This window comes from Furipterus horrens, unplaced genomic scaffold (genome assembly GCF_987537825.1).
Source record: "Furipterus horrens unplaced genomic scaffold, mFurHor1.1.pri manual_scaffold_11, whole genome shotgun sequence".
Taxonomy (NCBI): domain Eukaryota; kingdom Metazoa; phylum Chordata; class Mammalia; order Chiroptera; family Furipteridae; genus Furipterus; species Furipterus horrens.
The window spans coordinates 15,747,195-15,856,195 of record NW_028327181.1 but is presented as its reverse complement, the minus strand read 5'-3'; the positions used below and the strand labels follow the sequence as shown (position 1 = coordinate 15,856,195).

The 109,001-nt window shown below is 50.4% G+C and overlaps 6 protein-coding genes, 1 non-coding gene and 1 pseudogene across 8 annotated transcripts in view; 4 read left to right on the top strand and 4 right to left on the bottom strand.

Annotated features, from left to right (window-relative positions):
• The window catches only part of LOC149997024 (SEC14-like protein 3), a 10,538-nt gene extending 3,258 nt beyond the window's left edge, over positions 1-7,280 (top strand). The window contains exons 5-12 of the mRNA XM_090257741.1: positions 389-577; positions 1,458-1,553; positions 2,148-2,208; positions 3,301-3,384; positions 4,991-5,097; positions 5,471-5,610; positions 5,711-5,880; positions 6,730-7,280. Of these exons, the coding sequence (XP_090113867.1) occupies positions 389-577; positions 1,458-1,553; positions 2,148-2,208; positions 3,301-3,384; positions 4,991-5,097; positions 5,471-5,610; positions 5,711-5,880; positions 6,730-6,851 (969 nt within the window). The 3' untranslated portion in view covers positions 6,852-7,280. The remainder of the gene's footprint in view (positions 1-388; positions 578-1,457; positions 1,554-2,147; positions 2,209-3,300; positions 3,385-4,990; positions 5,098-5,470; positions 5,611-5,710; positions 5,881-6,729) is intronic.
• Positions 7,281-19,953: 12,673 nt separating this feature from the next.
• Positions 19,954-22,918, bottom strand: MTFP1 (mitochondrial fission process 1). Its single transcript, XM_090292746.1, has 4 exons — positions 22,523-22,918; positions 21,636-21,763; positions 20,998-21,230; positions 19,954-20,091 (listed from the first exon to the last, which is right to left on the bottom strand). Exons 1-4 carry the CDS (start codon positions 22,587-22,589, stop codon positions 20,019-20,021), a joined length of 501 nt encoding a protein of 166 aa, XP_090148872.1. The 5' UTR covers positions 22,590-22,918; the 3' UTR covers positions 19,954-20,018.
• A 1,576-nt stretch (positions 22,919-24,494) lies between these two features.
• LOC149997022 (SEC14-like protein 2) lies at positions 24,495-45,373 on the bottom strand. Its single transcript, XM_090292745.1, has 12 exons — positions 45,235-45,373; positions 43,070-43,145; positions 38,650-38,693; positions 38,198-38,257; positions 37,744-37,932; positions 36,165-36,260; positions 35,922-35,982; positions 35,439-35,522; positions 32,220-32,326; positions 31,999-32,138; positions 31,691-31,860; positions 24,495-26,012 (listed from the first exon to the last, which is right to left on the bottom strand). The coding sequence occupies exons 1-12, from the start codon at positions 45,286-45,288 to the stop codon at positions 25,882-25,884; spliced, it is 1,212 nt and encodes a 403-aa protein (XP_090148871.1). The 5' UTR covers positions 45,289-45,373; the 3' UTR covers positions 24,495-25,881.
• A 9,540-nt stretch (positions 45,374-54,913) lies between these two features.
• LOC149997021 (U4 spliceosomal RNA) lies at positions 54,914-55,054 on the bottom strand. The gene has a single exon (XR_016507302.1). It is a non-coding gene; the product is annotated as a U4 spliceosomal RNA (small nuclear RNA).
• Positions 55,055-58,252: 3,198 nt separating this feature from the next.
• On the top strand, positions 58,253-65,148 carry RNF215 (ring finger protein 215). 2 transcript variants are annotated; one of them, XM_090290531.1, is made up of 9 exons: positions 58,253-58,622; positions 58,886-59,029; positions 59,500-59,571; positions 59,652-59,737; positions 60,139-60,295; positions 64,145-64,264; positions 64,341-64,484; positions 64,729-64,831; positions 64,917-65,148. In XM_090290531.1, exons 1-9 carry the CDS (start codon positions 58,338-58,340, stop codon positions 64,937-64,939), a joined length of 1,134 nt encoding a protein of 377 aa, XP_090146657.1. In that variant the 5' UTR covers positions 58,253-58,337; the 3' UTR covers positions 64,940-65,148. The 2 variants fall into 2 exon arrangements, with proteins under 2 accessions (XP_090146657.1, XP_090146656.1); XM_090290530.1 differs by having other exon boundaries at positions 64,729-65,148.
• Positions 65,149-67,267: 2,119 nt separating this feature from the next.
• Positions 67,268-83,099, bottom strand: CCDC157 (coiled-coil domain containing 157). The gene is made up of 11 exons (XM_090290532.1): positions 83,002-83,099; positions 76,081-76,339; positions 73,925-74,096; positions 72,550-73,195; positions 71,797-71,874; positions 71,248-71,438; positions 69,716-69,892; positions 69,415-69,583; positions 68,228-68,367; positions 67,693-67,781; positions 67,268-67,588 (listed from the first exon to the last, which is right to left on the bottom strand). The coding sequence occupies exons 1-11, from the start codon at positions 83,045-83,047 to the stop codon at positions 67,339-67,341; spliced, it is 2,217 nt and encodes a 738-aa protein (XP_090146658.1). The 5' UTR covers positions 83,048-83,099; the 3' UTR covers positions 67,268-67,338.
• Positions 83,100-83,217: 118 nt separating this feature from the next.
• Positions 83,218-103,279, top strand: SF3A1 (splicing factor 3a subunit 1). Its single transcript, XM_090290528.1, has 16 exons — positions 83,218-83,404; positions 86,827-86,948; positions 91,313-91,520; positions 92,602-92,859; positions 94,890-94,964; positions 95,632-95,782; positions 96,116-96,309; positions 97,202-97,319; positions 97,589-97,774; positions 98,447-98,568; positions 98,671-98,916; positions 99,680-99,887; positions 100,377-100,531; positions 101,747-101,848; positions 101,939-102,010; positions 102,756-103,279. Exons 1-16 carry the CDS (start codon positions 83,342-83,344, stop codon positions 102,855-102,857), a joined length of 2,382 nt encoding a protein of 793 aa, XP_090146654.1. The 5' UTR covers positions 83,218-83,341; the 3' UTR covers positions 102,858-103,279.
• On the top strand, positions 85,197-85,344 carry LOC149997018 (U1 spliceosomal RNA; annotated as a pseudogene).
• Positions 103,280-109,001: the final 5,722 nt, after the last annotated feature.

Here is a 109,001-nt window from a genome sequence, read left to right as displayed (position 1 = left end):
CTTTGCCGACATGATCTTGGGGACTTACCCCAACAATCCCGTGAGGGAGAAATTGTTCAAACAATTTTACAGAATGGGGCTCAGAGAGGTGGCATCACTTGCTCAAGATGCACAGCAGGGTGGCAGCAGTGTCTGTATCCCTGTGAAAAGGGACGTGGGAGACGTCAGGGGCATAACTAAGGAGCGCAGAGGCCTCGGGCCAGGCCCTGCTGAGGCCTGGCTTTGCTGTGTACCTGCTGTGAGCGAGGTTCTCCCCCACAGTTTTCTCACCTGGACAATAGTGACACTCTCCACGGTGTGTGTAGGCTCAGGGCACACAGGTCAGCTTGGTCTGGGGGTCTCCGGGGAGGTGCATGATTCCAAGATCCATGTATCTTTCCATGCCCAGGTGATCCAGAAATACATGCCTGGGGGCCTCTGTGGCTATGACCGTGATGGCTGCCCCGTGTGGTACGACATCATCGGGCCTCTGGACCCCAAGGGCCTGCTCTTCTCGGTCACCAAGCAGGACCTGCTCAAGACCAAAATGAGGGACTGCGAGCGCATCCTGCATGAGTGTGACCTGCAGACAGAGCGGGTGAGGCCCAAGCTGAATGGGGCGGGAAGCTAGGGCAGGGGAGGCCACCGGGTGACACGGTCCCAGGAGTAGCACCCATTCCACTATTATGGTCAAAGGGCTCTGGGGTCAAACACCGGCTCTGCCACTTCCCAGCTGTGCAGCTCTGAAAAGTCACTTCACCTCTCTGAGCCTGTTTCTTCACCTAGAAAATGAATAATAATAAATAATAGTTGCAAAGATTAAATGGGATAATGCAGGTATGTGGTCCAGTACACAAGGCCTAACGTATTTTTCAACCATGCTAGTGATGGTTAGTCGTGCTGAGTCTTTGCACCTGCTTTTCCTTCCGTCTGGAAAACCCTGCCCCCAGCATATACACCTGCCTGCCACACTTCCTTTGGCTTTCTCCTATCTATGCTTCAGGTCTCAAACTTAAATGCACCTTCTCTGAGGCCCCCTGCTTGGTTAACGTGTGTTCCCATAGCTCCCATGCTGCCCCATCCCAGCACATCTCAGGACTGTGGTGACCTGGTTGCTTGTAAGTCTCCCCAACCAGACTGTGAACTCTTTGAAGACAAGCAGTGTGGATTATTGAACATTTTGTGTTATGCTCTCAGTCTCTGGCACAAAAAGGGTGCTTAATAAATATCAGTTGAACAAATGAAGGAATGAATGAGTGAATGAATGGCAGTATGAATGGATAGATTGGTGAATGAATGGGTCAGTTGATGGACAGATGGATGGATAAATGTATTCACTGTTCTGTTCACTCATTTCTCTGAGGACAGAGTTGGGACCTGGAAGAAACCCTGAGATGTCATGTGCTAGAGTCACCATGTCCTAAGTTCTGGGCCTGCATCCTGAATCTTGAAACTAGTCCTTGCTCTCATCCTTGCAGCTGGGGAAGAAGATTGATACCATTGTGATGATATTTGACTGTGAGGGCCTGGGATTGAAGCACTTCTGGAAACCTCTGGTGGAAGTATACCAGGAGGTGAGGAGAAAGCCCCCAAACACCCACTGATTGCTTTAACAACCAGCTTGGCTTGCTGTGACCCAGCTGCTCACTCATAGCCAAGATTAGGTAAAAGTTGGTAGTCTTCCTGGGCCCATCATGTGCCTCATGACCCATTAATAATATTTCCTAGAGATTCCATAGGCCTCAGAGACAACACTGTATTGAGACCATGGGGGCCAGCTTCCCCCAAAGACTTCCCAGCCCTGTCACCCCTAGCTCTATGACTGGGCAAGTTATTGGGGACACTGACTGTCTGCATTTAAGAAGAACCTGGCGATATCTCAGTGAGTTGATATATAAAGTATATACACAGTGCTTGCAAATAGTGAGTATTTAATAAATAGTAGTCATTACTATACTGTCTTACTATAATTTTACTTTAAAGTGATTATTATGGTGTGGTTGCAATAGTCTGAGATGAAAAGTTCCCATCCAGGGGCCAGTAGAGGTGATGGAAAGAAAGGAACCCCACTGCAGGTCTCTGAAACCCCCAGAAGGGATATTGCAAAGGTGATGGGAATAGAACAAGATGAAGTGTGGGCTCTGATGGGGTCTTTCTTGGTTCCACAGTTCTTTAGCCTCCTTGAAGAGAATTATCCAGAGACCCTAAAGTTCATGTTCATTGTGAAAGGTGTGTAGCAAGTGACTTTCCTTCCCTGTGCTTCTTTTTCCTCACCTGTACCCTGGGGATGATAATAGTACCTCCTTCCCTGGGTTGTAGTGAGACAAGTTAGTGGCTTGGCTGTATGCAAATCACTTAGAGTGCCTGGAACAGAGTAAGTACTCCATAAATGGAAGCTTCTATGGTTGGCCTTGCTGCAAAAGGAGGCAGCTCCCATCCCAGCTCTTCCAGGAATCCCCCATCCCTTTTCTGCTTTATTGATCTCCCCCTCCCCAAACTGCCTGATACTGGCGACTGATGCAGCTCAGTCTGACCTTCCTTGTCTGCTGCCTCCTGGGCCACCAGTTGTCTCATGTTTGTTCATTCTATTTTCCTTGCTGGGTTGTCCACTCCTTGAAGCCAAGGTCCTCTGATTCTCCATTTCTGTTGTATCTCTCACAGACTGGGGCCATGTAGATGCTTAATGGGTATTTGGGTGGTTGTCACTTGGGATGGGTAGATGGAAGGATGGATGGATGTTTGATGGTTGACTGGTTAATGGGTTGGTTGATTGGTTGGTTGGATAGTTGTTAGTTTGGTTGACTGGTTGAGTGACTAGTTGGCATTTAGGTTGGTTGGCTGGTTGTATGAGTGGCTAGTTGGCAGGTTGGTGAATTGACTGGCTGATTTGTTGTTTGCCTGGATCTTGGATGGCTGGTGTTTGGCTGTTTGAAAGGTTGACTGGCTGAAGATAATAGCTGGTGGGACAGTTAACGGTTGTTTAATTGGTTTATTGGTTTTCTGATTAGCTGATGTATTAATTGGTTGTTTGACTATTTGGTAGGTTGGCTGATTGGTTGGTAGGTGATTGGTGGGATGGTTAGAAAGTGAATTGATTGGCAATTTGTTGGCTGGTTGTTTGGTTTATAGACTGGATGACTAAATGGTTGGTTAGTTGTTGCTTGTTGGTTGACCAATTGGTTGGATAGTTTGTCAGGTGTAAGGCATTGACATTTGCCAAGGTAATTCATGGTTCCTCCATATTGTTGGCTCTGACTGTTATGGAGAGAATGGCTCAATGGACTTATTTTCTCTCCATTATTTTTGCTTGTATCTTTCCAGCCACCAAACTGTTCCCTGTGGGCTACAACCTCATGAAGCCCTTCCTAAGTGAAGACACTCGCAGAAAAATTGTAGTGTTGGGAAGTAAGTAGTTTTAGTCCCATACCCTGAGCCTTGCTCATGAGCTTTGGAGTGAGGTTGGTCCATCACCCATCCAGAGATCCACCCATCACTAGTCAGAAGCTCTTCCTTCTCAAAAGGGAGGTGGGTCTTACACTGTAATGTCTATCCAGTGGTCTCTGCCTTATTCTCTGTCTCTGGTGACTAAGGCTTGCACACCTTCCTCCTTAGTGGTTTCAGTTCATTGCTATTTAACTTCTGGGATATGGGCCTCGGTTTATTTTCAACACTCATCACCTCAGTGCTTCTAAAGGCAATTTGGGCTGAGGAGGGTGAGGAGGAAGAGCAGGAAAAGGAGACCTGATTCAAAGAAGGGAGGTTCAACAAGAAGAATTAAATAAGTAAATAATGAATGCATTTGATGAATTATTGGGCATCCACGAAAAATAATTCGATGTCATGGGAAATGTCGTTAAGCTTTTTTTTAAGTTGATTATAAAGAGGTGTGAATAGTATGATATTATTTTTGTATAAACAAAAAATATACTTTAGAAACAAATACCACAAAATGTTAATTTGTGGATGGCAAGAAATCAAGTGGTTTTAACTATATTTTTGTATTTTTCTGTATTATCTAAATTTTTACAATAACATATTACTTTTATAAGTAGAAAAAATGTTATTGTTTTAAATGACAGGGAAAGAGAAAGAAATAGAAAAGAGGAATAGTTTTTAAACTTAAACCAATGACTCTGAGCTTGGAGGATAACTTCTCACAAGTAGAATGGTTAGATCATCAAATCAGGAGACCCGAGGATCTAAGGGTGAAGGAGGGGAATCTTACAAACCCCTGCTTTCTCTCCCTCCCTGATACTTGAGTCTCTGCTTCTGTCCAGTTCCACTTGCATAAGGAGCAAGGTGGATCACAAGGTAGCCCCCTAAATCCTAGAGTAGTAGGTGTAACTAACTACTACACTCCAGGCCTCTGTCCCATTTGGTGGCACACAGAGCTCTGTGCATTTGGCCCTGGTGTTTCAGACATTGTTTTCATTTCCCTCATTCTACTGGTGGCAAAGAATCTTCCATGGCCATGGTCAGGTGGGGCAGACAATCTGGACTGGTCACAGGGCTGGGGCCATGGTGACATCCCAGAACCCTGAACTCTCAGAGCTTTGCATAGGGCACAAAGAACAGTAAAGGGAATCATTGCTGGGTTGATTAAGGAGTGATTGGGGGGGGGGTCCTTCCAAAGATGCAAGGTTGTCTGTTCCCCACCAAGATGTCTCGTTGGAGTGTGCCACTTACACACTGTACGACCCCAACAAGGTCCTTGACTTCAGTGGGCTTTGAAGTCTCGTTACTCCAATTAGATAACTCTTATCTTCACTACTCATGACTGGGAGAACCTCAAAAATGTGCAAACCCATCAGCGAGGGGGAAAATGTTTCCATAGCAACATGGTCCTGGAAGGCACTTGCTGTAGCCTGAGACCTTGGAGGCTGAGGAGTTGGCCCTGGCAGCCTCACTTCCGTATGGTTTCTCCCTAAGCTCAGGTCCTCCTGGTGGGAATGGGGCTGCAGACAGGCTCCCGTCATGCCTGGTAACTATCCTTCAACCCCTCTGCCCCCAGACAACTGGAAAGAAGGTTTGCTGAAATTCATCAGTCCTGAGGAACTGCCTGCCCAGTTTGGGGGCACCATGACTGACCCAGATGGGAACCCCAAATGTTTAACTAAGGTACAAAGAGCCCCAGGACAGGGAAGGGGAGAGGAGTAGAGCTGGGTTCCTTTCTTACTCGCTCATTTATTCCACAAATGTTTATGGTGAGACCCCTGCAAGCGAGGTGTTGAGCTGATCGGTCCCAGCCCTGCCCTCCTGGGGCTCTCAGCAGCTGTGTAGACAAACAAGAAATCAGAAACCTTTGGCCCAGAGGAATGAGCTGGTAAAGGAAATTTCCACAGAAGGCCCTGACCCAGCCTGGAGGGTGGGGGAGCACAGGATGAGCAGGATACTTCTGGGAAATGGTGAGAGCATCACAGGCAGATGAAACAGCATGAACTCTGCAACAGCCGGAAGATGGGAGCAAGTCCGTCCCATCCTGTGTCTGCAGATCAACTATGGTGGGGAGATCCCCAAGTCCATGTACATGCGGGACCAGGTGAAGACTCAATACGAGCACTCAGTGCAGATCAGCCGTGGCTCCTCGCACCAAGTGGAATATGAGATACTGTTCCCAGGCTGTGTCCTCAGGTAGGGACAGGCCACTGAGCCACCCCTGGCTGGGTATTAGCCCCTCAGGGACCCATCAGACTGAGCAGTAACCTGTCCCTCTCCTCCCTCCCACACAAAGGTGGCAGTTCTCATCGGATGGTGCAGACATTGGCTTCGGGGTCTTCCTGAAGACCAAGATGGGGGAGCGGCAGCGAGCAGGAGATATGACAGAGGTGCTGCCCAGCCAGCGCTACAACGCCCACATGGTGCCCGAGGACGGGAGCCTCACTTGCTCCGAAGCTGGTGTCTGTAAGTCTGCCTTAGCTGGGACCCAGCTCCAGAAAGCTGAAGTCACCTGTCCCACAGTTTAGAGAGGCAGTGATCCCCCCCCCCCCCAGGTACACACAGCCTAGGTTAGTGCCATTCATTCACAAAGATGCTCATTTGGTCCACACTCATGAGCACCTACTGTGCACCAAGAGCCAGAGACCCACAGGCCATGGAAGGGTTGAGAGCTCATGGACCACAGGACACACCAGGCCAAGAAGGATAGGGCATGCAACTCTCCCCAGGAGGAAACTGGGGCTCTGAGAAGGAAATCAGCTGGTCTAGAGCCACGTATCTGTGGGGCCAGGGTCCCACCTCAGCCTTGTGGTAGCTGTGTGATCTTGGGAAAATGTCTTTGCAATCTGGACCCTTGGTTTGCTCACCTGTGAAGCAGAGGTTACAGCAGCTGCCTCTCGGGGTGCCTTTGGGAAGGCCCAGGACATGCATAGGCCTGGCCCAGCATCCCATTTCATCTAAGGGGGCTGGGAGACCTCTGACGTTCCCAAATTCCACCCCCTCCCCGTATACTCCCATCATGCAACTGTCCAGGTGTGAAGACAATAGGATGCAGGGGCCATTGTTCTCATTGCCCGTTTATGCAACTAAAGCTGGCCTGGACATGTGCCAGGAGGTCAGCGTCTGTTTACAGACCCTGCTCAGGGGTGGCAGTTCCCATGGGGAAGAAAACAGTAGTGGTGGAAACTTGGCTCAGCTTGGCAAACACAGCACATAGAAACACAGCCTGTCCACTCCCCTCCCCCAAGTATGGGTCAGGGACACAGGAAGTGCAAAGCCAGACCCAACTTCCTGCCTGTCCATCTGTCCCTGCAGATGTCCTGCGCTTCGACAACACCTATAGCTTTGTCCACACCAAGAAGGTCAGCTTCACAGTGGAGGTTCTACTCCCGGACGAGGGCATGCAGAAATACGACAAGGAGCTCACCCCTGTCTAGGCGGCTGCCTCACTTCTCAGAGACCCCTGACCCTCTGATTTCTCTCTCTATAGTCTACCCTCCCACCAGAAAATGATCATCAGTTTTCCTGACTCTGATACTAATGAGTAGTGGAAAAGGAGCTGCTTTGAGGAAGACTTATGCTGTGGCTAGATCAGGAAAGGTATGAGAGGCACAGTCTGGGAGGGTGCCAAGGTTGCAGAAGAGGAAGAAGCAAGGGTAAAAACAAGAAGTAGATATCACTTAAACCCAAGAAATAGGGAAATAAATCTCCTACCTTCTGTCCTCACATATCCTGAGGCACTTGAATTCCTTCCCTAAGAACTATGAGCAATTTAGGTTAGAGATGTATCTAATTTTTTGTTCTACACCTTATATAGTTGATACACACAAAGAGTAGGAGGGGAAAGGTACGACTTCACAGTGTATTCTTGTGAAGTTGAATGGAGGTAGGGAGCAGCTGATTCATGGACATGCATGACAGAAGGAACCTACAGGGGGCATATTTCAGCACCTTGGACAGGAACAGAGTCGTGGTGGGGGTGAACTCTCCTGGAGACTCAGGGAATCGGCCCCCAGATTTCTGGCAGTGGCTGCCCCCTTGAGTAGGGAAGAGATGCTTGCATCAAGGCTCCATCTGACTCAGGGTGCACAGCTTCCCCCACCCATTACTCCCACCCTCATTTCTTTTTAAGCAATTAAAGAAACTTTCCTGCAAGCAAAGGAGGTCATATCTGATTCTAGCAGCTGCTTGGAGATAATAATAAAAATATCACAGCTATCATTCGGTGAGTGCTCTCTTTGTGCCACACACATCGCCAAGTGCTTTATGACTTTAGCTCGTTTACTCTCATGCCTCACTCGAGGCTGTTCATCATGGCAACCTCATGGATAAGGGATCTGAGGCTCAGAGAGGTGAAGTCACTCACCCAACCTCACATAGCTATTAAGTAGCAGATCCAAAACCCAAGGGATGTGTGTGTATGTGTGTGTGTGTGTGTGTGGTTTTTCCTTTACTCGAAAGACATTGCTCATAATTACCCCATAACAGCACCTCCCTAAGGCCCTACTTTTACAAAGGAGAATGGGAATGACTTGTTTGTCCTGAACCTTCCAGAGGAAGTGTCCTGGATGTCACCCTCTCCAATCCCTGTTTGTGGGCAGAGGAGGTGTTATGCCCATTGGGCAGCTGGAGCAATGGTGACACACAATGCTAAAGCCACTTGTCCAAGGAAACTCACAGAAGAGTAGGCAGGGCTTGTGCTTCAAAGCCCAGCATCCTGGCCCTCCTCACATGGCCTCTGAAAACCACAACCCCTGACACCCACCTGAACTCTGTGTGACTGGAGGAGACACCAGGGCTTCAGAACTTTCTTGGTGCCAGTCAGGGACACAGAGATGCTGGCTTGAGCCCCAGGTCCTGACACAAGTCTTGCCAGGAGGAGCGAATTACACAGATGTGGGCAGGTGGGAACCCAAGGGCATGGCTGGGGCCACCAGAGGCTCCTCAGGAAGGGCCAAAGGCCAGGCTTGCTGGGGTGAGCCCTGACTCACCCCGGAGAATGAGGCCTGACTCTGAGACTCATCAAGCAACCGGTGGGCAGCAGCTAGCACTTTCCATCTGCTCTTATGGGCGCAGGAGCTTATCTCTACTGTATAGATGGGAAACAGCCCCCAAAAGGTCCTGGCCTTGTTTCCTTCCGCCAGCGAGTGGCAGAAATAAGACTGAGCTAATGCAGCCATCGCCCACCACTAATTCTTGTTACTGTAGCAGGATGAGACTATCAGCACTCTGAGGTGGGGTGTTGGGGGGAGGAGAAAAAAAAGGGAGTATTGTCAGATTTAGAAGAAAAAAGTAATATTTGGGATATGCTTAAATTGTATTCATTGTTTACCTGAAATTAAAATTTAATTGGGTATTCTGTATTTTATCTGGCCACCCTGCAAATGAGGGATGAAGGAGAGAAGAAGGGGAAGAGGGGAGGCAGGGACCTGACACTGATCAAAGCAAGTTTTCTCCCCAGAGCACTCAGGGGACAGAAGCAGCAGCTGCAGGTCACCTGCCAGCCCACAGCTGACCCCATCCAAGCTGTGATCTCTTCATGCTCCCCACAAACTCACCATCTTGTCCACCCCCCAGCCCATACACTTGTCCACATGGAGTTGGATGACCCAGTTTAACACCAGCTAGATGTGGGTTTCTAGGGTAAGCCATGAGCCTTCCACATAGGGAGGTAACAAGGCATCTGAGGGAGGAGAGGGGAGAGGGTTATTCCTGGTACATAGTCATGGCCACCCTCTAACAAGTATCTACTGTCTGCTTGATAGGTCACAGCCATAATGTATGTATTCCTGAATGGTCCTAGAAGTGTTTGTTACACCTGTTTTACAGATGGGATGGTGGAGGCTCAGAGAGGTGGTTGGACTTCAATTCTCTTATGCTGGCCTCATCTACCACCAAGGGTGGAAAACTGAGTCCAGAAACAGGATGGTGCACATGGCTCACATTCTCCCCTCCTTCTTGGGAAATCCTTGGGGGTCCACACTCCATTGCCCTCCATACACACCAGCCTAAGACTCACCTGGAAGGCTCCTTGGAGGGGTCCTTCAGAGGGCCAGGCAGGGTCCATGATGGGCTGGCTGCAACAGAGCTGCTTGCCTTCTGTCCGAGGAGCAGCCTAGGCTGGGTAGCTGTAGAGGAAGAGGTGCCACAGGTCAAGGGGCCCAGAGGGTACCTACAGTCAGACTGGAGGGCCAGCCCTAGGCACGTCCCCCTGGGGAAGGTAATGGGAGTTCGAGGACCAAAGGGAAGCTGTTCAGATAAGCTTGACCAGCACCGAGCATCGTCATAGCTGCCATTGGGGGATGTTTCACACACCCTTTGTGAACTGCATGACCGCCCCTATTTTACAGATGTGGAAACTGAGGCTGGGGAGTCCTGCTACTATCTGCCCATGGTTACACGCAGCTATCAGATTCAAACTCCCAAGCAAGGGCTCTCCTAGAAATATTTAAATCTTGGAATTTTTATATGGCAGATGATACCAAATAGTATTAAAATGAAGGCTGCGTTGACCTCTACCCTCTTCCTGCCTGAAGGAGCAACTGGCCTGTGTGTAGGCAGACTCACGCCTGCATGGTCCCCACCGAATTCTCTTTACCGTCGGGCTCCTGACTGCCTAGCCACACTGCCTCTCAGAGGGAGTATCGTGTCCCAGTGGGCCTATAGCAGGCCAGTTTTTAAAAGAACTTAAAGCATTTTCTGAGTGTTTGCTGAGCGATTTACTGCATGGCAGTTTCTGCGCTATAGACCAGGGGTGCAAATGGGGGGTGGGCCCTGGCCCGCAAGTTTGGAGGGCACTTGGCAGAGCTACTCATAGGCCATCGGGAAGAAAGTCCCCTCCTCCCAGAACCCCCAAATCCCAAGTCCATCTCCTGCAGCAGCCTAGACCAGGTGTGGTGGGGCAAGTTATCCTCTGGGGGCTTACCAGGTGCATGGCTAGCAGGGGCAGGCTCACTCCACAGGCAGCGTGGGCAGGAGGAAGATCCCCACTTACAATGCTCACTTCCAAAGGAGCTTCATGCCCAGACTTTACCTATCAGCAAGACCAGAGCAGCCCATGGAAGCCCCCATAAGAAAATAAACATTACCTGCCCCTGTCAAGCCTCCTTAAATCGGCCCAGAGGAGACTGGGGAAGAAATAATCCTCAGCTGGAGCCCACAGCTGAGTCTAGGGCATGGCTGGGCTGGGCCCAGGTCACATACTTTCCCAGTCCCCCACCTGTGCCCCAGCACCTGCCTGCAATGCCTCCCTCCTGGTGATACAAAAGACTCCAAAGTCTTCCTCCCTCACATAGGATTTAGTAAGGATGGTAATAGTTAAGCTGATGGAAGGCTCACTGCACAGGGACCTAATTTTTTTGGCTGTAGGACAATAATGGTGGCATTATCATAGGGTCTTACAGAGGTTGCATAGCATAATGCTTATCAAAGTGCCTGGCACAGAGTAAGAGCTCCATCCACGTGCTCTGTGGGCGTCATTCCATAACTCTTGTCCTGGGGAGGAAGGAGCATGATGGTGCAGGCTGCTGTACAGCAAGAAGATTCTGTCTGGGAGAGAATACCTAAAGGGGTTCATGGAGCAGGTAGCATTAGAGCTGACCTTGAAGGCTGGGAACAGAGGGACATGTGTTGGAGAGGGCATTCCTGGCAGATGGCATGGTCTGAGCAAAGGCACAGAGGCTAGATGTGCAGGGCACATCCAGGGAACGGCGAGGGTGTCAGTGGAGGCAAGAAAGCAGGTGCAGGGATGTGTTGTGGTGAGAGGTGAGCATACCAAGGCCTGGAGGCTGTGAATGCCAGGCCAAGGGGCTCAGATGGGATCCTGGGGGCTATTGGGAGTCATGGAGAGTTTCAGAACACTTGGGGGGACTCAGTCACCAGCATGATCAGACCAGAAGAATGTTTCTGTATGCACTGGGCATTGAAGGAGATCCCAAGATTTTAGTTTGTACAAATAAGACCATGATGATCGCCCTCAGGTGCCCATCTCATAATCATCCAATCATTTATTCTGAGTAAATTCTTCGAGGTGGAATCCCTGAACCATATGGGTAACTGGCATACTTTATATCTGGGTTTGTCATCAGATGGAACAATTCAATTGTTCACCCTTGAAGTGATGTCTCTCGCCACATTAAGAATAGCCAGTGTTTGTGGAGCTCCCTCTGTGAGTCGCCTGCTGAATCCCCAGCTGTGGCTGAATGCCTTGGGAGCCATTTCTCCTGGAATCCTCACACCAGGTTCAGGAAGTCAGTACAGAGAATTGTACATGAGGAAACCAAGGCTCAGAGAGACCAGGTAACTTGTCTGTGATCACACAGCCTGTGAGTCAGCTCTGTCCTTGACTGTGTAGAGAGCTGTGGGCTGAAGGCAGTAATCAGGGAATCAGTATTGGGCTGGAGGAAAGGTGAGGTGAGGGAGTAGGAAGGTCAAAGGGTGTGAGGTGTTTTGGGTGAGTTTGGGCCGGTGACTCCAACTCCAGGAAACAAGGCCCTAATCATGATGTGGTTGCAAGGAGTGAATGAGCCACATCACAGGAAGCACTTAGCACCAGACCTGGCACTTAGGAGGAGCAGTTCATTGATACTGTTTTCAATAACCCTGGAGGCAGTTTGAACCAGCCAACATGGGCACATTGGGAGGTGCTGCCGCCTTGTGGTGATGCTGAGCATTGCGTGAAAGTGGCTACTGAGGGACCTCTCAGCTTGTTGTAAGACAAAGACCTGGGGGTGAGAAAAGACACCTCCCCCCAATCCCAGCGGGAATCTGCTGCATTCTCCCAGGCCATGCAGGAAGTGTTGGACTGGAGGGACCCCAGAAGAGGCTTCCAAGCCAGCCCTAGGGATCAGAGGCTAACTTGAGGGGGTAACTGAGGAAGGAGTGGGCAGTAGTCAGGAGGGTGGGTGTACCTGCAGGAAGGGATGAGGGAAGGCTGGAAGGGAGTGTCCCAATTCGAGGGAACAGTATATGAGAAAGCCCAGTCAAGAAAACTACCAGATCCAAGGAACCAAAAAGGACAGAATAGCCAAAATAAAAATTGGGGATTGGGGGAAAGGGTGTGTTGTCCTGATCATGAAAGGCTCTGCAAGCCACCGCAGGGAGTCTGGACTCGGTTCCAAACGTTTTAAGAAGTGGTTGGTCAGATAAAAAAGCTGCTGCCCTCATCCAGGCCTGGAGGGGACAGATAGATGTGGTGGCAGAGAATTGGGGACAGAAGCTACTGGAGTGAAAGGGAGAAGCCAGGGAAGAGAGACAAGGGCCTGAGCCCAAATATCAGGTGCTGGGGTAGCAACCACAAGTGAGAGGAAACTGGAGCAAGGGACCCAGACTGCAGGGACTGAAGCCCAGGCCACTTTCCCTTCTCCCTCTCCGGCTTTATTGGGAGAGGAGAGCGCAGACCAGGGCTGAGTCTTATCTGTGACCCTATGGGCTGTGTGGCCTCTGCTATGTCACTTGCCCTCTCTGATCCTTAGAATATGGGTCTGGAAAGGGAGATGGCGCTACTGATGACCTCCAGGGTTAGCAGGAGGGCCAGAGCAGTGATGTGCTGGTAAATGTTTGACCACTGGCTCCCGGGGGCAGGGGACTTTGATTTGTTGATCTTCACAGAGTATATAATCCCATCATGGCCTCTTTCAAGCCACCCAAGTGAAGTCAGTGCACAGAGTTGAGAAGTGATGGGCAGTAGCACACTGATAATAATCTATTTCCGCCAAACATACAAGAGCTGCAAATAACCTCATGAACGTAGTCTATTAAAATAATTAGGAAGGAGTAAGTTTTGAGCACTTGCTACTTAGGGTGTTTTTTGCTTGTTTGTTTTTTATTGACAGATAGTTGACATATAACATTATATAGTTTCAGTTGTATAACATGATTTGATATATGTACACAATTTGAAGTGATCACTACAGTAAGTCTAGTTAACATCCATCACTACACATAGTTACCATTTTTTCCTTGTGATGAGAACATTTTAAAACCTTTGTTCCTAATATATGGAAATCTGAGTTTTTAGTGTTTCATTTTCAATAATGGCTGCGTTTAACCACCAGCTCACAACAGTCCTGAACACATTAACAACAGGCTTTAGTGGCTCTAGCACTGCATTCATTGGCCCACAGCAAGAGGAGTTACCAAGTGAACCTCCAGATGGACCCAAGTGTCCGACATCCTGAGAAGGCCCAACCTCTGCCCTAGGGGGCTACTGGGTTCCTGAGCAAACATCAAGGAACAGAGGAGAAGCACCCTGATCCCAGCACCCTCTGGCAGGCCACAGGTTTGCCCACCACCCCACTGCTCCCACCCAAGCCCACACATGGCAGGCACAGACCCTGCTCATGCCCATTGTCATCACCTCACAGGAGGCCCAACACTGGCCCATGTTCCGGGGGCCTCATTTGCCTGGCTCCGCCTCAGGAAAATCATGAGTGCTGAAGTCGCTGGTGAATATCTCTTCACTGAAAAACTGGTAGGTGCTGGGGGCTCCTTAGACCCCACTGCCCAGGCCTGCAGCTGCATGTGCTACAAGGCTCTGGATCCTGAGCTAGCGGCAGTGGGTGGTGCAGAAGCCCACGCCCAGGGTGGATGTCAACACCACCATGGGCAGAGTCCCTGTCATTAGTGTCAGCAAGCTGGGGAGGCTTCCCGGCAGGAGAGGCTGGTCAGGACCCAGAGAGGCAGGAAGTGCACCTGCCTCTCTGGGTCCTGGGTGACCACTCCCTCCGCCCAGATTGCGTTGTTGACACAGGAGAGAGGACAGGCGTATTGGGTGCAACTGGTTCCTATGTGACCCCAAACCTGTTTCCTCATCTATATAATGGGACTGGTTGTGTCTACCACACAGGATTATTGGGAGAATTAAATGAGGTTATCATAGAAAAATGGAAGCTCTGGCCTGTCCCTTGGCAGACAGACAACAAAAGACAGCATTTATTAACAATCCATAGTGGGCAGCTGTTACCTTTCTTCAGAGTGAGACGGCTCAGTGGGTGGCAGCTTCCACAGCGATGAGGCGAGCAAGCTTGCCGCCCTTCTGCCTGAGGTTCGGGGCTCTGCCCTGGCAGACCATGAATGGGGGTGACAGGAGGAGGGGGAGGGGAAACGGAGGAAGCCAGAGCCAGGTTCTGCTGGGACTGCCAATGGGTCGCTAGACCAGGGGTCCCAGTGTCTCCCACTATAAAGGAGACCCTGAGAAGAGCCCAGGTTCTGGAAGAAGCCTTCTTCACTCACCTTCGGTCCCCCTGGAGCCAGAAGACTGGCTCAAATCAGAAGCCTCCTCATGGGCCTTACCAGAGGTTAGAAGACAATGGTATCCCAGCAGAAGGCTCGCTTGCCCGACACCCACCTCTAACCTTCTGACCTTTTAGTATCTTCTCACTGGTGCTGAAAGTTGAGAGAAAACGGAGCTCTTTATTCCAGGGAGAGAAAAGACAACATTTGAACTGTGCTGTGACTAAAAGCCTCCTCTCAGAAAGGCACTCATCAAGGTTGTATGGATGGAGATGAACATGCCTCCAGTCTCTGTTGAATAAAGATTAGACTAGGAGCCACTAAGTGACAGACCAATCTAATGCCCTCATTTTACACTTGGGGAAACTGAGGCCCAGAGAGGAAAGGGATTTGCACAAATTCACATACAATAGGAGGCTCTCTGGACAGGGTGTAGAGGCCGATCCTTCTTTGGTTTTGCTGATGAACTGGTACCTCAAGAGGGTCTTGTAGGAAGCCAATATCAGCTTCCACAAAGGTCTTTGGGAGCAAGACAGTGCCTTGCATTGGCCCTTGTCTCAGAGCCTACTCCCACCCCCCAACCCCCACCTCCAAAACCAGGGACCTCCTCCTACCTGCACTTTGATGAGGTGACTGGAGGGTGGAGTAGGTAACTTCACAACAGTTCCACATAGGAGGTCAGGGAGAAGGTGGAGAAGGTTCTGCTTGAGCCAAGACACCAGAGACCAGGGTAGGGATGGAAAGCCATGGGCCAGGCCTGCATTTAACAGGTGAAAAACACAATGACTTGCCCATGATGTCATAGCCAATGAGAGCTGGAGCTGGGATTTGAACCTGGGTCCAGGTCAAAGTCAAAAGTCTATCCCCACCATATCTTACACTGCCCACTCTAGGCCAAGACACTTGGGTCCACCTGGCTGGGGAACTATTACAGGAGGGCCAAGATCTTTGGAAAGTTCATCTGAGCCACTTTGAGCCTCAGTTCCCTCACCTCCCAGGCAATTAAATAAGGTCATGTACATCAAATGCAAGGGCAGGCAATACACCTTCAGTGAACACGGCTCACCTGTTTGTGTCTTTCGGTAGCATCAGATGGGAACTTTGGGTCCAAGATCAGCAGCTGGCAGTGGATATAAACCTGTGGTGAGGACATAGATCTAGGCTAAGGAATCTTCAGAAGATGGGGTGTGCCTCAGGGCACCTGCTTCCACTCACATCATCAAGAATATTAATAAAGCCAAAGGCCTAGAATGAGAGTGCCCATCTCTTGGGGACCTCTCAGGGCAGGAAGTGGAAATGGGCTTCCTTGCCATCAACCAGGCCCCTGTAAGGCCCAGGCCAGGAGGTTAGCAGAGAACATCCTTGATCCGGAGTCTGGTCCCAGCCCTGCTTCAACACCACCACACACCATCACTTGTTGAGAATTCTGCATGGCAGGCACTGAGCTAAATATTGCCCCATTCAATCTACACAACAGCGCTGTGAAGATTCTAACGCTATCCCCACTTCACGAAAAGAGTTCCAGAGGTCAAGATGCCAGTAAACAGTTCTTAACCCCTGACCTAGAGACAATCACATAAAACAAAATTCTCCTAAAGGGGAGCATCTCTCTCTTCTGGCCCTGGAAAGGTGCTCAGCCCCTGTCCTTCCCTTCCCAGAGACAACACCTGACCTCCTTCCCTAGGTCCAGTACCCATGATGTTTGATGAGGCTGTACTGCACAGGGACCACTTCCAGATCCTGGTTGGTTCACATGTAGCTGTAAGGGCTGGTGGGAGCTGCCAACCACAAAAAATCCCACACAGAGCTCAGAGCCCAGGAAAATGGTGCTGACATTGGCCAGGTCTGGAGCTCCAGCATGGCCGCATCCTGGGCTGGAAAGAAAACCAGATGGGGATGACATGAAGCCAAGACACTCAAGGGCTTGCCCAAGGGCACACAAGAGGCGAAAGCAGGCAAAGCCAGGGCCAGGTCACTTGAAGCCCAGTGCGCTTCTGACCCTGTCACCTTGCCCCTCCTCTCTTTCTGCTCTCACCAGAACAGGAGGCACAGGAGCCCAAGCTGGGCACCCCCCCGCAACCTTGGATTATTGCCTCTGTTCAGTTGATGTCCCCCATCTGGAGCAAGGAACAGACCAGGCCAAAGTTGCACGTTGAAACCCAGACGTCGAAACCCAACCGGGGAGCCAGGGGGTGAGGTGGGGACTTCTGGGCTGACAGAGGAGCAAGTAAGGGTTAATGTGAGTCTGGCATATAAGGGACCCTGAAAACCACCACCAAAGGCCCACGACAAGTCCCCTGGGGCAGCCCAGGCAGGCATGAGGACAATCCAGGGATTCCAAACTCAGGCTCCCAGGTGAGCATACACAGCTCTGCCTCAGGCTCATGCCAAGGGGGCTCAGAGGTCAGTACCTGCTGCTCCATTTGCTGGAGGTGCAGTCCCCACCCAGCCCTCCATTCCTCATCCTGCAGGACCTCCACGTGGCAGGGCCCAAGGCTGGCTCAGGGGCGCTGGGCAATGCTCACAGCCTGGCTGTCCAGCTCACTCGATGGCAGAAGGCGACAATAGGGAGCTGCTCAGAGCCTCTAGGTGGGGGTGCATAGACAAGATCAGCAAAGAATTCCACCATCTTCCCTGAGATCAGGAGCCATCAGCTCCTTAAGATGGTGCAGGAAGCCAGGACAGGTAAATCCTTAGCTTGGCCCCCGCCACTTGCCTTTTCTGGGCCTTAGTTTCCTGTCCAGGCCCTGTGCGAGGTCCCTAGCTTGCTCAAAAACCTGTTTTACTTTGGAGAATAATGTGCTAAGTTGCATCTGGTGGTAGACAGTGGGGTGTTCCCTTCTGTGAACCTGTTTCCTTATCTGGGAAACGGGGATGTTAGTTCTACCTCCTCATGTGACTTGGGGTTGCAAGACACAGCGCAAGTGGAGGACACGTAAACACAGATGACAGGTAAATGGCAAGTCTGCGTCATCCTCTTGCCTACCCAGTTCTGTAGCAATCTGCTTCTCTCAGAGAAAGAAACTGAAGTTCGGAGAGGCTACTTGCCCCAGGCCACAGAGTGAGTAGGTATGATGATTCTATCCCTTTCTCCAGCCTAGATACCCCAGCCCTGCCCTACTTCCCCCAGAATCTCTCAGGTACCCCCGGCTCCTGGCAGCCTTGTCCCCGTAAGACTCACCAGCTGGATAAAACCACAAGCTTTGAAGGCGGCAACGAAAACCTCATAGTAGGGCATGACAGGGACCAAACATGGTGTGCAGGTGCCAAGGCGCAGTGGGAGGGCATCGAGCCAGGGCTCCCTCCCCACTGCCAGGAAACTGTTCATCTGATGACCACCCCCTGGCGGTCTGGCCCAGGCTGGCCCAGCCAAAAATGACCTGAGTGAGGACATAACCAGCAGAACCTGCCCAAAAGCCTCCCCTAATGTGGCCCCCCATCAACCGCTGCATCTCCCCAATGGAGCAGGGAGTGGGGTAAGGTGTATGTGTTTGGGGGCGGTGGGGGCGTCTCTCCCTGCCACAGACAAGCTGTCCAAAGACTTTATTCCCACCAGCCTGGCCTGAGAATGCCTGTGAGCTCCTGGTGTGAGCACCTGTGTGTGCTGGGCATCTGCACACTTGCACCCCAGTAGATCTCTATAGAGTAGGGCCACCAGTGGGGCAGCCAAGGCCAGAGGGGGCCTGCAGAGCAGAGCTGAAGGGCAACAAAGGAAGGGGCATAACAGCTGGTTCTGAAGGAAACTCAGGGTTTGCCAAGAGGAAAAGGACTTCCAGCTGAGGAACGTAGAGGGAGGGGAGGGGCTCGGAGGGCAGGTGAGGGGAGGTACGCAGGCTAAGAGCTTAGACTGCCCAAGAGCACAAAAGACTGACTCTGGCCTGGGCAGCTCCCAGCTTTAGGGGGGGCCCTGAGGGTAGAAGAGAGAAGTGAGCAAGGACCCAGAGGTCATAGGGATGCAGGTGTGGCTGTGGCCCTGGGGAGATGGTACTGAATTGAAGAGGCGTGTGGGGGGAGGCAGAGAGAAGGCTGAGTAGTGAGAGGTACTCAGAGCATTTAAGAGCAAGGGAAGCAGCTGGAAACTGGACAGAAGACATCATGCGGGGCTTGGGAAAGTGATCCTCCCAGTGTGGGATGAGAAGGGCAGCAGAGAAAGGCCCACCCCATCCCTTCAGCTCTGGGGCAGGCCACCAGACTCGCCCTGAGATGCAGGCACCCCAACAGGAGGAGCCACAACCCCTGAATCCCCATTCTGTCTCACGAGTGGCCTTCCACGGCCCACAGCCCTTAAGTCCCTGCCCAGGTGCAGGTAGTCTCTTGGGGGGTGGGGTCAGCCCACTGGGCTGTACCTGGGCTGTGACGGGAAGTGCCAGGATCTTGGCCAGAACTGATTCGTGTCTGGGTCAAATCTTCAAGGGGGTGTGGAGAAGCAGATAAATAGGGGTGGGGGGCAGGCCCTGGGTCATTCCCCTTTCTCCAAGACTTCTGAGTCCCTTCATGGGAGTCCCATGTAATACTCATACGGAGGCTGTCTTCATCTCAGGCACCTTCAGGCTGAGGTGGTATATGCCCAGTGGGCTCCCCTCCCAGAGGCCCGAGTGCTTTAGGGGGCTTGCAGAAAGAGAGAAATGCTTTCTTCAAAGGAGGCTGCAGTGCCAAGGGTGGACCCCCAGGCATCTGCAGTGGAGTCCTGGTGGGTGGGGAGGGACCAGAAAGGCCCAGTGTTGGCCACTGTGAGTGACACCTGGCCTGAGGAGTCAGCCTACACCTCTGAGGGCCCCCAGCCCTGTGCTCCACCACCATATCCTTGTTCAACCCCAACAGAAAAGAAGAACACTCAACTTCTTAAGGATTTATTGGACCAGGACTGTCCTGCCTTTCAGCCAAGCCCCAGCAGCCCCTGCTCCAGGGATGGGCTGGCCAGAGGATCAGTCCTCAGGGTCCCTACTACAGCACACCTGCATTCTCCCAGTGCCTGCTGCTCCTCTGTCCAGCCACGCTGCCATGGGGTGACTTGGCTGAGCTTCTGGGAGTCCTGAGTCCCTAGCTTGTCAAGTGATCTTGGCCATATTCCTTATCCTCCATGGGAGGATGTTACTTTCCTGTCAAAAGACAGTGCTGGGTCCACCCAGGGTCCTTTCCTACTCAGTATCACAAATTCCAAGGAAGCAGACCAGGTTCAGGTCCTGCCACTGTCTGAGTCGCTGCAGCTGCTGCTCCTTGAGGCCTTTGTCTCTGTTTTCATCCAGCTCAAACCCACTCAGGTGCTACGGCCTTGGATCCCAGGGAGCTGAGCATCACATCCCCTGGCAGCAGGAGGAGGTTTGAACAAAGCAGGGAGTGGGCCAACCCCAAGGCCAGGTACCAGGGTGGGGTCAGGACGAGCTGGGCTTCTCCACTGAGGGGTAGAGCTTGCGCAGGCTGGAGTCCAGAAGGAAGTCCACCGACCTGTGGGGCGATGAAGGGTGATGAGCAGGTGACCAAGGGGGAATGCTAATGGGGGAATGGGAGGCAGGGGGTCAGGGTTAAGGAAGGGACTCTGGATTCAGAGCACAAGTGCCATCCAAGTGACAGCTATCACCTTCTTCTTTATTCAGTTGGGACAACTGAGGCACAGAGAGGGTAAAAGTTTCACTTAGGGCCTCAGGGTCAGCTATGTTCCTTTGGATAAAGACTCTTCCTCCCACTCTATATTGGTCTGGCCCCATCTCTGGTCCTAAGAGCAGATACACGACCCAAGCCTGGCCAATCAGAAAAGAGAAACCGGCTCAGGTGTGGGCACCTAGTCTACAATGGGCCAATGAAAGCCTTCCCTGGGATTTTTGCTGCCACTATTAAGAAGATTCCTATGGGGCTTGCTAAACTAGAGGGATGGAAGCTGGGAGCTGTTAAGGACCATCTCTGCTCCCATGAGGGGAAAGGGAGTGAAGCCAACAGAGGGCTGGGTGGAGAAAAGGGCAGTAGGATGAAGAGACCTAGACCCCTAATGACATCATTTGGGTGCCTAGATTCAGCCATGCCTGAAAGCAGCGTAATGACTTTTCAGTTTCACAAAACAATTCCTACTTCTGTCACTAAAACCCTCCAGGGTGCACCTGCTCCCGCATGCCTCTGGTTGTTTCATAATACTAACTTTTTTGTTTTTTCTAAGAATTTACTTGTTCTGTGTCCTATACCCTCCAGGCAACCTCTGCCTTTACTGCCAAAGTACTGCCAGATCATATGCCTCTGCAGCCAAATGCCAGCCCTGCCTCTGATGCTATTGTTCTGGGCAAAGTGAGTTCACCCCACGCCTCTCAGAGCTTATCTCCACCTGCAAAGTGAATGATCCCTGAAGCTGAAAGCAGCACCCACCTGTCAATGGGGTGGATGATGATGGGGATGACCAGCAGTCCCAGTGCAGTGGTGGTCCACTTGCGGACAGCTAGAGGCCACCGGGTGGCAGTGCCCAGGACGTAGAGAGAGGCTGCACACACCCGGTTGATAGTGAAACCCGGGATGGCCACAGAGGCCAGAGCCTGCCACACGAAAGTGTCCACCACAGCCACGGTCACCCTGGTGCTGCGGCTTGCTTCAGGGCTTGGCACCTGGGGGGGGGGGGGCATAAGAGTAACTTAAGCCAGTAGGGGCAGAGTCAGGAAACCCTGTGGATAAGGGGCATGAGGCTGGACCAGGGAGAGGAAAGTGGGGGGGGGAGGGGCAGGGACAGACCACACTAGTACTGGGTTCTGGACTGTACCACATTTAGGGCTGGGGGTAGGCTTGTCCACATCCAGGTCTAGGGTATAAACTATGTCACACACAGGGCTGGGGTGGGGGTGGGGGTACACTATCTTACAAACAGGACCAGGGTAGGGACTGCCCCAGGGGAGGTTATGGGAACTGGACTGTCCACATGCTTTACCACAACAATTTTATCACATGCAAGGCTGTGGACTAAACCACAAAGGGAATGGACTGGGGTGGGTGTTGAGGGGCAGATTAACACTCACTTCTCCTGCCTTCTTGCCCTTGTCAATGGCATCAGCCAGCACGTAAGAACTGGACACGCCATAGCTCAGCCACACCACAGCTGCTGGCACCATGGAGCGAAAGGCCTCCCCCACCTCATTGGCATAGCCTGGTCAGGAGGAGACATTTAATTCCGGGACCCATAGATTGTTCCACGATGGGGCACTCCCGTGAGCTGGTTCTAATTCCAGCCTGCTCAACAGAAGGTGGACGACCTTAGACAAGTGATTTTATCTCACTCAGCCTGTTTCCCAGCCTATAAAATGGCACCCATGATGCTCACTTCAACTTTAGGGCCATTGTGGGAAAGCTGAGTACAGTCACCATTATCACTCACACACTTCCCTTCCCAATCTGGATTCGAGAACAGGCAATGGCAGTGACTGACCAAGGGCAGTTCCACTGGCCAGGTACCCACCATGTGCCAGAACCTTCTGTGTCTTATCTCATTCTATCCTTACAACTAACACCTAATGAGAAGAGGCGTTGTGCTCATTCCTTTTTCCAAGGAGGAAACTGAGGCTCGGACAGTCACTGAAGAGCTGGGATAGGAGCCCAGAAATTCTGACTCCACAGCCCCTGCCCAGGCATGCGGGAGAACGCAGCCTGCTCACTCCGTTCCTCCAAGCAGGATCTGAGCTTCCACCTGGGAGACAGGACCCGCAGATACCCCAAGTATAGGGTTTGGCAAACCAGAGCTGTGTGACCTTGGGCAAATCCCAAGCCCTCTCTGAGCTCAATTTCTGGCCTGAGCGCAATGAGAACTAAGATCCTCCCACCTTCTCCAGGACCCGAACCGGCGTCCAGCGATCCCTGCTTCCCCAGCTATATGGTGGGGGAGTCGCCGAGCTCCTTGCCCCGCTCTCACCCAGGTATCGCACCCACGTGTCCCGGAAAAGGTCGCGCTGGGCACCCGGCGGGGGCGACTCGGACATGGCGCTTCTGCTGCGGCCCCGGCCACTGCAGCTGGTTCTGCCGCCGCTGCCGCCTCAGCTTCCACTCGTGGTCCTGTCCAACGCTGCCAGACCGATTGAAGGTCCCAGACTGAAGGACAGGTCGTGCTGTCCCCACCAGCAGGGAGCGTCTGTAAATTCCCTGGCGCACAGAAGCCCCTCTCACAGGATTGGGTTTTACAGATTAATTTCCTTCACGTTTTCTCGGGGGTTGAAGAGGTTGGCACGATCCTCTTCCAGGATTGACTAGTTTTAGAGCCAAAGAGGCTGGCGTTCAAATGGAGTATTCTATACACTTCCCAGATACGCTTCATAGTTGTGTGACCTCGGGATTCTGTACTTCACCAAGCCTCACTTTATTTGTTAAATGAAGAGCCCGATGGAGTTTACTCTTGGGATGATATCATCATTTATTGCGTTTACTAATGGCCAGACCTTTGGCCAAAGACTATCAGCTACAGATTTCACCAGCTAAAGACTCTAGACAGGTTAGTTCCTTAAACTCTCCCATCAGCCTGTATCCCCCTGCCTCCCGTTTCACAGACGAGTAAATCGAGGCACAGAAGAGATGGGTCACTTTCCCAGGTCATACAGCTGCTAAATGGTGAAGCCGCGATTGGCTTCAGCTCCTCTTCTCTTAAGAGAGCTCCGTAAATGAGCCTGGGCGAGTGAATGGTGAGCACCCTGGTGAGGTGGATGCTTGGACTCTGGAGTCCCTTCCCGACAAGTGCCATTTTAGATGAACAAGCACTAGGGTCTAAACTGGATCGGTGTGTCCCTAGATAGAAGTTCTCGGGGACAGGACATGAGTGAATGAATAAATGAATAAGTGAATGAATGAATGAATGACATGTCAGGGAAACAAGGTTGTGGTACAAGACTTCTGGGAAATGAGCAGAACCGAGTGAGGGAACTTGAGGGTTAGTGATTATTAAGGAGAGAACTCTTCCCTTGCTGAACCTCAGTTTACCTATACAAGCAATGAGTGCAGCTCCATGAATACTTTAGGGGTATCAACGAGCAAAGACACGGACATTAAAGACAGGCAGTCCTGGGTTCAAATCTCAGGTGTGCCGCCTATTAGCTGTTAGCCACCTTGTAAAAAATGAGTAGCCGATACTTACTGAGTGCTCACTTATACCAGGCTCTCTTCTAAAGCGCATCGCACGTATTATTTCCTTTAATATTTGCAATAATCCAAGGCGGTAAGCACAGAGTTGTTTTGTGGTACCCAGTAGGCGTTCGTTCATTAAGGAATTAACTTTTATTATCAGTAAATAAAATTGGAAAATATGAAGACCATTGACTCCCTATTGAGGGCCCCATTTTCAGCCCTGGTGTCGCTGCCTCTGTGGGGTTGTGTACGATAGCCCGGTCAGAGGTGACATCTCTCTTCGGAAGCCAGGCTCAAGGCTCAAAGAGATCACCAGCCCCTGAAACACTGGCAGTGCTGCTGAGGAATTAGGAGACGGTCCCTAATGCCACGTGATCGTTGCTCCCCCCCCCCCCCCCCCTTTCACACGCGGCCCACCGCAGGCACTGCGAGCTCTCCCCAGGTCCGCACTTGTCAGCTCGCAAAAACCACCCAGTGCGCACACAGAAGCCCGAGTGGGGCGGGGCCTCCGCCCTCACTGTGAGGGCGGCCGAGAGCAGCCTTAGTGCCCATAGAAAAGATGGCGGAAGACAGCCTACCAGCCAGACCAATCAGAAGGCAAGCTGGCCGTTGGGCCCCATGGGAAAGCAGACGCCAGAGTAGCGGGTGGTTCCTGTGCATGCGCCCCGCTTACAGGCCTACAGGTGGGTACATTTTGCTAGGTTTCAGAGGCAGAAATTTAGGGTTCTGGGTGCTGAGGAGCGGTGCGGAAGACATTGACTTGCACTCTCTGCTCACTTAACGTAGCTTTATTCATTGGTTAATTTTCCTAACAGATCATTGTAAACCAAGGTCGGGATGTCCTCCTGAGGATTCTGGCTGGGGCCCATCTAGCGTCGGCGGGCCCCTCCTCCCCCTGCTCCCTCAGCTTCGCCAAACCAGCTCGCCAGGCTGGGCCGCCTTCCCGTGTTCTGAGCTCCTCTGCAGCCCAGGATCTGGTTTGCATTTGCAGGACGTGGGATTGTGCTAAGTGCTGTGGTTGCCCGCAGGGCCCGTGCCCTCTAGTTCCCTGTCGCCGAGCGGCCCCATGGCCGTCCCTGCTTGTCACCGTGGGTGGAGGGGACCTGCGAGGCTATTGTGCTTGCCCCCAGCCCCTGGCTTTGTCAGATGCTGGCCCCACAGGCACAGGGAACCCATGGCACCCACTGTAGGCTTCCCACAGAGATAGGACTGCCAAGGCTTTGCTCAGGTCAGTCAGGAAGCGGGTTGGCAAGCACTGTGGAAGGCTCAGACTGGCAAATGCCCTCACAGAGTTCTTCTGTTTGGATCCCATTTGTCATTTTTGTGTGGGTGCTTAAATGAAGAGTTACGTGATGGGATGCTGCGACACTGAACAGGGGAGTGGAAGTCTCAGGACTCACACTCACCCCAGCCTCTCATCCCTTCCCTTCCCAGAACTGAGATCCCTCAAGGTAATTTCCTTGTTCTTTGTTTGCATTAGAGGACAGTGGCTGGGTACCAAAGCTCACTGTCCCACGAAGCTCTGAATCAATGACAATTATTAGTAATTAAAGTGGCAGCCACTGGTACCCATGAGTTGCTGAAGTTCTCAAGGTGAGGGAAACACCTGCCTATCTACCACTGAGAAGATTGATTCTGACTCTGGACCACCTCCTGAGACCTGGGAAAAGCCAAAGGATCCCAGCCTCAGTGATAGAAAGTTTAGAAGAGCCTCTGATCCCCACCATAACTCTAGCAACTGGGTACCTTTCTACTCATTATGATCTAAGCTTACATGTTCATTTGGTTGCACGTTCCTCCCCTGCTGCTGGCTTCCCTGAAATGTTAAGTCTCAATCTCTCCCCTTCTCTAATTTCTTCCCTCCTGCCACCCTATGGTACCCCCTTCCTGTCTCAGCTGTTACAGGTAGGTGATGTTGGCATAGCTTGTAGGACAAATAGATCTATCAGTGCTCAGTCCCTGGGGACTCCTTCATAACTTGAAAAGCAAGGAGACCCACTGTGCTTCCTCTTCCTAATTCTGAAATGACAGCTCCCCAGATTCAGCTGAGTCTTCTAGCCCAGTTTCTTTTGGCGTCAGGGTGCTGGGAAAATGACTGCTACAGGGACAGAAACTGACAGGGAGACACTGAGGGAGCCAGGCCTTCTGTGGGAGGAGGCGTTACTTTGGGGTGACTTCCCCCAGTTGTTTTATCTTATCTTCTGAAGTTTTGTCTGGAAGCAGCACCTCCACAGTGAAATTGACCTTCTTGGAATGAATGAAGCTGTAGGTGTTGTCAAACCGCAGGACATCTGAGGGGAGGCATAAAACCAGACATTCAGGCAATTCTGACAAAGGGCTTGGGGACAGCAATTTTGTTGACTGAGCAAGGCAATGTGGTAGGTAATGACGGTAGCATAAGCAATGGTTCTTTACCTTCTGCAAATGAATCTAGCTGGATTGACAAGACGCTTATGGAGATAAAAACATACCGTGTTTTTCGCTCCATAAGATGCACTCCCCCCCCACCCAAAAGTGGGGGGATATGTCTGTGTGTCTTATGGAGCAAATATTGCGTCACAGACCATGATGTGTATTACCTGACCTGGGGTTCTCAGAAAACTAGAAGAGTACTAGAACCCTAAAGTCTCTCCTCATTTGTTAATGAGAGCGATAATGGTTCTTAATACCGCTGTTGACTGCTGTTCACTTTACATGGTTGAAATATTATTCTGTTATATTTTATTAAATATTTTAGTACACCATTTGGTTCAGATTTTTTTTTTTTTCTTGTTTTCCTCCTCTAAACCTAGGTGTGTCTTATGGTCAGGTGTGTCTTATAATGCGAAAAATACAGCATATATAAGATAGACCATGCCAAATGCCAGAAGAGTGAGAGAGAACCACATCAGTAACAGCTTGGAAAGAGAGAGCCCCATAGACTGAAATCATGTGAAAGGCTTTTTAAAGGAGTTAGAGCTTGAACTGGGCCTTGAAAGGGGAAAGCAGAATTTGTAGCAGCAGTAGTTGTTACAATATTAGTAGTAATGGTAACAATGGCAATTTAGTGTCTCAGCACTGGGTTGGTAATCTATGTTATTTCACTATTCCTCAAAATAACTATGAGTTCAGCATTAGTCCTTTTTTATGGTCTATAAAAAAGGAGGTCACCGTGTCGCAGAGTGAGGAAGTGACAGAGCTGGAATTTCCCCACCCCAAGCCCAGCCCTGTGCAAACTTTTTGAACCAGGAATTTATCCCACAGGAATATAAATAAACAAAGATGCTCATTGCACCCCTGTTTGTAAGACCTAAAGACCTGGGAAAACTCAAATATTCAAAGGAAAATTGCTTTAAAAGTTTAAATTGCAATCCATATGATGAAAGAACTGTTCTGGGATTAAAAGGTTAGCTTCATAGGAAGTGACTGGGAAAATTACACACAATGTATCCTTGGGCCAAAAAAGCAAACTGCAGAACATATTATAAATAGTTGGTAACATTTTTGTTAATATAGATGAAAAAAAAATTTTTTTTGGCTTTGCCACTTTGTCTACTTACACTCCCCAAGTTCTACTCAGGTGCTTGATCTAAAAGGAAAGTTTTCATGTATGCTCATACCACCCTAAACACACCCAAAGTTGTCTAAAAGGAAAGTTTTCTCAAATCCTGTGACAGGTTTTACGATTTCAAATTTTCTTCAAACATACATTGAGTGATAGATATAATTCCTGTGAATGTATGCGTTTGTGTACATGTCCTGTATATTATGGCAACATGTAATTCGTCTAAAGGGATAAGAAATATTTGATAAGATAATAGATAAGACTTGTTAGGAGTGGTTTCCTCTGGGGAGAGAAAATGCGCAGGCAGTTGGCAGAAAAGGCTTTTCCAGCCTTGGCTAAAGAACAGACTGCGTTTAATCTAACCTTTCTGTTATTTATTTATTTATTTATGGTCTTGAGAGGTTGTTCCCTTTCAGTCAAATACCCCTTCAAGAGAACAGAGTGTGAAAACAAGAACTAGCTCCGCCCCTTCCCTATTCTGGTCTTCAAAAAAAAACTATTTAATTCTGAGATTTAACCTTTCCCCTTTCCTGCCCATAGATAAAATGCATAGTTTGGCCTGAGGGTAGTCATGCCACCCACCATTGCTTCATGGGGTGAAGTGAATATTAGTCATTGATCTTCAGTCTATGCCAGAGGTCTCGGAAGCTTCCTCTCTGCCCTGGATGTCAGAGCCTTAGCAACCAGAGTCCGTTGTGCTGGAGAAGTCTTTGTGCTTCTTGGACCAAGCACCATCGAGAGGGCTCTGCCTAGCATGATATTGAATCCTCAGAAACAGGGAAGGAGCTGTTCTGAGGCCCGGACCCGATGGAAGTGGAGCTCATGAAGTACGCGGTTCATTTTGACACTAATCATGTAGTCACAGACTCGTAGAGACCCCAGAGATCCTTCAGGCTAGGACTCCTTAACTTTTGTTGGGGAACTGACCTCCTTGAGAAGCTTATGCTTTCATCATCGGATGAAATTTTCATACAGTCTCAGATCCCCTGGGGCCCATCATGGACCTTCTGGGGCAGCGGCTCCCAACAGGAAAAGTGCCAATTGGGGGGGGGGGGGGCATGTATGGCTATAACCGTGCCCTCTCATTTATGCACTGAAAATATAAACATAAATATATATGTGTGTATATATATTCTGAATTAGCTTCCTTTTATTTCTCCAAATAGATTATATTGATTTTTTAATTATATGTGTGAGTTATATTTCAGAATATTAAAGGGGAACAGTAGATACTATTTGTTATAAAGAGGGAGGTGTTTGGTCTTTAAGATTTATAATCACTGCTCTGGGGAGTCCCTAAATGCCAGATTAGGATTTCTTGCTCTAGCCTACTCCCCTCATTTTAAGGAGGTGAGCAAAGCTTTATGTAGGGACACTTGTTTAAAATAATCAGAGAATTAGGGGCAAAGCTGGATTCAGAAACCAGACCTCCAGATGCCCACTGGGTTCTTCAACTCAGCACTGCCTTGCAATACTGTTTAACCTTCATTCAGTATTTCAGGCCTTCTAGACCACATTCTCCATTCCTGGCAGACAAAGTCCAGATCTTTTTTTCTGAATCTTTTTCTTTCTTAGTAGAGTATTTTACACTCAGGCCCTTTAGGAAATATTAGTTGAGAGAGAAAAAAAGTGAAATCAATTTAGACTTTGTTTCTCCTCCTCAGTAATTGAGGACACTTGGTCAAGGACAGGAACAGCCTGGGGAGAGTTAATGTGCTCCTGCCACTGGAGGCAGGCACAGAGTTTTCATTTCTCTACTGGGTGATTATGCTCCACTTTGCAGTGGGTTGCCTGCTTCTCCAAGGGCATTGCCCTCCCACAGGTGAGCTTGTAACTGAATGCTGGGTTCTCTCTGGGCGCAGGCCTAACCTGAGCCATGGCCCCAGACAACAGCTGATCCCACCTCATTGTCTTTACCCCTGGGAAGGGGGCATAGACACTGTGGCTGGCCTCTCCTCCTCCTGGGACTGGGCAAGAAGCACTTCCCACTCAAGGCCCTGCAGGCAGATAAAGCTTCCATCCAGGAATGTATCCAAGAGGAGCTAAAATAAATTTGTGATTTGCAAACCTAAGCCTGATTATGTTAAAAGCTTCGTGGTCCTTTCTCAGGCTGTGCCCTTCAGGTACTATAGAAGGGTAGTGGGCAATGCTGGAAAGTGGGTCGGGCTCTGCTCCTGGCTGTGTGATCGTGTATAAATTACTTTCCTGGCTTGGGATTCTGCTGTCTCCTCTGTCACATCAGCGGTGGACCTCATCATCTCTAGAACAGTCTACAGCCAAGAGATCCTGGACCAGGATCCTAGGAGTCTCTGGTGTCCTCTGTCTTTTGGTGTCTACTCAAGCTACTTTGTACAAGAGAGAATATCCTTTCTTTCTATTTCAGCTTCCCTGTCCACTAAAACAAACAAACAAACAAACAAATTTCAAGCTTATATGTACAAAATGACTTATGCTCTGTGAACGACGGTATCTGGGCTAGTGCTAAGCCTCGTTCTTGCTGAAGCACACGGTATGTGCCTTCTCCCCCAGGACCCGGCTGCTCACTAACAAGAATACTCCTCCTCCCTGGGGAGCCGTACCACAAAGCATCTGTGAGCAGGTGGCCGTGGAGACTGAAAGTTGCCTGGGATGTGGGAGAAGACACAGTTTCTGAGGTTGGGGTGATGGTGTAGACAAGAACAGAGGCCAAGATATCTGTAGGGCTAGTTCAGATCTGGTGGTGCTGCTATAGAAATGGAGCACAGGGCTTTTCCCATCTCCAGCACCATCTCCAGGATGGCCCTTCTCCCCCAGGTCTTGCCCAAACAGCAATAATGGTGGCGAAAGTGTGTTCAGTGCTTGCTGTATGCCAGGCATTATGCTAAGTGCTACACAGACCTTGTCACTTAATTATCATGTGTCCCTATGAGGTAGAGAATTTGATCCCATTGTAGCGATCAGGAAACTAAAGCTCAGGAAGGCTGAGTTACTTGCTTAAGAACTAGTCAGTAGTCAAGTTCAATTCAACTTGATGATAAAGCCCTTGCTCTCATTGATTTTCCATGCTTGGCCCCTTGGCTCTGACAGGAAAGTGGAGATTTGAGGGTATGTGTGTGTGTGTGTTTGGTTTTTCTGCTTATAAATGCAGTATATGGTCACTGTAAAATAAATTGTATTTGCAGAACAACAATAAGTCCTCACCTAACGTCATCAATAGGTTCTCTGACTTTCAGTGAAACAACGTAGTATAATGAAGCCAGTTTTACCATAGGCTAATTGATATAGTTCCTAAGGCACATTTCTGGTCATAAAAACATCACCAAAATTCTAAATAAATCTCCAAAACACTTCTAATACTAAACATTGAAATATGTGTAAGCTATACATACTTTTCAGAAAGCTTAATAAGAACAAGGTAACAATTTCCCAACTAGCTTATTTCAGGTCAGGGTCACAGGTGGCCAGAGTGCCTCTCCCAGCTCTGGGAGCATGGGGAGCATGGCATGAACTGACTCTGGACAGGAAGCCATTCACACTAAAGGGCACATTCACACATACTCATTACACTGGGACAATTAAGACACCATTCACCTTACGTGTATCCTTGCATGTATATCTTTGGAAGATGGGGGGGAAAAAAAAAAAAAGAGTCCCCAGAGAAAACCCACAAAGACATGGGGAGAATGTGCAAACTCCACACAGACAGTGGCCCTGGCTGGGAATCAGTTTTTTTCTCATTGTCGTAATAAAACACCACTGAACACAATGGTGTTACTTGAAGACCTGCTGTAGTGGTAAAAGCGAAAGCCCTCTATAAGCTTCCCACTATCCCAGAGGTAACCACCATGAGCGTTAGTATAGCTTCCCTGGCATTCTTTTGTATGTAGTTTTTATTGACCAGAGTGAGTGTATACCATATATTCTATGTTTCATACTTTATTTTTTTAACAGGTATTGGACATGTTAATGTCATCTTATTCTCTTAAATGGGCATATTAAAGTCCATTGTATGGATGGACCATAGTTTACTTAATTTATTTAAGAAGACCTTATTAAGTAAGGCCACTTAATTTATTGCCAGGTTCCAGGCTGCTAGGAACATCTTACATCTTCGTGTCTTTGTATAAATATTTCTGCAGGCTAAACTTCTAGAAGTAGAATTGGTAAGTCAAAGGGGATCTTAATCAATAATTGCAAAGTTGAGTGAGGTTAAAAACCTTTTCAAATGCCTAGCTGCCATTCTTATTCCTCTTGGATTAAAGTTCCTGTTCACATTCTGTGCCCAGAGATGTCAAGGCTGGGCTTCTCAGGACCCCCTGCTCAGCCCGTGATCCCTCCACCTACCCAGCCAGTTGTGCCTCTCTGACAGGTGGGGTAGAATTCCCAAGAAATGTCTGATCACAGTCACAAACCCAGTTAGACCTCGACCAAGACAGAGATACTTACAGATGCCAGAACTGCTGCAGGTGAGGGTCCCATCCTCAGGCACCAGGTGGGCATTGTACCTCTGGTTGGGAAGCACCTCTGTCATCTCCCCTGCCTTCTGCCGCTCCCCCGCCTTGGTCTTCAGGAAAATTCCAAAACCGATGTCTGAGCCTTCTGACATGAACTGCCACCTGCAGGGGACATCCACCCATTCCGACATGATTAGGGCATTGCTGGGGTTCTGCCATCAGGACTTCTCTCACCCCAGCCCGTCCACTGGCACCTATGGCTAACGGGCTGAGGTCTCCTGGAAGGGTCCAGAACCCTACCTGAGAACGCAACCGGGGAAGAGGATCTCATACTCTACTTGATGGGAGGAGCCACGGGAAATCTGCACACTGTGCTCATACTGCTGCTTCACCTGGTCTCGCACATAATACTTCTTGGGAATGTCACCTCCATAGTTAATCTAGAAGCAGAGCGTGGAGTGAGCTGGAATGTGCATTTGAGGCAGACTTCCCTGGTCACCTCCAGCCCCTGGGGCCCATACCTTGGATTTGCACTTGGGGTTTCCATCAGGGTCAGTCATGGTGCCCCCATACTCCACAGGGACCTGGTCAGGGCTGATATATTTCAGTAAAACCTCCTTCCAGTTTGCTGGCAGGAGAGGTAAGGAAGGAGAAAGAAGGGTCACCACTAGGTAAGATTTCATCACAGCCCTGGCAGTCTACACAAAAGAAGCAGGGGAGGGAAAAAAAAAAAACCCATCCGCCCCCACACACAAAAAACAGGCATTAGGAACCCGTGATGTGGGCACAGCACTGCAGGGTTCCAGGAGGCACCACCCCCGAGGACTGCCCTGCCCTGCATCAGAAGTCAGGAGACCTGGGTCCTGTCCCCATTGCCTCTGGCCAGGCTATGGTGGGAGTGAAGTCACCTAAGTACTTGAAAAGGATATTGTAAACTATAAAGTGCCCTACCCGTAGGAGTGTATTACCACTCCCAGGAAGGTGACACAAACATTCGAAGTGCAAGGAGGAGCGGACAAAGAGAGGAGGGAAGCGCATTCCCTGCAAAGGGAACAGCATGTACCGCAGGCAGGAGGGCCAGCATCAACCACCTCTGTCCCGGCTGGCCTGAACTCAGGGAGGGCAGAGCCGTGTATGTCATCCCCCACTTTTTCTACACATAACGATGCTCAGTTGTGACGGAATGAACTCCTCAGTGCACAGTGGCCCCTTAAAACAGGTTCTCTTGGCTTTACCCCAGCCAGGATTTCACATCTGCTCCTGTTTTGTTAGTTAGTTAGTTAGTTTGTTTTAAGGCTGTTTAGCTGCCCATGGTTTGGCTCATTTTTTGGTAACCAAGCCCTTCCCTCACTCTAGGAGAGTTTGACTCTAGCACAACCAGTGCTGTGCACCGCTTCTCCACTGTTCCAAACTCCTCAACAAATAGCAGCCAAGTACAATATTTTCATACTGGAAACCTTTCCGTGCTGATGCTAGAAACCATATAAAGGCAGCAGATCCAAGTCATGGAGTACAACCTCGTGTACTCTGCCGCTGGTGTGGGCTGGAAACCCACAGGGACTGTTCAGGGCCTCCCAGCCCTCAGTTTCGGGGACCTGAGTCCATGCAGCTCCTGGAACACAGCGTCTGTGGTCTCGGGGTGATTTAATCTTCCCTGCTAAGCTCCAGCGACCAGCCAAGAGTAAATTTCTTCCCTTTTCTGTGGAAGATCCTGAACTTTCTCAGCAGAGGCGGGTTTGGTTGAAAAGGTTTCAGGTGTGGGTGGGAGAAGAGACTGAGCCTCCACCACAGCTCTGCTGCCAGAAAACCTAAGTCTCTCATGCTTATGGTGGGTGGGAGTAGCAGAGAAGCCAAAACCACCCGAGGCCTTGCTGGGATTTTGTGTTTCTTCCCCTAGCTCAGCTGGAGCATTGGAATAAGGCCAGGGGGCATTCTTCCGATCTCATAGAGTCACTGAGGCAAGGAGAAACAGAACTTGTAGCTGCAAGAGCCAGGATGAGAACCCAGAAGTCCTGGACTTTCCAGACTGCCTGTCTCCACTCTCAGGACTTACCAGCACACATTTGAAAAATCTCCACTTTCACTGTGTTGCCTAAAGGTGAACATTCAAAAACCTCCAGAATCCCTATTACTTGCCCCCAGGTCCAAGTCCAGAGATGCCTCAAGTCTTCCATGACCTACACAGTCCCAATCTACCTTTCTAGCCTTTTCTCCTACCACTCCACTTAACGCTCCAGCACAACTGTCTTCTGTCTGTCCTGGTTGGCTTGACTTCTGAACATCTGGGTTTCCCTGTGGCCTGATGGTCTCCCTGCTTCCTTACATACCTAATCCCTGCCTACCTGCTTCTCTGACAACCTCCTCAATCACTTCCGAATCTTCCTGATGGGCTCCTCTTCCTCTGCCTGCCCTTGAGCTTGGCTATCCCCTAGAGCTCAGAGCCTCTGTTCTTCTGGGGGCAGTCTTATCTGGTCTCAGGGTCTTAGCTGCTGCCTGCATTTGATAGCTCCCAAGTCTCCAAGCTGGATGGAGTTCTTTCCTAAGCTTCAGGCTCCAGCATCCCCAACATCTGTATGTCTCACACACTCTTCAAACTCAGCATCAAGCTTATTCTTCCAGTTGTTTTCCTCCAGTGAACTAATTGCGTTACAGTGACTGTGATGCTTAGTCACTTGTGCCAGACACCAGGGAGTCATTCTAGATTTCTCTTCATCCCTTCCTACATCCAGTCATTTGAGTTCTTATGTTTTACTCCCTAAACAAGTCCTAAATCCATCCTCTCCTCTCTCTGCCCACTGCCTTTGCCCCAGCACAGGCTTGCGACACCTGCTGCATGGACTATGCCCACAGTGGGCAAACGGGTATCTGTCCTTCACAATCTTGCCAATATGATATGTCTCAATTTAAAATCTGATCCTGGTAAAACCCTGCTGAGAACCCACCTCTGGTTCCCAGGGGCCTGTAATGTCCTGGCTTCTTAGCATTGTGCCCTGGATTCTCTGTGACCTGCTCCTGGCTCCCTCTTCAGCCTTATCTCTTACCGTATCGTCCCATGAACTGTACAATTGCATGTGCCATGGTGTGTAAGGTGTTTGCTCAATGCTGTTCTCTCTGGCTGACAGCTTGCTGCCTTTCTTTATCCGGCTGCTCTTACTCATTCCATTGTACTTGGCTGAGGTAGGTCTCACCTCCTCCCTAGGTCAAGTGGGCTTTGTGTTTCCCTTCCCTAAGAGACCTAGAGCTCTTCAAGGGACTTGTCTAATTCACCTTTCTAGCCTTGGCACCTAGTCCAGGGCCTGGCACATAGTAGGTGCTCATTAAATGAAACCATTCCTGGTTGTCCCCAGCTGAAAGTAGCCTCTGTTCCTGTGACCTCCATGGCACCTTCTCTAGGCCACTTCTAGTACCTTTTCTAGTTTTTAATCATAGCTTTCTCTCTAAAGGTCTTTTCTCTCCTCTTACACTGTAAGCTCCTTAATGGCAAGGACTGACATTTCATTCACCTTTGAATCTACGATACTGAGCTCAGTACTTTCTTCTAGAGTGTCTTGAGAGGAAATGCTCTCATGAGAGCAGACAGGAAGACCGCTAGCCCAGCCCCAGCTTGCTCCTGGGTCCCACTGCTACCAAACCAAGAGAGGGAACTTGTGCCCCGGTGGCTGTTGGCCCTACCTCTAAAGCCATCCCCAGTTTGGGCCATAGACCATCCTGTGGAGTTGAGAAGAGTCTGGGCTACTCACCCCCCAGCACCATGATCTTGTTACGAGTCTCCTCACTCAGGAAGTGTTTGACGAGATTAAAGGCCACAGGAAACAGCTTAGGGGCTGGAACAGAGACCAGGCAACATGAGACCAGAAGAAGTGCCCACTCTGTCCCTAGCAATGTTGTCCACAGCGTCCTGTGTCTCAGGCCACGTGTTCTCCAGTGCTAGTGCTGTGGAGCCCACATAGGCAGCTCAGGGTATGAGGCTCAGCATGGGCACCTCCACATCTGTACAGTAGGTACAGTCACGCGGGTATAGTCTTCCTGCCGCACCTAGCTGGATGGCTCAAAGGCAGTAATAAATTGTAACAGCTTTGTGACTTGTAAAGCAACTTGCATATGTCAAGGGTCTTCAGGTTCCCTCCTTTAGCTCACTCTGTTTTACTCTCCTGAATCTGTCCTGGTAACATTTTTGACCCCTTTTGCTCATTTGATGTTCTCACTTGGAATTCCCAACTTACCTTTAATAACAAAAAGACGCTTCAATGTTTCAGGATAATTATCCTCAACCAGGCAGAGAAACTGTGAAAACAAAATCACCAAGTATAGCAGACTCAGTCTTCTGTGCCGGGGTGAGAAACCCAGCCTCCTCCAGGCTAGACTCTGCCCCCATTGTCTCACCCGTCCCGCAGGGCATCCTTGCTGAGGGGTCCATCCCCTGCTCTCTGCTCCCCGCACCCTGCCTCTCCAGTCCTGCCCCTCACCTCTCCATAGGTCTCCACAGCAGGCTTCCAGAGATGCTTGAGGCCAAGCCCTTCACAGTCATAAATCATGGTAACGGAATCCACCTTCTTCCCCATCTGCAGGGGACAGAGGAGCAGAAAGTCACAGCAGGCTGCCCTGCTGCAGAAGCCCACCCAGTCCAGGGCAGATGCTGACTGCGTCATGTGCCCATATTGCAGCTGGCTCTGGGCAGGGCTGTACTAGGGTTTTCCAAATGGAGATAGTATTCCCTTACTTATCGTGGGTATTACGTTCCAGACCGTCCCCCGTGAAGTAGGAACCTTACATTTATTCTACACTCTTAAACCTATGTCACTTTAACAACATGCATACACAATACCGCAAAATCCTGTGATATAGCAAAAAATCCACGATAAATAACTAAATATAATATTTTTTAAAATCCCGTGATACAGTGTGGCCGCGATAAAGCAAGGGACTACTGTAATCACCTCAGGCCACAATTGTGGCCCAGGCAAGTCACAATTCCTGCCCAGGTTTCCATGTTCTCATCCAGCAAGCCACTGGGTGGACCAAGATTGCATCTGAGGTCCCTTCTCTTCCGTAGTTTGACCTGACGGCCTCCCTCTTCCTCTCTGCAGCACCAGGTAGTGCTCTGTCTGCGGGGCTTTGTGTAGCCACATCTCATGCATGAGATGTTCTCTGTCCAGCCTAAGCCTTTAAGGGTGCATTCCTGTCTGGTGTTTCTTTGCCTGCCCAGCCTGCAGGATCTCTGCACACACTAGGCTCGCATGAATGTTTGTGGATGACAGTGTTGGAATGGTCCCACACACACTGCATCATTTCATTGGACCTTTACGCTTGCCAAAGGGGAAGAAAGGAGACAAGATCATGGTAGCAGCTCCAGCTTGCTCTTCAGCCTTTTCCTCAGTAAGGACATCAGCTGTCCTTATCATTTTTGAAATACAGAGTTAAAGAAACATAGACTCTTAGCTCACCCACACCAGCAATACCCAAATACTTGTCTTGGGATACGATAATCTGTGACAAAGATCTCCCTGGTGCCCAGATAAATTCAAAAAATAACAATAACAGTTAAGTTCCTTTTTAAATTGCTTTTTAGAGAGAGAGAGAGAGGAAGGGAGAGAGAGAAACACCAGTCTGTTGTTCTATTTATTTATGCATTCTCTGGTTGATTCTTATATGTGTCCTGACTGGGAATTAAGCCTGCAACCTTGGCATGTCGGGACGATGCTCTAAGCAACTGAGCTACCTGACCAGGGCCCAATGCAGTTATTTATGAAGCTAAATTTACTATTTAAAGGACTGCCTTTTGTTCTAAGATTTTGCCATTCCTATACTTTTGGGGGTTAATTATGCTGATGGTAACTGGCAATTTTTTAAAAGTCTTTATTTGGAAAAACAAAAATTTGACAACATATGTTAGTCCCTAAAGCTTTGAAATTCCACTGATCTATGAAGTCCAAAGGTCCAGGCCTCAGCCCTGACGCTGTGTTTGTGTCCCTGTGTGATATCCCTGCTCCTGCTTGAATGCCTCTACCGGGATGAGCTCATTTTCAACCGTGCTAATCCACTCACCTTTTCAGACTGGCGGCTACACTCCTGCAGAAGCCGCTCACAGTCTCGCATCTTGGTCTTCAGCAAGTCTTGTTTGGTGGCTGAGAGGAGCAGACCCCTGGCATCCAGAGGTCCAATGATATCATACCAGATGGGAGAGCCCTCTCTGTCGTAGCCGCACATGCCTCCTGACAGATACAGTTGGACCACCTGGGCAAAGACACAGAGAAGGCACCTGGTAAGCAGACTCAGGGCAGCCACACCTTCCCTGTATCATGGGGCCTTCCTCTGGGTTCATCAGTCTCTCCCTCAGTAGTCTCCCCCTGGGTACCAATGGACACCCATTCTGGGAACCGTTAGGGTCCACTTGGCATTGTCAAACCTTTCTTCTGAAGGTTCCAATCCCACAGACCCAGGCCACAGATTGTGCTCTAATGGCCTAACAGAGGGATGGGCCAGGATCACTTGTCCTCACCTCTGGAGGCTGCCAACTCATGATGTTTTCAATGTCCTTCTGCTTTCGGAACTCCACATGCTGCAAACATACAATCGGGGCTTTAAAAAAGTGAGAGCGGGGCAGGGACACCCCTTAATAGACATCTAGCAATAGGTGACAGCATGAACAGGTAAGTCATGAGAAGGCAACTGGCAGGAATGCAAAAGAAGGCATTTCCTGTTTTAGAGGTCTTGGCAGAACACCCTTTCTTGGCTAGCCCAGACCTGGCTAGGAAAGCTCTGTTTCTAGGGAAGGGAATGCACTTTCACCAGAGGGATAAGGCAGTAGTGGTTGGCTGATACTCAGCTACATCACACAACCACAGGCTGGGATGGAGGTGAGTGGGAGGAGCAAAAGAAGTTCAAGCACAGTATGGTTTTGATGGGCAGGAATGGAGGCATCCATGGGATTTGGAAGCAAGTGGATCTCACCTTCCGGAGCATGGCCTCAGACTTCTGCAGGTCAAAGCTTCTTGCTATAACAGGGAAACATGTTCAGGGTTAGGCGAGCTGACTGGGCGTCCAAGGACAAGGAGATTTCCCTGTTCTCATACTGGGGCCAGCTCCTCTCTCTCAACACCCCCGCTGACTCTCAGATCACCCCACCTGTAAAAGTTAACATGAGGACCTTCACTGAGGGCTTCTGGAGCACACCAGCCCCTGGTGAGCAGGTTAAAGTTAAGTTCAGGTGGGAGTAGCATTGCAACTTTAGGGTCAAAAGAGTTTTACCCTAGTAGATGCAATGAGGTGAAGGGTCTTATCTCCTCTCAGGAAACGTGAACCCTGGACTCACTTATCATTTAGCTTTTTCCCTTACACAAAGTTAATCTTTTCCACAGTCTAACATCCAGTCCTGAGAACCTGACCCACAGTTCAAAGATGAACGTGGCTGCCCCATAACCTGGGGTAGAGCTGGCAGAACATCCCAGTAGGATGGAGGGCTTGATAAGGTTCCAGTCAATCTTGCCATGTCCTCCGCGGAGACCCACACATACCCCAATGGGCCCTCCTCCCATGGTTCCTGTAAAGGTTCAGAATTACAAGTTCACCTAGGCCAACTCTATTTTATACACGAGCCCCCAAAAGTTGTCTTGCTAAAGCTTGAACACAAAGACCCCACTGCCCTCCAAAGCCTCCTGCTTCCGGATAATCCGAGTTACCATGTGTCCTCGGCTCTCATTGTTGTACTGAGCGGATATCCATCCAGAGACACTTAGAGAGTGGGGTCACTCCCTCAGCCGTGTGACAACCTTTCCAATACTGGCCAATACTGTGCTGCTGCTGCGTCCCCTCTGCTTTCATGCTGCCCATCAGTGGGTCCTTTTCCTCAGAGCTTGATTTCAGGTTCACCCAAATAACTTTTTGGATCATTTCATGTTTGCCAGCGTCCCTCTTCAAGTGTGTTGACCAGAACTGACCACAGCACCAGGTGTTGCCTACCCTTCTCCAACAAAGCCTAAGAACATTCTTGGCGCTGGTCACACCCTTAACGCTGGTGGAACATATAGTCAACTGAAACCCCCAAGTCCTTCTCAGCTGTTCTGCCACTAAGCCTTCATCCCGTATGTTGTGAGGTGGTTTTCTGGCTCAACCCCTCTCAGATTTCATCTTGTTAGAGTCAGCTTCATTGAATTCTTTTCTTTTTTAATTTAAGATTTTATTTATTTATTTTTAGAGACAGGAGAAGGGAGGGAAAAGAGAGGGAGAGAAACATCGATGCAAGAAAGAAACGTCAATCAGTTGCCTCTCGTGCCTGCAACTGGGCACGTGCCCTGACTAGGAATTGAACCTGTGACCCCTCGCTTTGCGGGATGATGCCCAACCAACTGAGCAACACTGGTCAGGGTTTCATTTCATTCTTTGAAGAGCTTTTGAGATCCAGATTTTGACCAGTTTTGTCATCTGACCTATGAACTGTCCCTTCCAGCTGTATGTGCTCTGTGGATTTAATTGACATCAAGATCTGCTTGACAACCCTGGAACCTGGGTCAGATCGGTTGCCCTCTGGACTGTCTCTGGACCTTTAGTCGCTGTGTCCCAGGAGTGCCCAAGCATATTCCCTGACTCTGTTATCATAAAATTCAGTCCACTTTTGATGCATACAAAGGGTGCATCAAGAGATTTGACCAACGCCACACCTTTCATCAGTGCTGGACCTGTGTTTGGAGAACCGAACAGTCTTCAGTCTTGGGAAGTTCCTCCTCACTGCCCTTTATGTGCCATCGTGGCAGCAGGGGCAGCTTTTAGAGGAATATAATCCAGGCTTGCATCTCAGCCCTTCCACGTCCCTGGCTGACCTTGGTCAAGATACTGCACATCTCTGATGGAATCATTTAATGAGCTGAAACCACTTGGATAATGCAAAGCAACATCCTATCATGCCGGGGAAGCCCGGCTGGACTGTGAAAGTGGGAATCCTCCATCAGAGGGACACCCCTAACTGTCAGAAGAGACCTTATCTTCCCAGGGAGCAGGAGCGGCAGTGAACTGTGAGCCCCCTTATCTCAGGGTGGTTCTACAGTTAACACTTATCTGCCAGGGTCCAACATCCAGGGTCTTCTCTAAGGGCCCTCCCTTAGTTGCTCCTTGCCCGGGGCAGCACCTGGCCTGGTCCCTCCACAGGCCTGCTGAGTCAGGCCTCTCCAAAGTTTCTGCTGCCCTGGTCAGGGGCAGCTCAAAGCATGGCTGAGGGTACTGCCAGAGAAGCCCACCTAGGAGCAGCTGTCCCAGGTTCTTATTTGATCACTTCCTAGGTCTGGAAAATAAGGAGGCTCAGACCCTCATAGGGTTGCCACCGCTTCGTGGTTTTTATCTTGCCGTCTGACTCTCCTTACTGGAGTGCCCAGAGCTCAACCACAGTCAGGGGGAGGCAGTGGAGATTCGTGTGCCTGCTCTCAGGGCCTGGGGCTGGGAGAAAACTAAGTGTACCTGAGTGAGGGGGATGGGTATAGAATGGAACCCAGCTCACACCTAGGTGAGAAAAAGACATTCTGCTGGCATGCACCTTGTAGACATTTCCTTTAGAACAAAAGGTAGAAAGAGAAAAGGTTTCTAAAAAGAGGAAGACAACAAAAACCCTAACGGAAATTCATAGTAGAATCTGACCAGGCCTGAGCTCCTGCCCTGGAAATGTGAGGCACCAAATAAAGTGCAGAGGAGATACTTCCCCTGTTCGCAGAGGCACAGCTTGGCTTCAGGGGCAGCTGTGGCTTAGTGGAGAGAATAATGGCCTGGAAATCTGGGCCCCAGATTTCTGCCCTGATTCTGCTTCACATCAGCTATGTGCCTTCAGCTAAGTGCCCTCCCCTCTCTGAGCCTCAGTGTTCTCATCTGGTAAATGAGGATGACCACACTCTTTGATGTTCCTGCAAAGAGAAAGGTTATCCCAGGACTGGGGAGTTGAGGGTGCCTGTGAAACCAGCTGCAGGACCCCAGGCTGGCCTCTTACATAAAAGAGCGCTAAGTTGTTTTTCACAGCTCTCTGAAACCACACAGATCTAGCAGCTGGCCCTTTAAGGCAGTGAAGGTTTCTCACTCTTTGCACTCGCCCACTTCTAGCTACAGCTCTTCAGCAAACTGGGGACCAAAATACCCTCCAGCCCTGGACTGACTCTACTGCCACCCCAACACTGCCCCTCCACCCACTCTGGGTGTGCTGGGGATGTGGGTTTGCAGGTTTTCTTTCAGGGGAAAATGGCAAATGACATTTCCGGAGGTACACAGAGCCCCATGTGGCTCTCATGCCGTGGGGTGCCTCTAGTAGTCCCTCAGAGCATGCCAGTCTGTTCAATTTCTGCACAGAAAAGGAAAACCCAGCTCTTCGCCTGCCCCAAGACTCCGACTGTATGTGAGTGTGTATGTGTGTCTATAAATAAATAATCAGGCACAATTTGTACTTTAATTTTTGAACTATGGATCCACATCACAACTTAATCTCTGTTAATCTAAGAAAGTGGAATTTATTCTCTATTATTTCTATGCCTAGTAATAAAGTTTCTACAGAGAAAAAGATAGTGTGTCACAAGAACCAGAGAGGGTGGCACGTGACTTGAATTACAAAAGAGAGAAAAAAGAACAGGAAGACTTCAGGACTTGGGGCATGGGGTTGAGTTTAACCCTACTGCTAATAGAAACATGTACATTGCATCACAGGCCCAGAGTTCTGTCATGCCACATCTTGCAGTCATCCGGGCACCCTGTCTCATCCTGCTATTCCAGAGAGGGGTCTAGGGCAGATGTTCACCCCTGGCCCAGGTACAAGAGCCAGGCTGGAGCAGAAGTAGAATTAGAACGTGGGACTCTGGAGCCTGGTGGTAGCTTGAGGGAAGTCTTGTCAACCTAGTTCAGGCTAAGCTCTCCCCCACCATGTTTCCTATGCTCCCCACCCCAACTTCAAGCTTCCTAAACTGTTGCCAGCAGGAGGTCTGCCATCCCAACAGGCCACAGAAGGGCCCAGTCTCTCCCAGGAGCCAGGACTCTGGTTCTAAAGGACTCCACCGCCGACTTCCCACATGACTAGGGCCTTTCTCGGCTTTTCCTCAATCTGTTTCCCCAAGTCCATCAGCAGAGTGGATAGAAAGGACACTGGGTTGGGACTCAACCAACCTGGGATCTAGTCCTCTCTTTTTCTGCAATTCAAGCACTGTGTGACTTGGGGCAGGTCACTTCACCTCTCTGAGCCACAGTGTTCCCTACCCAGTAGGAAGGTTTGTCATTGCCAAAGGGCCCTTTTGTTCCTAAGGGTTGAAAACTCCAGATTCTCAGATTGCCAGGGCCAGGGTTTCCAGAGGGTGCTATTCTGTTACCCAGAACTCGACCCTGCCCCAGCCCCTCGCAGCCCCTCTTCCCTCACCTCGGAGCCAGCGCAGGAGAAAATGGTCATCTGGATTTGGAAGGGTGGGCAGCACATCCTGGACATTCTCCCGAAACTGTAGGGAGAGGTAGCTGAGTGAGTGACAGGTCCCACCCTGACGGCCCACTACCCAGGACTTTCCACAGGGGCTTTGCTGGACCCCTTTTCAACATCATTCAACTTTGCAAACACTGGCTGAGCATTTGGGCTGCATAGAGCATCCTGTCCATCATGCTAATGGGAGCCAGAGCATGATAGGCAGCAAGTAAGACACTCACCCTGCCTAGCTGCATGCACTTCCACCTCCAGTGTGGCAGGCCAGCACATGTGTTCTGAGCTAACTGATAGTAGACACTCTGGGGCATGCCATAGTAAGAGCTGTCAATTCATTAAGTATTCCCCATGTGCCCAGCACTGAACTTCATACTTATCTTATTCCTGCCTCATTTAGTGTCTCTAGAGGTATTACTGTCCCCATTTTACAGATAAAGGAATTAAAGCTCAGAGAAGCTAAGTAACATGTCCAACGTTAAACAGCTAGAAATCAGCAGAGCAGATGCAAAGCCGGGTCTGTTGGAGGCCAGAGCACTCATTCATGGTTTTCCGCCCCCTTAGTAATGGAATGGAGAGCAATGTGATTGGCAGAGCAGAGGGAAAGAAGAGTTTGATTCTGACTGGGGCCAGGAAGAGGGTGGTTTCATGGCTTCATATTTTAAAAAATAGCATTTAAGCTAGTCTTGAAAGCAATCAACGGCAGCAGGAGGGGGGAGGAGGGTTATCTGGGTGGAAGGAACAGTTCCAGCGAGAAGCCATGAAGGGGGAAAGTGCAGGGAGTGCCAGACAAGGAAGGTGGACAGTGACCCCAAGGGATGGCCACACCCACTTCCAACTGTTCTCTACCCTGTAACTGAACACACATGCTGCCCATGCCCTCCCCTTACCTCCTGCTCCCAGCCACTCACCTTTCCCTAGTTACTGACCTACAGGGCAGCCACAGAGGGGACCAATGAGGACCAGCCATCTCTGCCCCTTGCCTAGGTCAGCCAAGGACTCAGACCACCCCCCCCCCCAAACAACTCCCAGGTAAACTGCTCATCCAGGGCCCAGATATGAAGCCAGCACTTACCAAGGACCCTACCCAGCCCCTGGTTTCCAGTTTAATCACCACTAATCCCTTATCTGCCTAACTTCCCCTGCAGGTCAGCAGTAAAATCTGAAACCTCCCTATCCAGTCTCCCTGGGACAGGGGAGGCCCAGCTTGAGCAAAGCCTTTATGGGGCTGGTGCCTCAGCCTCGCTGCCATAGCAGGAGACCTCTATTCCCCCCACCACTTCCCAGCAATGGAAAACTGCCCTGCTTTGGAGCCCGCAAACATTGAGACTGGACCCAATTGGCTCTGGTTCCAAGAAAGCCAACCTCCCTTCTTCCTAATGGCAACACAGAAGTGGAGGCACAGGTGGTGGGGAGGGGATGCAGCCATTGAACTGTTGCCTCCTCCGCCCAGGTGCCAAGGCAAAGCCAGGCTTACCTCCCAGCCTGAAGGGCATCGGCCCAAGTCCCCAACCAGAGAGGGATAAGATTGCAGGACAGGGGAGGACTCCTCTCAGCTCAAACTGACCGGAGCCCACTGAGTCAGCAGTAGGATTCCAGACCTCCCTGCACATTCTCTGGTCCAGCCTCCTCATTTCAGTTCATCAACTAGCAAACATGAAGGACAGGTTTTGACCAAGGTCGCAGAGCGACTTGGGACCACAGGAGGGGCTACCCAAATATCCTTAGGAGCTGTCCAGGGCGCTTACCATAGGTGCCACTGCCCTGCAAGAGGAAAACCTCCCGGAAATGGGAGGAAACCTGGGGCCCTGAGCCCTGGGTCGGGCTGCCAGTTCCGAAATGAATGTCGCCTTTGTGCCCTGAACTGCCTCCAAGGGCTTCCAAGCAAGCACTTCCTCCCAGGGGGTACCTCCAGGGGCTCGTTCGGGGCTGGGGCCGGGTGGCCAAACTTCCCCAGGGCCCCCTCGGCGGGCCGCGGGACGCGGGACGCCAGGTGCCGCGGAACCCTGCTCCCGCCGCCACCCGCCCGCCGGGAACGGTCGCCTGCCTCCCACCCAGACAGACCCTTCCCGGCCCGCCGCCGCCGGAGGGCCGGGATCAGGATGAGGGCTCACCTTGGCGAGAGCCTCCTTCTGCTTGGGGCTCAGGTCGCCGACTCTGCCGCTCATCTTGGGTCAGGGCGCGGCGGTTGCAGCAGCTGATGGAGCTCCTACTCGCTCTCCGCAGCCTCCTGCCCGTGCCGGCCGCCAAGCCCCGCCTTTTAAAGGGTCCCCAGGGGCGGGGCAGGAGATGCTCTGGGCTCTAGCTTCTGGCGCGTCCCATTCGCTCTCCTGAGGTCGGTGACTTGGGCAGGAGGCGAGCAGCAGTGCCCAAGACAAGCCGGGGCCCAGAAAGTCTGGGTTCTAGTCCGAAATTTACTCTTTGCTCACAGTGTGGCCTTGGATAAGACACCTGAACTCTCTGGGCCTCAGTTTCCTCGTCTAATGAGCTCTTCTAAGATCAAGCCCCCATAGCACAGGACTGAGTCTCCACCCGAAACTCTAGGGAGCTTGTCTGGTGCCACTAGGGGAGAGGACTCAGGTCCCCTAAGCCTAGCCATCGTCCTGCCTCTGGGAACTGGGTATTGGCCATTTCTCTTTTAGGCTCTTGCCCTTCTGTTCTGCCCTCGGTTTTGGACAACCCAGCTTGGGGCCTTTCAGTATTGACAGCCTTTCCCCATGTGGGGCAGACAGGCTGAGGGCGCGAGGAAGCACAGTCCTGGTCTCCCCACCCAGAACCCTGTCCTTTGCATCTGACCTTCCCAGCACTCCAAGAGCTGCTCCTACGTGGCTCACACCCTCAGCCAGCATGGAAGAAAGCTTCAAAGTCCTGGGTTTGAGCTCTAAATCCTCCACTTCTAGGAGACTTCAGCAAGTGACTTCACCTCTGAATACAAGCTTCTTCATTTACTCAGTGGAGGTAGATGATCTGAACTTCAAGTCAGCAGGAGAGGACAGAGTGAGCTAAAGTACACAATTCACTCAAGTGCAGTGACTAGCACAGGGTTCTCTGCTGGGACCCTCCCTAGATTACCCTGCACACACTTCCTTTGCTGCCTGCCTGGCCAGGCTTTGACCTCTGGGTGGGGATGCAGGGTGGACAAGAAAGAAGCCATAGAGAAAGTCAGGCCTGCTATCAGCTTATCTTCTTCCTTACCCCCTTCCCTGCTTATACCAGGGGCCAGACCTGTGGGGTCCCATGTGTACCTACAAGTCTGACTGTCCTGCTGTACCCCAATCAGAGTCCCTCCCCCCATAGAATGAGCCATTTTCTCCTTTCAGAGCCTCCCTCCTCTGCCTGGGTCCCCTCCACTCCATTCTAATCCTATTTACCTACCATCACATGCCTTGAGTTATTCTTTCCTCCTACTGTGTGCCAGGCCCTAGTCATTGTTCTGGGGACATTGAATGAATCAGACACCATCTTGCCATCCCAAAGATAAGACACAAGCACCACAAACTAGAATACAAGGGCCAGGTATATGTTCCAAGGAGAGGCAACAAGTACCTGGGATTGGAAGAATCCTGTAAGTCTTCAGGGAGGTAGTGGCATTGGAACTGGGACTGAAAATGTAGGGTGGGAAGAAAACAGAAACATTCATTCATTACATGGTGGCACAAAGGCATGAGCAAAGTTTTGGTGACTGGTAGGAAGCATGGGTACAACCAGAGAGGAGGGGAAAGAAAGAGGAGTCAAGAAGGACTGGCAGAACCTTGAGACTATGTGGTCCTGGGGCATAGGGCCCTGTTCTACTCACCTCTGAATCCCCACAAGACCACAACCCCCAGCGGAGTATATTGCACATGGGCTGTTAAATAAATGTATGCTGAATGAATGAATGAATGCAAGAATTGTTCCAATAGGCAGAGAGCCAGGTACTGCGGGAGTGCTGGGAAGGAGACGTAAATATAGATCACTCAGGGATCAGGCAGCTCACCTCACTTAATAGCTATGGAAGCTGAGGCCCAAAGAGGGCATGACTTGCCCAAAATCATTAGTGGCATGACAGATGTGGAAAGCTTTGCCTGGTGCCTGTTACATGAAAGGTGCTCAGTCATGCCCTCTCTTTACTGCCTGGAATTCATGCAGAGCTAAGCCCAAGAGCCTGTGGGCACCCCGTCTCCAAGGATGGGCCCCCACCACCTCCACACTCACAGCTCCAGGAAAGTAGAAAGCAGAACACCGCCAGGCTCTCTGGGGTAGAAGGCAGAGGCAGGCTACAACAGGCCCATTAAAGACACTTGGGAGGCCTTTGCTGTGAACCTGGCATGGCCCCCAAAGTAGAGGCCTTCTGCAGGGCACAGAGTGAGGGTCTCAGGTCCAGCCCTGTGGCTGAGAGCCCCCACCCCACCTCTGTGGGTTTTCAAGTAGTCCCAGCAGTCCTACCCTAGTTAAAGAATCACCAGCTCCTGGCTTAAGTCAGGGAATGGCTGCCTTCCTTGCTGAATATGTGGCTGAGACCTTTACTGAAGACCCTTCCAGGATCAAGATGTGTATTTCAGTGTGCAGCCTACTCAAAGGAAAATAGAAGAACAACCCTTATGTTGGTTTAGCACTTTACAGTTTACAAGGCCTTTTCAGATCTAGCTTTTCATTGAAGCCTATGGTGACCCTCTTAGTTAGGCAGGTCAGGTGATTTATTGAGAAACCAGAGGATAAGAATACATGGAGACTTGGGACTCCAACTCTGGGTCATATGCTGCCAGGTGCCCATGGGCCAGAGCATGGACTCACCTGGGAGCTACCTGCAGGGGCTGCCTCAGAAAGCACATGGAAAACATTCATTCAGCAGACAATAGTCCCCAGCTCCAACCTACCCCACTGTATGTGCCCCTGTCCCAGGAAGCAAGTTATCCACGACGAAGGCTTAAGTAAAGTACCCCTCCTCCAGTCTGCTCTTCCCAGGTCCTGTGGCTGCCTTCTTCTCCTTCCACCACTGAAACTTATCAATCACCAGCCCACTATGGAACAGCTAGTTAATCTGATAATATAAATCCTGGAATAATAATCTGGTAAACTGCTTGGAGTTTATTAAGAGGGAGTCCTTCCACCCCATCCTCACCTTTTCTCTATCCCCCAACCCCTGAGCAGGAGTTCTCCGTCCCTGCTAGGTATGTTGCTCCTCTCCTCAAGAATCTACAGTGGTTCCCTAGGTCCTTGACTTGCATTCAAGACCTACCCCTCTCTCTTCCCAGAATCCCTTGTGGCTGCAACCGCCACTCATTTCCCTTCATACACTTTCATTTCAGTAAGAGAAGCTCTATGCTGTCCCTCAGATGAACTTCTGTCCTCTTGCCTCTGTCTAAGTTGCTGCCCTCACCTGTTTCCCCCTGCTGGATCCTCTCTGGCCTTCAAAGCTCTGATCCTGCCCTGAGCAGGTAGCTCAGTTGGTTAAAGCATCATCCCCTACATCAAAAGTTGCAGGTTTGATCCCTGGTCAGGGCACAAACGGGAGGCAACTGATTGATGTTTCTCTCTCACGTTGATGTTTCTCTTTCTCCCTCTCTCATCAGTAAACATATGCTCAACTGAGGATTAAAAAAAAAAAAAAAACAGCCCCGATCCAATGCTGCTGTTTCCAGGAATCTCTCCCTGATCTATCCAAGCCAACATGACCTCTGACGGCCTGTAGTCTCTGTCTCCTGACCATGACACTGACTACCTTGTGTTACAGTGGTGACTTTCAAGCAATAGCCTGGCCCAACAGGAAGAGCCCAGCCTCAGGGGTTAGACAGGCCTGAGGTGAGATCCAGGCCCTGCCACTTGGCAGCTCTGGGATGAGTGTGCTGTTCTGCATACAGTTGGCTGGACAGGTAGTGTGAAAGCTGAAAGCAGGCTGCTGGAGCATAGAGACCTAGGAGGGACATAGGCTGACAGTTCCAGTCTCAGGAGTTAGTGCCTTAGGGTTGAGATTTGTCTGAGAAGCAGCTCTGGGCACAGACAGGAGCACTGGGCAGGGAGTCCAGAGCCTGGGTGCTAGGCCATGTTCTTGAGAAAATGCACTGCAGTGACAATTCAGCAGTGAGCACGTGGGGGCCTCCTCAGGGCTGTTTGCCCTCGACCTCTGGGCCTTGGACGCCTCTCCTTTAACACAAGGGCATTGACCTTGAGATCAAAGGCCGCCGGGTTCCTGGTCTTCTGATTCTCTGGTGTCAGCAGCACAGGGGTGGTGTGGGGTTTGGCACAGTGAATTGAGCATTGGGAGAACAGTCTTTAAACCCTTCTACAAATATTTGTGGAACACTCTATTGCCATGAGGCCACCACAGCAGGAACTCTGGAAAGCCCTTGTGTGGGCAGGTGGCCGGCCATGCAGAAAAGCCCAGACGTGTGCCTCCTGACTTCCTTGCCTCCTCCCAGCCCTGCTACTAGTGACTGCAGCTCCTTCAAGCCCTTTTCCCACAAAGCGGGGACGGAATGAAGAAATCGGAATGACCTGGAACTGCGTGGCAGGACCTCAACAGCAGAATGAAGAAGCAGGGCGGTGGGCTCACTGCTGTACCTGCCCTCCCCCTCCAGGCAGCTCAGGCTTCAGCTCCTGACCAGACCTGGGAGCCAGGGCACCTTCATTCCTTTGCTCCATAAGTACTGTTTATGCAGTGGGCAGGGTGCCAGGCATGAGGATACCTCAGAGTCAAATAGGCTCTGCCCTCAAAGAGTTCATGGTCCATAGGGACTACAGTCAAGGCAACTCCTGTAGCCACCCTCCCCCTCCAGTACAGCGCAGCCAGAGCCACCAGTCAGAGCACGGGGGCATCCCAGGCTCCCCGGAGAAGCTGATGGCTGAGCAGGAGTCAGCCAAATTAGAGAGGAGGCCTTTTCCTTCTTTAATTCATACACTCATTCATTCAATACACATTTAACTGAGCACTGTGTGAACCACAGAGTAAAAAATTGCCCTTATGGCCCTGGCCAGTGTCGCTCAGTTGGTTGGAGAGTTGTCCAGTAACCGAGAAAGGTTACCAGTTCGATCCTAGTTCAATTCCTAGTCAGGGCACATGCCCAGGTTGCAGGCTAGATCCTGTGTTGAAGTGTTCAGGAGGCAGCTGATAGGTGTTTCTCTCTCTCTCTCTCTCTCCCTCCTTTCCCTCTCTCTAGAATGAGAATAAAATAAACCTTAAAAAAAAAAAAAAAAAAAGCCCTTGTGGAACTTAGACTATTGGGGGAGGCGAAACATGGCCAGAATGAGATTGGGTAGCGGTCTTTAGGTGACTTCAGTCTAGGAGCTTGCAGCCTGGGTTCCCATGAAGTGTGCCACAACTGCTTGGCCGCTGCCTTGGCCTCTCCGCCTGCGCTCACGCTGTGAGAGCAGAGAAAGCAGTCCTGGGCCAGCAGCGCGAGGTCTGGAGCTAACCCCCAGCTCCTCTGGTAGCAGTCACCTGTCTTCTTTGGGTGCCAGGAACCTGGGGAGAAATGTAATCCTCATCTCTTTCCCAAGGCCATTGTGAGAATTCCAAGTGAAATAAAGGTTGGAAAAGTGATGCGCGCACAAATGTGAGGGATTATTAAGATGATCATGTGCTATTTCTAAACACACAACAGAATACGAGAAACTGAGCCCTGTCCGGCTCCTCCCCAGGAGTCCAGCTCCTCCTCACTTCCGCAGTCCACCCTGGCTTTGTGAAGACACCAATCTTCTCCCTGCCCCACTTCCCACACCCTAACCCCCCTAATTAAGTCCCTTACCTTCCCTTGTCTAATCCTTAAGCCCTTTCCCACCAGTCTCCAGTTGTCCCCTGGAGTCAAATCCCTTTAGAATGAGGTGGCCCAGTTAGCTGCAAACAGAGAGACTGGGGGCAGGGAGCTGGGACTTCAGACCCTTCCCACCCCCCACCCCAACCCAGGGAGTGGGGAACTGGAGGAAAAGGTGAAGGGATTGAGAAGTACAGATTGGTAGTTACAAAACAGTCATGGGGATGTGAAGTATGGCACAGGAAATACTACAATAGTATTGTAGTAATTATGTATGGTGCCGGGTGGGTACTGGAAATATCAGGGGCAACCACTATGCTGTACATCTGAAATCAATATAAAATAATATTCAATGTAAACTGTAATTGAAAAAAAATAAAAGAAATAAAAGAACTCCCCCAGAGGGTTAAGGAAGGGAGGGCAAGAGGGGTGCTGGAGACCCTGCCCCAGCTCTGCCACTAGCTGGCACAAGCCTTCCCATGGGAAGAGTGGGTTGTCATTTCCACCCCCATGCCCTGCGTTCAAGATAGAACACCGATTTTACAGCCAGACTCAGTCATTCTGTGCCAGTGCCTTAGAGAGGCAGAACGGCACCCACCGACTCTGCAGCAGACTACCGGGGGCCCAGGTCCTGGTCCTCTCACCTGCCAATGTTGCTTGTTCCCTTGTGACTCAATTTCTCTTCTGTAAAATGAGAGCTATAACCTTACTACTACCTCATAAGGTTGTGAGGAGATTAAATAAGCTAATTCATGCAAATGACCTAGAGCAGTGCCGAGAACATAGTAAATGTACCAGCTGTTTTTACTGGAACTTCCTGTTTCTTCCCCCAGATATTCTTGCCAGTCAGGTCTCAACACCACCTTTCAGAGAGGACTTCCTTCTCCTCGTACCAGGAAGCAGCCCCCAGCCCCAGTCACTCTCTAATGTCATTTTATCTCTTTCATATGGCACTTGCCATGGTCCCTGACCACCCCTCCATTCTATAGCCCTTCCCCTCCCCCCATGCCACGGTTACGCTGCTGCTACTCTGCACCTGTCCTGTGTGGGCTTGGACGAGCCATGACCCCTCTCTGAGTGTCTGGAGGGAAACGGTAACTGAACTAGACAACCCAGGGCAAGCTAAGATTTCTTTAAGACGATTTGTTACATGTCCTGGGGCTTATGCCTACAGCGAAGGGATCGCAGTCCCCCAGCCTAACCCACTCTTGTTGTCACTGGGACTGAAGTTCCCAAAGTGGGTATGTTCCTGTGAGCTAGGCATTGCCCCCCTTAATTAAGTCCCTTGGTAAAAACAGCAGAAACCTACGCTGGGCTCCAGTGTAGCCCCCTTCCCTGAGGACTAGCCTGTCACCTGGTGGCCACTTAACTACATTGCATTGCAGGGGAAGCCAGGTTAACGCTCACTGGAGTAGGCTCCTGTTCTGAATATGCATTTCCCTGCTCTTCGGCCTCCTGCCAGCACCGCCACCCATGGACTCAAGGAATGCCTCATTAGTGTTGATGCACAGCCTGGCATCACATTGAAGGACTCATTTCGTGCCTCGGGAATTCACCGGCCTTACTGGTACTGAGTTTAAAACATTTCATCACCCCTACCTTGTTCCCATTTCGGGTAATATACCCCATGACTCACACTTTTATTAACAGATCCATTTCTCCCTAAGTCCCCCTCCAATTTTATGGCGTGTGGAGAGTTGGGGGCCGTGGGGGGCTCCGTACAGTTCACAGCCCAGCCCAGGGCCAGGTAACCTTGTATTCTAAGACACAAGACACTTGGAATTACAGCATGTCTGTTGAAAGGAGCCTACCCACCCCCACAAATCTTTTAGCCCAACTCCCATTCTACAGCTGGACACAGGCCAAGAAGAGGGAATCAGCTTGCCTAGAGGTACATGGTCAGAAAGTGACAGCCCTGTCCCTGCCAGTGCCCCACCCAGCCCCAGAAGCAAAACAAGCCGGGACCTGAAGGCTCGGCTCCTCTGACTGAGCATTCTGTCTGTCCATCTGGGAGCCTGGTGGCCTACCTCTTCTCCCAGCTGGGATCCCTTCCTTCCCTCTGGGGTCCTCCCGTCTCCCCCACCTCAGATGCTCTGCTCCCAAGCAGGGCTTTGCCTGGCACTCACATTTCTGCAGCCAATCTCTGGTCCTTTGCTGCCCTGTTCCTGAGCTTAGACTCCCTCCAGCAGCAACTTCCATCTTTACTGCTCCTCCTCCAGTCCCACCCCATACCACCCCACCCCGTGCAAAAGCAGAAGGCCTGGGCTGGGCTACACCCTTCCACGTTGAGACTATATTCTCGAGTCCAGTAGTACCTTAGTACTAGTCGTTAATTTGTTCTGGAACTCATGATGAGTGCTGAAACCAATGAGTACCGAACGATGAAGCATTTTCTCTTGCGGGCGGTTTCTCTTGCGGGGTGGCGCCGTGACTCATACAAGTTCTAGCAAGTGCGACGAGTCCCGAAAAGCACCAAGTGCTGAAACATTTTTTTCTCATCAAAATGCAACAGGTACAGGGTTTGACAAGTTCTAAAGCTAACGAGTACCAAGGTATGACTATACTTGTCTCTTCCAGGATAACCAAGAGCTACCCTGCGGAGGTAACCACAGAGTAATAACTCTGGTTACTCACCAAGTTCACAGGGCCACTCCGGCTCCCACTGATGGAAGGCTAGGATGTGTCTATTTGTGGGGAAACGGAAATGCTTTCTAGGTGGGGGACAAGTGCTAACAAGGATCTGTTTCTGGTTGGTGGGGCAGTGAGGACCCCCTGCCTGGGTGGGAGGTAGGGAACAAGTAGTGGGAATAGATATAGGCAGATGGTGAAGCCAACAGACGGGCTAATTACAGGGTGTGACCTTGCAACCTAGTCATTGGGGCTGACAGATGGGCTGGAAGAGTCACAGAATTGGAGAAGCAAGACTTTCCATGGACAGCAAGGGGCCTCTAACTCATGAAGAATGATTTCATACATACAAAAGAATGTTAGTAACTTACACAAAGAATAAAGAATGATATAATGAACATATGTAAGACTTAAAAAGCAGAATGTCACCAATACCATTGGTGCCCTTGGGTACCCCTCTCAATTACATCTCACTTTGGTGAAGTGAAGTCTGCTTTTCTCATTCCCTTGATTTTTAAAAAAATAGTTTTGTTACATGTGAATGTAATCCTTAAAAATATAGTTAGTCCTGCATCTTTTCTTTTATTGAAGTGAAATTCACATAACACAAAATTAACCCTTTAAAAAGCTTCAGTGATATTTAGTACCTTCATAATGTTGTACAACCATCACCTCTACCTAGTTCCAAACATTTCTATCACCTGTATCCATTAAGCAGTCACGTACCATTTCCCCTTCCCCCAGCCACCAATCTGCTTTCTCTCTCTATGGGTGTACCTGTTCTGGTTATATGATACAACAATATGTAGCCTCTTGTGTCTGGCTTATTTCATCTAGTGTAATGTTTTCAAGGTTCAACCATGTTGTAGCATGTATCAATATTTCATCCCTATTTTGGCTAAATAATATTCCATCACATGGACATACCAAAATTTGTTTATCCATTTATCCATTGATGATCACTTTGGTTGTTTCCATTTTGGCTATTGTGAATAATGCTATGAATATTGGGGTCCCTGCTTTCAATTCTTTTGGGTATATACGCATGAGTGGAATTGCTGGATCATATGGTAATCCTATGCTTAATTTTTTGAGGAACCATCATTTTACATTCCCACTTTCATCAATTTTGAGTTAATTTTTGTATACGGTGTGAGGTCGGACTCCAACTTCATTCTTTTGCATGTGAATATGCAGTTGTCACAACATTTGTTGAAGAGCCTGCCCTTGACCTTGGCCCTTTTAACTCTTGTTGAAACTCAATTGGCTATGGATACCTGGGTTTATTTCTGTCAATTCTATTCCATTTGTCTAATATCTGTCTTTACATCAGTACTACACTGTTTTTTAGTACTGCAGCTTTGTAGTAAGTTTTAAAATTGGACATTGTTGGTCCTCTTTGTTCTTCTTTCTTTGTTTTCTTTTAAAAATTCAGTCTCTATAAAGACTATCAAAAATTGCCAATGCCAACTGTATTTCAAGTCGTCATGGTAGGGTATTGGGACAAGTTTTCAATTAGCAATAATCACACCTCGGATAAACCCCATTGGCTATGATACTGCCACTGTACAAAGCTTGTTCTTTTTTTTACAATATGAACTATTCAGGGCCCCCTGAAATTCCACATAAGTTTTAGGATGGGTTTTTCCATTTCTTCAAAAAGGGTCATTAGAATTTTGATAGGGATTGTGTTGAATCTGTAGATTGCACCTTAACAAAATTAAATCTACCAATTCATTAAGATGGATGTCTTTCAATTTATTTAGGTCTTCTCTGGTTTATTTCAGCAATGTTTTGTAGTTTTCAGTGCACACGTCTTTTACCTCTTTGTTTCAATCTATCCCAGGCATTTTATTATTTTGGATACCACTGTAAACAGAATTATCTGAATTTCCTTTTGGGTTGTTTATTGCTGGTGTATAGAACACAACTGACTTTTGTGTGTTAATCTTTTAAGTTCTGATGGTTTTGAGCTTAAGTAGCATCTCTTATTTTAAGACTTGCTTTTTGTGCTCAGTATTATTAGAATATCCATGGTGAGAAAGACAAATACCATATGATTTCACTTACACGTGGAATTTAAAAAACAAAATAAATGAACAAGCAAAACAGAAACAAACTCAGGGATACAGAGAACAAATTGATGGCTGCCATATGGGGAGGGAGTTAGGGGGATGGGTGGAAAAATTTAAAAGGATTAAGAAGTACAAATTGCCAGTTATAAAAATAGTCATGAGGCCCTAGCCACCATGGCTTAGTTAGTTGGAGTATCCTCCTGCAATAGAAAGGTTGCAGGTTCATTATGCAGTCAGGGCACATACCTAACTTGCAGGTTTGATTTCTAGTCCAAATGTGTACGATCCCCAGTCCCTGTCTCTCACATTGATGTTTCTCTCTCTCTCCCTTCTTCTCTCTTAAAGCAATGAAAAAAATGTCCTCAGGTGAGGCTAGAAAAATTAAAATAGCCACACGGATATAAGATACAGCATAAGGAATATAGTCAATAGTATTTTAATAATCATGTATGTGTCATATGGTTATTAGACTTATCCAGGTGATTGCTTTGTGAGGTATACAAATGTCTAATCACTATGTTACACACCTGAAACTAATATAATATTATATGTCAACTGAAACTGGAAAATAAAATTAAAAAATGAATAACAGCCCATAGTTATACACATAGCTAATTCATTCATTTTTCTCTATTGCATGGCATTCTACACATGAAGTTACCACCACTTACCTCTTCTACTGATGGAGAATTGGGCTGTTTTCAGTTTTTCCTATCTAAACAGGGCTGTTCTGTGCATACCCAAGAAATGGTTCTCAACCAGGACTGCACATCAGTCACCTGGTGTGCAAGTTTTTCTTTTTCCTTTTTTTAAAAAATCATTTCCAGTAACAAGTTCCCACCTCCGGAGATAACAATTGAATTGATTAAGAGCAGAGGGTGGACATCCGTATTTTGTAGAAAATCCTTAGGTGATTCTGATGTCAGTCTGACATCAGACTGAATGTGCATTTTGTTTTATGTGATGTAAAATAGTTTCCAACATGGCTGTACAACCAGGCTGTATACCCTATCAGCGGTGTTTAGAAGAATCCATTGCTCCACATCCTTAGCAACACCTGACAATGTCAGACTCTTACATTTTTGCCAGAGGGAGGTGCTGGGAATATGTGGCTAGATGGAGCAGACCAGACATGGCTCCTCAGTGGGGCCAGTGATTTTAATTTGTATTTCACTGGTGAGATTGATCATCTTTTCATATTTATTGACCATTCTTGCTTCCTCTTTTGTCAAATGCCTATTTGCATCTGTAGCCCATATCATGTATTTATATATTCTGCATATGAATCATTTGGTTGCAAATACCTTCTCCCAGTGTGTGGCTTTCCTTGCCACTTTATTACAATGTTTTAACAGAAGTTTTTCATTTTATTGTTGATTCTTTTTTCAATCTTTTCCTTTATAATCTACTTTTCTGTATTAAGAAATATCTCCTGACCTTAAAGTAATTAGGATATTCTATGTTTCTTTCTGAAAATGTTTGAAGTATGACTTTTCATATTTAGTTCTTTAATCCATATGGAGTTGATCTTTTGTGTATTATGTGCAATAGGGGTCCAATTTCATTTCTTTTTATATGGTTAACCTATTTTCTTAGCACAATTTATCAAACAGCCCATCATACTTCCTCCTCCCCTCCCCCCAACTGAGTTGCTTCCTCTGACATACTCTGTTTATGTCTGTGGGTCCCTTTCTGGCTTCTGCTTGATGCCCCCATTTGTCTGATTTTTGGGCTAATATCAGCTGTCTTATTCTCTCCATCTTATTCTTCTGGAGCATCTTGACGATTCAATCAATGTTGGTGGTTATACCGGTATTCACTGTAAAAGTCTGCCAATTTTCCTGTATGTTTGATTTTTTCGTAATAGAATGTTAGGGGAAAGTGTGTGGCTCATATGGCTTTTGCCCTTTAACCACAGCGGAGTTTTGAAAAGGCATTCAGACTGAGCCAGCTCTCAGTAGCAGCAAGGAGGAAAGGACGAGTTTTAGGACATCCTGGTAGGCGTCAGAAATTACTTACTGGGGGAGAGACAGTGCTGGTGTTATGCTGTGTCCATTTCACCACGCAGGAAAGCGACTTCTCTGAGGACCCAGCCTTTTTGCCCCACTGAGGAGCTATGTGTGTCCCGTTTTGTCCATCTAGCCAAGCATCTGCAGCCCCTCTCTCTGCCACTCTGGGACGCTTGCCTCCATCTCGCCCGTCTGCCTCCCATGCCATTCTCTGGTTCTCTGCTTCCTGGAGTTCGTCTGGGGGAAGAAACAGAGGCCCAAGGAAGAAGGGGTTACGATTTAGCCCAGGCAACACTCTGGGACCATTGAGCCACTCCAGCCTCCAAGCCTCTAGACATCCCTCGTTCCTGCCCTTCCCCGGCCCTGATCGTGTCTCTGCTACCTCCTCCTCACCACCCCTTCCACACAAGTCGCCCCTTCTAACTATCTGTCTTGTTCTCCTCTGTCCTGTCTCGGCTTCTGACAATCCAAAAGTACGTGAGCACCTCCTCTCTGACTTCCCTCTTCAGCCACAGGGACCTGGGCTCCGCTCTGCTGTAGGCTCACCGGCCGCCTGCGCCGGAACGTGCTCCGCGGCCACCAGGGGGAGCGCGCGGCCTGGCATGGACGCCCAAGTCTCCGAGAGCCCACCCCTCTCCCTGCGCCCCGCCCCGTCCGGCTACAGCCCCGCCCCGTCTCAGCGCCCCGCCCCGTCCGGCCACGGAGTCCCTCCCTCTGCTACCCCCGCGCCCTGGACCCCCGGCGCCCCTGTCTCATCTGCTTGCTGGCCCCGACCATGGGCCCCGCTGCCCGCCCCGCGCTGAGGTTGCCTTCGCCACCTCCTCCTCCGCCGCCGTCGCCGCTGTTGCTGCTGCTGCCTCTGCTGCCGCTCTGGCTCGGCCTGGCAGGGCCCGGGGCCGCGGCGGACGGCGGCGAGCCCGCGACTGGGGCGGGGCGGGGAGGGGCCCGTGCCGTGAGGGTGGACGTGAGGCTTCCGCGGCAGGACGCTCTGGTCCTGGAGGGCGTCAGGATCGGCCCCGAGGCCGACCCGGCGCCCCCGCTGGGTGGCCGTCTGCTGCTGGTGAGCGCCGCCGAACCATGTGGCCCCGGCCGCCACGTAGACCCCCGCACCCAGAACTGGCCTTCGTCCTGGACCAAGCCCTGGCAGCCCAGCGCCCCTTCCCCAGGCTGCCCAGGCCCCCAGCCTTCCTTCCGGCTTCCAAAACCTGAGATCCAGATGCTCTCCCCTCCAGACTCGTTCCCAGACCCTGGCCTTGTATCCCTGTGTGTCTGATGCTCCTAACTTCCTCTCCCCCCTTCTGCCTGTGGCTCCTTGCCCAACAGATGGACGTCGTGGATGCTGAGGAGGTGGTGCCCGGAGAAGGCTGGATTGCAGTGGCATACGTGGGCAAGGAGCAGGAGGCCCAGTTCCACCAGGAGAGTCAGAGCAGTGGTGCACAGGCCTATCCCAAGGCCCTGGTCCAGCAGGTGCAGGGGATGTATGTGGGGAAAGGGGTTGGAGGAAGGGGTTTCAAGGCATTTGCTAGAGCCAGACTACCAAGTGGAAACCTAAGGAGCTTCCTTAGGCCTAGGTGAGGAAAGAGACCCCGGTTTGGAAAATTGGGTCAGTATGGTGTGGTAACAGGTGGAGGGGTGCAGGGGGGGGGGGTGCCAGAGAGAGGAAGCTCCACCAGGCCCTGAGCATATTCAATGGGGAGTTTCTGGTGGGGGTCGACGGCAGGCCTGCCCTGCTAGGACGAGGGAAAGCACAGCATTGTTTGGGTCCCACAGAGCATCTTGGGGAAAGGCAGGAGGAATAAGGGTTTCTGCTCTTGACCTCAAGGAGCTTATAACCAGTCTGTCCAGAAGAAAGGAACACTGCAGTGCCAGGAGCTAAGAATGACTGTGGTGACAGGGGCGTTGGTGAGGTGTGGGCTAGCCTCTGTTCTCTCCTGCAGATGCGGAGGGCGCTCTTCCTAGGAGCCTCTGCCCTGCTCCTCCTCATCTTGAACCACAACGTGGTCCGAGAGGTAAACTGGATGAGGCTTTGGGAGCACACAGGCTGGGGAATGGGGGACCAAGGCCAGCTAACATCCCTGTTCCCCTACAGCTAGATATATCCCAGCTTCTGCTCAGGCCGGTGATCGTCCTCCATTATTCTTCCAATGTCACCAAGCTGTTGGAGGCACTGCTGCAGTGAGTTTGGGTTTGAGCTCCAAAGGGCTGGTCCTGGGCGCCTAGGTGTTGAGGATCCCTGGCTTTGCCATGGGCTCAGGGGTGTTGGTACCAGGACCTTTCCTATTTAAGGCTGATCTGAAAAATGGGTGAGGAGACCAGAAGGAGGTGCCAGGCGGGGCCTGGAGTGAGGAGAGGGTTCTTTGAGCAGAGGGGATTGGCCCTAGCAAGGAAGAAGCTGACTTCTGATTGACAGGCTCTTCCCTGGCCTGGGTGTTAGAAGAACTGGAAAAACCTATAGCTGGGAAAGACCTGGGGGCAAAAGCAGAAAGGCTGCAGGATGATACTTAGGGTGTGTGGAAGTCTGGGTCTTGACTTCCAAGAGCTCTCCTGTCTGACTCCTTGGTGTTCTTCCCTCCCAGGAGGACCCAGGCCACAGCTGAGATCACCAGTGGGGAGTCCCTGTCGGCCAACATCGAGTGGAAGCTGACTCTGTGGACCACCTGTGGCCTCTCTAAGGATGGCTACGGAGGATGGCAGGATTTGGTGTGCCTGGGAGGCAGTCGGGCCCAGGAGCAGGTGGGTGTTGGGGAAAGGGGGCTTGGGTGGGACCACACACATGCCTCAAATCCTGTGGCCTCTCCCTGCCTGGGTTGGGCGTGGGGCGGGAGACTGCCCCTTCCACCTCCCAGAGCTACTGTGAGTGTTCAGTGGCATGGTGGGTATTCAGTATGGTAGCTGACCCAGGGTCATACACAGTCAATGATGGCTGCTGTTGCCATGTTGTTCTTCCACTCACAAGCCTTCTTTGGCTCCCATTGCCTGCAGAATCAACTTCAGCATCCTTAGCCTGGCTTCCACAGCTCTCCTGATCACTTATTTTTTCCTAGTCTTCTTACACTCCACCACCTCATGTCATTTACTGACCTTCATACTCACCCTCGTCTCCTGCCACTAAACCTTGTCCATGCTGGACTGCAGGCATGGACCCCTTTTTCTCTGTCTCCTTATGTCCCCATCCAGCCGGAGCCTTCACAGCTCATCCTGCCCACCTTCATTGGAAAGCCCCCCTAATGCCCTCAGCTCCCAGTCCCTCTCTTCCTCTTCTAAATCACAGCATGCTTTGTGAGGCCCTTCCCAGAGTTCTTAGGACAGCCTGTTCTGTATGTGTTGGAGAGCATGACTTTGTCTCCTGAAGGCCAGGGTTATGCCTTATTTGTCTCTGCATTTCCCAGTGCTGGATGTGAGAGGGATCCAAGGTATTGTCTGCAAGCATTTCCCAGTCCCTGCTCTGTGCAGGGTGGGCCCCAGTATCATGGGATGCAGTTCCCAGCAAGTGTCTCAGGACATGGGCCGTGCAAGGCAGCTCAAGGGAAGCAGCCTTAGGTTCAGACCCTGGCTTTGAACTCTGAGCTGAGTGATCTCAGGCTGGGTGTTTAATCTCTCTGGTCTCATGTTCCTCATTTGTGAACAAGGACAGCACACGGCCACAGGATTGTCAGGTAATTGTGTATGTAAAGCTCACTCACAGTGGGCGCTGAGCAAATGGGCAGCTGCTGCTACTCTGAATATCTTTATTGTTGTAAGTGCTTGAATAAGCAGTCACTGAATAACTTTTGAGATCCTAGGGTACTTGGGACTCTATGGGAAGGGCTGTGGAGGGTACAAGAGACTGTAAGACCTGGGCTCTGCCCTTGAAGGGCTCAAGGACAAGCAGGGAAGAAGAACTCCTACCCGAAGGAGACCTTGGCAGTTCAGCCCAGACAGCACATACTAATTCATGTTTGAGCTCCTTCCCTTCTGTGGAGGGAGTAGGCACTGAGGCTGGGGGGATGGAAGGGCTTTCTGGAAGAGAAAGGAACCCCACTGTATCTCCTCCTGGAGGGCAGCCCTCACAGACCTCTAGGCGAGGCAGACATATTTGGTAAGGGGCTGGCAGAGGAGAGACCAGGAGGAGGTTTGGGCACAAAGGCTAGAGCTAGGAGAGGAGCAGGCTGGGAGCAGGCTGGGAGCAGACCCCGGAGGCAGCCTGGAGGAGGGAATAACAATCTGCAGGTCAGTCTGGCTGGTACAGAGGGCAAAGCCGGGGCGGGCCATGCAGGTGCTGGGTGGCTGTAGTAGCTGAGGTGTCTGAAGGGCTGCTGGGGCCAGCTCTCAGCTCCAGCCCCAGGGCCCAATCACTAGCCTTCCAGACCCTGGGAATCAGAGCTGCAGCGCTGGTGTGTCAGAAAGATCCAATGAACCCCAGCCTTACAGCTCTGATAGTTAAGCCCCAGCCCTGCCCTTCCTCCTCACCTGGAGGTCCCTGAGCTGCACTGAGCCTGGGGAGCCTGGCTGTTAGGCCTACAGCAGAGCTTCAAGCCAGCCATGCCTTTGGCCGACCGGCGCTCACTGGTTGCTCCAAATCACGGAGCTCCAGGTTCTGCCCTGAGAGCTTACACTGTGACAGCCCCTCAGGGAGTCTGCCATGTGTCAGCCTAGCTTAACATAGCAGGGCACACGACAGCAGGGCAGCTCCAGCCCTGGCTCCCAGGGGCACCATCTGGGGAGGACGTAGGCCAGAGACACTATCACTCTCCCGGGGTGAGTGCTGAGCTGGTACTGGGCCCAGGCCTTCTGGGGCACAGTGGAGGCACCTGAGCTTAGCTTAGGTTTGCAGGGAGAGCTTCCTGGAGCAGGTGACCCCACCATACCATGAATGGATGATGGGGACACAGAAACCAGGGGTGAGAGGGCAGGACAGAGCGGGGGAACTGAGACTCACAGGTGCCTCTCAGCAGTGGCCCCCAGAGTGCCTCTGCCCTGCGCAAAAGTAACATCCTTTGACACTAGCGGCACCCAAGCTTGTCCAGAGGGGTGGCCTCTTTTAACAACAAATAATTTCTTGGCCCCTCTCCCCCCACATGATGGTAGTTGAGCTTCAGCATTGGCTGGGGAAGAACATGATGGCACAAAGCATGCGGCCAGCTGTTAAGTGGATGTGCTTATTAGTCATCACACACCCACAGGCCCTGTGAAACCCTGGGCCTGTGTGGTGCGGTGTACCTGCGTGGTGGTGGGCTGGGTTTTGCTCATGATGCATATCATTTCCTGAGCCAGCTGTTTAGTAGTCAAGGCCTGGCTGCCACACTGCGTATGGTGGGCATTAAGTCAGGGCAGTCCCCCAGGAACCCTGAGCCTGCCCCCCCCTGCCCCAGGGGCCTCTCAAAGACTAAGTAAAGCATGTCAGACAGGGTTTCCACCCTCAAATGGGACCACCAAGGGCAGCAGCAAGGAAACACAAGTTTATAGAGTTGGTGTGGGGAGGACTAGGCAGGGGAGGCAAGTGGGGAGCACTTGTCCAGAGGTGGATTAAGGCAGAAGAAAATATTGGGCCCCTTAAAAAAAAAGAGAGGGAAAATAAAAATATTTACTTATACACACAGAAAACTATTTTTAAAACCATAAGTGAAACAAGTACATATCCACAAGCTAATTTGCGGGGCCCTTCAGAAGTCGGGGCCCAGGGCGCGCCCAGTGTGCCCGCCGTTAAATCCGCCTCTGCACTTGCCCAACCCTGGTGGTCAGGAGAGCTTCCAGGGCAAGGGACATCCAAAGGCATTAGCCACGGGAGGGGCAAGGAAGAAGGAGGTTCCCAAGAGGGGCACAGCTGATGGAAAAGCACAGACGTAAGAGGGGACAATGAACAAGGGACATTAAGCGGGGGGTGGGGGGTGGAGGTCGATGGCTTTGAGGCCAGGCTGAAGGGGTTTGGGTTTTTTCCTGAAGGCAGGAACGGGAATGGTAGAAGGTAGGCCTTGAGGGGAAAGGTGTCAAGGGGGGAGGGAGTTGCTGCCTGATCAGGTCTGCAGGTGAGATGCCTGGGGCTGTGGTGGGAAATGGGTGGGTGAGGCTGGAGCACGGGCCAAAAAAAGCGGTAGAAAAGTGGGCTGAAGAGGAGGCACGTGAGACCCCTAGGTAGAAAAGTGGGCTGAAGAGGAGGCACGTGAGACCCCTAGGTAGAAAAGTGGGCTGAAGAGGAGGCACGTGAGACCCCTAGGAGAGCGAGGCAGCAGTCCCTGGGGGCTGGTGTCCTCTCAGAGGCGTGTGAAGGCTCAGCCTGGATGGAGGTGGGGAGGTGATGGTGGGATGGGGATGGGGAGGTAACAGGGTCCTGGGCTTATGAGGCTGCCAGATAGACACTTCCGTGAGTGCCTAGACAACGGGTTTTGCTCAGAAGAGGCCTGGGCTGGGGACAGACGTGGGTCCCCTCACTGTACAGGATAGAGCATAGACCCTGGGACAGAGGCTTCCGAAGAAGCAGCCAGGAGCCTGGTGCTGAGGGACACCGTGCCAATGGACCTCACTGGCCTGGTCCTTGTAGCGGATTTACTGAGGGAAGTGGGTGGGGTGGCCCCAGTGTCCCTGACACCCTGTTCCTTTCCCCAGAAGCCCCTGCAGCAGCTGTGGAACGCCATCCTGTTGGTGGCCATGCTCCTGTGCACAGGCCTCGTGGTCCAGGCCCAGCGGCAGGCGTCACGGCAGAGCCAGAGAGAGCCGGGGGGCCAGGTAGGAGCCAGTCCAAGGGAGTCCTGGTGCCCCCAACCCTTGGGCCTGCCAAACTGTACCCACCCTTCCTCCACAGGTGGACCTGCTCAATCGCCGCGTGTTGCAAAGACTGGCATCCCTCAAGACCCGGCGCTGCCGGCTGGGCAGGGCCACGCAGGGTCCCCCGGAGCCTGGTGCCGAGACCTGCGCTGTGTGTTTGGACTACTTCTGCAACAAACAGGTTAGTGACCTAGGCATAGGCCAGTCATTGGTTTACCTGTGATGTTCCCCACTCTACTCCTGAGACCTGGGAACCACCCCAACCAGGGCCTTCTCTTCTGCTTCTACTAGCACTACAGAAAGAATGGGGGGAGGGGGCCGGCCACAGGAGTTTTAGTTCTCCAACTCAGGCAAGGACACAGGGCCAGGCACCCCCAACACGAAGGCCTGCCACTGTGGCCTGAGCCCTTCCCACAACCCCACAGTGGCTCCGGGTGCTTCCCTGTAAGCATGAGTTTCACCGGGACTGCGTGGACCCCTGGCTGATGCTCCAGCAGACCTGCCCACTGTGCAAATTCAACGTCCTGGGTGAGCATCAAGGGTGGGGGCCCTTGGCTGGCTCCACCTGGTCCCCACCTGACATCTCCTGCGTTATTTTCCCTCCTCCCTACAGGAAATGGCTACTCAGATGATTAGCTGCCCCAGCTGCGTCTCTGCACATGGCGATGGGACCTGTCCTGCCTGCGCTCTGGCTCTCAGCCTGGGCTCTTGGGACAGGATAGTGGGATGGACAGGACAGAAAACCCTGTGGGTGGAAGGAAGGATAGGGGCTTTCCCTGCTGAGGAGCAAGGGACCCCACCATTTCCACTCTGGGAAGGAGGTGCCACATCCCCCAGGCCGAAGATGCAAGGACCAGACCTACTGGAAAGTGAGGAGGAGAGGCCCCTTGGGGCTCTTTTGTACAATCCTGAGGTGTGTGTCTGCCTTCCTTGAAGGCAGCGCCCAGGACCTGGGCAGGGCCTGCGCAAAGGGTGTGAGCAGCACAGTTGCTCCCAGGACTCAGGCTCTCTGGCCTGCCTGTCAGCACACCCTGGCGGCCAGTTTTGTGCTTATTTATTGGAGGGTGGGTTGGGGAAGGAGCTGTCTGGCCTCAGGGCACCCTGCCTGACCATCTTTCAGGACACATCTGGGTCAAGGCAGGGATGGTAAACCCAGAGGCCTACTACCTTTGGTCCTTGGGCATTAGGGGCCACGTGTCCCACTGCCTGTCCAGTTGGGTTTCCTTCCTGGCCCAATGGAGACCAAAGGCCTTAGAAACCATCTGGTCCTGTGCTTCTCAGTGGGGCTATGGGTTTCTGACCAGGATACTTGAAGCCACAGGATAAATGTGGTGCATCTTCCAAAGGCATCCATTTCTTTTTTTAGAAGTTTTGCGGTAGGAGAGGTTTAATATTAAAATAAACATGAATATATTTTAACATAAGAAGTAAAATCTGTGTGTATGTTCTAAGATAAAAACAAATCACCTTGGGCTCTATTGTTTATGAGAAGCAGATTATAAAACAGCCTGCAAGATTTCCCCCAACACCCATGAGCAGGCCTTGTATCATCCTGGAACTATCACTCTAATGGATTTGACTCCCGTGATTACTCTTGTGATTAGGTTGTTATATGGCACAGTGGACCTTTAGAGGGAAAGTATCCAAGTGGGCCTAACCAAGCCACATGAGAAATTCTTTGTTGCTGACCTGAAGATAAGAGAGGGCCATGTGGCAAGGAAGGCAGCCAGCTTCTAAGAGCTGAGCAGCCCCAGCTGACAGTAGCTAGCAAGGAAATGGACCTCAGTCCTATAGCTGCAAGATCAGAATTCTGCCAAAGACCAGGACAAGCCTGGATGCTTCCCGAGAGCTGTCAGAATGGAACACAACCCGGCAGACACTTTGATTTCAGCCTTCTAAGACCCTGAGCAAAGAATCCAGCCACACACAGCCTGGACTTCTAAACTACAGAACTGTGAGCTGATAAATGGATGAAGAAAGGAGCTGAGCTGTGATGGGTTCTTCCCCTGCACTTAGACCCAGGCCTCCTGCCTCAGGGAGCCTCCAGCCTCAGGGCTGGGTCTCACCTGTGAGGACAGGGCCAGGGCTTCCCAACCTTCCTCAGGAACCCTCAGGCTCCACGGAAACAAGAGTTGGACAGACCCTGGCCATGCCAGTCCAGCTACACCCACAGCCCCTCTTGACCCTTCTCTGTAAACTAAGGTGCTCTACCTGTTGGCATCAGCAGGGGAAAATGTCATAGGAAGCTGGAAGCACCCACCCTGAGAAGTCCTCAGCAAGATCTTAGGGCCTGTCCCTCACAGACGAGCTGACCCAGGGCAGACTGGAGGTTTCATGAGAAAAACTGGACTGCGATAGGCCTGGAGTCACTGGTGGCACAAATGCCCAGGACCCAAGGGTTAGGCCTGGGAAAGCCAGGGCTGGCTGGGGTGGCCCACTGTCTGGTTGGGTGAGGCCTTGCTCCGCTTTCAGTGGCATCCTGGGGATCCAACCTCCTGGATCTAGAGAAACACTTTGTGACTTATATTTCCTGAAGGTGAAGAGTTTCTCAGAGAAAGGAGGGCTGATTTTCTTAGGTCCTTAATGTCCCCATCCCCAAGTTCAGCCCTGGGGCTGGGGAAGGTGTCATTGCCCTCTGCCAAGAGCCCAGAGCAGGGATCCCAGTCTCAGACTCCTTTCTTGCCTTAGGTATCCCCATTGGGCCCACCTCGAAGTGCCTTCCTTCCCCTGCACATCCCCTACCTTGACCTTGACCTTTGTTGGTGGGGGCATCACTAAGTCCATGCTAGCCTTTGGCCCTTGTTATAGGGATCAAAAGACTGCCTTTCACCTGGCCCAGGAGCTAGAAACTTCTGCCCTCTTCTCCCATTGCCCATCAGGAGTTGGGAGTGGTCCCTGCCCAGGATGGGGAAAGGACGACTCTGCCCCTGGCTCAGGCAGTGCTGCAAGGCCAAAGTCACTGGGTAGCTGGCCAGGATTTTATTACATTGGGTGGGTTGCCAAGCACCCGCCCTCCAGCTCCACCCCACCGCAGGCTACATGGGCCGCTCCTTTGGCTGGTGTGCAGGGCCAGCCTGACCTCCGTTTGGTGACAGTCTCCTTCTCAGCCTGGCCAAGACCCGGATGGGGTTCTGGGCACGGGTGGTTGATTGGGTCACATCCTCCCGGGAGGACTTGTTGGGCTGGCCATAGGACTGCTGAGGTGGAGATACCCGGGGGTGGCCTGGCAGGGTCCTGCCTGCGCTGGCTGACCTGCTGCCCGGTGGGTGCTGCCTGCCCAGAGGCCTGAGGGGGGACAAGACAGCGGGGGGACAAGACAGCAAGGGCACCTGTGAGCAAGAGGGAGCAGCCCAGCCCGTCTGCCCCACCTCTGGCAAAGCCTCACTTACCCTGGGGAAACTCTCTGAGCCTGGACTGGGGGTGCTGCCCCCTGGATTCCCAGGCTGGGAGGTGCCCAGAGCTGGTCCTGCGGGATCAGCTGAAAGGGAATCCAAGCTCAGAAAAGCCCAGGAGTCCCCTCCCCACGGTTCAGCGAGGGTGGCCCAGCCAGAGAGGGTAAGGGAGGGCCCAAACCTGTACCTATGGCCCCTTCCTCTTGGGGGGCAGGGTTTGGGAAGCCTTCCAGGGCCACGTGAGCTGCAGTCAGTGTGGGAAGGTTTGCTTTCTGATAAGGCTCCTGGCTGCACTTGGACTAAAAGTGTGAAGGGCGGGGGAGGGGCATTGCGGATTCGGAGCTAGAAGGCACCGTAACATTCTCTTCTGAAAACGTGCAGGATGTTTTACAACAGTGTAGCCTAAAGCCACATACAATGACGTGGGCTCTCAACAGGTTCCCAGGGTGGTGTCTGAAGACCTCAGCTGGGTCAGGGCCTTCTCCAGGTCTCCAAGGGCCAACCCTCTCAGGTGAGGACCCAGGCTGCCTACCTTGAGGCCTCCCAGCTGGGCTACCTCCTGAATTTTGGACAGCATTGACCGGAGCCGCCCGTTCTCCTCCTGCAGGACCCGGATGCGGATGTCATTGGCCTGCACCTGCCTCTCCATGTCGTCTGTGATGTTGCCGGAGCCTGTAGGGACAGCCTATCTGGCACCTCACCCCACTAGGTCTGCCTCTTATGCTCAATAGGGCAGGACCTTAGAGGGTAGGCATGGATTGGTGGCCCAGCACAGAGGAGGCTGGTCAAGATCAGTGTACTGGGCCTCCCATCTCATCTTCCCTCTGAGGCCTTGTCCTCGCTCCCCATCCCCCTACCTGCTGAAATGTGATCATAGCATTTGAGAGCTGGGTGGAACTTAAGGCTCACTGAAGACTTAGCAAATACATACATAGACAAGGGCTGCTTCTGGAGGAGCAGTGAGACAATGAATTGTCCAAAGTCACACAGCTGCTCTTGGGTATGAGTCAGGAACTCGGCAAGGATGTTTTTTCCCACCACTCGGGGGACGGATGCTTCCTTTGGGCTCACATAACCTGGGCAATTCTCTGCCCTCTCTGGTTCTGGGTTTGTAAAAAGGCTGCTACCTGCCTGGCAGGGCAGTTGAGAGGACAACAGAAGGGCCTGGCATGTAGTCGGCACTCAGGAGTGATGATTTATCCTGACCAGTTAACTTGCAGTGGATCTTCCAGACGGTTCTGTGAATGGATTCACCCTAGAGCTTCAAAGGGCTGGAGGGGCCTGGATGAGAACCCAGGAGGCCTGGCATCCAGTCCTCTGTTGAGTTGGGTCCACAGCTCTCTTGTGCCATGGGGTCGAGGACACTGGACAGTTGGGGCTGTGCCCCTGGAGCGGACCGCATCGTGTGGTTTGAGGCCACAGGGAAGTCGGGTGAGGACTGGCATGTGCCATGCTGATGTGTGCACAGGCTAGAGCAGCAGCCAGACCTGTGTCTGGATTCAGCTGTGTGACCATGGGCCGTTACCCCACCTCTGGGCTTCCATGTTCCCGTCTACACAGAGTGGGTGACACATGAAGCTACTCCATGTCATGGGGGGCTCTGTAGGGACCACACTGCTGGCTGCCCCAGCTTTACCACCCTTGCTGAGGACTTGCAGACCCCGGTGTCCTGCCGCCCAGGGTCCCAGTGTGCCCTCTGCACCATCCCTGGGCCCCTACTTTGGATCTGGGCCTCGACAGGCCTGTGAAGGTCTGGGAAGGCCACCAGCAGCCGCTCCCGCTCCCTCAGCTCCACAAGCTTCCGTTCCAGCTCTGAGACGGTCAGCTGCAGATCAGTCATTGCCTGCTCCAGGTCTTGCTTCTCCCCCTGCAGGCTTTGCAGCAGCTCCTGGGACAGAGGGAGGCTCAGACCTGGCCTGAGGAACACCTCCAGGCTCCCCTGGGTACACCCCACCCCTTTTACTCCCCAGACATGGGACAGACCTACAGGGACTCAGCTGGCTGGAGGCTCCTCTCCCACCTGCTGGGCTTGCAGCTGGCACTGCCCCTGCTCCCTTTCGCTCTGCATGCTCTGCAGCTGCTCCTCCACGTGGGCCCGCTGGGCCTCGGCCTCGTCCAGACTGCCCCGAAGCTCCTCACGCTCCTGGTCCAGGCTGTCCAGCTGCTGCAGCAGCGCTCGCTGTTTGGCCTGCAGGGACTAAGCCAGGATGGGCAGGCAGGGAGGCCATGAGGCCCGTGGGGCTACGGAGGCTATAGCCTTCGTGACCCCCACTAAGCCCTTCCCTCTGAGCCGCATCCGTCTGAGTAGGGGGAGGCTGTGCACACATGTGAAAGGCAAGGGGCAGAAGGCAGAGGGCAAGGGGCGACCCACACCCCTGCCTGGTCAGAGCCAGAGCCCCCTATTTGCAGACCCTGCCCCCTTTGAAAGCAGTTGGCTGACCCTATTGACCTCACTCTCATTTCTTTTCTGTCACAGTCTCCACTCAGAGAGGAATATTAGGAAACATTTTTCTCCTTCTCCTTAGGTCTTCAGCCCATGTCACCTGGAACCTGTGTTTCCTCACATCCACTGAGTGCAAGCAAAAAGGACCAGCCCCACTCATCTCTGAGTCCTGGGCCCAGCTCTGGCTGACTGTGCGGACTTGGGCAATTTCCTTAATCTCATTTAGCCTCAGCTTCTTCACCTATTAAATACAGATGACAAGAGTATCTGCTGCCTACTCTTGTGGTGAGGAGGAAGGACAAGAGGCCTTCTCTTTGTCCAGCTCTGTGCTGGCCCAGCGGATCTGCTGGCTGGCCCCATCCAGCCACCCAGTGCCTGACTCACAAAAGCCACCTGATATGTGGCGACCATGACTGTTTTTGCAGGGCATCGAGAAAAGCACTCACTTGGGGTTGAAAGGCTTTCCCATCCTGGGCTATGCTGGACCCTGGGGACTTTTACCTGGGGTTGTGGCTCCCCACCCAGCCTCTGAGGATAAGCCCAGCTAGGATAGCCCCCAGACCTGCTCCTTCTCTAGGTGAAAAGTGTGACCTGTCACTCATACCCTTAGCCATCCTAGTGGGGACTCCTACAAGACTCCTTTGCCCAGGGCACAGCTGTATCCTGGGCCCCAGCTCATCCTCTGCCCTCCCTATCCTTCTTCCCGCTGAACTAATCACCAGCGATTAGTGTATAGTTCAAAGGCCACCTCCTCCCAGAAGCCATCCTGGATTTGCATAAGCAGATATGACTATACCTCCCCTGACCCCTGTGGCACTTTTCCTGCCCCTCTTAGCCATCTGGCAGGGGAATGTGATGACACAACTGCTTCCCCCTGCTGAGTGGGGAGCTCCTCCAGAGGAAGGCGTCATTTGACTGTATCGTCCCTGGATCACCATTCCTCCAGTGCCCAGCTCAGGAGAGGGCTCAGACCCTCCATAAAAGTAAGTGAAACCAAAACCTGGGTATGTATTGGAGAGCAGGTGCCCTCATCTCCTACCAGTGGAGCCCTCTCTCCCTGAAGCCCATGTTGCTGGCACCCATGGTGTTGGCAAGGCCCCCAGCCTCACCTCCTGGTGGCGGACCATGCTGTCGACGCGGGCCTTCTCTTTGTCCAGCTCTGTGCTGGCCCAGCGGATCTGCTGGCTGGCCCCATCCAGCCGCCCTGCCAGCAGCTGCACCTGCTCCTCCAGCTGCTGAACCTGCCTCTCAGCCTCCGCCCTGCACTTGGCCTCCTCCTGCAGCTGCTGGGCCTTGGTCTCTGCAGGATTGAGTGGGCGTGGGAAGGTTTAGGGCAGGGGAACCCTGGGTGTGAGTCATTGCACTGCCTCTGACCCAGGATGGGACCTGGGGTATATGTGTCACAGCACGTCTCTGGGCCTCAGTGTCACTGGCCACAAAATGGTGCTCTGAACCCCAGCTAAGGTGGTTTCAGAAAATAGAAGATGGCACCCCAATTTGGGTCATTATCCAACAGTGTGGCTGCTTAGGCCCACTCTCCTTTGTGGTTGCCTTTATCTTTGCCGCAGAAGCCCAGGGGACAGAGGTAGAGGGTGCTCGTCCTGCTGTATCCCTGAGCACAGGACACATGGTACAGGGTTTATGATAGGGCTCCTCACCCATGGCCTCCATGGACTCCTGCTGCTGCTTCAGCTCCCCTTCCAGGGTGACCACCTTCCTCTTGAGGTCACTTGTTTCTGTATAACCAAGAGAGAGTCACTTCAGAGGTTCCTTTGAGCCTGGCCGGTGGCCTTCATGCCCAGTGTACCCTACAGAGTGGTGGCAGCCATAGTCATGTGGAGGGGCTGCCTGGCCTTAAGGGTGAGCTCTGGGGAGGTGTCAGGAAGCCTGGGCCTCTGTCCGCCCTGCTTCCTATTGGCTGGCTCCCATGTCTCTATATATATCTCTTTGGGCCTTGGTGTTCTCCACTGGGGCGACAGTGAGGCTAAGAAAAAGCAGAGACTTGGCCAAATCCCTCCAGCCTCACAGTAGTGGGCAATGGCTGCCTTCCAGTGCCAGTGGCTGCCTCTCTTTGCCTAACCACTTAAGCCACAGCCAAAGAGGCCACTGTCTAGCTGGAGGTGCCAGGGGGCAAAGTCCGCCAGGAGTCACCTTTGGTGACCAGCAGGAGTGGGAGGATGAATGCCCCAGCTCCCTCACCCCTCTGTGGGGCTAACCCCAAAGCACGTGCTCTACCTCCCCTGGTATCCCGCCTTCCCTGCCCTGCATCTCCGGCCCACGCCCTAGCCAGGGTTCCTTCCACACCAACCAGTCGTACAGCAGCCCTGTTGCAGGGTCTGCTACTAGGAGAGCCCACGCTAAGGCTGTAGCAGAGTCCCAGGCACTAAGGGTCCAGCCTCTGGGGTACAGACCCGCGAGCAGTAGCTGCTTGTCATGCTCCCACTTGGTCAGGCGTTGCTGGGCCTCATCTGCCTGCCGCCGCCGCTCTCCCTGCTCCTGCCGCAGTGCCTGCTCCAGCTCGCCCACCTGCTTCCTCAGTCCATCGTTCTGCCCCTCAGCCTCCACGAGCTGGGCCCTGAGGGCCCCGACACGTTGAGTGAGGGCCCCCACATGCTTACTGAGGCGGGTCAGGTCTTTGCTCTGTTGTGCTGCCCAGTGGCCCACAGTGGCAGCGGGCAGTGGCCTGAGCCCCATGGCATCCTGCACCAGCTGCTGGAACTGGCCTAGGGACGAGGGCAAGTTTTGGCCTTGACACAGGCTGATGAGCACCTTGCCCACCTCCTGCAGGCTGCCCTGGACGCTGATGCACGCATCACAGGGCACCAGGGCGGTCTCCACCGTCTGGGAGTGGACACTCTTGGTGCGCTCCGTGGTCCTGACTGGAGACTGCAGGCAGACTCTGACGGAGAGGCTGCCTGGTTCTTGGCAGGTCTGGGGCAAGCCTGGAATTGGAGAGGGGGGCTTGATGAACTTGGCAGTCACAAATTCAGGGCTCCTCACTGGCTCACCCTTGGCTGTGGACTTGGAGGTGGGAGTCTCCCCTTGGGTTGCTTTTTTCTGTGTTCGGAAAAAGAAAGGGAAAGCAGGTGAGGGAGACAGGCCTGGGAGGTGACCACTTCCCTGGGGATTTCTGTGACAGCCTCTCCTGATGCTCAGACCCTCACATGTTATCTAACACCAATGTGAATGAAAGAGGACCTTTTCCCTTCTTTTCACTGCCTCAAGCTGCTAAGCCCAGGCCTCCTCTCTGCTGCCCACCACCCCCTCCCCCAGGCTCAATGCAGTTACACACATGGTATTGGGAGAGCAACAGTGACAGAGACAGCTGCCGGTTACTGGACCCTTTCTTAGTGGATGCGACTACTCACTGTAGCAACTCTCAGTTTTAGTTTCCTCCCCATCATGGTGATGGTGGTCCTCCCCACTGGGTGGCTGTGAAGATTATGGGATAACCCTCAACAAGTGGCGCTCATATTAACCCTATTACCCAACAATGCCCCAAGAAGTAGGCATTGTCATTACCCCCACTGTACAGGTGAATAAACTGAGGTTCAGAGGAGGTAGGACTTTTCCAAAGTCTCACAGTGTAGATAGCAGAGCCCAGTAGCCCAGGATGTCCCCTGTGAAACAGAAGGCCTTGACTGCGAGGCTCCAGAGTTGACACTGTCCTTCAGGCAGTGTGGAGCCGGCAACGGGTGTGGTGTACATATGGTGTGCTAGGAAGCGGGGGCATGGTGAACTGGTATGAGGGTGACCATGGTTGGGGAATGGGGGTAGCTGACAAACCTGGGGGGGTGTCTGCTGGTAGAGCATTCCCAGTTTCATCAAGCTGTTCCAGAAGCGCTGCACTGTGAGGCCTATGGACATGCAGGGCCCCACAGCCCGGGCAGGGGGCACTGTCTGCTCCAAACTGAGGTTCTCCAAGTAGTTCGCACAGCTCTGAAGCAGCAGCAGGAGCCTGTGGGCACAGACAGCAGGGTCAGCGAGGGCAGAGCCCAGTGCCAAATAGTCGGCAGCCTCTGGCTCTGGGGAACTGGCTCAGACTGCATCTTAGAATATGCTCTGCTAGGCCAGGTTCAAACCCAACCCAAGAACCAATTCTTCTGGGAAGCCCTCCCTGAAGGTTGAGCTTTGGGGCCTCTTTTGGGCCTCCTGGGTGGCAGCACTTCTGCCTGGCAGTTTCCCACTGTTGTTGTTCTGGGAGGCTGGGTCTTGCCTCAGTTGTTTCCTGAGTGCTCACGAAGTGCTGGGTGAGTGCCTGCCTTACATCACATGGCTCAGAGCCTTCACCTTGGAGGACAGAGCTGAGACCCAAGGGAGGAGCTTGTGCACAGCCTCAGGGTGAGCACACAGGGCAGGGGTGCCTTGCAATTTCCTGATTCTAGCCAGGGGCTTCTGAGGGGCAAGCTGCTTCTGTGACAATAGAGACTTGGACTGAAGAGCTAGGTCTCTATCCTAACCTCTGAGTTCAAAATTAGAGTCAGGGGCTTATTTTAAGGAAAAGAGGTATTGGAAAGATGTTTGTATTTGTGTAAGAACCAAGCTATTTTAAAGGAAGAGGTATTATGTTTACAAAACATACCAGGCAGGCAAGTGACCTTCTCTTGTCGCAGGTGCAGGGGGGTCATCCGAAATCCACTGGGCCTTGGGCAGAGAGGACCCAGGGGAGGATGTACCAACTGCCCCTAGGCACTGCCTCTCTCTGGGCCAAGGTGTCCTTCTATGGATGGGGACAACTGTGCCTACTGCACAGGTGAGCAGCAATGAGGGAGTGGGAAAGCACTTGGAAAGAGGATATAGCATGTCCTTGACAGCAATTTGTTTGCTCAGATAGACAGACCCTCTCAGTGGGAGACTGCTGTGCTATCTACATGACCTTCATCCCTAGCCATAATCCCACCCCTGATGAACTGAGCACCTCCAAATGCTATACCCTGAGCCGGTGACCATGGCCCTGTTCTCCATGATCTCCAGACTAGTCTAGGTCTCAGACCCACTGGGCTCTTCCAGGAGTTATGTACACACGTATTATAGAAGCCCAGGGGAGGCTCTGACTAATCCAGCCAGAGGTAGACAGAGGGATGAGGCAAGAGATGGGAAGACATGTCAGTTTCACAGAAGGGGAATGTATAAGCTGGACCTTGGTAGATGAGTGGAGCTGGGCAAGACCAGTAAGGGGTGGGCAGGGCATTCCTAAGAGAGGGCACAACATATGCAAAGCCAAGGAGGAAGGAAGGTGTGTTCTGTGCTTACATGTTCAGGCCCTAACAGGTTCCAAACGGTACTTTTACACCAAGGGCTCCTCCAGGCCTCTGAGTGGTTACCTTGGCTTCTTTGTCATCCTCAAGCTGCTGGGGTCCCTGCTTGTGGGGCCCCCGTGACTTCATTAGCATGTAAGGTTTTGAAGCACGGGGAACCTGGGTTGGAGTCCCCAGGAAGTGGGAGGCTGATGACCATGTTAATGTTAATAATAGCACAGAAGTGATGGGAGAATCCACTGGCCTCTTCCTAGCAGGGCCGGATTTGGAAAAACATCCCATGTCCAGCTGCATGACATAGCCAACAAGTGGGAATAACACAGCCCACAAGACACTGAGACAGAAACTCTGAACAGCAGCTGTGGTGTCCCCGACACACAGAAACCCTGGGGAGGCAGCTGGCAGCAGCCAGAGAGGCAGTGAGCAGAGCTGGGTGCCACAGAGACCAACAGGATAGCCAGCAACTCCCTGAGGGTGGTCAGGATGGGATAGCAGAGCATGAACATGCCACAGGTAAGATCACTATGAAGGTCTTGAGCTGACCTGGTCCCCAGCAGTACTCAGACAAAGATGACTATTGCTACCAACATCATCACCGCCACTGGGCGGGGAGCCCATGGCTGCTGCTGGTTTAGGGGGCGGGTAGCAGCATCCCAAGAATGCCAGCTTGTTCAGTGCCCTCACCTGTCGATGACGAGCTCCAACAGTACAGCATGAGACAGCTGTGTGAACTCAGGGTCACCTGGTACGTGGTCATAGTGCTCTAGCAGGGCCACCATGTCCAGGTCACAAGCCACACGGTCAGGAAACTTCCAGGAGGGAAAGCGCACGGGTCCAGCACGGGAAAAGACATCTACGATGGCACCCTGCAGGTCAGTGAGGTCCTTGCGCAGGCTGTCCATGCAGGCCTGGCTGCCCAGCAGGTGAGCCATCCTCACGGCTCCTGGGATGGGCAGAGAGGAGCCCCATTAGCCAGAGCCATGTGGCCACAGCAAGAGGAACCTTCCTGAGACTTCTATCTGCCCAGATTCTCCTAGGCCCAAGTCTGCCTTACACCCTGGGGAGAAGTCTGTTTACCAACCCCAGGTCACTAGGCCCTTTGGAAGCTGGTTGTGGGTGACTTCATCAGCTTCCCTTTCACCGACATGGCCAATTCCATTGTTCCATAAGTACAATACCTCTGAGGGCCTGTGTGTGCCACACCCCTGCTAAATGCTGGCCAGGTACAGCTATGAATGAGAATGTACCTACTGTCCTTCCCTCCCACAGTGAACCACTGAACAGGCAACTGACAACTAAAAGTTGTAGCTACAGCGTGATGGGGAGTGCTGGGCCACACCAGGCCAATGTCACTTCAACAAGACTGCCTGCTCCAATCTGATTCACTTCAACTCCTAGGATCTGGGCCAAACCCTGTCCGATCACTTCGCACCGGCTGATACTCAGGACTTCCTGTGGCCCCTGGGAGAAAGGCCTCCTCTGGCTATGTTCCTCATCCTTACCTCTCTATCACCCCTGTCTCTACCTCATACTCTCCACTCCAGCTACCATCAGCTGAGGGGCAACTAATGCACAGAGGCACTTGTTTCCCAGTCTATGCCCATCTGCCCCCTCTATTTGAATTATGTTTCCTCCATCCAATTCCCATCACCTGGCTAACTCCTCCCATCCTTCAGGGTTCCTGGATATCACCACATACAGGAAGTCTTCTCTGAGCACTCTTCAGGCTGTGTTAGATAATCCATCTGGGCCTCCCCATTTCATCCCTGATCCCTTTGCTAGAATGACCTCTCCTCTCTAGACCAGGTCCTCGGTCCACCTGAATTACTATAGTAAGCTCACTGTGGCCAGCCTCGGGGCTGGCCCATTGTTGATGCTCACTGGCAAGTGAATGACTAAGTAACTGAATGGAAAAAAAGAAAAAGAATCCACAAAACAATTTTAAAATACATTGATTTGGGGAGGAAAATAAATCATAATGTGTAAGAGAGGAAAATCTGAAAATTTGTATGATACTCACCCTAACTGTTCTGGTGACAGAGGACCCATTATATGTTGATACACAGAGTCCCAGCCCTGCCCCTTCCCAGCTGCTTCAGCTGTAAGAAGGGCACACCTTCCCCTCCCCAACCAGGCCAGGTGGTTGTGAGGCCTTTAAAGGTGTCTACAAGTAAAGTGCTTGTAAGACACCAATAAAAGTTCTCCAGCAATAGTAACTATTACTACTGTGATTTTGTAACAGGGTGTAGAGCGGGGGCCCCCTGAAAATAGCAGAGCATATCCCCACGACTCTTCATTGGGGGGAGGGGGAAGTGGATGATACTGCATTTAAGATATTTTGCAGAACAATGACAAGTTAATAGCCATGCCTTTCCTGAAGGGAAGAGGACTGCCCCCCAGGACGAAAGGTATATGTGACTTTAAGAGTGTACTGTGACTTGTGACATAGCCAGGAAAGGCGGATACCCACCCCAGATGTTCCGGCATCACTGGGAACTTTTGCCCTGACTAAAGATGGCAGCCAAAAAGAAGGTAAGAGATAAGGGGGAACTGGCAAAAATGGTGGGCACTAACACATCACAGGAGAAGCTGGATATGAGGTCACACAGGAAGTTCCAGGCCTAGTTTTTAAAAATGAGGGCAGGCTGAAAGAGAAGGTGGTCCACCACGAGGTCTGGTGTGTAAGGGGGAAGCCACGCGGTTTGGAGTAAGAGCATGCCGCGACATCTGGAGTAAAGAAGAGGAGGCCTGCTGGGAAGCCTGCCTGGAGCAGACGGAGGCAGAGCTGGTGGAGCCACGCATGGATGCATGAGGCATGCTTGGAGCTGAACTGTGACTGGGAATGCTGAGCTACAGACGTCTGCTTTTCTGAAAGACGGTACCTTTGACTGGCATATTCTGAAACCGACCTGGTTTGGCAAAGGGAGTCAGGATTATGTGTTTTGGGGTGTTTTAAAGGGAATGGGACTTAACAGCTGAAATTTGCCATTAGTCTAAACCTGTATAAACTTTAAATAAACAACCCCTCTCCTTTTTCACCAAACTCTTGCACTGGGAGTCACACTTCTTGGTGGCAGGCAATTGAACCCCATAACGGTTCCTGAAGAGCACTGGTGGGTTCTGTAACAATTGTATTATTAGCAGTAACAACAGAAAAGACCATCTTTGTCTGGAACTGCTATCTGCCTTCTATATTTCCCCTTTGCTCCTGCGGCCCCCACAGAATGCTTCCTGTCCATCCTCAGAGTGTGTGGACATCTGAAGACAGTGATTTGGATGAACTGTTCACGGCCCTTGACTCAGAAGGTAGAGAAGCAACACTGTCCTGGCCCCTCCTGTGGCTCATCACATGCCTCCGGCAGATGGTGTCAGAGCCGCACTCTGTTCAGAGCTGGGCAGCCCTGTGGATGCTGAGCCCTGGTCCTTCCCTAGCCTGTAGCAGGGGTCCCCTTGTCCTTTGTGGATTTCTCGGCAGCAGAAAGTCCTTCCTTGCATCACAGCCACAGCCTGCAATGTAGGTGCTGCTTAAGCAGTAGTTAGGCCATGAGCCCCTCTGGCCCCCAGCAAGTCCAGGCCTAGCTGGGAAACCTCTCTTCCTCCTACCTACTTCCACTTCCCTCATCTCAGAAAATGGGACCTCCACTTAGTTCACCTGGATACTTTCTCGAGTCCCCTTCCTTTAACCCCACAACCAAGCACAGAGAACTGCCAATCCTATGTCCAGATCACACCATGAATCTACCACTTCTGTCCACAAACACTGCTCCACATTCCAACTCCTTCCTTCCTCTCCCCAGCACCAGCGTGCTCATTGGGTAGATGGCAGCCAGAGTGATAATTAAAAAGGCAACTCATGTCCTGGCTGGGTATCTCAGTTGGTTAGAGTGTCAACCCCATACACTAAGGTTGCGGGTTTGATCCCCGGTCAGGGCACATACAAGAATCAATAAATGAATGCATGAATAGGTGGAACAACGGATCGATGTTTCTCCCTCCCTCCCTCCCTCTCTCTCTCTCTAAAATTAGTAAATTTAAAAAATAAATAAAAGGACAACTCATCCTCTCACCCCTTCCCACTCTCTACCCCTACCTCAACCCTCCCAGGGCCCTTGAAAGGCCTTTTACAGCATAAAGACTAGAAAATTGCCCCACGCTCCAGCCCTGGGTGATCTGCCCCCACTTCAGCCCCTTTCCACTCAGAATGTGCCCCCTTCCCCCACTTCCTCTAGATAAGATAAGTCCCTTGGGTCTCCAGGTCAGAGGAGCTCCCCTTGTTACACATTCTCAGAGCATCCTGTTCTTTTCTATCTCAACAGACACTACGCTGGCACTGGATCATTATTTGAATAATTATTTGTGGGTGGCAGTCTCTCCACCTGTGAGTGTATGGACCGTCTTTTGAGTTCACTGGGCCATGACCTGGCCACCCGGGCCAAGGGCCCTGAGGGCCAGCCTGTGTCTACAGGGGTTAGGAAGCTCAGAGACACCAAGGGGTAGTTTCTGAGGGCTGAGCCTCCAGCCTCACAGAGGATTATGCCCTGTTCTCACCTCTGTGTGGGTGCCTGCCTGTGAAGCAGGACGTCTGCACAGGTGCCTGCCTGAGTCTCAGACTAGCCTGGAGGCTCAGGGGCTCAGGATCAGAGGCTTACCCAGGTGCCTGATTTCCTGTCTCCAGTGCAGGGCTGACCCCAAGCAGCACTTCAGTACCTGGGAACAAATGAAGGCAAGAGCGCGTGAGTGAGTCAGGGAGTTTCAGGGGGTTGGGGGCGTTGGCCATGGAAGAGGCTGTCCCAGAAGAAGGGGAGGGTGTCCCAGGCTGGAGGAATAAAGTGAGGGAAAGGGCAGGTGGGATCACCTGCCTTGAGCCTGAGCACAGCATGCTTCAACAGTGCTAGCTCTGACCACAGGGTCTACTATGTGCCACTTTCCAAATCTACTTCCTTATACAGGTGAGAAAACTGAGGCTCTGAAAAGTTAGGGGGTTAGCCCAAAGTCACTCAGGGAGCTGGGATTCTTGAGTCCAACAGCTCTGCTCTGTCCTCAGGCTAAGCTGCTTCTAGAGCAGCTCTATGCAAAAGAAATATAATGCAAGCCACATATGGGACTTTCAATTTTCTGCTAGCCACATTAAAATGGTAAAAAGAAACAGGTAAATTAATTTTAATATTATAATCCAATATGCCCAAAATATTATCACTAATTACCCAAAATATTATCACTTAAACATGAAATTAATATAAAATTATTAAGATCTTTTTACAATCTTTTCCTTTTTACATTGTCTCAAAATCCAGCATCACTTTGGCACATACAAGTACATCTCAATTTGGACCAGTTTTCAAATGCACCATCACATAGGCTGGTGGCTACTGTATTGGAAGTGCAGGTACAGAGGGTCAGGTCCTATGTGCTTATTCAGCAAATGGTCACTAAGTATCTACTATATGCCGGGCATGGTGTCAAAAATAGAACAGAGCAGGGCACACAGAGCCCTGTCTGCCAAGAACCACCATCTATGTCTGAGAGTCTCTTCAGGGGGCAAGCCTTGCGTGTGTCAACTCTGTCAGTCCCACCCACAAGGCAAAGAATATCCACCTCACAACCCTCACACACACACACAAACACACAGAGGCCGACAGGCCGCACACATGTGCTGCCTCAGTGACGGCCTCTCATGAGATATTGCCACCCATGAGATTTTATGTCCCCAGAGAATGAAGCAGAAACAAAAGAAAACAGACTGAAACATCCTGGGTTTCCTTCCTAGAAAGGGAGGATGGAAATAAGTAAAGCAAGCAAGAAACCCCATCCTGAGAGGAGGCCTTGGAATTAAGGGGGTTGCTTGTGAAGACATCAGGGAACATTGACCTGTTCACCCTCAAATAACTACAGCTGCCACCTGGGGCCATCTGAGATACTAGCTCCTGTTAGATTCTGGTTCTGATGGGCAGCAGAAATGCCAAAGAAGCAAGAATATGCAAGAGGAAAATCCAACATTGAAAGACAGCCAAGTTTATCTGCGTCAATTCTTCTGAACATTGGAGATGTGCAGATATCAGCATGGGCTGAAAACCACTTAGGTATGTGTCAAGTGAAGGAGCATTTGATGCACAAGCTTTCTAAATCCTGGGTGGTGAGTGGAGCCCTCAGCCTGAAGCTGCCAGCCCAGCAAGGTTCCTGAGATCACACAGGTGACGCACTACTTGAGCCAACACTGCCCTGAGGTAGGAGGGGCAGCTTACTGCCTCTCCTTAGTTCCCTGGAGCTCAAGGTGGACTTCTGACTCACAGAGAAGAGAGGGAGCCTTTCCTCCACTCCCGCTCAATATTCAAGCCTCTTCCCTCTCAGCCCCAGGACCATACCCCTCTGGTACAGATTATGCCTACCTCCCGACCTGTGCGCCCTCTGAGATTCAAGGTCACCACCATAAAAATACACTTTTGATGAAGGGTAAAATAAAATGTGTTAAGTTAAAAAAAAACAAAAGACACTTTCAAAACTCTAAAACCATGTATATGGCAGCTGTTAGTCTCTGACTCAGGATTTGCTAACTACCTGGATCCTTGGGGTCATTGAAGAAAGTGAGCCAAGACAAAAGAAGTAAGTAACTGCACTAGCAGAGAAATAAGAACGGCCTAGGCAGGGGTTCCCACTCCATCAACTCTGAACTTCACTGTTCTAATCTGTAAATACATTGCTATTAAGAAATAAATGACATAATGCCTGTGGTGTTTGGCAGTGTCTGGCTTATGGTAACGTTAAATAAATCCTAGTTATCATTATTATTCTACATTAATAACAACAATGATGTAAACTAGTTATGGGGTGTGTGTGAGAGAGTCGGAGAGACTTGGGAGGGCATCTCTTGCTATCACGTCCCCATTTCACAAATGAAGAAACTGAAGTCCAGGGAAGGGCTCAGAGCATGCCCCCTGACCCCACCCCCCCATACTCGGGAGTTGGAAAGAAGGGGAGAAAGGATAGAGAAGGGTGTCAGGAGTGGAGGCGCAAAGGGCAGGATTCCTCGGGGAAGCAAGATAGTGGGAGCGAGGGTAGGAGCCTAAAGGAGTAGCCCTATTTGGGAGGTCCCTGGGGACTGAAGGCGGGGCTATGGAAGGCAGGAGGTGGACCTCAGAAATGGCTGTTCCACGGGAAAAGGGTCCAGGGGTAATTAGAGCTTGGTAATCGGGAAGGGGGCCTGAAGGAGGTGGGCCTGCAGCGAAAGGGGGGTAAGAGAAGGGTGAACCGGAGAACTTGTATGCGCGACCCATGGGCGTGGACTGGGGGTGGGGGTGGGTTGCTGGGGGAAGGGGGAGTGCTGGGCAGAGGGGAGCAGGGGGGTAAAAGATTGGAAGTATTGTAACAATATAATCAATAAAATATACTTTTAAAAAAGGGGGGGCTAAGAGAGTAAGATAGTGGGGCTTTGAGGAGGCGGGCCCAAGGAGGAAAGGGGGCTCTCCAAAGGGAGAGGCCAACGGGAGGGAGCTGGGACCTTGGAAGGCGGGGTTGGAGGGAGCCAGGAACTCGCCCGTGGAGCAGAGGGTAGCCAGGGCCATGGGGTGCGTACTGGGGGCGACCGGCGGGTGATGTAAAACTTCCTACCAGTCTCTGGTGTCGCAGCCTCACCACCCGTGTCTGGTCGGCTCATGGAATTGCCCCTGGCGCGCCTGCAGCTCCTGGGAACCCTGCTTACCCTAATCTAGGGCCCTGACCGCTGCCATGGCAACGGCGTCTGGTGTCAGCAGTCCCTTGGGGATGGAGCGGAAATTACGTCTGGGAAAAGGGGCGGGCCTGGAAATGCGTCAGCCTCACCTCCTCGGTGACGGCTAGCTCGGCTGCGGCCATCTTGCGGATCTGCTGTCCCAGCGCTGCGGGAGAAGTGCTTTGACGCAGCATCGGTCTTCTACACCGAGGCGGACTGGCAGCCCTGAGCGTCGCAGTCATGCCGGCGGGACCCGTGCAGGCGGTGCCTCCGCCGCCCCCCGTGGCCACTGAGCCCAAACAGGTACCGTGCCCCCTTCACCTCGATCGGCAGCCCGATTCTAGGCCTCGGTGCGCCTCCCTTTTGCGGGGAGAAGCAGCCGCTTAAGGAGGGCTTAGAGGGACTGCAAGTCCCAGGAGGCAGTGCGCTGCCTTCTCCTATCGAACTGAGCTCTGGAACCGCGGTTCTCAAAGTGTGGTTTGCGGACCAGCAGCATCAGCATCACCTGGGACAGCGGTTCTCAACCTGTCGGTCGCGACCCCTTTGGGGATCGAACGAGCCTTTCACAAGGGTCGCCTAAGACCATCGGAAAACACATATATAATCACATTGTTTTTGTGATTAATCACTATGCTTTAATTATGTTCAATTTGTAACAATGAAAATACAGCCTGCATATCAGATATTTATGTTACGATTCATAACAGTAGCAAAATGACAGTGATGAAGTAGCAATGAAAATAATTTTATGGTTGGGGGTCACCACAACATGAGGAACTGTATTAAAGGGTCGCAGCATTAGGAAGGTTGAGAACCACTGACCTGGGAGTTTCTTAGAAATGTGGAGTCTGTAAAGTATAGCGTAGGAATAGTCAATAATATTGTAATAACTATGTATGGTGCTAGGTGGAAATATTGAGGGAACACTTTGTAAAGTATGATTATCTAACCTCTGTGCTGTACACCTGAAACTAATACAGAATAACATTGAATGCAAACTGTAATTGAAAAATAAAAGTGTAAAGAAAAAAAAAGGAATACAGAGTCTCCACTCCAGATCTTCTAATAAGGAGCCTGCATTTTAACAAGATCCCAAGGCGATTCATTACAGTTTGGGAACCCTGATCCAGCCCATCTACTGGTTTTGTGTAGTGATTGTGCCCAGCGGCCCCCAGCCTTTGCCCAGTCATCCCTAATTTCCCATCCTTCAGGGTACAGCTTTGAATGTTAATTCTTCTGCATCTACTCCAAGCTTAGTCTAAGCCAGACACCGAGCCAGGCTCCCATGATACTGGAGCCAGTGATGCACAACTGCTGCCTTAGAGAGCTAGCTCATGGACTAGTGAGGAGACAGATACACGTGAATATTCAACAAATGTGTGTTGTCCCAGCACTCTAAATAATACAGTTCTAGACAGTCCTTGAAAAAAAGATCGCAGTTAGCTGAGGGGGAAAGGCGTACATAAATAATTACACCATTTGACCTATAGTAGAAGTATCAGATACAAAGAAAACAGTAACCTAATCAACATTACTGATGGAGGAGAGATTAGGTAGGTGAAGCCCAGAGGAGTGAGAGGTAAATTGCTTTTAAAAGGATGAATAGGAGTTCCCCAGGTAGGTGATGGGGGAAGGAAATAGTATTCTTTATTCATTCAGCAAACATTGAACACATTGTATGCTGATCACTGCTTTGGGTTCAGAATACAGTGGAGAACATGACAGAAGAGGTCTATGCCCTTTCCACAAATATTTAAGTGCCTCTGGGCCCTAGTATTTTCCCAGTCACTGGGGAGAAATAAACAAGGTAATGCCAGATAATAAGAGGAAAGGCATCAGTGTAGGAATCAGATGGTGCCTCTGATCAAGGATAAATTAGTATGGCTGAAGCATAGTGTTGGGAAAATGGTAGCAGGAGATGTGATTCTGAGGATATGAACTTTTCCTAGTAGACAGTGGAGAAAAAAGGAAGGATTTTAAGCAGGATAATGACATATTTGTGTTTCAGAAATTCAGGTAGTTAGGCAGTGATGTGGAGAATTGCTACAAGGCTGGGGAATTAGTAGCAATCTTTTATTCAAAAGATACTAAGGGCATACTTACCTGGCAGGGGAGATACCATGATCCTGAAGGTGGTTTTCCCAGGGTGAGGCTCACCCATTGCGCTCCGGGTGTGCTGACCCCTGCGATTTCCCGAAACGTGGGAAACTACTGCATCATTTGTGCTTTCCCCTGGGGGTGGGATTGAGGCAAAGGCTTTTTGACAAACTCATGTCACAAAATGGCTGACGGTACAGGCTCTCCAGCCAGGGTGATGTGTTAGAAATCTGGTTCTGCTGCCATTTGGGCCAGTTAAGCTGTCTCTTCCTCAGTTTTGTCACCTGTAAATGGGGGTAATTAAAGTACTTAAACTTGTAGGGCTGTCATAAGGGTGATAAAAGTTAATATATTTAAAGTGCTTAGAAAAGTGTATGGTATCTACATGTTATTGTTATCACTGAATTTGGAAGGAGGGGGAGGCCCAAGTTTCTGGCCTAGTTGACCAGGTAGCTGCCTGTTTGGCTATTCAAGAGGAAAAAGGTTAGATGTGACCGAAGTGCCTAGGAATCAACTGATCTAGAGCTCTGGCACACAGAGTGATCTGGGACAGCAATTTGGGTGGGATTATTTAGACTAGAGGTGGGAGAGGAAATAGAGGATGTGGTTGTGAGTGCCTGAGGACAGTGCAAACACTGTGAAGAGAACCAAGGACAGAATTTTGGGGATGCCCGATATTTTAGGGCAGGAGGTGAAACAGAGACCAGGAAGGAAACTTGGATGGGATGGTGAGCAAGAAGGAAAGACAAATGAGAATAGGGCCTGGGAGTTGAGATGGGGAGAGTTTTGTTAAGGAGAGTGGTCACTGATCACAGAGCCAGATAACTGCTGTACTTGGCTGTAGGCAGTTGTTTTTGACTTTGACAAGAGCACTTGAAATGGATGGGGACCAAATGGGAGGTGAGGAACTGGGAACGGCAAGGCTGAGAGAACCCAGGATGTTTAGCTAGCAGAGAGGAAGGCGGGTTAGGGGAGAAAGCAGTAGCAGAAAGGAACATGAGGGCAAGGAAGAAACTTTATTTTTCTAAGATGAGAGACTTGACCCATTGTTTACTAAAAGAATTCTGGTTAGGAAAGAACAGTAGAACTTATGGGCAATTAATATTTATTCCAGTGCAGTTTTATAAAATATTGAGCGTTGAGTGGTGGGTAAGACTATGGGATGGATGCAGAGGAAAAGGGCAGTTAAGGCAGAAGGAGCTGCCCTCAAGGAGTTACCTGTTTCTTTTTTTGGCAAACAATCACTAAATATCCTGTGCCAGGCACATTCCTTCTGGGGGCCTTCTGGATTCAGGAACAGGATTTCTCAGAATGTGGTCAGAGACCCTCCGCATCTGAGTCACCCGGTCACTTAGTATAAATGTATATCCTTGGTGTCACTGACACAGTCTAGCTGGCAGAGCCAGAAAAGTTGTTTTTCTTGCTGATTCCCCAGGAGGGGCCCTTGCAAGCACAATGCAGGTAAGAGAACCACTCTTTTAGAGCAGAGGGTTTTAACCTGAAGGAAGTCTGTGGGAGAGAGTCTGATGCTCTCAGTAATATCCTAGAAGGGTTTAACCTGGGAGCTTGGGGGTCCAGCCCCAAACCAGGAACTTCAAGACTTTATTTTCTTTTTCTTTTTTTCACAGCCCACAGAAGAAGAAGCCTCTTCAAAGGAGGATTCTGCCCCATCCAAGCCAGTGGTGGGAATTATTTATCCTCCTCCAGAGGTCAGAAATATTGTTGACAAGACTGCCAGCTTTGTGGCCAGGTAACATAGCTACTTCTACTCATGTGGCTTACAGATGGACTTCAGCACCAAGAGCTCCTAAATCCGCACAGGTTAACAATGGGCTTTAGAAAGGTGTTGTCAGGGTAGCATGATTGGTGACATTAATGGTTAATGCACCTTTGAAAGCACAAGTCATCTGAGCAATTTGTTTACCTGTCAGGGACACTGAGGCCACAGGTTTGATCCCTATGTAGAGAGGCATTATCAGTGTAGGCCCATTGGCTCATCTAAGACTACAACATTGCAGTGAGGTAAGCAGTGGTCAGGACTGGCATCTCTAACACAGCAAGGCAATGGCAGAACGTGAGTAACATCCAGCCCCAGTGTCACCAGGAAACTGTGCTTCCAAAAGAGTTTTAAGGAAATGCCTGGAAAGTTGCTTTGTCACGGATAGTATGTGTGTCTCTGTCTGACCTGAGGAAGACAAAAAAGGGGGTTGATCATTCTCATTGTGCGAGGACTGCATTCCTCAGACCCTCAGATGACCCATCTGCGAAGGGAATAAAATGCCACCTCAGGGTTGTTGTGAAGCAAGAATGAGATAATGGGACTGAACACAGTTCAGGGCTATCATGCAGGTGTTAGCTGTCTTCTCAGATGGCTTGGAAATCAGTCTAAGTTCCTCCTGTCCGTCCCCCTCCCATCATACTTCTACACACTCACGTGTCCTCAAATGGATATTCTTGAGGGCCACTTGACTCCAAAGGTCAACACATCCCTAGTTTAGGGTATTTAAAGTATTCTTTTGGCAGCCAGCAGGCCACATCTAGCCTACAGATCTTTCTGTTTGTCTTTGCAATATATATTTTTTAACTTGAATTAGTTGCCACTTTTTTGTTTTCCCCCTCCCTTTCTCCCTCCCTTCCTTCCTCCATTCCTTAGAAGACAGGAGGGAGAAAGTGAAGGAAAGAGACATCGATGGGTTGTCTTCCTCATATGTGCCCAAGCTGGGACTGAACCCGCAGCCTAGACACGTTCTCTGATGGGGACTTGTGCTGATGACCCTTTGCTTTGCAGGACGACGCCCAACCAATTGAGCCATATCAGTCAGGGCAAGTTGCCAGTTTTTAAAAATTAGGAGATTGTACAGTAACTCTGGATTCTGGTTTCTGTTGACAAACTGGACAACTCCATTCATGGAAGTAGTAGCTGGCCCTGAGCAGACTGCTATCAGTCTGGGCATTTGCTCTCCAGGGGGCCACGCCTTGACCTCTGAGGCAGCATCCCAATTACAATACATCATTTAATAGATGTATTCCTTTCCCAGCCTCCTAATAAAATGAAATATAGACGGAGGTTACTCTGGTTATTGTCTGACTGTGACAGGTGCCATGCGGATTTGTCTCATCACATTTCAAGAGCTTTGATTAACCTGAGTATTGGGTTAAAATTGTTCTGTGCTTGATTGAACATTATCAGGCCATTTCAGATTTAGGGCAGCAGGTGTTGTATTTATGATAAATGTTTAATGTCTCATAGCAACACTCATGCTTCCCCTTTCCCCGATACTTTAAAAACAATAAATAGGAAAAGGGTGTTGGAGGAAGAATCAATACAATCGCACTACCAGAATAGTTTCTGCTAGCTGTTTTCACTTTTTCCTGTTTCCTTCTGGCCCTTGGCATCCGTTTTTAGATCCTTGTAATATGAGCAAAGATACTTTCACATCCTGCTTTTCCCTTTGTGTGTGTTGTAGGCATTTTCCCATGTTGCTTTGGGGTCTGATGCTGCGCAGTCCTCTTTGGAGAGGCTGCACCCTACTCAAGCAGCGGGCTTTCCTTGACTTGGCCGTGTCCCTAGTCTTTACCTTTGAGATTGTTTCCAACATTTCAGTTTGGCAGATGAAGCTGTGGGGAAGTTTCTGAATATTTTCTTTGCCTTTTAGATTGTTTCCTTAGAGGAAAATTGTGGTACATTATTGGCTGAAAGAGAATTTTTTAAGATTTCTTAAACATTTTGCCAAGTAGCTTTCCAGTAATTTTCTGCCAGCCTTCTGCCACAGAAATAAGAGTTTATCCAAGTTCCCTTAAAAATAAATCTATACATCTACACTCTAGATCTATTTTTCGCTACGATGATTGCCTTGTAGGCATTTCTAAAATCTCTGAACTTGCTTTCGTTTATGCTGTAACGAAGGGACAGACCAGCATCTCAATCTGGAATAAAGCAAACATGCAGGACTCTCTGCTTCATTTCTTCTGGGTTCACATGTGTTGATTGATGGAGCATACAGTAAAAATCAACCAGTATGGTTTTCCAAAAGAAGTTTTTTTTCCTCTGTGGGTTAGATATCCCCTTTTCTGCCTTTTCCTGTCAAGGAACTGAAGCGGAAATTACCCTTACAAGTCCTACCCACTGGATTGAGTCAGAATCCTGTCTTTTTCTGTTGAAAACCTTAAGAATACAATTCTAAAATTAACATTAAACTAATTTAAAGCAACAGAAGAGCTGGGAATGAACATGGTTGCCTTTTCATTGTTTTAATCTTTCAGATTATTCCCGGATGTGGTGAGGTTATGGCTTCAGAGGCAGTGATAGAGCAGACAACCAGAGCCCCTCTTTCTAGCAGCCCTTGGTCTGCCCTGGGCACCTGCTGGATGTCGTGACCGAGTTTTAGCACTATTTAAGTGTGCATTCACTCTCCTCCTCATGTGTAGTTTCCGTTATTTAAGGAGTGGGTCGCACAGTTCTTCCTCAAGCGTGAGGTTCTAGTTGGACTAATTCACTATCAGAATGAGACCTCGTAGTGTTAGGCCACGCTAGAGTGTGACCACAACTTGTGGAGGAGCTAGCCTGAACTTTGATGACCACCACCATGGCACTGAGTTATGGTGGCTAATCTGGGGCACAGCATTGCCTGTACCCTGTCCACCCCACTATCTTCAACTGACAGGGACAGGGTATGAAAGTCTGAAGAGAGGTGAGCAACGTGGCTGCCCACCAGCCCCTGGAGCCGTCCGTTGGTGTGTTTAGGGCAGGTCTGAGTGCCGGGCTTGGGCTGGAGGAGTGATGGGAGCCCCACAGTCATCTCCGAATACCCAGACTGTCTCTCATGTTTATGGAACAGCCCTTATAACTTTTACAGGAGTGACAGCCCTTTGATTTGCAGGCCACTGTATGATTCAAGATGGCTTTGCATGTCCTTTACTAATTTGGTCTTCTTAATACTTCAAGATAGAGATGGTAGTGTTAGCCACATTTTATACATGGGAAATTGAGTCAAAAAGGAGTTTGGTAACTTGGTGCTCAGTAGTGAACCCAAAACTTGACTGTGTTTATGCCCTGTATCTTTAAGGTTAGTGCACTTTCTGACTGACAGGTGTTATATACTGGGTGGGGCAATAGTAGGTTTACTGTTGTGGGTATGTGAAACACAGAGTTTATTTTTATGTTCTTATTTATTAATTATTGCATTATCTTCCATATGAACAACTATAAACCTACTGTTGCCCCACCATGTATGTGTGACACTTTGAATATTGCTATTGGGACTCTTAAAAAGTCAGGATTTCCTAAGCATTGTGAGAGACTTTTTTTCCCTTCATTCTGAGGTTATTAAAGGCATGCAAACTGGGGACATGGGGTGTATGTGGCAAACTGTCCTAAGTACAGAGAGACATGAGAGACCTCCCTGCCGATCTCACTGCTCCCCTATCGCCTGAATGTGCCATACACAGCAGCACAGGTTTGCGGCCTTGGAGAGTGTTTCTTGTCTGGGCCTCACCAATAGTAAATGAGGTGATTTTAGGCAGTACTTAGATAGGACAAATTTAATTGTCTACATTTTCATGTTTTTTCTCAATCCTTTTTGTTACCCAAAGGACAAAGTCTCAGTTTGGTGTGGGTATATCTTTAACACCTCTCCAGCACTCAGTAAATCCCCCATTTTAGCTCAGAGAACTGGCTTCAGTTGCAGCAAACTTGGAGCTGAACTTTAACAATACTATTACTTCATTTTCATTGTATTTAATTTTAGATCTGCCTTTTGTTAGTAAAGCCATACTGACTTTGATTTGTAGTAATATATGCCTTCCTTTGTAAGTACATTTTAAAAAGTAAATAACACCAAAAAAAGCAGTAGTTCAGATAGTTTTGGGAAATGAAGGCTGGCAGGGGAGCTGCAGGGGTGGTGAAGTTGGGAGACCCGGTGGTCGAGGAGGCCTGGGTCAGGCCGGAGGAGGCAGATCGCACTGGCCGCTGAGAGCGGGAGTCTCGAGGAAGATCTCTGCTGCGCGGAGAGATGGACTAGTTTGAGCGATGGGTGGGGGCAAGGAGGTGGCTTGAACTTCTGGGTCTCAGCAGTTATAGGGGTTGTGGTGCTAATTCTTTTTTCCTCCTTCTAGAAATGGACCTGAATTTGAAGCTAGGATACGACAGAATGAGATCAACAACCCCAAGTTCAACTTTTTGAATCCCAATGACCCTTATCATGCTTACTACCGCCACAAGGTCAGCGAGTTCAAGGAGGGGAAGGCTCAAGAGCCGTCGGCTGCCATCCCCAAGGTCATGCAGCAGCAGCAGCAAGCCGCCCAGCAGCAGCTGCCTCAGAAGGTTGGAGCCAGTTTCTCCCTCACTTCCCCGGGCCTGAGAGGGAGAGGCCGGGACGGGGAGGAGGGGGTGGATAATGAACTCCGCTATCCAAACCGCACAACCACCCAAGGAGAGACGTGGGGTTTTTATTCCCATCTTACAGAGACAGTTGCTGAGGCTCAGAAAGCGAAGTCTTACTGACAGTTGGCATTTTTTTTAGTGCTGCTTGTCAAGCTGTGTGCTCAGTGCTTTAAGGGCCTTGTCTCATTGTCACCTCACGGGGCTGCATGAGGAGGTCAACACAGTGATCATTTTACAGATGAGGAATCTGAGGCTCAGGGAAGTGTGATTTACTTTAAAGTCCAGCTCTCAGCCCCTTCTCTTTGCCTTGCCGAGGCTTGTTAGTCCTTTCTTGTGCCATGATTCTGTCTCATTTTCCCAGGACCACTTCGTCTGATCTGCTCTAATACCCCTCCTCGGCACTAGGCCCAGAACTAGGAATAATTAGGGGTGTTGATGAGGACAGGAAGGTCTGGCACATTTTGCTTCCTGTGTAGACCTGGACTGGTCTCTTTGCTCTATTCCTGAACCATGGTGGCAAAGGCCGCTCCTTGTTTTACAATGGAAAGTAAAGGTTGACATAGATTCTGAGACCTTGCATTGCAATTTACTACTCCTGGAGCCTCAGGCTACTTCAGTTTCCTCATCTATAAAAAGGATCCATGATACCTCATGGTTCATGTGGAGGCCAGATGATGTAACAAATGTGTACGTCCTTTATCTAGTAAGGTCCTCCGCACACTTAGAAGGCCGACTGCAACCTCTGTCCCCTTCAGTTGGGATTTAATAAGCTGTGTTCCTGTCAGATCTTCTGATACCCAGTTTAGGTCTTCAATTCAGGACAGCACCAGAGATATAGAGGGGCATGAATCTCACTGGAAGCCTTTCAGGTTGTTGAGGCCGCAGTTGGCCAAGAAATTGCTGAGTTAGGATTCTTTCACACCATGTGCCAGTACTGTACCCATCATTAACAGAATCGTAGAGCCCCCCTAGAGCCAGCCCACTCCTGCACCTCTTCCCTCATATGTCTTTTGCATCTTAGGTCCAAGCCCAGGTGATCCAAGAGACCATCGTGCCCAAAGAGCCCCCTCCTGAGTTTGAGTTCATCGCAGATCCCCCCTCCATCTCAGCCTTCGACCTGGATGTGGTAAAGCTGACGGCTCAGTTTGTGGCCAGGAATGGGCGCCAGTTTCTGACCCAGCTGATGCAAAAAGAACAGCGCAACTACCAATTTGACTTCCTCCGTCCGCAGCACAGCCTCTTCAACTATTTCACAAAGCTGGTGGAACAGTATACCAAGGTGCCTGGTCAGCGTAGGGGCTGGGGTGCTGGGCCCAGGGAAGGAAGGCATTTTACTGTGAGCATTCTGTCCACTCACTGTCAGCCAGGACAGCGTTCCTCTGTGGTGCCCCTGGGTGGATGTTAAGATTTCATTTCAGTGTGAAATCTTGATTTATATTCAGTTTTTCCTTTTAAATGCAACCTTGATTGCTGTTTCTAAAGAGAAATGAAATGCGTGATTAGTAACTGCCATTAGGTGAGTGCCTGCTATGTGACAAGGCCAAGTGGTGCTAGCTGCTTTTGAGTACATTTAAATTTTAAGTGTCCTAGCATGGGACCTAAGAAGGAAGCAAGCCCTTAATAAATGTCTCCTATTACCTAATTTAATCCTCATAAGAACCCTTGAGGTTTCCTCTCACCCCTTTTCAAAAGCAGGCGCAGGCTTAGAGAGGTGAAGTCACTTACTCATAGTCTTTCAGCTAATAAGTAGCTACAGTAAAATTTAATCCAACATCGGATTTTGGAACCTATTATTTTTTTACTCTAAAATGTACAATATTTGAATTAGAAATGCTTAAATAGGCATTGGGATACAATTTACATAATATAGCTAGTATTTGAGTATTTACATATGCAGCATCTTCTCATTTAATCCCTAATAACCTGTAAGGTAGCCCATTGTTGTTATACTCATTTTACAGAAGAGGAAACTGAGGCACAGAGACATTAACTTGGCCAGCAGCATCACATAGCTACTAGGTCACAGACCTGGCATTTTTACTCCAGACCCTAAGATCTTAATTATCATACTACATTGTTGCAATCAGGAATCTGGGCAAGTCAATACTGGCCTTTAAAATGATCCTATTGTTGTTAATTTATTGCAAAGTACATTGGTACACATTTTTCTGTGGTGCGGTTTGTTTATTTACTTATTTTTTGGTACATCTGTTCTTGATATCTAGAAATATGTTAAAGATCTGATTTAAAAGGACTTAATGATTTCCTGTAACTTAACTCACTCTAAGTATATAATTAGAAAGAATTATAAAAATTTGTGTTTAGAAAAAGACCAAATCCAGAAGATAGTAGTTAGAATAACAATCAATGATGGTCCAAAGCTAGAGGGTTACTGTAATTACATAGTATCAATTTTACGTGAGCCCTAGGTTAATATCTCCTAGGGGAATGCTTCCAGGGTTAAAGGTCCCCAGATTTCTTCTTGTTTTGTTACTTTCCTGTTCCTTCTCCCTCAGAACTTGGGTGTTGACATTTAGTACTCTAATTTGAGGGCACTGATGTCTCTAGTCATGGGGATTCTAGGAGCAGATTGATTCCTGGGGTAGAGGTACCTGGAGGACGGGGTGAGGCTGAGCTACTTTGCTAGTGGTAAGTAGATAATATTGGGGCAGTCGGAATGACTGGCTATTTTGAAAAAAGCCAGCATCTGTTTCTTTCAGCAAATATACATTGAGTGTCAGACACTATTTTGGGTACTGGTGATAAAATAGTGAACAAAAGACAGAGAAATCTGTCTTTGTGGAGTTTCTGGTCTAGTGAGGGAGTGACAGCAAGTGCAGTGTCAGTGTGTGTCAGATGGTGATCAGTACTGTGGAGAAAAAGAAAGCAGGGGACGGAAATGCGGGGAGGTGGGGCCAGTGGGCTGTAGTCTTAAATGAGATAGTCAGGGGAGGCCTGGTGGCGTGTGCAGAAGGATAGGAGGGGATCCGTACACTGAAAGCAGCCATCTCATACTGACCGTGGGCTGACTGTTCTGCCTCTGGTTTTGCATACTTCACTGCTAATTCTTACAACAGCCTTTTAAGTTGATGGTGCCAGCTTAAGTGGTGATATCACCATTTTATAGAAAGAAACCAAGTTAGAGAGGTAAAGTAATGTGCCCAAAGTCACACAGCCAAGTGGAGCTAGGATTGGGACCCAGAATCCCATGTTATCCCTTTTGTGGATTTCCACAGGCCCAGGAGGGCTGCCTCTTTGTCCCGTGTTGTACTGCACTGACAGTTGCCAGCAATAACTTCTGTGTTTCAGATCTTGATTCCGCCCAAAGGCTTATTTGTGAAGCTCAAGAAAGAAGCTGAGAACCCCCGAGAAGTTTTGGACCAGGTAAACTCCATTTCTTATAACCAGTGCAAGTTATATTGTGTGGGTTCTGTTTCACATTCGTAAATAATCTCTGAAGGCAGTACTTGTTATATCCTGGATTCTGTGCTCTCCAACTTTCTGCCCTGTCCTCAGCTGCACTAGGTCTTCCTCTTTTGGGCCCTCACTAAAAGCCCACTCCTGAACAGGTTCTCCGGCAACAGGTGCCTTTTGAAGCCCCAGGTCTTCAGAGTTGAGGACAGAGGGCATATTGGTGCTAGCTGTTCTGGATGGCTGCATGAAGTCTTGTTTCTCAGGCTCTCAGACTGCCACTTCTCTTGTGGGTGCTTAGTTGTCATGCAGAATTCCTGGGAGCTAGTTAGCTACTCTGTGAACACAGTTCCTTGCTAACTCAAGCAGAAAACTGAGGTTATAACAAACAGCTGCCCTTGGGGCCCAGGCAGAAGGTTTCTGTGACATTTAGAATTTTCATCCTGTCCAGATTCTGTCCTCGGCTGAAAATAGATACAAATACCATCATTGGCTTTATGTAGTTCCCCCTTTGTAGGCAGAGCAGCCTCCTTTCAGTTCTGGAGGAGATGCCGGCTTTGGTAAAGGCCTTGGAGGTGACATCCTTATCAGGAGCAGGCCCTGATTCAGCTCAGCACCTTGCTGTTTTCCATCTCTTCAGGTGTGTTACCGAGTGGAGTGGGCCAAGTTCCAGGAGCGTGAGAGGAAGAAGGAAGAGGAGGAGAAGGAGAAGGAGCGCGTGGCCTACGCGCAGATTGACTGGCATGATTTTGTGGTGGTGGAAACGGTGGACTTCCAACCCAATGAGCAAGGTAGGTCTGTGACTCCAGATGGGGGGCCAGGAGCTCAGAGCCATCCTCGGAGAGCTCACACAGGTGTTCCCAGAGAACATTCCTCAGAGGGCTTTATCGGTGTCTGTTTCATCTCTGCTCCCGAAAGACTTCAATTCTATGACATTGTCCCAGTTAAATCTAATTCAACAAATACTTTTTGTATCGGACCTTGGATGATCCTCTGGAGCTAGGAGAGAAATCAGACAGCCTCAGCTCTCGGAGAGCTCACAGTGTGGAGAGAGTAGATAGATGGGCCCATGATAAGGAGCATCTGTGGAGGCCTCCCTTTGACTCTGGCTCACCCTCACCCAGGGAACTTCCCTCCCCCTACCACCCCGGAGGAGCTGGGGGCTCGAATCCTCATTCAGGAGCGCTATGAGAAATTTGGGGAGAGTGAGGAGGTCGAGATGGAGGTTGAGTCTGATGAAGAAGACGAGAAGCAGGAGAAGGCAGAGGAGCCTCCTTCCCAGCTGGACCAGGATACCCAGGTGCAAGACATGGATGAGGTATGCTTCTGGGAAGACCTGTGGGGCGACCTTTTCCCCTGGAGCCAAAGGAGATGGGGGTGCTCTCCACCAGAGTCAGAGATCCAGTCCTCCTGTGACCCTCGAAGGGAGGGGAGGCGTGGGTCCTGAATAAGGCATCTTGACTGAGCAGCTGTCCAAACCCAGGCAGCACAGAGCTTCTTTCCAGCTTGGGCAACAAAGATTCATTCACAAGTAAGGATCTGAAAGCGGGGCCAGCCCTGTTCTTTGACTTTCCCTCTTTGCCCAGAGGCCCTGTTCCTCACCACCCCATGCCAGCTCTCAGTTAGGAAACTCTCTATACCTCAAGCTTTGATACGTTTGAGTTTAGGCCCAAGTGATCAGAGTTCCCAGAGCTTTTCTAAGTGTAGCCTCTGCTGCTTTTTGGCCACCTCTGCCCTCTTTGAGCCAGGCCTTCCAAGCAGGCATAGAAGCTCCAGAGCTAAGCTGTTCTCCTCCCCTTGGAAAGAATTTGTGTGCAGCCTGAGAAGAAAGGCCCCTGTGTCTGTGGGAATTGACTTTTTCTGTCCCTCCCAGCATTACTCCATAAGCAGCAACCATTAAGTACAGACTTGTTCCCTGCACCCCTCCCTGGCATGTTAAGTGCCCTTGGCCTCCTGGGACAGCCTGGTGCCAGCTGCTGGAAATGCCTGGGCAGAGTGTTAACACCACAGCCCCCAGCATTCCCATTCATGCTGTAAGGAAGCAGGTTGGCTGGCTGCCGGCTGGCCTCGGCTGCCCAGGGAGGCTTAGCACATGGATGCTGGCAGGCAGGGGCCTAGGCAACTTGCCACCCTGAGAACCAGCAGGGTTCAGCTGCAGGGAGGTGGCCTCTCGGCCCCTTTTTGGGTCCTGCCACTGCTTTGCTTTTTAGGGTTCAGATGATGAAGAAGAAGGGCAGAAAGTGCCCCCACCCCCAGAGACACCCATGCCGCCTCCTCTGCCCCCGACTCCAGACCAGGTCATTGTCCGGAAGGACTACGACCCCAAAGGTAAGGTCTGCTTTCCTGCTGTCACATGTTCCTTAGACCTGTCCGTTTTTAGTATGGCTCAGGGTGGCTTGTTAAAGGCTTTGATAGCCCTCTGTCCCGGGCCTTGCAGTGGGGATCAGGGCACAGTTATCTCTGGTGCCCTGGGAACTCCAGATACAGTGTGGCACTGAATGGACGTATCTTGAATGAATGATGCACAAATGAAACAGCACCTCTTAACCCAGGCTGCCACCCAGTGTTCTCACGCAAGCATCTCTGTTTCCTTCTAGCTTCCAAGCCTCTGCCTCCAGCCCCTGCTCCAGATGAGTATCTTGTGTCCCCCATCACGGGGGAGAAGATCCCTGCCAGCAAAATGCAGGAACACATGCGTATCGGGCTTCTTGACCCCCGCTGGCTGGAGCAGCGAGATCGCTCCATCCGTGAGAAGCAGAGTGATGATGAGGTGTACGCTCCAGGTGAGGTGGGGGTTCCACCACTCAGTCCATACCCCTTCTCTGACTCAGCCGTGAACCACTTTGGCCCATGGGAATCTAAACTACAGTTTACCTGCTTTCAGCAAATAAAGAAAGCAATGATTGAGGTCAGCAAAAGTTTTCGAGGATAAGTATAACCTGTAATGCCACAAAAGAACCCCCCATTTTCCAGAATGACTCTATAGACTCCTTCAAAGGCAGGCACCTGATGAGGGTGGCATGTGCCCATTGACATCATGGGACCACATGTGTATGTAGCTGGGAGGGGTGCTCCAAAGCACCTGGAAATGAGACATGACCCAGTGGTCCTGTGATTGCTGTGTGGGAAGCAGCCGCTAGGGAGGAAACTGTCCCACAGGTGGGAGACCACTTTTAGTGCTGAGTCTACTGCTTGCTACTCACGTGACCCTGTTCTCTCAGTTGCCTTTCATAAGTCAAGGAGTGGTACAGGCTCTGGTTTACAGGCTTATTTAGTGCTGATTGGGCAGCCTTTCTCAGGCTCAGAGGATAGGCATGCTGGGTTGGGATTTAGAGTGAGCCTTGTCCCAGGGACCGGCCGCCTCTGCACTGCACCAGGAGAGCTGCTGTCTTGTCGGAAGGGCACCTGGTTTAGATTCCCTTTCTGTCCCCTCTCTCCATTCTGACTGTATCCAGGTCTGGATATCGAGAGTAGCTTGAAACAGCTGGCCGAGCGGCGTACTGACATCTTTGGTGTAGAGGAAACGGCCATCGGTAAGAAGATTGGCGAGGAGGAGATCCAGAAGCCAGAGGAAAAGGTGCAGTTTGGATATATCCTAGTGCCTCCCCTACCCTCCGACTCCCACATTGGGCTCAGTTCTAGGAACTCTGACACGCTGTGGCTTTGCTTTCCCTTTCAGGTGACCTGGGATGGCCACTCGGGCAGCATGGCTCGAACCCAGCAGGCTGCCCAGGCCAATATCACCCTCCAGGAGCAGATCGAGGCCATCCACAAGGCCAAGGGCCTGGTGCCAGAAGATGATACAAAAGAGAAGATTGGCCCCAGCAAGCCCAATGAAATCCCCCAGCAGCCACCACCTCCATCTTCAGCCACCAATATACCCAGTTCAGCCCCACCCATCACCTCGGTGCCCCGGCCACCGACAGTAAGCCAACAACCACCTTGCCACTCATCTTTTAGAGCATGGCCCTTGGGGTTGGACACTAGTGGCTGAGAAGAGCAACTGCCTTATAGTTGGGCCCAAGTGCTGAGCGGGTCAAATAGAAAGAACCCTTTAATTGGAAGTGAGAGCCTCTAGCTTGACCTTTTATCTGTGTAGGAGGATTGGAACAGAGAGGGAGGCAAGTCGTAGATGGGTAAAGCAGGCTTGGGGCAAAGAAGGGCTGCAGGCTTTAATGGGTCTTCGAGGACTGCTGGCTTACCTCCAGGAGGCTAAGTCAAGGTCACCCTCTTTAGTGGCTTTCTTGGTGTCAGCCATTAGCAGCTGGTTGAGTCCCTATGGAAAGAGTGTCACTCTGGGCCTCTGAGCAAAGCTCCTGTCAGAGCCTGGGGTGAAGCTGCAATCTCAACCCCAGGGGGCTGAGATGGAACTGTCCAGCCCCACCACCCCCCCTTTTTTTTAAGATTGTATTTATTAGGAGTGGAGAGAAAGAAAAGAAGAGAAAGATTGATGTGTGAGAGAAACATTGGTTGCCTCTCACATGCCCCCAACCAGGGACCTGGCCCACAACCCTGACTTGGGCCCTGATAGGAATTAAACTGGTGACTTTGATTTGAGGGATGATACCCAACCCACTGAGTCACACCAGTCAGGGCCAGCCCCATCCTCACAGTCTACAGGTGACCAGTTGCCAGCTCTGAGTCCAGCTTTGGCTTCCTATGACCTATGGATCCCTTCTCCCCCACAGATGCCACCTCCTGTCCGTACCACAGTTGTGTCCGCAGTACCCGTTATGCCCCGGCCCCCGATGGCTTCAGTGGTCCGACTGCCCCCGGGCTCAGTGATTGCTCCCATGCCGCCTATCATCCACGCGCCCAGGATCAACGTGGTGCCAATGCCTCCTTCGGCCCCTCCTATTATGGCACCCCGCCCACCCCCTATGATTGTGCCAACAGGTCAGTGCCTCTCATGCAGCTCTCAAAGGCCAAGCACTGTAAGCAGAGAAGTGGCTGATGGGTAATGCTAGCTGTTCCAGCTGGGGGCTAGCCCAGAGGAGACCTATGGCTTCTCCATGTGAGTGATCCCTGAGCTAGGAGATGGGGAGCCACAGCTCTTGGGGGAGGCTGATTTGGCAGAGCTGGGGTTTGTGCACACAGAGGAGTCAGGCCCTAGGCAGGTGCAGAGGCCTGACAGTGCTTACCGTGAGTAGGCACCCACTCCATCAATCCTGCCTTTCTTCCAGTCCACTGCTGCCCATTTAGGGCAGCTTCCTAGGTCCCCTTGCCAGGGAACTGGCTGGCTGCCAGACTCGGCAAGGAGTGGCCCTTCGCACCTCTGGCTGGGAGACAGGAAACCTCTCTACAGTCTCCCCTTTCACTACTTACCAGCCCTTAGTCCTGGGCCCCTTCCCCCACTCACACAATTGCTTATTCCTGTCCTTCCAGCCTTTGTTCCCGCCCCACCTGTGGCACCTGTCCCAGCTCCAGCCCCAATGCCCCCTGTCCACCCTCCTCCTCCCATGGAAGATGAACCTGCCTCCAAGAAACTGAAGACAGAGGATAGCCTCATGCCTGAGGAGGAGTTCCTTCGCAGAAACAAAGTACGTGATCCCAGAGTGCTACTTGTGGCCTGCAGCATCTGTCGGGGGAGTCCAGTCCTGCTCCAAACACTCCCTGACCTGCCCTATTATGCTCCCACAGTTTTGATTTCTAGGACCTAGGTCAGCCAGTGGAAGCCTGAGCGCATACTAGATACGGGGTTGGGGTCAGCAGTTGGAGGAGCAGACAGCTGTGGTGGTCCCCAGTGTGAACTGTTGTAGAGGCCAGCAGGGAGTCCCGGCTGACTGCGACTTTCAACCTTTTCCATCTCATGGCATGCATGAACCAATTACCTTAATCCTTCAGCCCACCAGAAAATATATATGTTTTTTGCCAGTATGACAAACAAAATAAGTATAATTTTGATTCATTCACACTGGACAGCTATTGTTGTGTTGGCTGTTGTCATTTTTTTATTTGACAGTCTAAAGGAAAAGAGGGCTGTGCCCCTGACTAGATAGTCAACAGTTGCAGGTTTTAAAAATTCTTGTGTCATACCAGTTGAAAACCACTGCCCTAGAGGAAATCCTAGGTGCAGTTGTTAATTTCTTTGTGGCCTTCTCCTTAGGAGCCATCCCTGCCTTTGTGGGGATCCTATTGTGGTACTAGAAATAAGGGGAGGTGAGAATCTTGGCACTGCCAATCCCTAGGGAAGCTGGTTGGCTCCAGTAAGAAGGCAGGAAGAGTCCTAGCCCCACTCCCCCAATGCATTTGACTGAATCTTTTTTCTTTCATTTTTTTCTGATAGTGTTTCCCATCTCTTCAGTACTCAAGTGCCAGGGTAGAGCTAAACATTCTACGGCACTTGTCCATTTAGTGCTCACAATAGTATTCTACCATGCAGTGGTTGTGATCAGCTGCCTTACAGACATGGCGTTGAGGCTCAAAGGGACCTGGTTAGCAGGGAAGCTAAGTTGGGAATCCAGGTCTTCTGACCTGTTCATATTCTTTTTCTCTGTGGTAATTCTTGGGATTTGCAGAGCATTCTCATGTCACTTCTTCCGCTCCAGACACACCAGGAGGCAGAACAGAGATTGTCTTAAAGAAGAGAAACCAAATCTTGTGCTATGTCACAAGTTGCATCAGTAGTGAACCAGGGGCCAGAGTCCAGGAGCCCGGATGTAGGGGTGACATTGTCTAGACTGGTCCAGGAATAGGAGAGCCTAGTTTTTGATTGGCTTAGAACCCAGGCATAATGGCCACCTCCTGTTTTGCAGGGTCCAGTGTCCATCAAAGTCCAAGTGCCCAACATGCAGGATAAGACGGAATGGAAACTGAATGGACAGGTGCTGGTCTTCACCCTCCCACTCACAGACCAGGTATGAGTTGCTGCAGGGGAACCAAGAGGTCAGGGGGCAGCTTCTTTCAGCTGACCTTAGGGGGTGAACGACCTCTCTTTGGTCCCGCAGGTCTCTGTTATCAAGGTGAAGATTCATGAAGCCACAGGCATGCCCGCAGGGAAACAGAAGCTGCAGTATGAGGTGAGTCAGATGTCTGGTCCTGACCCTTGGGTCCCAACACCTTTGCTGTCTCAGAAGCTAAATCCTCTGTGGAACCAAAGGAGTGGGAAGATACCTAGATGTGGCCATCTGAGTTCATCCTAGAAGTGATGATTCTGGCTGGGAGTGCTTGACAGAGTGAGGCTCTGGAGGAATCATAGTATAGTGTTGTGTGGCATCCAAAACACCCTCTGCCTCAATGACCAGGGTGTACTCTGGTGGGTTTCTGGTCCAGGGAGGCACCATCCCAGCCAGTGTAGTCTCGAGTAGTCTGGCTCCGTGCATGGACGTGGAGGTGATTGTCAGCTCAGCCTGGTGCCCACCAGGTCTCAGGGCTGCTATATTCTCCCACTTTGGACTTCAACAAATTCCCACCCTGGGCCTCAGTTGTCTGTTTTGTAAATGAGCCGTTGGACTAGTTCATCTCTAAAGGTCTTGTGATTTAAAATTCTGTGGGGTTGGTCACGGCCACCTCCTTGGAGCATTGACAAAATGGAAGAGCATGGCTTGATAGGAAGGATGGAAAAGCAAAGCACTCTGGGAGGAACCAGAGACCTTCAATCCCGTCCCGTGCCTGCACCCCCCCATCCATCACCACTTGCCCCCAGCCTTCCTTCAGGCTTTTGTTCACTTAAGTTCAGAGTGTGAACGGACATTGGGAGTGAGGCTGATCAGTGTGTTCAAGGCCAGGTTTCCCCATGCTAAGGCACTCTTGTCTGTTTTCCAGGGCATCTTCATCAAGGATTCCAACTCACTGGCTTACTATAACATGGCCAATGGTGCCGTCATCCACCTGGCCCTCAAGGAGAGAGGCGGGAGGAAGAAGTAGAAGAGAGGAGCCTGCCGTCAGGTCCCAGCCACTGCCATTTTGCGTCTCCTGTCCCCCACCCCCTGCCCCAGATCCAGGAGACCCTATCTTGTACATTTGTTTCCCTCTTACTTAGTAAGTTTGGAAATTCAAATTGTCCTGTAGTTTCCTCCTCCATCCCCTTCCCACATTAGTTAAGAGAGGTCTTCCTACACCACTCTCTTCCCAGTGGTCTCTGGAATTCCTTTGTGTTTGACTCTTGATTTGGGGAGATTCATTTCTTCCAGCAGCCCGTTAGGAAATGTGAACCCAGGGATGTTCTGCAGGATAGTGTCATAGTGCCGATTGGCGCTTGGCTGATAGGATATGCTTGTTATTGTCATTAATAATTTTGTATCTTGCCACGGGCTGTCTAATAAAACCTCTTGGACCCTTCTTGTGAATTCAGTGTCATAAGACTTGTCTCTTGGCCACCTGTACCCTTTCTGCAGTCAAGGCAGGGGGAACATGGCATGGTGCCTTGTGGCTCTTCTGCTCTGAGGAATGCTGGGCTTTTAACTAACTTACACCATCAAGTTTTACATGAAACTTTCTTGAAAAGATACACCTTTTATTGTCCCTTTAAAACTTTAGGGCTCTCTAAAGGCATAGCCCTTTGTATTTAACAGACTAATACAGATGTCTCCAACATGCCAGGACCACAGAAGAACAAGGATGGGTGAGATGCAATTCCTGGGTCACTGGGCAGCAATGAGACACATGCAGATGAGACTTGAGGGTAGCGGTTTCCTGCAGGCCTGAAATCACCCATCACCTCATTGGCTCTTTATCTTGGGCAGGTGGCTTACCCTGAGTGAGCACGGGGACATGATGAATTTGTTAGTTTTTTTAATGTATTTATTTTAGCCTTGACCAGTGTGGCTCAGTTGGATGGGTGTTGTCCCGCAAATCAAAAGGTTACTGGTTTAATTCTTGGTCAGGGCACATGCCTCACTTGTGGGTTTGTGTCCTGGTCAGGGTGAGTACAGGAGGCAACTGACTGATTGATGTTTCTCTTCCTCTCTTTCTCCCTCCCTTACCCTCTCTAAAAATAAATAAAATATTTTTTAAAATGTATTTATTTAAAAAATACATAATTATGTTGAGACCATGAACTATTATACAGACTATGAAATTTAACTAGTTTACCTTTTACTGTCTTAAGCACATCATTTTTATCAATTTTAATTCATGTAATCTTCAGGTGAGTATTCCTGCTGTTTGTTTGTTTTTGTAAAATAACACCTGTTTATTAGCTCACAGTCTGCAAGTCAGAAGTCAAGACATGGTGTGAGTGGGTTCTTTGCTTTTGGTCTCACAAGGCTGAGATCAAGATATTGGCTGGGCTGCATACCCTCTGGAGGCTCTGTGGAAGAATGTGCTCCAAGCTCATTCTTGTTCCTAGCTGAATTCAGTCCCTTCTGATTGTTGGACCAAGGTCCCTGTTTCCCTGCTGTCTGTCAGTTGGGGGTGACTCTCAGCTCTGAGGCTACCTGCATCTCTTGGGATTTGGCCTTCTACATCTTCAAAGTCAGCAATGGCATGTTGAATGCTGCTCATGCTCTGAATCTCTGACTACTCCGTATTCCTGTTTTTAACCCTTGAGTAAACTGAAGCATGGAGACGGTAAGTCATACCCATAGTAACACAATAAGGAGGCTGGAAAAGAAGATGTGTGTAAAACACTTGTCACAGTCCTTGCCCCCTAGAAAGGGCCAGACACAGGCTGATATTTTTGGAATTGTGCTTTCACAGGGAGGTAGGTGCTGTTAAAAGGTGTTTTGAGGGAGGAAGGTAAAGGCCTGTTGAAACCCATTTCCTGGTTTTAAATCTAAAGCTGATTTTATTCTGAATGTCTCGTGTGTTTTTCCTAAGAGCTCCAAATGCCTTTTCTTTGCAGCTCCTACATTGGATTCTACTAACTGCCCCATCAGGTCATTTTCAAGGCTCAGAGGGGTGAAGCCATTCCCAAGGTCATAGAACCAGTATTTAGTCACCACCCTACCCTGTGCAGTCCCACCAAGCACAGAGCTCCCTGCTCCAGACCTAAGGAAGCTCAGGTGGCCCTTCTACACTGCCCGTTGTATGGCTCCATTTTAAGTTTTTCCTTGGTCTATGGGATGTTACTCCTCACCCTTTTTGACATTTGTCTCCTGCACAGTTGCTGGAAGTTTTCTCCAGGGGCCCAGGTTGAAATTTGGCTTTCTGAAGTGCGTGCTATGGTTTGGGTGCCTAAAATGAGTCCAATACTAGTTCCTTCTCCAAGGCCAACAGCAAAAATTGCCATAAATACCACCTGAGTCTCATTCCAAGAGGGAAGGGATGGAGTCCTGGAGGAGTCCTGTACTCCAAGCTTTCCTTTCTTCCTGTGATTGGCTTTGGAAAAGGACAGGGCACTCTCCTCCATAGATCGGCAGATCCCACAGGCCCTCCTCTGTGACTGAGGCTGTGACTGGAGGTCAGGAATGCTGCAGGGTGGAATGTGAGTGAATGGAACCTTTGAGCTGCCCTCTGGGGCCCAAACCCCGTTTCCTGGAGCTCCTGAATGAACATCTGTCCTGGCTCAGCTGCAGAAGGCCCATTGACACCAGGCAGCCTGTGACTGTCCAAGGCCATACACTCGGCACTCTGCATTTCTCGTTAAGGGCCTGTAGCATGCAGACAGCTCCTTCCTTGCACAGCTTTTCTGATTCTCATGCCATCCTCTGAGAATTATCTGCCCCATTGCTTAGATGAGCTGTACATCCAAGGTCATGTAGCCAGGGAGGGCTCTGGAAGGCCAAAGCAGCTCTTCCATACTTTGTGACCACACTGTCTTCACTGCTTCACCAGACTGGACTGCGAAGTGGAGACAAATGTTCCCGGTGTGGCACTGCTGGGAAAACAGCACAACTTGATGCTTTCAGAGTCACCATAATTTAAAGACTTGCTCGAAGCCGGCTCCAGGAGTAATAGACATTAAGGAATTTCATGTTCAATTGCACCAGCTGCTTGAAATGAGTACTTTCACATAGACCAGAGGAAGCCCTAATAATTAGACGCATTTCACTTTTTTAAATTATAGTTTTGCATTAGAGAATATATATTAAGGTTATATTGGGTTATGTTAGGATATATACTTGAATGGAAATATGTGGTGTAGTATAATTATAGCAATCCTTATATGTAATATTTCATATATCCCTATAATTCAAAAATAAAAAATGCAAAAAAAAAGTACAATATAGCTCATGTTTAAGAGTACACATAACTAACCCTGGCTGGTGTGGCTCAGTGGATTAAGTGCCAGCCTCTGAACTAAAAAGTTCCCAGTTTAATTCCCAGTCAGGGCACATGCCTGGGTTGCAGGCCAGGTCCCCAGTTGGGGGCGTGTGAGAGGCAACCACACATTGATGTTTCTCTTTCTCCCTCCCTTCCCCCTCTCTAAAAATAAATAAAATCTGTTTTGTTTTTTTAAGGAATATCTTGAGGTTAAAATGATTAACTACCTGATTTTGGGGTTTGCTCTTAACTATTCTACATTGTTATATTTAAAAATAATTCTAGGTACCCCTGAACCATACAATTGGTGAAGCAAGACAAGATAAATTACTATTTCTTTCTATATCATTAAAGAAGGTATTGTTCTAAGATGAATTCAATTAAGCCAGTCAGTGTTCCCTATATCTGAGCTGTTGTGATAAAGGATAGGATATGTTGTATAAAGAGATGATACCCATAAAGGAATGCACTCTCCTTACCATTGAGCAGAAAGTATCAGGAGAGTCATTGCTTGTGTGGATGTGTGGAGGAAAGATGTGAGCCTGGAGCTGCTGCCATGGGGGTGCTCTAGCTTGAGTGTAAAGCAACCACAGGAAGAAAAAAAAAAAAAAAAAAAGAATCTGACAGCCCTGGTGACAACAACTGAAGCTTATTACCTTAGAATTTTTTAAAGGTATGGCACCCACTAAGTGCAGCTTTGGGTTAATTCCATTTCAGTTGGGTTCTCTGCCACTTGGACTAAAAGATTAACTTGTCCTCCATGTAGGGATGAAGAAGACTTATAGTTTGCCTACTCATCACAGGCTGCTGGGCATCAGGACTACCTTCTGAACCACTGCTGTTACGAATAAAGACTATGTCATTTGGACAGCTGATAGATTTCCTGAGCATATGCAAGCCCCACATGCCAAGAGGGAACTGCATGGGAACCTGTGTGAGCACCTCGGGCTAAACTTTCAGGATTGACCCCAGTAGGATGAGACTCCAGGTTATCAATACGTTCCTGTAGCCCTGGTCAAATATCTCATCCTCAAAAGAACTTCTATAGCAGTCTGTCGCAATATTTCACAGCATTGCCAAGGCCTCTCACTTTGTGCCCCAGTGAACCACATGATCCTGCAGGCCATTCCTTGGAACCATTCATTCATTCCTGCTTTCTTACTACACTCTAACTACACCACGTGAGCCTGCTTCTCTTTCAGGGGCTTTGCCCTTGCTCCCTACTTGACACTATTCTCCCAGGTCCCCACAGAGAGGCTTCCTTATTTTCATCTCTCTAAATCTCCACCTTTCCCTCAACATTCTCTATACATTACCCTGTCTTATTTTCCTTTTTATACTACCTGACAAATGTTCTATGCTTGTTCATGTTCTCCCTTCTTCCCTGGAATATAAACTATTGAGCCAGGACTTCATCTCTTTTGTTCACTAGAATAATATCAAGTAAGGAGCTCTGGAGTTTGAAGTAAAGAAACCTTGCATTTACATTGAGTGTCTACTATGTGCAGGAGGCTTCAGAGACATAGCTTGCTAACTTCACCAAGTAATGATTGACATTCCTATGTTTTGGAAGAGGAAACATGCTGAGAAGGTGAACAATTTTGCACAAGAATATCCAGTTATTGAGGGGGCACAGCCATGAAACCGACTCCCAAGCCATGTGCCATTGGTTAACTAGGTAACTTACCTACTGCAGCCACAGACTATGGTGGGAAACACACAAGACAATAATGAATTTGCAAGTGCTTTGCAAACTACAAATGCCACCACTCCTGGCTTCCATTTACTGGGTATCTCCATGTGCTTGATGCTTAGTGCATATTATCACACTGAAGTCTCAGAACAACTCTCCCAAAGAGGTATTTTTTGAGTATTTCCATTTTTCAGATGAGGAAATGGGCTCAAAGACAAATGATTTGCTCAAGGTCACAGTGATTGAGCAGAGATTTAAATCCAGGGTTGCCTTATGCAAGAAAATTAGAAGCTGGGGCATAAAGGCCTTTACCTGAGGGACATCTATCCGGTCTCCCAAAGATGGACACACTGGGTCCTCTTACTTACCTCCCACCCCACCCCAACTACTCCTGGGGTGCCTTTACAGAACTGTAAGTGTTCAGGATATTATTCTAGAACCAGAATTATGAAGTCAAAAGGTTGCTGATACTTTGCCACGTTTGGGGCTTAATATCTGCTCCAGGTGTATCTGGCTCCTCTCTCTCTCTTTCCTGGGATAGGTCCACATCCCAATGTGAGGTCCACTCTGCCCCTCTTGGGAGCTGAGACTAAAAGCCCACCACTCTGGAGCCACTGAAGAAAAGGAAATTCTCCCAGACTGAGAATTTAAGACCAAAATAGCCTACGCCCACTCCCATGTCTGCTGTTGCCCTGTTTATGGAAAACCAGAAGCCTATGGAATGTGAAGACTGCACAGCAAAGTCTTCAAGAATGTCTGGGCCATGTGGCATCAAGGAAATACATGGTGAAATCACTGAAGTCTTAAGGATCTGTCCCCACCCCCCCACCCCTACCCCTTAAGGCTTGCTTTGAGCTCCTTAGCAGCCTGCCTGATCCAGGCCCTGCAGCTCAGGTCTGGCTTTCTAAGTTCTTTCCTGTCTCTAGGCCTGTCTCCCTTACAGGTCTACAGTAGAGTGTCAGATGATATAACATGGTACTGGACTTAAGAGAGGAGCTGTCATGGCTCCAAGTGCTGACACTCTCTGGGGTCAGAAGTAAGCTGCTGGGAGCTAAGTCTATGTAGATGCAATTGGCTCACGCCTCCCAATATAAGCTGTTGGTAAGTGCTAGGTTCAAATCCTGGCTCTGCTACAAGCTAGTACTGGGACCCTAGGCAGCTGACTTCACTTC

Coding starts and splice junctions, on each gene's coding strand:
- SF3A1 (XM_090290528.1), top strand. CDS start 83,342: ATGCCGGCGGGACCCGTGCAGGCGGTGCCTCCGCCGCCCCCCGTGGCC. Junction 95,783..96,115: donor CTTCCAACCCAATGAGCAAG/GTAGGTCTGTGA, acceptor ACCCTCACCCAG/GGAACTTCCCTCCCCCTACC. Junction 96,310..97,201: donor AGGTGCAAGACATGGATGAG/GTATGCTTCTGG, acceptor TTTGCTTTTTAG/GGTTCAGATGATGAAGAAGA.
- LOC149997022 (XM_090292745.1), bottom strand. CDS start 45,288: ATGAGCGGCAGAGTCGGCGACCTGAGCCCCAAGCAGAAGGAGGCTCTC. Junction 35,523..35,921: donor GCGTCTTTTTGTTATTAAAG/GTAAGTTGGGAA, acceptor TCTCTGTTCCAG/CCCCTAAGCTGTTTCCTGTG. Junction 32,327..35,438: donor CAAGATCATGGTGCTGGGGG/GTGAGTAGCCCA, acceptor CTCTCCTGCCAG/CAAACTGGAAGGAGGTTTTA.
- MTFP1 (XM_090292746.1), bottom strand. CDS start 22,589: ATGTCCGAGTCGCCCCCGCCGGGTGCCCAGCGCGACCTTTTCCGGGAC. Junction 21,764..22,522: donor CACGTGGGTGCGATACCTGG/GTGAGAGCGGGG, acceptor CCTCCTGACCAG/GCTATGCCAATGAGGTGGGG. Junction 20,092..20,997: donor ATCATCCACCCCATTGACAG/GTGGGTGCTGCT, acceptor ATCGCCCCACAG/GTCGGTGGACTTCCTTCTGG.
- CCDC157 (XM_090290532.1), bottom strand. CDS start 83,047: ATGAGCCGACCAGACACGGGTGGTGAGGCTGCGACACCAGAGACTG. Junction 74,097..76,080: donor TTGGAGCTCGTCATCGACAG/GTGAGGGCACTG, acceptor CTGTGCCCACAG/GCTCCTGCTGCTGCTTCAGA. Junction 71,875..72,549: donor CAAGCAGCTACTGCTCGCGG/GTCTGTACCCCA, acceptor TTGGTTATACAG/AAACAAGTGACCTCAAGAGG.
- RNF215 (XM_090290530.1), top strand. CDS start 58,338: ATGGGCCCCGCTGCCCGCCCCGCGCTGAGGTTGCCTTCGCCACCTCCT. Junction 58,623..58,885: donor TGGGTGGCCGTCTGCTGCTG/GTGAGCGCCGCC, acceptor CTTGCCCAACAG/ATGGACGTCGTGGATGCTGA. Junction 64,265..64,340: donor AGAGAGAGCCGGGGGGCCAG/GTAGGAGCCAGT, acceptor CTTCCTCCACAG/GTGGACCTGCTCAATCGCCG.